The following is a 144,179-nucleotide window of genomic DNA, read 5'->3' as shown; positions in this document are numbered from 1 at the left end:
CCCCATTTTACAGATGGGGCAAATGTGTGCTGTTGCAAGAATAAGCAAATGGTAAACTGAAAACTCTTTATGCCTTATGACACCACTGTGGCAGGCAACAGATGTCAGTAACTGGATGCCTAATAAATGTCACAAATCATACATGGAGGATATAACAAATCAAGAAATTATGAAAACTACATTATTTAATTTTATTTTGGGGAGGCATATTATGTGTAGATACAAAGATACAAAGAAGACTGACCCCGCTATAAAGGGTTGTTTCCTGACAGAAAATCACATTCTGGTTATACTTAAAAATACACATTCCTGCCATGGGTCTATCATTCTGAAAGATAAACATGTCCCCCCCCCCCAGCTGTGAAATACCTTTTGTTAAACTGCATTAAAGGGGTGTACTAGGTATTTCAGTAATGAAGGGTTTAACTATAGATGCTGAAGAGCTGTCTGTTGATCTGAAACATCAGCAGCTTTAAATGCCAAAAGTTGAAGTTTGTTGGATGCCTTTCACAGGAATTGTTATCATTTCTGTGAAGGATGACAGAAGAGGTGGAAATTAAGATCTGTAAGTAATTCTGAAGAGGTATATATTTAAATTCCTTTTAAAGAAACCCAGCATTTTGAATTCTGAGAGGAATTAATCTGCTCTGTGTTGTTTTTTTTCCTTCAGTGAATTGGAAAAAGTAGACCTATGCCAGAAAGCAGCCGACTGACAGACTGTGCTCAGGGTTTTGATATCTCTTAAACACATATTGTCGGCTCTGGGTTAGGAAATTCCTGGAGACTTGGGCGATGAAATCTGAGCAATATGGGGAGGCAAGGGGCATTGGTCAAATATAATGTCATACAGTCTTCATCCAGAGAAGGCATTTTCCTTAGGAGAACTGATCTCTGTAACCTGGAGAGAGACTATCTGGAGAATTACAAGCCTTACCTTTAACAAGTCTGCTAATCCCTATCTGTAAAAACACATTACCCCCATATTAATTTAAAGAGGGGCAATTGGAGTTGCCAGTTTCCTGTTGGGCCCTGGTCCTCCTGGAATTACAATATATCCAGGCTACAAAGATCAATTTCCTATAGACGAACCATAGAATCTAGGAGAAATGGAAGACCTAGAGAAGATACAGAGAGTAGATGCTCTAGTCTAGAACTTATACCAAGGGCATGACAATCTTTGCAGTTTTATTATTAATTCCTTTCCTAATTATCCCCGGCATACAGTTTGCCTTTTTCACAGCTGCCATGCATTGAGTTGACATTCCCATGGAACTATCAACTAAGACGCCCAAATCCCTTTCCTGGTCTGTGACTGATAGCACAGACCCCTGTAGTGTGTATGTGAAGTTTGGATTTTTTGCCCCTATGTGCATCACTTTACATTTTGATATATTGAACTGCATTTGCCATTTCTTAGCCCACTCACCTAATTGATAAAGGTCCGCTTGGAGCTCTTCACAATCCTTTACAGTTCAAAAAAACAAATAGGATTAAACGTATTTGTATGGGCCAGCAACCAATACCTTACACCTGCAGGTGCTTTGTTCTGCTAGGCCAGTACCTTATGATTAAAGGTGTTTTGCAGCCCCATCCAAGAGGCCAGCAGCTGGCTGCAGCACCATGGCCACACAACCTCACTGCTCCCAAAGAGACTTCCCAGAAGGGTGGAGAGGCTTCAACAGTGTAAAAGTCTCCCTGACGTCAAGAAGCCCCCATTGGGCCCAATAGACTTATGCCACCCAAAAAGGTGTTGTAAGTCTGTATTCTTGGCCACTGGCATAATATAGCAAATGACTGGGAGGGAACTGACCAATGTTGGCTCCTCTCATGGCCATGTCCCCTGGCCTGCCCCCACCATGTTACCAGCGGTAGGGGTGCTGGGATGGTGGTGCCATGGTTGGCATTGTGACCCAGAGGCAGGGAGGGCCATGGTGGTTGGATGCTAGTGGTTTCACCCTTTTGCTGGGGCAAATGCCTGGGGAGGGCAAATTTGCTGGCAAGGCTGCATGCCACTTCCATGAGTGAATTTGCATTCTCCTTTGGATGGGACCATTGGTGTGATAAATTCTGTCCTTCTCCTTCAAGCTGATTGGCTGCATTTACAGGGATATGGTGATGTTTTTTTTCCCATCAGACCCATTGTAAGTTCCCAATATGCCACTTTGTTGTACTGACACACTGCAATACATCTAGCTATTGTCATAAATGGGCAGCTTGTCTGCTTATGTTTAGAGGTATCCAATGGCCCTTTTCTTTCTAAGAATACCAGTGACTCATTCCAAGTATGAGCAGCTTCTGTGCCAGTGTTCCATTCCAGGTAAGGAGCGAGCTACCTGATTTTTTATTATAGGAGGACTGAATTAGCCTTATACTGACGATAATGGCAAAGTGCACCTGTCTGGGCTGTACACAGTATGCTAGTTCCTGATAAGGCGGAATTAAGGAAGCCAGCACTTCATGGCCTGAAGCCAAGAGTCAGTGTAATTGATCTATCAGGAGTTCTGTGCTATCAGAAATCTAAATAATTTTCAAGGGCAGCTTCAGGTACAGATCATTAGAGTATTTTTTTGTTGAAATTATCAAGGCATGGATAATGGCTGACATTTACTTTCAATGCAGGGAAAGTTGCAATCTGCAATAATGTAAATATGCTATCTGCCTTTTAAAAGCAGCAATTGAACTAGAAGCATTGCCAAATTGTAGATCTGAACAACCAAGCAGGGTGAGGCTCAGCTAGGAGTACCCCCACTGTTTCAACTGCTGGGAACCCAATCATGATCACTTTAATTATATCTCAATTTAGTTTTTCTTCCTTTCATCTTGCAGCTACTGAGCACTGCTTAAAGACCTCTGCTCTTGGACTGATCAAGAAAGTATCTGCAGCAGTCTAATCAGCCCATTGATTACTCAAAAAGGAGATCTGTCCTGTAAAGAACAAGATGAACATTCCTGCCTCTCCCACTTCCTGCTGCAGTAATCAGTCATGGGAGTTTAAATGGGAGGGGGATTGGTATACTAAAGCACCACTATGACTAGAAAGGGAGCTCAGGCTCCAAGTCTTTGTCTAGGGATGGAGCGTGTTGAATAGTGGGGCTGTGTTCCATGGTTTAAAATAACTCATTTGAAACAATATGTTTTGAGTCAAATCAATGAACCTGAATATTTTTCTTACATTTCTTATGCTTAGCTATTCTAGAGACACCACAGGAGGGGCTAGTGGCTATCCACAGTGGCTACAAAGCAGAAAGGATACTGTACTTCACTTTCTCATCACCATCTTATCGCTTTCTTACCTAAGGATACCATTGACACCTTTGTTCTGGCCATGCAGACTATAAAAGCTGCCTGTTCTCCCCACTTTCTCGTTGGATTTCTCCAGCTACTCCCCAAGGCCCAGGATCTCAAAGAATAACCCACATCATTGGCATCTCCCATCTCATTCTGTGCATTTTTACTTTATACATTGTCTTGACTTTCAGAAGGATGTTTTGTTTTCCTTTTTGCTTTGCTCACTCAGGCTCCTTCGGGTTTTTTTCCTCGGTGAGTCTAACTGCTAGTTATTTCTGTTTATGTTTTCCCCTAGAAAGACGATTTTATTTGATACAAATGCAACTGACAGGAAATAAACATTCCAAACTACAAATTATCTTATTCCTTTCAGTATCATGCTTCATTCGTGTTATCAGCTCAAAGAAGTCTATTCCACCTGGGAAAAGTGAAATAGAACATACCAGGATAATGTAACTTTTCTCCTTTTGATATTGTCATTGTTTGCGCAATAATGGTTTGCTCAAGGGAACTAGGATCACATGTTTATGAAAGAAGATTTTGGGTAAAACTAGATGTGACAGTATCCTTGTGGTCACCATGAGGATGCAGCTGCCATTTTAAAGTCATTTTAAAATGCTGTAAGAACACCCTGAGCCATTATCAAGTACCTAAACGGCTGCACCCTCCCCTTCCTGCAGCTGTTTCGGCACTTCAGAAGATGCAGGGGTGGGTGGGAAACAAGAATACTGTGCTGTGGACTTGCAACATTTAAAAATGACTCTAAAATGGTGGTCCCATCCTCATGGAAGGATCAAGGTGATGTTTGGTATTTTGATCTCCAGAACAGAGGGGTCAGATAGTGAAGAGACTGAGGGGTGCACTTTCTGCCCTGTTGTCCCTGGTCTTTGTAAATGTGCTGTGGCATATTTCTGTCTGAAATATTGTTTAGAAAGCATTGTAGATTATATATTCCCCTTTCGATGAACAGTACTAGGGGGAGTAATCCAATTATTATCAAGATCAGCTCACTGGGATGACATTCTGCAGGGAGCCATCCAGGTCATTATTAAAAATATGGTAGAAGAGAAATAATGGCAAGATTTGAGATTTAAAAGAAAACATCAGATTGAAATAGAATATTAGAAATTATAAAGTATGTAACTGATAAATTGTTCCATTTTAAATAGATGCATGAACCTGGAATGGATTAGAATTCAACAATGAGATAGCGAGAAGACATTATTTTGTGTTGTGGTGTGTAGTTTAGTTGGTTATAATAGATTCAGTCTAGTTATTATATGAATTATGTTTTAATTATTTTGTGTGAATTTATGTTTGCTTTCTGTATTTTGTATTTTTGTTTTGTATTGATGTGATGGGGTATGAAAAATTTTTTTTGTATGCTGAGAAAAAAATTTACAAAAGAAACCTGTTTTGGCCCTGCATGTATGTATTAACTGGAGATTTTTCTACACTGTATGCAAGGCAGGCCAAATGGTTATTTTATTAATCAGCTCTGGAAAATTTTTCTTATTTATTCTAAAATGTGTGTGTACTGAATGCTGTTCAGTCACTTCTGACTTATGGTGACCCTGTGAATTAATGTCCTCCAAAACAATCTATCATTAACAACCTTGCTTGGGTCTTGCAGACTGAGGTCCGTGGCTTCCTTTTTAGGCTCTAAAATAGAAAGCAAGAAGTGGCTGGTGGCTGGATGTCTGCTGCAGATTGCTTGATAGCCACTTCACTGCCCACTTGCCTCTATTTTTGTAATTCACTTCAGTTGCTTCCATAATTGAATTCTTATCAAATTACTTTTATTATGGCTGTAATATGAATGAAGTGTGTGTGAGAGAGAGAAATACCATGAGTGGGCCAGTTGCAGCTATCAAGGAAGAAGGGATGGCTTGATTTCCTTGCTTCTTTACAGAATACTTTCCTTTCATCAGGTTTTCTACACATAGCTGTCAATAAGGCTTCATCCACCATAAAATTATCTAATGACTTTGTAAATCCCCTTGTGTTCGTGGTTCTCACATTACCCTTCACAGGAGAATTATTCACTGTGTGCAGAAGAATATCCTTTTCTTTGTCTTAAGTCCTTTTGACTTTCGCCTCAGTTTAATTAACCACAATTTTTTTATAAGAAGGCTTTGTTGATAGTGGTTTCACTTACATGTTCATTACAGATGCTAGTACTTCTGCCTCAGGCACTCACCCACACAGACCAGAAGCCATTTCACCACTGCCAAAGCACAGAGATACCCTTTTCTATGCTCTGGTTCAGTGTGGCTGCTTTTCGAAGTAGAAAATAATCTTCTCCTCTCAAGCAGAAGTCTTGTGTGGGGTTTTGCTTTACAAAGTCTAAGGCCCCTTCCGCACACGCAAAATAGTGTGTTTTCAAACCACTTTCACAACTGTTTGCAAGTGGATTTTGCTATTCCGCACAGCTTCAAAGAGCACTGAAAGCAGTTTGAAAGTGCATTATTCTGCATGTGCGGAATGAGCAATTGTTGTGAGTTTTCAAAGCTGATCTTTCTTTCCTTTTTTTTGTGTTCCTTCATTTTACTGGCATCTCAGACATTGAAGCACCTCAGTCACTTTCTGGCCTGCTTTTCTTATGCACCACTGGTCAATTTACACAAACCAGTACTAAAAACATGCATTTAAAATTTTATTAACTAAAACTATGTGAAAACATAGAAACCCAAATGTTTAGCATGAGAGAGATTCTGCCCCTTGACAATGAGATCTGTGCTCTCTAGTTGTGAACAGGCACAGCTTTGTTCTCCAGGATGGTCTGAGTGGTACTCCAGCTGAATCATACAAATTGTGTGTAACCAAAGACATGGTCCAGACTTTGTGTAAGCCACTCCAGATCTTCCACAAATTTCCAGTTTTTTACAGCCTTGTTCCTGGCCACCCTAGCACAGATGCTGTCTGCACAGACAACAGGGAAAAGGGAATCTGAACTGCAGGTTCACTTGCAAGCAAACACATTTTGCCTCTTATGCATGCTCACTAGAAGCAGGTCCTTCTGAAAAGTAGCAAAATTGCATTTCTATAGGGAGTCATGATGTAGCAAATAGGGATTCATGACCCACTCAAGGGTCACAATAATTTCACCAGAGTATTTCCCAAAAAGAAGCCAGTAATTCCAATGACGGAAATATATTAAAGACCCTTTACAAAAACAAAACAAAACACAATCATCTCTAAACTACTGGGATAGGCTACAAAGTTGCCTCCTCATGTGTCACAAATTTGCAATATATTATAGTAGAAATGGATAGACATTTAAAATAATTTTCATTTCTTCCTTGATCAGGTATTCCTGTTTTCTTTTTTAATCTCAACCATCTCCCAAATATGCAGATTCGCATTTTGCAAGGTTAAGTAGAAATGTTGTTTGGAATGACCACACTGAAAAAAAAAGTTGTTGCTAGAAGCAGAATGGGGAATTATTGAATGTTATATTATAATGCCAGCAATGTAAGAACTGTTTTCATATTGTTTTCTTTCCTTTAGGATTTACACTTATACTATTTTATTTATTTTTGTGATTGCTATAGTTAAAACACTGAGTCCACCTCATCAATTCCAGTTTTGAAGAAATATACTTTGAGAGGTATTTTTGTTTAATAAATACTTCATTTTTTAAAAAATTGTTAAGGATCGAGTTTATCAGGAAGGCTTACCCTACGGCATGGATCACCCCCTAATCTGCCAAATTAATTGCACCTAGCATAAAAAATGTGCCCATCATGCATTCAGATGCACTATCATACTTCTTACTACTTCATGCATTCTAGAATGCAGAACTGTATAAAAGTCCTGGGACTAACTATGACATTTCAGAAACAAACCTCTCAGAATCCAGTTTCTGTCATAGCTATAACTATTCATCCTTCCCCTCACAAAGGCCTGGCTTCACAATGCATGTGGTATACATACATACATACCATCAAAATGAATGCTGGTTCCCCAAATGGGTCACAGACTCAGAGAAGCTATAGCAATATGTTTGGCTGCTAAGTGTGGTCATATGGACAGTGGTCATATTCCTGTCCCATATCTGACTGTGTTTCAATGGGAACTAGAAGCATAGTTGTACTTTCATTGACTCTGTGACCTGTTGTGCAAAATTACTGCAGGAACTGGGGGGCAAGGAGAACAAGATACTTGACTGGATCTACCCAACCAACACTACCCACAGCAAGCTTACCATGAGAGTCTTCAGTATATCTGAAACAAATGCAGTAAAAGCAGTTTCCAAATGATCTCATTTTTCTTGAAGTGTAAACAACATCTGTGCAACATATGCAAACTGTAATTTAAAAAATGCAATAAAACAATAAAGGCAATTAAAAATATTAATAAACTGTGAAACACAATGGAAATTTTGAAACACTGAAATGTATGTATTTTCAAGAAGGGAGGTTTATATACTGAAGATGTTGCTAAGTATCAAACCATAAGGCTTTTAGCAGTTTAGTCATATATCACTCAAAGTTCAGTCATTCAACAGTGTTAGAAACAAAGAGGACTGCCTTAAATTGTCTTTTATCTGTTGTGATTTGGGGGGAATAAAATAATATTTTTGAACAAGAATGAGAAAAGCATAGGGAAGCAGCCATGGCCCAGTGGTAGTGCTTTTGGAAAGTCCCAAGTTTAGTCTCTGGCTGCTTCAGTTAAAGGATTCCAGGTACAAAAAATTATTTTCCTGAGATTTGGGAAAGTCGGTCTCTCAGCTACATGGCTCAAAGATCTAACTCAGCAAAAAAAGCAGTTTCCTATGTTCACATGCATCTGGCAACCAAAGGAGAAGTGCTTATCTTCATATATTGGTTCAACCTTCAGGTTGAAATAAAGCTACCAAGGAAATCAGCAACATTCTTCTTCCCTTTAAGCAGAGGTGGGATCCAGCAGGTTCTCACCAGTTGCCGAGAGTGGGTTGTGTGCTGAGAGGGGGTTACTAATTGGGTCTGCTTTTCCGTTAGAAATTCCATTAGGTCCAAAAATCATAAAGTCCTGTTGTTTCCTATGTGGCTGGCTAGCGAATGTAGAAAACGGGATAATTCTCCCTGTTGTGCTGTTTTAAAAACATGTTTTAGAAATATGGTAAAGTTCCTTGTTTAAGGAAAGTATCCTTCTTTTGATTTCTAGAAACAAAATTAAGTATTTGAAAGTATTAAGTATTTGACAGGCAGTCAATTAGAGGAGAAGTAGTTGTTTCTCTTGGCAGTAGACGATAGGACTTGCTATAATGAGTTTAAATTATGGACAGAAAGATACCAGCTGGAAATTAGGAACTTTTTTTTTACAGTAAAAGTTTTTTACAGTAACAGAGAAATTATTAATATCCCGCACCCGGAATGCCTGGCCACGCCCCCGTCGTGCCCCGCCCAGCCCTATTGGCGCTATGCCACTGTTTGAATCCCACCACATGGGAAACGGTTACTAAAATTTTTGGATCCCACCACTGCCTTTAAGTAAAAAAATGAAAGAAAGCTTACCAGGCCGTATCAAAAATTTACAGAACTATGGAATCCCATGCAAAGGTGAGGACTCTCTTTTAAGTTACAAGCAAAGAGTTGGGATGGTGATTGAAATCACTAAAAACCTGCAAGGTGTAGTAAAATTAAAATACAGAAATTCTAGACCCAGCATGGTATAGTGGTGATAGTGTTGGACTACTAGTATCTAAGAAGCCGTGGTTCAGATCCCTATTCTGCCATGGAAACTTGCTGAATAACATTGAACCAATGTGATGTTCTTATATTCTTCTTATATTCTTAACCAGTGTAGCACACTCAGCCTAACCTACATCACAGGATTATTGTGAGGAAAAAAATGGAGGACTGGAGAATGATATGATATATGATCCAGGGGAGTTCTTGAATTGCCAGCATGGAATCCCATGATACGTTAAAACCAATGTTGTGGCTGTATTGCTTTGACCATATTGGAGTCGCAGTTGCTCTTTTGTTTTCTTTCATTAGGCAAGTTGGGGGTATTAACGTACTTTCCATAGTTACAGTGCAATCCATGGGGGAGGGGCTGAAAGGGTTGAAGGATTAGGGTGACCTAACACCAACATAAATGCCACTTGCATTGGCATAAGGGGCATTTATGCTGACCAGGGTACAGGACCAGTGCAGGAGGTCGCACCAGTGCTGAAGGGAACATTCCTGGAGTGGGAGCACCATTAATTATAAGCCCTTTTGGTCCCATTTGCTGGTGCAAACTTATGCTGGCAAAAACAGTGGCACAGCCCATTGTGCTGCATAAAGCACTGCAGCCTGGGTACTTGGCATGGCAGGGGAGGCTACTGGGGGCCCGGAGTATGGCTCTGTGGCTCCAGTCTGGCACCTTGGGGTGGGGAGGGAGGCTGGCAGGCTTGTGGAGCAGTGGCTCCATGGCCCTGGCCTGGGTGGTTGGGGAGGGGAGGGATGCTGCCAGGTCAGCCCAGCCTGGCTCCTTGGGGTGGAAGGGGGGAGGTTTAAGGCCAATGGGCTTGCAGGACACGCAGGGCTTGGGTCCCTGTGCATCCTGCATGGTAATTGGCTAAGGGTTCGTTGTCAGACGTTCAGCCCCTTAGTCAATTATGTATTTTAAGATCTGTTCAACAAAAAGAAAAGGAATGGAAGGAACTGCAAGCTTTGACAAACAATTTATTTTTCAATACTGCAATTACTTTTAGTGATTCTAGTTGAATTAGAATTCTGAAGAGGCAGAACTCAGTCCTGCTTGAAGTTATGGAACATTAATGGAACAAAATGGGGGTAGGTGTTGGGTGGCAACAGTTTCATTCCTACTGCTTTGGATAGTTTAGTCAAATCTCCCATTTTAACATTCAGTTTGCTTAGTACCTTTTCTCATAATATCTCCAGTATGAATCCTTAATTAACCACACGCTACCTCCATGCATAGGGGAGCTTATACAACCCAACCACACATCTTTCATAATGTTGACATTTCGTTTATAGTGCTGTTATGTCACTAGCACCTTTTTAAAAACAAATTCTCTATTACATTCTCAGAATTCTTATTTACAGTGAATGTTGGACCATTACATAATGGACTGTAAGGAGAAGGATTAATTGACAAGCACATATTTGATAGTGTAGAAATTTGATTCAAGGTTTGCCAACTGGGTTGATTTTTAATTTTTGATTATTTTCCTTTTATTCCTTTCTACTATGGCTTTCTTAAAAAATTTGGGGAAACAGTGAGTTGCATCCAATGCACTATGAGAAGACCTCTGGTTGTGAAATGGATTTTTCTCATTACTTTTTATTTATTTTTCACATTTCTACCCTACCCATTCCCTGCAGGGCTCAGTTACCCACTTCCAACTGCAGCTTATTTAATGGCCATCAACATGGTGTTCCTAGAGTTAGGAAATCTTTAGGCACAATATGAGTTGTCATTTAGAGACAACTTTGGATCCAGTTTATTGTTTTCTGGTAAGCCATCAATATTTAAAAATCTGATAAGTAAATATTATATTTAAACTTGTGGTGTTCTTTGTCTGCTCAATGCTGATTTAAAATCTAAGAATGTGTTCTTTAGATTAACGTTCTAGTAGAAAAAATTACCCGTCACATAATATGGTATTAGCATTTCAAAATGAATTTCACCAGCTGAAGCAAAACACGGGATTTCCACTTCATGATGTGCTAGGATTTGTGTACACATATTTACATGCAAATGTACTAGGGATTCTCCCTCCCCTAGATGGAAAGACTTCTGGAGAGTTAGGGAAATGAGACTGTAACCCGAGAAACTGCTTCATTTCCAAATCCCCATAAAAGCAAAATAAGGATTGTGATTTTTCAGGGAGAGCCCCCCCACTGAAAAAACTGGAATGAACAAAAGAAACATGAATTAAAAATAATAAAAAAACTACTCATAATAACTGTTCAAGATATATGTTAATCAAACCATACTACATGGTGAATGTTCATTTATTCATGCGTAACAATGGCACCTCCTGGTACACAGAAAAGCAAGAGTTGAGGTTGGTTAGGAGATAAAAAGGTGTCCTAGAACCTCTTTGTGGAACAAATGATAAAGAAAAGGGAGAAAACATGGTAGAACTGGTGAACTGGCCATGGTAGAACTAGTGAACTGGCATTCTTTACTGGGAAAGCCTTCCTGCTAATGGGAATGAGGTATTCAGACAACAAAAGATTAAGCTTGACTAGAGGAAAATACAGGCCCATTCTGCACAACACAAATAAGACATCCTGAGGACACACACAAAAAAAGCTGTCTTGGGGAAGAACTCCACACAGTCCTCAGATGTCCTCAGAACATCTTGTTTCAGCTCAAGCCATCTTATTTTGAAGATGTCAAAAGGTGGACTTTTTTCACCCAAGTCTGCAAGATGTCTTCTGCTTGACTGTGTGGAGCTCATGAGGTGTATTCTTATTTTTCGTGCCTGGCCGTTAAGCTCTTTGGTCATTTTCCTCTTCAGCTTGTGCCTGTCTCTTTTTTTTGTGCAGTTGAAGGGAGTCTCCATGTCTCCATTTGCTGAAGGTTCCCAGGACATTTGCACTACAGGCTCCAATCCTGGGTGCTTTTTCAGCCTGAAGAGTACATAGTTGTACTCAGCTCATTCTGCTGATTCTGGGAATATATAAAATAGAAAAGAAACACATACATGCTATCAGAATCATAGCCACTCGGATGACTGGTCTACCGCCCATTGAAAAGCATTGGGACCACTTAGGACTGGTCTACTGCCCATTGAGAAGCATTGGATAGTCTAGTCCTCTGAGTGGCTAAGATTCTCATAGCATGTCTGTGTTGCTTTGCAGATACCTCATTAAAAAAATTAAATAGAAAAACTATATATTGCCAGAATTGGCAGGACAAGCTGAGTACAACTATGTACTCTTCAGGCTGAAAAGGTACCAAGGATCAGGGCCTGCAGAGCAAATGTCCTGGGCAACCTTCAGAAAATATCCTGGGCAACCCTTCAGCAGCACACAAAATGTTGGGTGCAAGCTGAGGAGGAAACTGATCAGAGAAGAAGAAGAAGAAGAAGAAGAAGAGTTTGGATTTATATCCCCCCTTTCTCTCCTGTAGGAGACTCAAAGGGGCTTACAATCTCCTTGCCCTTCCCCACTCACAACAAACACCCTGTGAGGTGGGTGGGGCTGAGAGAGCTCAGAGAAGCTGTGACTAGCCCAAGGTCACCCAGCTGGCGTGTGTGGGAGTGTACAGGCTAATCTGAATTCCCCAGATAAGCCTCCACAGCTCAGGCGGCAGAGCGGAGAATCAAACCTGGTTCCTCCAGATTAGATACACGAGCTCTTAACCTCCTATGCCACTGCTGCTCCTTAATGGTTGGTCTATAACTTTGCCCCTCCCTCAACCAAATTAAGAACTTAATGGTTGGTCTATAACTTTGCCCCCCCTCAACCAAACTTCACCAAACGTGGGGTGTGCCATCAGGACAGTCTCTCTATGATACCCTGAAATTTTGGTGCAGATAGGTCAAAAAATGAGCTTCCTGCAGGCATCCCCAGAAATGTGCCCAAGATTCTTCGTCTCTCTGTGAATTTGCTCCATGTCTCTCAATGGGAAATTTCTGGGGGTGCCTGCAGGGGGGTCAGTTTTAGACCTATCCACACCAAAATTCAGAGTATCATAAAGAGACTGTCCTGATGACACACCCCAAGTTTGGTGAAGTTTGGTTGAGGGTGGTCAAAGTTATGGACCCTCAAAAGGGGTAGCCCCCATCTGCTTAGCTCCCATTGGAAACAATGGGGGAAGGAGTACCCCTTTGGGAGTCCATAACTTGGGCCCCCCTCAACCAAACCTCACCAACTTGGGGAGTATCATCAGGAGGTACCCTGAAATTTTGGTGTCACTAGCTTTAAAAAATTTTTGTGTGTGTTTCAGTGCTCTTGCACATGGAGGGTCTACAACAAAAACTTTTTTTAAAGCTAGTGACACCAAAATTTCAGGGTATCTCCAGGACACTTTCCTGATCATATCCCCCAAGTTTGGTTGAGGGGGTCCAAAGTTAGGATTAGGATCCGTGAGGGTCCATGCTTTTTTACCATGTTTTTGGGCACTGTTGGGCCATGAAGCGTGGGATGTGTGATTGCTTTGTGCAGACATGAGTCTAAGGACTTGTGCTATGATGTGGTGGTGATTTTGGGGTGACCAAGTGAAAAAAGCATTAGGATCCGTGAGGATCCATGCTTTTTGACCATGTTTTGGGGGCACTGTTGGGCCATGAAGCATGGGATGTGTGATTGCTTTGTGCAGACATGTGTCTAAGGACTTGTACCATGATGTGGTGGTGATTTTAGGGTGACCAAGTGAAAAAATGCACCCCCTGCAGGCACCCCCAGAAATTTGCCCAAGATTCTTTGTTTTGCAGTGACTTAGCTTCATTGCAGTCAATGGGGAATTTCTAGTAGAGGGCCGTGAGGTGCACATTTCTGAAGGTACGGTCACAAAACTTTCAGGGTATCTTCAGGAGAGTCTCTGGATGACACCATCCAGGTTTGGGGAACTTTGCTTCAGGGGGTTCAATTCTATGGGACCCAAAAAGGGTAGGGCCCATCTCCCACTGCCCCATGAAGCAAAGTTCCCCAAACCTGGATGGTGTCATCCAGATGGGATTCGGACTGCTCAGATTCGGACCCTGCTTGTCCGAGTCCATCCGAATCAATGCAGATTTGGATAAAATCCAGATTTGGACAGTCCGAATCTCCAACCCTATTAGAATACTGAAGGTTTCACTATTACATACTATGGTCTAAACCTCTGAGTCAGCAAGGTCACAAGATAAAGTGGACTTCTCCCCAGGGTTTCAGGTTGCATCATCCAGATGGTGATTGTCAGGCTCAGAGCCTAGAAGTCCAATAAAGGGTGGAGGTGAAACAGTTGTGTTGATGTGGTGGTGTAGAGAGATGTTTTGCTGAGCACTGTGTGTACATTACTTTGTAAAAAGGAAAAAAGGAGGTAAACACCTTCCTGTTTATCTTGGAACCAGCTGTGTCCATGTGATTATTTACTCCTGGTGGCAACTGAGCACTCCTGTGCGTACTATTTGCTGATATTTGGTTATGGGCCCAACTTACATGCCAAGGATAAGTCAAGAGTAGCCACGAGTAGCTTGGTGTCAGCCTGTGCCAAGGCAGCAAAGATGGCTCTCTCTACTAGTCTGCCATTCGAGAAACTGAATGGAGACAACTACATGGCCTGGAGCATTAAAATGAAAAGCTACTTAGTCAGAGAAGACCTCTGGAAAATGGTTGAAACCCCACCAGCTCCTGGAACTGCTGCTGAGCAATGCACCAATGAGAAGGCAAAAGCTTCATTAATATATTTTTTAAATTATGATTTTCCAAATAGTTAACATAACTAATCCAACATATATGATCAATATAAGCATACATTAGAGATAAACATGGTCTTAACAGCATTTAATATACAGAATTTTGAAGCCTAACCTTTACTGCTTCGTATACTGTAGTCGATTCCATTGGTCGAGCGCATAAGAGCGAAGGCGAGAGCCAGCGGAGATAACATCTGGTGGAGATCGCCAGCAGCGGAGGCCTTGGAGGAATAAAGTGGTTCCCTAGCTGTAAGTCTCAGCGTGCTGGTTCCTGGCAATCCTTTATTATGATTCTAGCCAAGAGGGCGTGTAGAGGGGCCAGGGAGGAGTCCGAGGAGGCGGGGAAGCGAGGAGATCATCATGTGATGGCATGATCTCACCTGGCTGCTTACGTCTTGGAGAAAAGCTGCGGAAAGCCGTCTGGGCCTAATCCTCACCTGGGGGGCAGATCATTTGTCCCTTGTCTGGGCAGCCAGTGGAAGCTGAGCCAGATGGTTCAAGTGACCCGTGGACTCATAATTGGTTGAAAGAGTAGAGGGTGCGGGGTCACTGACCAGAAGAGCCGTGGAGTCCGTTGGTGTGCTGCCAGCGTTTCTACCCGCCGGTGCTGCTGGGTCAGCAGTGCATTACCTACATCTCCCTCCTTTTTTTACATTTATTTTAGAAGGGGGGACCCGAAATGCTAGGGGGTGTTGATTTAAAGGACTGGCATCTCCCTCCGCCACCGTCTCTGGTCAAAGCTGGACCGAAAGCTGCTTGTGTAACATTAGAACTTGGTTGCGGGGTAAGAGGAAATTCGAGGGAGGGCTTCTTACACACGTTACAGGCAATATTAGACACACACTGAACCTTGAAACAAGATCCGATACTTGAGGCATACAATTAAACCAATGCAGAGCTGCACAATAGCACTCAACCATCGCACTCCCGGCAGCCAGCTCCAGAGGGCTGATACCTAATGAGAGCAAAACATCATATTTCTAGATTAGATACAACTTCTTGCAGCTCACGTACTTTCTCATATGAATCAATTGGGGAATTGTCAGAGAGGTTAAAAGCAACACACACATATTATGTACATTTTCACAACCTTGGTGATGCAAACAACAGCAAGTAATTAATAAGGCGGCACACGCGATTATCTACAGGTTGCTTGAAGCGAAGTTCCTGCTGCTCGGAGGCCAGGGCATCCAGAGCGGTGGAGAGTAGAGATTGATAGACTTACCGCAGAGGCGCCAGGCCAGCCCGGCCCGATGAGTGCTTAGCGTTGTGAGCCCAGTCGAACCGACTCCCACTAAGGAAGCTCGCAAGGGAGACCAGCTCCCGCTTTGAGAAGCGACGCATGCGGCTCCAGAAGCAGGAGGGGATCGAAGGAGCAGAGCGGAGCTGCCGCCGGGCGTCGGGCTCTAGGGTGGAGCCTAGGGTGAGACGCATGGTGAGGCGACAAAGGTAACAAAGAGTCCCGGCAGAGAGTGAGGCGGAATGTAATTAAACGCGTTCTCTCCCGCAGGTCCAGAACCAGCCCTGGGGAGCAGGATGTTTCGAACCGCGGGGATGTCCTCCATGTGTGTACGGAGTTCCAATTAGCCCGAGCCGATAAGATATTAAGGCCCGAATTACGGTTCCCCGTTTAGCTCGCGCCCGGTGATGCGAGAGCGCCCATGGTGTTGGGTCCGATCGGTTAGCTTTTGACAGTCTTGGTGACAAAGGGGAGAGAGCGCCAACCCGAGAGGTTTGAACGGCGTGGTCCCCAGTCGGGCTCATCGCAAATTACCTGATGGATGCAAGAGGCATTCGCCAGAGAATTGCTTGAACTCAGACCCGCCTAGGAAGTCTCGAGCACTTGCAGGCGAGGGGCAGGCAGGAGCTTAGCAAGCTCCCGACTCTAGGTACTGGCCCAGAGCAAAAAAGGGCGAGGCGTTGCGCAGTGGCAATTGCTCCCGAATGTTGGTCTGGTAAAAGCTTCCGTCAGGGTGGCCGATTACCGTTGGCAGGGGAGGCAGCAAGACCGAGCAAAGGATGAGTGGGCCGCTGAGGTTGGCAGTGATGATTATTGCAGGAAGGCGGCACAGAGGTTCGAGGTGTCTCAGGGGTGGCCTTGCCATGGCAGCGGCTCTTGAGCTTGGCTACGGCGGTGCAGCACAGGCGTCTCCCAGGTCATTGTTGGTCTTTGGGGCGTTGGCGGCGGCGTTCCCTGTTGAGACTTAGCTGAGGCAGGAATCGCTTTAGAGAGATGTGTTCCCATCTCCGGGATGGGAGTTGGTTTCCCTCCTGGCGCCATTCCATGGGCTGGCCTGTCATGGCATGAGTCGAGGAGTCCACTGAGGAGACCTGTAGGAAGAAGGACTTAGAAACACCCCCCCCCTTCCCCAGGTTATGGGGAGGGGCAGGTCCCGCCAGGCTCTCGGTTCCGTGCCGGATGGCGGGAGGTCAAGAAATCCAGGGAGTTTTGTTTGAGTTGGGGTTTAGAGTTTAATATAAGAAGGCTTGTTTTGCAGCCTGCGTTGAAAGGTTGCTTTAATGCAATCCTACTGCACAGGGGGCCGCCTACTCCCTCTTTCTTTAATTGTTTGACAGGGAGGGCAGGAGGTAGTAGCCGACCCTGGTGAATTATTCGGCTCAGAAGCGTCATCAGAGGTGCGTCAAGGCGAGGAGCTTCGAGTCCGGAAACCGAGAGGGGAGGGGACAGGCGGGGTCCTGAAGATTGTGGGTATGCTATGCTTAATCAGGCAACACAAAAGGGCTTTTGGAAGCGCCCTTTAGGGGGATGGAGTGCATCAGGGGAACACGGCATTCAGGCGGTTGAAGGCAGAGGATTCCACATGCAGAGGGGGGGTTTCCCTTGTAAGGGAAATGTACTTACCGTGATCTTGGTAGTAGCGCGAGAGGGGCTGGATGGTGCTAAAATTTTGTGATCCGAATTATCTTGGGGAATGCAGCCGCCCGGAAACCACTCATGAGGGGCGGTTCGGCCTAAGCTGTCTTAAAAGTGATGATTGGTGCTATGATACCATCACTACCGCGGGCGCCAAGCTGGTTTTGTAAGTGAATTTAGTGCGGCAGCCTCGCCTTTTAAACTAAAGGAGCCTGTGTCCTGGCAGTGCTGGCGGTATGGAACGCGGGGCGAGCCCGATTTTAATCCAGGAGGAGGCCAGTCCAGCCAATTGGCTCCTCCGCCTCTACTGGTTTGAAAGACAGAGGGGAAAGGAAAAGGAGAGAAAGGTAGTTTCCCTCTGCGGAAGTTGAAGGCAGTTCGGAGGGTACAATCGGGATTAGTGATGCGGTGTGATGGATTTATCCATCCCAGACTAAGGTCGTTTTGACCTGGCTCATGAGATGGGTCTCTTCCCCAGGAGATTAACATGGATGTCCAAGATGGGATAGGGGCGTCGCGACCGTTGTTAATACCGGCTCCAGTCCCTGGGCTGTGGACCGTGTGTGGCCAGGCCCGGACGCCGCTCCTCGTCTGGCGGTCATGTTTCCCCACCTGGCAGATGTGCGGGCAAGCCACCGATTAGAGCCACTGGGTCAGGCCACTTTCGGCTGCCCCCCCCTGATGGCGGGTCACATCAGTGCGGTGTCCACCAGGCCCTTAAACATGCATCCCCTCTCTATGGCGAGAGCTCCAGGTATGGCCGGGAGGCTTCCGATGAATGTTTCCACATGCGATGAGTGGTGCTGGCTGCCGCCATGTTGGCTGCGGGGCTTATGCAAGCCTTTATTGGGTGACGGCGGAGCCGGCAGCGATGGGAACCCAGGAGGATCAACTGTGTCTTGCGCAGCTGGTTTCCAGTGGGCAACTCCTGCTTGGGATGTTCCGTCAGATTTGGAGATGGATGGGTCCCCTGGTGCGTGGAGTGTTCCCGATTACTCCGGGAATGATGAACACTCCTGCTCAGCCGGGCGGAGGCGCTTAGGCAGCACCAGCCCAATAGTCCCGGTGACGGGATAAGGGTCGCGCCGCATACTGGGTTGGGCTGACAAAAGGACCCCGCCGTGGGGAGCTTGAAGGAAGTGGGCTACAGGATTGCACGTGAGCGAGGAATACCACGAGTGGGGGGCGGTTTTGGGCGTGGGCCTTTGGTGTCTGGGTCTGCTCCTAATATTCTCCCTCGCTTGGTCCTGGGCTGGGGAGGCGGCCGAGGCCTTGGCGAGTTTCATCGGCAGACGGTCAGCTTCTCCAATGGAAGCCTTCCTCTGGCGCTCGATTGGGCACCCGGTCTTGGGCGGCCTTCTCTCTGGGGGAGGACCCTCCTCCCATGTCGGGGTTGCTTAGTGGCCCCCGCGACTGACTGCCTACACTCGCCCGGAAGTGTCGGGTCTGCACGCCAGTTGAAAGCAGTCATCCTGAGGCTGCCTCCCGCCCAGGTGGAGAGTGCTGCAGGCAGGGAGAGCTAGCAATGGTGAGGCGGTGGAAGATCCCGATGTCCTGGCAAGCCTTAAGCATGTCGCTGCCAGTTCAGGATCTTTGCCCGAGGCCGATGATTGCTCTCGCGACACTCTCGTGGAGAAGGGGCGTAAGCTTCTCCTCATAGCGAGCGTACGCATGGGGAGCTTCGCTTTTGGGCCTCTTAAGCTATCTACCTGCCTCTTGGCGCTTCCTGGAGGCCTGTTCTACAAGCTTCAGGCATAGGGCTCTTGGGGTTTTACGGCGGATGGTGGAGAAAACTCTGGGTTTGGCTGGCAGCGCGTCATTGGGGACTTTGATAAACAAATGCCTTATAGAAAAAGCTACTTCCAGAAGGCGCAACCGTGGGGTGGCCTCTTCAGGCAGGACTAATCCCTGATGCGTTAGGGTTGGTGAAGCGCTTGCATCGAAACCTGCATTAAAGCTGAGCTGGCTGGCTGTAAAGAGCGCCGCGGAGAAGCAGCTCCCTGTTTCCGATGCATTGCTGGCGGGAACTTCGCTTTCCCAGATCACAAATTGTGCAGGGCCTCAGGAGCATGCGAAAGGTGGTTTTCCAGTCGTCCGAGAACCATTAGGTGATCTCCTCGCGATTGCTCCAGCATACACCTCTCCCGCGTATTGGGAGCTAGTGATTTCCTACGATCCGCGCATGGCTTTGCGGAGCTTCGGTGAGGATAATATTATAGCCCAAGGGGCGGTATTTTCCGATAACCAGCCGGAACTATGCCATCCCTCCCCCACCTACGGTATCTGTGAAGTTGGATGGGAGCTGTCAATGCGAGGAATATCAGACATCGTCTTCCGGCCGTCAGGGTTTCCTTCTTTAGCGCCAGATCGTGATTAATCGCGGCTCGCGAGTCCTTGCAGAAACCAGCGCGATACCGATAAAGCTGGCCGAAGTGTGAAAGCTTGGAGTTTTCGAAAATGAAGAAGCGAGGAGCAAGGGAGGCGAGTCGGTCGGCTGAGAGGTGGAAGAAGCCCAGGAGGCAAGGGGGGGGCAGAAGGAGGACCAGGCGTCCAATTTGGCGGATACAGAAGAATTCAGGGGTTGGTGAATTGAAGGTGAAAGATGTCGAAGCGAGGCTGAGGCCTCTGAGCGGCAAGCAGGAGCCACTAGGGTCTCTGCAGGCTGATGGCGATTAATAACATTGCTCTCCATCAGTCAGTAGCGAGGAGTGACATCAGCGGCGAGGCTCTATGCCAATGCTAAGGAAGTCGCCCGATGTTTTCAAGTCCAGTTCCAAGATTCAATGTCCCCCCCCCTCTGGGTACCAGCTGGACGGTGAGCTTCCAATCTCCTCAACCAATTTGCGCCCAGCTCCCTTCTCTCTTCTGGGGACCCTGCCGCATTTAAATCGCGCTTAACGCCAGTTCGTCAACGTGCTTGTCGCAAGCCCTGCTTTTGCAAGCTCCCATACTCACCGGTGTTCCGTCGGGACGAGAGTGTCCTAGAATGGCGTGTCTCTGGATCAGCCGTTTGATCCAGGAACCAGACAGGCGATACAGCCAGTGTGGTCCCTGGATCGCCCGATCCAGCCGGACTTCGGTATCGCTGACCCTTCCCAGGCGGCGGTGATGAGCAGGGTGGAGGTTCGAGGATTCCGGGTTTAGACACCAGCTTGTAGCTCGACTCCACAGTGGTCAGCGCAAGAGCTTGAGGCGAAGAGGCAGGAGATAACATCAGGTAGGAGATGCGCCAGCAGCTGCCTTGAGGAGGTCCGATGTTCCTAAGCGAATCTCCAGCGTGCTGCTGGTTTCCCTGGCACCTTTATTATGATTCTAATAGGGGGCGCAGTAGGAGGGGCGGAATGGAGAAGTGGGGCCGAGGAGAGCGCGGGAGAGCCCGGGAAGGCAGAGGAGATCATCATGTGATGCATGATCTCCACCCTGGCAGCTGCTCACGTCGCGGAGAAGGCGTAAGCTGTCTGGGCCTAATAATCCTCACCTGGGGGCGAGATCATTTGTCCCTTTGTCTGGGGATCGCCACGGTGACTGAGCCAGATGGTTCATGACCCGTGACTCATAATTGGTTGAGGAGTGGGGGTGCGGTGCGACCAGAAGGCCGTAGGTCCGTTGGTTCTTTGTATGTGTGAGTTGGTGTGCTCAATTTTCTTCTACAGTTCCCCACCCCCCTCGGTTTGATAATGCACCAACACTTCACAGACATGGGTTTTGGCACTCAGGCAAAAAAAATGTTGCCAATGCCTACACTACTGTAATAAAAATAATTACAGTATGTAAAACTTGATCTGGTAGACTTACATTAGTGTAGATACACACTGATCTTCAGGAATAAAATGGTTTGTATGCATGGAAAACCTGTGAACGCAGGCAATAGTAAGAGGGTATACTCCCTATTTCTTCTTTATTATACATGATCTCATATTTCTGAATTTTCAAAGAGAACAGTTTCCAGGATGGCTTGAATTCACAGTTTCCCACCTCTTGGAAATTAAACGCTGGAGAAATCAATGACCATCTCACAATCATTATTTCCATAGCTGCCTAAATCCAAAAGACAGCTGAGCCAGATATCTCATATTTAGTTCACAAATAAGCTTAGGATGTTGGATTTATCCAGTTGTTCAGATTTAGCAAGGTATCTTCATTAACTTGCAGAAAAATTAAGGACCTGTAAAGAATTCTGCTTTGATCTATTTGGCAAGGGATCAGCTTCCTTGAAAAATCTTTTGCAGACTAGATCAAAGCAGAGCTGTGCTGAAGTTATTCTTTTCTTTGACCTAGGGTTTTTCCTTATTTTTGGCTTACTCCTCATTTTCTTGGCAGTCTATCCACAAGCATCAGAATCAGTCTGGACGCAGTTCTTCCACACATCTGCCCTCCCTCGTATTTCCACAGTTTTGGAGTCAGTTTATTTTCTTCTCCACATGTCCATAAATAATGAAGATTTTCAAGGGAGGGGGTTGTAGTTATGGTTTGTATCATCGGTAGTATCACAGGACCCCCCTTCTTTTTTTTGCATGCTAATAATGCCAATATTGACTACATTTTAAATAAACTGGTATTAAAATATTGATAGCATTGTAGTGATAGGTTTGACACTCTCAACATTCCCAGCTTTCCTTTAAAACAAAGTATGTCTTTAGTTCCTACTTTTACAGCAATATCTTTGTGAGGAAAAAGACTAGAGCAGGGGTAGCAAACAAGCAGCCTGGCCCCCTTCAGGGGGCTTATCAGTCCTGCAAGCCAGCTGAGGCAAACCCTCCCCCCAGGTTCCACCAGGCCAAGAAAACTGAAGCAAAACTGAAGGCATAAAAATGCATGTGGTGATCAGAGCATAAATCAAAGCAATATGGGGCCAGGACTGATGGAAAAAACCATATGGAAAAACCCCTAATATCAAGGCCAAACTGGAGTTCTTGTTACCCATATCAAGACCTAGATGGTGTTTTGGAGCTGGGAAAGCACAAAGCAGGTGATACTGGAGCTGAAGTGGGAAGAAGACCGAGGGTCTTGCTATTTATACCCAGTCTGGCCAATCTAGAGACTTTATAGACAGTGATGTTTCAAATTGTCTTCTAAAGGTGGATTCTGAAGGGCAGTTCTGGGAGGGGGCTTTTTAAGTGTGGAAAATGTCAACAAGAGAAAAATTAAAATCCTTTTTCCAGCACCTTATCTGAATTGTGGGTTCCATGGCTCCTATTAACAAATCTGCCAGAGAAACAGTCACAGATCTAACTAACATTTCATCTGATCTGATCTTCAGCATGCCTACACCTCAGTAACTCACAAGCCTCAGGTCCCAATTTCAGGCAATGGGATCCTTGGTTCACCTTCCACTTAGCAGAAGGAGCCCTTGAGCTGTTCACCCTGATCCCAAATGAGCTTATTTTAAGAAACATCTGTGAAGGTAAAACGGAGCAAAATAGCCCGAATGCTGAATATGTATGGCTCAAAGTGGTCACAGTAATATAAATAGTAGACTTTGGCATCAGCTTTTTGTTTTATGTTCAAGGCAATATGGAATATATGTCAGAGAACAGGGATCTTTTCCTTCCTCTAAAATCTGAAGAGACAAGAAAGGAAATCTCATAGTGGTTTTTTTTCTTAAAAATGTGCTCTTGGCAGAGAATATGAGACTTTGAAGGGTTAGGAAAACACAGAAGCAAAGGAAAATACAAAATTGGTTATCTTATTTCACAGACCAGTGCATTCTAGATTCCAAGACACAGATGGGGAACATATATACACAGATCAAGCAATCAGATATGTATGTGGAAAAATACTAGCAGAGTTTGGTTTTTTTTTTTTTGTATTTCTGTCTTGGTAGGCACTGCATCAGGATGTTTTCTCAGCTGTGCTTTCATAATCCATATAATTTCATCTCCTGAAACATCAACCACAGTAACAACCCCTAGGCTAGCTCTTTGGGTGAAACAATTTGCTTTCATTATCTGTATGCTTACAGGTCCAATCCAGATCACCTAGGGAATAAAGTGTGTGCTTTTCTGATGGAGAGAATGAAACTAGTCTTTTGCACCTCAGAGAACTGTGGATATATTAAATTGAATCACTTTTCTGGCTGTAATAGCCAGTCAAGGAAGAGGAGATGCTCTAGACACAATATCAAGAGCAACTCTGGCCAAGGTGAAATAGGATTCAGTGAAATGCCATAAACGCTTAGTATTCTTCCATTTCTGTTCTTCCCATATTAGGGAAGAATGTTTGTTGAGCAACCACAGCAGTCTCATTATAGTTAAAGAATTCACAAGATCCATATGAAACCTTTTCCAAATTGTGGGGTAAGCTACAAGGGGCTCAGTTATATGCAACTTAGCATTAATCAGGAATTGGTAGACAGGGTGAAGGTGGTGGGGATCTGAGGGGGAAGTGACCATGTCTGCCCTGAATTTCTTTTCATGTGAGGGACCAAGGTCATAGCCAGATGTATATTTTAACTTTTAGTAGGGATGACTTTAATGAACACAGCGGCAAGAATGTTAGAAGGTAAAGGACCAAGTGAAGAATGGGTTATTCTGAAACAAGAGCTCTTGCAAGCTCAAGACATTGCTATTCCAACAAGATGGAAACATGGTAGGGGATCAAAGAAGACAATGTGGATAAATAGAAAACACATATAAAACAAAACAAATACAAACTAGCAGTACATATTAAAGGCCCATACTAACCTACATTGCAAATATTTGCTTACAGAAACACAAGAAAAATAGGTACAGCTAGAGAATTTTTGATCCTGGCCAACCAGATGGTTTCAGCCAAATAGCCTTCCTCAGTGGTCAAAACTAAAACATCTAACCTGCAGACCAGAAATAATAGTTATTATACTCTTTATGACTGAGATGAATTGATTCTAGAAATTGGGGGGGGGGGGAGAGAGAAAAAAGAAAATTATAAGTTAATAATGTAAACAAATGGATACATAAATTGAATATTCCCCAAAATCATTTTTTAAAATCACGCTGTAAAAATAACTTCAAATGGCATGTTGTCAGAGGGATTGTAACTAGGTGATTGAGATGCATTCGTACCTCATTGTAACTGCTTAAATGCTACAAACCAAATGCTGCTAAAAGATATATGTAACCAGACTGCTATATGTTACCATTGCCATCTGGGGCATTTTTCCTTGATCTTTACTTTATGGCTTCACATGCTTCATAGATAACTAGGCTTTTCCCTGACACCCCAATCCATGAGAAAGGGAGTTGTATCCATTATCTTGCAGAGGCAGGAAGCCAGGTAGCTTTCTGTGACTATTTGCAACTGACCTTGGGCTGTCTCTGCCCCAGAGACTGTTTTTCCCAATTTATTGGGAATGTGGGAATTGCCAGGGATAAAGGGGGTGGCAAAAGCCAGGCTCACCAGAACTGGCTCTGATGCTTCTCAATAAATAAAATGTCTGCCCAAAATTTACAGATCTCAGACTGCCCCAATACTGGTTTATCCGTGCCCCCCAAATTCTGATTTGAACCACCTCCTTAACAATGAGGATCCCAACCTATTGGAAACGGTGGCTAAATTTCTGCTCGATATCGTGAAATAATCCTCTGGGTCTCTTCTTGTACTTCCCTGATGTTTGTATGCTCGGAAACTATGAGTGGTTGTTACTTTGTCAATTTGTACTCGGATTATACTACTACACAATTTTATCTGTATTTCATCCTGATGCCCAATAAAGGTCTAAAAATGCTTCTGATCAACTACACAGAGGCTTTTTATTGGCTTAAGGTTCGAGACCTAACACACATGGATATTCACATGCAATTATAATATTCAATAACATATTGACATATTGTCCCATTATGCACCAAATTCTTGAAAGAAAACTGACATAAACCTACAACCAACAAGATTTATTCTACTATAATTTATTATTAATTAAAATGAAAAGAAAACAAATCACTAATTTATTACATGCTGTAGCAAAATTAGTGCATTATCCTGCATTACACTACATTGTCATCACTCAACAAAATTAATTAACCATTTATTGCCTGCTATAGAAAGGTTTTATTTTATCTCAGTCATAAGATACCAATTTTAAATCTGGAACAAATAATAAAGTGCATGGTACAGTGTGAATGTCTTGTATATACCCCCCCCCCCCAAAAAAAAAAAAGATGCAGGGATGATATCATTTGGCTGAGGCAGGCCAGATAGCAAAACCTAAGGGAAAGAAAAAAAATCATACAGTGAGGGAGAGGAAACAGAAAAAATACAGTAATTACTTTCCAAAGAGACACAGCAAGTAAAACACCCAAAATAACATCAGCTACACATCTCATTTAAGCCATTTGGAACTAGTGTGTTAAGAGTGAAAATCCAACAGAGTTATCTGGTCTTCAGTTTTCAAAGGAAATTCATGCTGAAAGCTTGGATCTTTTCCACAACCCAGAAACACTGTTGGTTATCTGTATAGTTCAAAGTCAACAAATGATTCACCAAGGGATCTCCCCCCCCCCTCAGTCTGATACCGCTTCTGTGCTCTTAAATTCTAGTTTTAATAGCTTGAGTGGTGTATCCAACATCGATGAGACCACATGGACATTTGATAGCATATAACACACATTTAGAATTACAGTACAAATGTTCTGATGGAACAATTTCTCTGTTCCTGAGAATCTTGAAAGCTATTTATGCAAAGGCAGGAAATGCAGGCTGCACAGCTAGGATCATTGCCAGTAGGTTTCTGCTCTCAGGAAGGAATTTACATTAGCAAATTTTCTTTAATGTCTGTTTGTATATCCTTATCCACCATCTTAACTTCCACATCCAGATGAAATTGACAATTGATGAAAATGCCAAATGACCAGGTTTTGGCCCTTGTGGTCTTCTTCAGTGGTCAGTAACATAACATTTCAAGAACACACATTCAACAGTTGGTGTAAAAATCCACACCATGAGTTGCTTTCTGAAAATTTAACAAAAAAAAGGGGGGGGGGGTCCACTGCCATCTTTTTTTGTTAACCCCCCTCCTTTTTTGACAAATTTTCAGAAAGCAACTCCTGATTTGGATTCGTATACCAACTGTTGAATGTGTGTTTTCAAAATGTTATGTTGTTGACACTAAGGAAGGACGGAAGGGCCAAAACAAATATGATTTTGCTAGTCATTTGCTAATTTCATCAATTGTGTGTGTAACAACACCTGAATGCATACTGGATGTTTTTTTCCAGAACCCTTGCTTTTAACTATTCATCTTTGTTTTGTATAATGGCTACCAAGCATCCCATGGGCATCACCTTATCTACATATCACTGCCCCCAGAATGTAAAACCCAGCAGGCAAAAATCATCTGGATGAATGGGGGGAAAGTGAAAAGCCAATTGCATGTTGCATTTTGCCCACAGAGCACCCTGGTTGCAAGAGCTGATGAGGCTGACTGCATGATCCAAAGATGCGTATCACTCTGAACATAGAGTTGCCCAATGACAGGCTCCATCCCTATGCTGCACCTTAGCTCCCTGTGCCTAAATTCAAAAAGTTAAGCTGTGGCCAGCTATTTTACCAATAAAGGTGTCTGTAAGTTATTTTTGTCCTGATCTCCCCACTAATCCCCTCATTGGCACAGCAATTTTATTTATTTACTTATACCCTGCCATTTCCCCCAATGGGGACCCAAGTCAGCTTACATCATTCTACTCTCCTCCATTTTATCCTCACAACAACCTTGTGAGGTAGGTTAGTCTGAGAGAGTTACATGTAACACATTGATGCTGCTCAGTGAATAGATATCACTGGCCTGTGTCAGACATGATGAGGCATTCTGCAGCAGTTTACTCATGTGGTGCAGTGGCAGCAGCCGCTATGTCTCCCCTTTGGCATTCAGTGGCACCAGTAGTAGAAGCTGGTAAGTCTTCAGTAAATTGCTCACAAGCTGCTCCCTATATATTGTAAATGCTTTCCAAAAGGCAGGATTTAAAACATGTGGGTACATTTACAAGACTGGTCATCACTGCCATAAAGTCCTTTCTACAAGCTGTGTACTAGAATCCCTTCACAGAAATGCAAGTGTGTTATTGATGTAAAAGGATGGGGATCAGTAATTCTAGAACTTCAATCTTCATTGTCTGAGCCATCTAGCACCATTTGATTCTGAAGTCATCCTCAGGCTCACAAGGCAATAGTGATGTATAACGTTAACCTCTATCATCAATAGACTGCATGAAGCTGCTGGATTAGATGGCATTAGTATAAATCTGCCCACATGTATTCAATAGTGCTGTCTATGGTATTTTCACTCAATGGTTCAGCTGTTCAGACCCAAGTTTCCAGTCCCAGAAATTGATCTCAGGATTCCTGGGTTGCCCAAAGATTCAAACTGAGGTAAAGATATCCCTGGCCCTGACAAAGGGCAAAATAGTCTTCACTAGTTGTCATGCCTACAGGCTTACCTCCTTATTGGTTTCTGACCTCCTTGCATGATTGGTGAAGTTTTTCAGGATGCTGACAAGTTTTACTGTCACTCTAAGGACTGTATTAAAGCAATGGAGAGAAGCTACAGCCACCAAGGACCATGGTAACTTATCCTGGGAAGGCAGGGGAGGCTTTTTTCCCCTACAGAAATGACTCAATTATCACTTAAAAGTCACAGCTACAGTAACTTGATTGCATGTATCACCATGTGAGATTCATTTCAAGAAAGTCAAACTGTGAGCATGACCACCACTTTGATCTAAAGGGTTTATGCAGCATTTCACACTTGAAATGCAGGTGCTTTGTGACCTGATAAATACAGCAATAAACAACCTGATTTCTGTACAGAGGGGAAAAAAAAACTTGGGATGAAATGTAATTATTATTAATGGTAATGTATTACTCAATGTCACTTAAGAAAAAATCATAGAGGGATTCTTAATTGTACTTCAATGACAAACTGCGAGAACAGCAAATGAGCATGCAACCATTGCCTTTTCATTGTCAATGCACATCAGTCGCCAAGTTCCTCTGATTCCTTGTTTTATCTTTGTTTGTTCCTGTTGCTCATTACATGCTTTTACTTGCTTCTCTGTGGACATTAGTTTCATCATTCAAACCAAAAAGACTGTATTCCCTTGTAGATGGTGGCAGGAATCGGAAGACAGGAGAGAGATCTTTCTGTGGCAGCTGATCAAGTAGTTCATAGTCTTGCCTTCTTCTGGAATGAGGGACCTTTAAGAAATAAACAATGTGACAGTGTGAACCTCAGTCTTAATTTTAGAGGAGGCACAGATAGAAACACACTGCTGAAAATATGCAAGGCAGTGCAAGTTGGAAGTTGCATTGTCACCATGACAAAAATGAATTAAGTTCCCCATGGAACTACCGTAGTGTTATACATAATTTTATGTTTACTGACTAATATTGTTGATCTGTTTTGCCATAACTTCATGTTGTTTCTGTCATCCAGTTCATTGTAGAGTGAAAAGTTGTTGATAATCAGAATACCTTTCAGTGAGTGGCTATAGGTGATAGATTAGTGTCTGACGTTGTGTGATAATACTCATATCATTATGAATACTAGTCATCTGTAACACTTGCACTTGAATATTTTACTATGGCTACTCTATCTCCAGCTATTTATCAGGATCAGCAATAACATAAAACTGATCTCGTTACAGAAATGAATGCTAGAGCTGATTGACTCACTGTGTGGCTGTATGCTCACTGTGACACATTATTACTTCATAAATGGGATCCTGCAGCCATCCAATGTTTCAGCTATTCAGTGATTAAGGATGCTGCTGGTGAGGCTGTTTATTGGCCAAGTGAGCAAAGACTCAAAAGACCTCATTAACCATGAAGAAGAGATCCTGTTACTGTAATTGTGAACCAGAACAATGTGTTGCAAACAACTAAATGATATTCAGAATTTAATTCAGATGCTTCCAACTGATTGATAGTGATCAAATAATTTTATGTACCTAGTACATACCCTTGACCTTATCTTCGCAAGGGATGGTGGTTCAATTGTGAAGGGCTTTGAGATCTGTCCATTATTATGGACAGATCGCCGTCTGGTGAAATTTGGACAATTGGTGCCACTGTCTCACTGCAGAAGTATGGGACTGATTGAAATGGTCCATTCTTGGAGCAAGATGGAATCTGAGGGATTTCTGACGGCTCTGGGGGAGTTTCTGGCCAACAGGACTGGTGTTCCTCTCAGAGCCATGGTCATGCTATGGAATGGTGAGATGTCCAGGGCAACTAACTTGATCGTTTGAAGGCCTCATGGTATACTGGGGAGCCTAGGGCCATGAGATGGCTTGAGCACAGGTGAAGACAAACCTGCTGCAAATCTGACCAAAAATAAATGAGAGCTCACTATTGAGTCTACTAGATGCCAGTGAAGAAGAGTGCCTACTTCTTTGCTACCATTGTGCCAAAAAATAGTCATCTAGCTGAATTTTTCTGAGTGGTAAATGGATTGGTGTTGGCCTCCAAGTGAGTCCTCCAGGATCAGCCCTGCCCTTGGAAGTCAGCTGTGATGATTTTACAAAGCACTTTCAGGACAAAGTCGCTGAGATTTGTAGGGATCTGGACTCCATGGTTTTGGATAATCCTGAGGTGGTCTCTAGAGAACTGTCAGGTCAGGTTGTATGGGATCAACTTCAGTTGTCGCAGCCTGAGGACATGGACAGGTCTAAGAGAGAAAGAAGTGATTTTGCCCAGCGCTTCTTCTTTATTCTGTGCCCTGGGGCTTTTTTTGAGAATGCTATGAAACTACTACATGGACAAGTTGTTTGCAGGGTTGTGACATCATTAACAGAAAAAACATCAATAATCATGCCATAATGCTACTTTCATGAGGGTCTTACACTCACTTCATAGGATCCCAGCCCAAGAGACCTCAAGCTGGCTTAGAAGGAACCAATAATGAACAAACATAACAAAATTTACCTGTAAATTTATCAAAGAATCACAGTAAGAACAAAAATAGTATCAGCTAAAACCAATACAAAACTATTAAAACCACATGCAGAACAGCTAAATTTAGATACAGTGGCTTTAGCAAAGGAAAAGAACTCTGACCTTGCCCCCAAAAGTTGTTTTAATGGGATTTTATTCAAAACATTAATTTGCAATTTAATTTAGATAACTGCATGAATGTTCAGAAAGTCTCCCTTCTAAACCACAGGTCATAGGGAGATGATTGCAGGGTGCTTAAATTTTTGGTCATGCTTAGATTCATGTCTCTTATTTTTATTCAAGATGAAAAAGTATTGTTGGTTGTGTGATTCTGTACTAGAAAATAACTAGTTTTCTCTAATTATCCAAGGATGTGATCACTGACACATTCAACTGTTTAAGCTCTCTGCATCAAATCCTAGATTACAAAAGGCGCAAATAAAAGTCAACAGATTTTGTGGCAGGCATTAATAACAAGCAGAAAACTGAATAAGGTAGGAAAAGCTGAATAAGGTAGGAAAATTAGGAGTCTGGGGACATGAAAATGTCTTCAAGAACTTTTGATATTCAAGTAGTTTGACTAGTTTGGTTTTTGTCTCCTCTACACCATTCACTATCCATTCAGCTGCTATTAGTCTTTTTTGTGTTTGGATTAATAAACATCATCCACTGAGGCATTTTATGTACTGTAAATATATCCTACAATGCACTAGTTATCTTTTTTATAAGAGTAGCATCCTAAGGCACTCAGTATACAATAATGTAAATGGAACTTCATACATGTATTTAGTGTACAGGATTTCAGCCATGAAGTGCATTGCATGGTTTTTTCTTTTGTAATTTAATGTACCAGGAGAGTTAATATTTTAATAGCACTGTGGTGGAATAGGCCACAAGCACAATCCTACACAACTACACATACCTAAACCCATTGACTTCAATGGACTTAGAAGTGTATAACTTCGCTTATTACTGTATTGCAGCAGACTTACTTCAATTTCAAATACAACTTTAACTCTTCATCCTGAATATTTTTAGATAAATTTTGACCAAGATGAAGATACATTAGGATACTGGTCATGCATAAAATGTCTTTGCCTTGTTGCACTAGCCTTCATAGGGTGCAAATGGATTTCAGACCTTGGAAGTGTTCAAACCAGTCGCATCATAACTGTCATTTTCATTTTTTCTGTGTTGACCTTTATGATGGTGTGGGGCTATAAACGCCTATATATCCCAGCCCAATTTACATTTAGAAAGACTGGTGAAGAAAAATACAAAAGATTCAGGATTAAAAGAAAAGACCCTAACCCTTTTACTGTGTAGAATCTGGAATTCTGACATGGCATGGTAGACATAGAAACAAAATGGCTGCCACAAAATGGCTGCTTCAGGAGGCAGAAGCAGGCACAAAATGACTGCCACAGCTTAACTTCAGTAAAACACTATATATCCTTGTGTTGCCGTGGCAGCTGTAGTGGCAGCTGCAGTCAAAGTAACACCTTAAAAAACCTGTACAGTCATTTAGAAGCTTTGCTGAACAAAAACTCTAACTGCCCCACCCCTTCCTAAAGACATTTGGTGGAAGCCAGAAAAGATGTTGCTCAAGGGCACCACATTGAGGACACCAGATCTATTACAACACAATTTATAGTATTTTTCTACAATACAGTATTGGATTGTATTTAGTGATAATGTTTGGGAACCAATGTGCACAAGAAATGATGGATTAATTTCGTTGGTAAATTCTGTATGTCGCACACAAAGTCATTCCTGAAATTAAAAATAGTTTAGTTTCATCTCCTAAGTATTATTTTATTATAGCTTTTTTACTTTGCCCAGTCTATTCTGTATTATCAAACCAATAACATAGAAAAGAGATAAACAGGGCAAAAAGTGTAGCCCTTTCTTAATGCTAACCCATAAATTTCTAATTTTCCCCTGAGGAAATGAAATTAATTTGCAGGCTTATTTTTAAAAAACTGCATGATTGGAGTATAATAAATATTCTGTTCTAAAAATTTTGGTTGTAATTGGCTGGAACACTACAGAATGATCATCGTTCACCAACGACAGGTCACCTCAGTAGACCATTAGCAACATGAAGAAATATATCTAAGTAACAGGAAGATGCCCTTTGGACAGAGATTAATTAACTGCAGAAGTTAAAAATGAAAGAGTTGAATTCACACTACAATATGCCTTCCAGATTTTCAGAGCTTTGAAGGCATTCTGTTTTAAAGTTGACTTCTCTAGCATATATTTTAAACGTAAAATAACACATAATAATGTATATTGAAGCAGATGCAGCCTTGGGAAAGAGTAGAAGGTACATTTATGGAGTCTTGATTTCCCACTGACGTTTATTAGGTGTTTCATGAACAGCAGAAAAAACAGTCCAAGATTATGTAGTTTTTGTACCTGTGTTTCATTGCCCTGTCAGCTTTCTTCTGGTCTCAACCTTTTCAGGTAGGAAGCAGGTCATCCAGCAGGCTTCATATAGGGGAGTGAGGAATCAAACCTCATACTCCAGATTAGAGTCTGATTAGATATTACCTCATGGTAAAGGAAAAGAAAGGTCTTAAAATCTCTGTGTTGGAGAATTCGCCACTTTGTTCAAGGGTCCATTAGAAGGCACTTTTATTGGAACAGGGAAATATCATGTACATTTTCTGTCACCACAAGGAGTTTCAGTTGAAGCACATTATCTAAGGCCGTTTCCGCACGGACGGAATATGGCGGCCTGGGGACGGCAAAAACGCCGTCCCCAGGCCGCCATTCGCACAGGGGGCGCAGCTGCATCGCAGCCGCGCCGCCCTCGCACCGCCCGCCTGTCCCCACGCCGGCATTCTCCCAGAGTGCTTGGAAGCGCTCTTGTTGGGAAATGCCGGCTTCCTGGCACCCCTCGCTTCCTGCCTGCTCTCCAGCCCTCGGCGTCGCGGGTCTGAGACACTGACCTCCCCTGCTCTGCGACCTGGAAGCAGGTCGCCCAGGACCAGGGAGGCGTGTCCCCAGGCCCGGCGACAGCGCCAGAGGGCTGAATAAAGCTGAAATCTGCCAGCGGCGCTTAGCGGCGCTCTCCCCGATTCTTTCTGGGACCGTCCCGTGCGGACGGTCCCAGCGTCGTCGAGTCGGCGTCGAATGCGCCTTGACCGGTCAGCCTCGCATTCGTACGGCAAAAGAAAGCTTTGCGTCGCGAGCGGCCTGACAAATAATACCACCCCTTCCTATAGTATCTTTTGCTGGTGTAGGAACCCCCTTTCTATTTGGGTCTCAATTTCTGCCTGGCCTCTGATGCTGCATGACAGAAATAAGCCACTATATCAGCAAAGGGTGAACTTTTTTCTTTAAACAGTCTCTGTTTTTGTGACTATAATGGAAATGTGATCTGCAAACTTTAGCATATAATGCTCATCTCTGGATTTCTGCTTTCTACTTTGTTATATAAACCCCAGGATTCCTGTTTAAAAATAAGTGGTAATTTTATATAGAGACATTGGAAAGTCATGGGAGGAGTATGTCAGCCAATATTATCCAGCCCTAATGGTCAACTGGATATGCCAGCAGTGGACTGTCTTGCAATCCTCAGTCACATATAAAGTGGTGTGTTTGTTTTAATGGGCAAAAGGCATATATGCGTAGAAACTGCCACCTCCACAACCAGGCTCCTCTACTAGAGGAAGACCAGCTGTAGAAGAATCTCTTGAAGGAAGGCTTAGAACAGTGGTGGTGAACCTTTGGCACGCCAGATGTTATGGACTACAATTCCCATCAGCCCCTGCCAGCATGGCCAATTTATCTCCTTTAGAAGGAGATAAATAACAGGCCTGGGCAGTGTTTGGTGCTTTTCACTTTTGCTTTTTTATATTGGATTGGTTTATATGGAACTGGGGCAAACTCTAATCTGAAAAAATGGGTCTGGCTTGGTTATGTCTCGTCTGGCTCTCACTTGCAACAGCTCCAAGAAACTCTGAGACTATTTAAGAGGAAATAACTAGGTTTGAAGTTTCTAGATGCAAAGAGATTATTCTGTTACTGATTCCTCCACTCTATATGGCATGAAAAAACACCACTATTAAGGCAATAATAAAAACAGAGTTTCTTTACATGTTATCCTAAAATTTTAAATTAGCCTCTTAATAATCTTCAAAAGTTAACATAAATATATTTAAATTTTGTTTCATTCTAAATAAACTCTTTTTTTCTCTGTTTTACATAGGATTCTACCTTTTCATTTTTATGACATCCACAAGGCTTATGAAGTTGATTCTGGACCAACACAAATACGTTTCAGAAGAAAACAATAACTGAAAGACCAGGAAATAAAATAGAAACCAAATCTTGAAATAAATGTGAGCAACATAGCCTAAATGTGAAATAAATGAGCAAATTCTGCCACCCATGCATTAGAAACCTCAGGACATGTTAACATTTTCCAGATGTGGATTTGATCTGAGGATGCTTACAAGATTCATTTAGGAATAACTTTTATTTAACAATCTAAAAGTTGTGTGTGTGTTTGTGATTTCAGAAGCTAAAGAGTGTAAGGTTGTGGGTTGATTTCTGTTTTCTGTTCATCAGCCTGGCCTTGGCAACATTCCTTAGACTGGGCTGTGTGCCCAGGATTTCGGTTATCATAACCTTGCTGCCTATCTGTGCTTACTATATGCATGTGAAGTCTTACTTTCTGTCCGCGTGAGAATCTACGTTGGAGGAAGGAGTTTCAGGGGGGATCTACCGGGTGTTGTGGGCGGGGGCCAGAAAGCTCGTAAAAGCAGCATTCTGGTAGGGAAGGGTCAGAGTCTGCATTCCGTGTATTGTGTATCATGGAAGTTTAAGAAATAAAGAACTGCTGAAGTTACTTTGATTCTAGTCCTTTCAGGTTCCTTACATTATGCAGACTCTGACCCTTCCCTACCAGAACGCTGAAATAATTTTCCCAAATGAAAATGACTGCCCTTTCAATATCATCATTATTCTTTTGTTTTTCCTTCCTCACTTTCTCCTTTTTCTCCTTGGCTCATCTGACTATGTCATCTCTTGCCCTCCCCACTGTTTCAGCTGTGTGGTCACATGCTCACAGATCAGTGCATCTGATTACCTTGCTGCCACCTCTGCCTGCTTATCCCATGTTCATGGTGGCACCATTTCCTCTGATTCTTTCTTCCTGCTTCTTTCTGCCACCTTGCTGATTTCCTTCTCCCTTTTCCAATATTTCTACAGTGGCCACAATCTGCCTGATGCAGCCTCCTCTCTTCATTGCTGCATTGGTTTGCCCCTCCTCTTCAAGCTTGCCTCTCTCCCTCAGCTCCAGTCAATTCAGTGTCAGTGGTCCTGGACAAGTGCAAACAAGGCTTTTTCAATTAATGAGTATTTAAAAAATCCCTGTTTGTTCACATTTTTGGATTTTTGTACGAGCCTTGGGATTTCCCAAGTTTGTAGAAATGTTTTCTTTCTTTGCACATAGCTGTGATCTATAGGTTTAAGTATCGACAGAAGGGGCCAAATTATGGATTAGATGTACTGACAGGTGAGGACTTGTAAGAAACTTACAAGGAAATTCCCTCACTGTCTTCTGTCACCCTCCCCAGCCACCTTTCTACACTTTTTTCTCCATTAACAGCTCTTTCTTCTATCTTTTTCCTTTTATTCCCTACTTTGTCTTACCCTCTTAGCTCCAACACTGGTTGCCAACTCCTCCTTGCTCACCCATTGCTCCCTCTTTCCTCAGTCTGCCTTCTCCATCTTCTATTATTATTATTATTATTATTATTATTATTATTATTATTATTATTATTATTATTATTATTATTATTATTATTATTATTATTATTATTATTATTAATTTCACTGTTCTTTGCTTCTCATAACCTTTTCTACCACTCTGTTCACTAGCCCAAACTTTCTAGGTGGTCCCCCAAATTTGCTGAAAATTTTTTCTTATATTTTCATTGTTCCAATCCATGGATTTAAGTATTTGCAGATGGGGCCTTGTTGACTATTAGATAGATTGATACTAATGATTATAAACATCCTGCAGTTTGTTCAACAATTTCTTGACTGTAGCCTGTTACTTTTGGCCAAAGGGCACCAGGGAAACTTAACAAAAGAGCCAAAACATTGACTTCTAGATTGCTTTTGCCTTAAGGAAATGCTGTTGTTGAATACTGGCAACATACCTTCCCCAGTAGAGAGCCGATCTATCCATCAGCTGTCATTCAGAGTTAGTCCCCCACCCAAAGAATCGTTCTACATGAACAATCACAAATGTTTCCCAGTAATCCCCCCCCCATTCCCACAGTTTTCTTCTGATCCACTTTAAATACAGTCTAATAGAGCAAGGGCCAAATGTGTATAGCCATCACTCCACTCCTTCTTCTATGCTCAGCTTTCCCCTCAGAAGAACTCAAAGAGACTGTATTGCTCCTATGTATCTTTACCATGATGAAGTCCAATTAAACTCAATGGTACTTACTTCTGAATAAAGAAACTCGAAACTTGGTGGTAATTACAACTGTGGCTTTTTGTTGTCATTTATTTATAGAGTGTTGAAATTATGTTCTGAGCCTGAGGGCACTGGAGGCAACGCACAAACTTTAGAAACACAATATGTATCCTAAAACAATAAAGCTATCAAATACACATCTAATAAAATGCAATTATCTTATCTCCTTTACTTTTGCTATAGCATGTTGAGATATAGAAGGCTTCTCCTGAATATTTAGAGGGAAATTACAGAATATAATCAGAATATGTCTTAACAGGGCATCAAGTATCAGCTCTCTGAATAAATGTCTGTATTAGCATTAGATTTACCCATATTCGAATACAAATGAAGCCCTCTCTGGCAAGATAAAAATGCTAACAGGTTTCAGAAGCTGCACAAAGCATTTCTAAGGCAGCAGATCTTCAACAGAATAACAGTTTATAAATGTGTTTGTCACAATAAAGGATCCTGATGACACGGAGGCAAGTAAACAGAGGCACTCGGTCTCTTCAAAACAACTAGGGACCAATCTTATGTTGGAAAATAAAGTCATAGGCTTTGCAAAATATTCTTGATTCCTCACAGTTGAAAGATTCTACTGAAAAGCATCAGCAGACTGAGATAAATCTGACTTAATTGCCTCCCAAAGAATCCCACAGGGATGTGCATGTGTGCTTTGCCCATGCATTGGGGTTTCAGTATTTTGTTGTCTTTGGCCAAAAGCTTCTTATGCTGCACTGGAGGTTATTTTCCCCAAATCCACATAAGGTGAACCAAAGGTTTTACAGAACTTCCAAAATATGCCAGAGGGGACATTGCATAACTGTAGAGCTGCCATTGCAAATGCATGTCATGAACTGTTGGTTCATGGAAAATACAGCTAAGGGTACATTTTTAAGTGGCTCTAAGGCCAAACCTTACATGAAGCTGAAGCTTCTTGATGGCAACTCTCAATGTGTAACTTGGCCCTAAAAGCAACAACAGGGGATATAAACTGCAGGGCTAAACTGTTCCTTAGATTGTATGTGCTTCCCTTCCAGATGTTTACCCTAGACAGGGAGAAGACAGATACTTGTATGTGTTGGTTGTGTGACTGTCCTAGACACCCTGGTTAGTGCCTCCATAATTTCCTGCTTAGAAGACTTAAAATTCCCCTCCCCCAGCTATGCCTTTGTAGATTTGACTATTTTCTTTAATGTTACCCTCCCCCTCTCCCATTTTTAGGCTGGGTGCTTCTGCATGGTTCCATGTAAGTGCTCTTGAAAGCACTTAAAATAATAAAAAGTGGTGAACAAGAATAAAACTGCACCTATCTGGAAGTAATTGACAGAACATTTCCTTTTTGTTTTTTAAATCTTGTTGAAACTATTTTCAGTTTTTCACTCTGGCACTAGAACATACATCTTTTATTTGTTTGCTTGCTTGCTGATGCCAAAAAAAAGTGGATGAGCTCAAATAGCCTAAGTTTTCTACTGTAGGCTAGGATACAGAAGATGAATATTCAGAGATTATGTATCTATATTAAAAAAGGGTTGAGCACCCCTCCCCAATTTTGTCTACCTCTTGTGCAAGGTGATAGGAAGTGCACTATACTTCTTGGCTTCTTGGGGATAAATCTGAAGGAAGTGGACCTGGATGCTTTGAACTTTTTTGTGCTTTTTCACATGCACAAGGAGCTTGTGTGACTCTCCCACAGATGGCTAACATAGCTTCCCAAAAAACTGCTTGTAAGGGATAGGAGATTCCCAGGAATAGTTTTGGGAGGAATCAGAGGTATCCTGCAGAAGGAGGGAAACTGCTATAGGTATGATCCAAGCTGATGTTCATATAGCATGAAATTTCTCGTCTGGGACTGGTAGATGATTTACTTTGTTGGTGATGGTAGAAAAATTGAGATGGATGGTTATTCCTTGACAGGAACAAGTGCTTCCATCACCTCATGAACCCCTCAAGCAGGAGGTTCAAAGCATGCCTAATTAGTATAGCCACTTTTTCTACACTAGGAAAATGCTATACTAGGGTGATTCTGCACCGGCCAAGTAAAATGTGTTGAGGCCTTTTAAAAAGTGTTTGGGGAGGGAACTCCCCCTCCCCAATGCTTCTAATCAGTTTTATTGGCCAGACCCTGGGATAAATGAAAATAGATAAATTAGCAACTTTTTCCCTTCAACCCAGGTTGCAAATGTTTCCTGCTTGCCTTTGAGAACCACAGCAAGCAGGAAACATTCAGTCCCCATCCCCTTCCATCCAGCATTATGGTGGATTCCCCAGGTGGCCACCATTAGAGTGGATATTCTAATTGGTGGCTGCCATGCCATCCAGGTACATGGGGGGATTCTTGAGGGGCAGATACTCAGGTGGGGGGATTCTCGGTTGCACAGTTCTCATGGAAACACAGCATTTCCATGTGAACCATGCTGGCTCCTCCCTCCAGGATCCCAGTGATCCTGGCTGGCCACTGTAGCCACCATGCAAACGGCGGCACAGGTAACTGCAACAGGTTCCATGAACTCATATGCCTGTTTAGAATCAGCCCTAATTACCGCAAAACTTCAGATAATTTTTTTCTGATAAAGTTTCTTGTCTATTCTATCAAAGTGATAAGCATAGGAGTGTTAGCAAAATGCATGTAAGAAATGAAATGCACAGAAAAATAAAATTATAATTTTAATGTAAAGAATACCACCAGTATGCCCTGACATCCAAGGGGCAGGTAGACAGACTGTGAATATGACCACCAAGCCAGAGCTCCATGCAATTTTACGATGTGACTGATTTCCACAATCTTTTGCACTGTCCACAACAGCAGAGTAGGAAAAGGCAAAGTTTAGACATCCCTTCTGAGAGCAGATGAAATGCAAGAGGAGGGCATTCTTTAATAGATTGGGCAATATCATACAGAACACTAATGGGAACATGAGTTACCAAAGAAAAACTTGGATTTCCATGGAATTCCAGAGTGCCAAATGTGTAACATGGAAAACAACTGTTAAAGATCATGATCTAATTTTTCAATAGCAGTGAGATTAGAGGCTTGTCCTTTGGAAGACACATAGAGTTCCCTGAAACACCTCCTTAAGCGTTGTAATTAAAAAAAAAAACCTCATGAAAATTTGTGCAGCTCTGGTTAAAGTCCTATATCCAGTTCTGTGATTCGTTCCCCTCAATGTTTTTATGATGAAGCAAGACCATTTCTTCATTTAAAATATTTATAACTGTTTTTTCAACTGTACTTCAAGGTACTGATACCCTTGGTCAGAAGTGTGCTTTAAAGCCTTCCCCTTCACTTCTCTGAAGTTGCAAAAGAGCCAAGGATTGTTAGTAAAGCTGAAGAATTAAGACCATCTGTAAATTAAGGAAGTAGCCACGTTTCTAGAAGAATCCAGTATACCTTTGTCACAGACTCTATTGTGTGTGACTTTTTGAGAATAATCAAGTTCCAGGCTATGGTTAAGGATCATTAGGGTTTCCCCTGGCCACCCACAGATGTTGATTACTGACCCTCCAAAATTATTCTAGACTCTTCCTCACAATACAAACTCTGTTGGAAACCTGATCAATACATGGCCAACACCATCTACACATTTCTGGGCCATTTCTAGAAGGCATGTGACACATTCGCTGTCCAGTTAACTCAATCGTCTAGACAGACCCACCTTCTGCTTTCCATTTCAACACCTAAGAGGTATTCCATTCTAGTATCCCTCCCAAAGAAAATTTAAAACCTTTCAGTGACATCTTAAGTCTTAGTTTCCCCAATATTTCTGCAGTTTCATATTTCCATGTAAATATTTGAACAAACAGCAGATAGGACTGTAACTTGCTTTACATTCCTTATCTTCTTGTTTTTATTTTATTCAATAAAGATGAAAAAGTAAGTACGTTATCTCCTTTGTATCCTACTATCAGCATTTCCTGAAGTTTTGGCCCAAGTTTGCAAGTTCATGTAAATACAGAGACTTAAAGTGTTGGATGAATGTGATGTATACCTGTACTCCCAACATTGTTGGATTGAAATCTGTCTCTGCATATACCAGACAGTGATTCAATCTGACTACAGTTAAGATGACCATGAAGAAAATGGAATCTATAAATAGAATAAATGTACATTCGAGTTAATAAACTCCACAATGAATGTTTAGAGTTTCTTATCTAATGAATAAATTTCTTTTTATTAGAGTTTGTAGTAGTTTAAATACGTTCAAGGTTTATTGTATCTATTTACATTGAAGTGTTTTGAGATTTTTTTTCTAAAAATAGGCTTGCAAGTGACAAACAAAAGGAGTTGCTATAGAAACAGAGAAGGCAATTTATAGAACTGAAAAACAGGAAAAGTACTGTTAGTATTTATTGGTCACTGTCGGGAAGATTAAATCAATATATATGGTATATTCCTTAAAAATATGTAAATATACAGGGTTTCCCAAACATTTTAATATCAGCCTAACTTTTAGGTAAATTTAGCACTTGTAACAGTTCTGCTTATTATCATTTACTGCTAAGTCTTGTGAGAACCGATCTTAGATACACCTCCCCCACATCTAAATACTATACAACCGATTCATGCAGATAATTCCATACATTAGGCTATGCTGCAAATGTGCTTCCACTCTTCTGCTCCTCTGGGTATTAATTTCTTTGCTGACTGGATGTAATGCTTCATAATGGCCATTTCTTCACTGAGAAATTAAATCCAGATACAGCCAGGTTTCAAAAGAAACGGCACCTTTTCATCACGGTGTCACCCTCCACACTGCAGCGTGTGTGTGATGAGGACATCGATGATTAAAACTGGTTGAGAAACAGGAAGCAAAGGGTGGGTGCAAATGGGAAGTTCTCACAATGGGGAGATGTAGGAAGTGGTGTCCCCCAAGGATCTGTTTTGGGACCAGTGCTCTTTAACCTATTCATAAATGACCTGGAAGTAGGGGTGGGTAGTGTGGTAGCCAAGTTTGTGGATGATACCAAATTATGTAAGGTGGTGAGAACCGCAAAGGATTGCGAAGAGCTCCAAGTGGACCTTGATAAATTAGTGAGTGGGCTAAGTGGGCTAAGAAATGGCAAATGCAGTTCAATGTAGCAAATGTAAAGTGATGCACATAGGGGCAAAAAATCCAAACTTCACATACACGCTACAAGGGTCAGTGCTATCAGTCACAGACCAGGAAAGGGATTTAGGCATCTTAGTTGATAGTTCCATGGGAATGTCAACTCAATGCATGGCAGCTGTGGAAAAGGCAAACTCTATGCTGGGGACAATTAGGAAAAGAGTTGATAATAAAACTGCAAAGATTGTTATGCCCTTATATAAAGCTGTGGTGCGACCGCACTTGGAGTACTGTGTTCAGTTCTGGTTGCCACATCTCAAAAAGGATACAGAAAAGGGCAACGAGGATGATTGAGGGATTGGAGCACCTTCCTTATGAGGAGAGGCTGCAGCGTTTGGGACTCTTTTGTTTGGAGAGGAGACGTCTGAGGGGGGATATGATTGAAGTCTATGAAATTGTGCATGGTGTAGAGAATTTTTTCTCTCTTTCTCACAATACTAGAACCAGGGGGCATTCATTGAAAATGTTGAAAAGTCTAATTTTAGTGTACAGTTGGCACAGAAATCACATTCCATGCAGCCACATTTCAACATAGCCTCCGGTGGCGCAAAAAAAAAAAGGGCTGCGCGCGGTTTGTGCACAGCCTGCCGCGCTCTGATTGGCTGGAAGGCTCTGTGTCACTCCCTACAGTGGGAAAAACAAATCTAGATTCAAATCTTGAAACTCTCCACCGATCTGGATTTGGCACATGTTTTTTTTAAAGGTGCACTTTCATGTAGGTTCTTAAAAAACACGTGAGAAGGGGGAGAGGGTGTGCCAGAACTGGGATGAATCTGTGTTCGGCGATCAGGCAGTGGGGAGTTCTTCCTGAAACCTGGATATTTCGCATGAGTATCATGTAATGATTTGACCGTAGGGAATTGACCATAGTCAATCATTTATGGGTTATTTTCTTTAGTACCTGTGCTGTGGTTACAGTCAAAAATTCAACACGTGTGATCTACAATTCAAGTGGTAGCCACAAAAACTTTGTATCATGTAAATCAGCAGATTCTGAATCAGTGTGAGTCACACCACTTCCAATCCATAGCTCTGTTTATGTCTTATTTAACCTGGGATATACAAACCAGTGGACTGCATATTCCAAAGTGCACTACAGATTACAAGCGAAAATACTGTGTTCCCCTTCCCTTTTGGAAGTTCTTAATTTCTGCATATCTTCTTTAATGTAACAAAAAACACATGAAGATACCCAATTCTAGTTAGGATAAGATTGTAGTACTGTTAATTTGGGTGGCTTTCTTTTATTACTTTTACAGTATTTGAGCAAAGAGGAATATCTAGCTATGTCAGTACTCATTATTCTAATATTTCCCTGAAGACCCCTGCATTAGAGAGCCCTGGCAACCATGCTGCTTTATTTGGAGCACTACAAATTTACTTACAGTCTTTAGCTCTTTATCCTTGGGTACATTATGGATCATCTCTCCAGAGACATTGCATAGCCAGTTCACCAAATAAAACCATTTTGATAATAAAATGTAGAACAGCCAAAATATAACAATAAACAATACTAGCCACAAAACTTGCAGCAACCCATTAGGGGCAGGATTCAGCAGAACAAGACAGAATTGAAACAGTTCAGAAGCAAAAAAATTAAAATAATTTCAGCAAGGGCCTAAAACAGCAGTAAAAAAATATCTTCTGGTGAGACACAGAACACTGAAACATGTAATTTAAAATGCAGAATCACCCTTCAGTTAAAAGCCTGATTAAAAAGAAAACATTCCAGACTGGTGTCTAAATGACAGGAAAGTAGGTGCCAGAGAAGCCTCAAGGGAAAAGGCTTTTCAAAGGCAAGAGGCCACCAGTGAGAAAGTCACTGCATCTTCAGGCAGAGGGCAGAGAGAACAAGGTTGGATGTGAGTATACAGTTTTGTCAAGTTGCAGTTAGAGTAACGCCCTGCAAGGGGCTTTTCAAGGCTAGTGAGAAGCTGTGATGACTTGCCATTGCCTTCCTCTGCACAGTCTTCCTTGGTGGTCTCCCTGTTCTGATTTCTGAGTCTTCTTAGCTTCTGAGATCTGATGAGATCAGGCTATACCAATTGGCCATGCTGGCAGGGGCTAATGGGGTTTGTAGTCCATGAACATCTGGAGAGCTGCAGGTTTCAGACCCCTGGGCTATACTATGCTACCTTCCCTCAGGGCTGAATAAGCAATGTAATTTTTTAAAAAAGAAACACACACACACACACACACTACTTATCCAGGTACTTGGCTTGTCTTGAACTCTGATGCAGCTTCCCCCTAGTGTATGGGAAATTATTAAAGATATGTGCAGTCATATCCCTTGTAGTCTACATGAACTACTTCAATTCTTTTCTGGGTTGGCTAATCCTGTTAGTTCACTGCTAGTCCACATTGAGAGTTTGTATGTGGAGCAATGATATAAAGTACAAAAATCTACCCATGAATTCTAGTTTATCATCCCATCACTCACCAGAAAAAAAAAGCATGGAAACCTGCCATTTGAATGTCCCTGGGGATCTTTGTACTCAATCAGTCCAAGTGTGGCCCCTCACGTTTCAGCCTTTACATGGCATTTCTGCAAGTCTCTTTAAATTACAACAGCATGATACTGTGTCCACACAAAATAGAGAAGGGGAACGACCCTGCTGCTGTTTCCTCAATATTTTTTATAAGTTTGTTACACTTGTACTCCAGCGAAGGAGTAATAACAAAACAAGAGTAATAACAAAACAGGAAATAGAACTAGACAAAAGGTTCACAAAAAGGCACAGCTGTGGAATATTAGGCTTTTGGCTGTTTTTTACCATTAAAAAAACCCGCTCTGTTCTGTATTTGACTTGTAGAACATAGATTCCAAAGAAATCCTAAAAGCAAACAGAAAGGTTCACAAAATTGTATGAATATGAGTTCATGCTATTAATTATTCTACAAACAATATCCAGTTGTACTTAGGCATATACCATCACATTCCATACAACAAAATCACAATGACAACAAATGTTCTGTTGGGGGGTAAAGTAAAATATCACAGACTGATTTTGCACAAAGTCTATCCTGTGAAGTGGAAGCCAGTGTTCATTGCAGCAAAATTTCTTGTACAGATGTATTTTCTGGAGCCCCACTTTCACTTTTTACTTTCTTTGTGGTAAGTGAAACCACTTTTTACTTTCTTCGTGGTAAGTGAAACCACTTAAAGCATGATTTATATCTTGCTTCGCTGCCAGAGCGAGACAGATTTGCCAGTGGGCACAGCTTTGCCCCTGACTTCTTCCCTCTGCCCATGACCAGCCATCCCACTCCCTCACAGCTCTTTGCACACCTTCCCTCTCACCCCCCTTTCATGCTGTTGCAGGGGCGGAGCGACGAGGAACTGCACCCAGAGCACACATGTGCCCTGCGCCCCACCACGCCCCTGTCCATCCCGCCTGGAATGCCCCAGAACACCCCCGCCACACCCCTAGAGGGGTGCACACCCAGTGCATCATGCACCCCCCTTCTCCCTTAACTTTGCCGCTGTACGTTTGGCTTCTTCCCGCAGCACGAATACGCGATCCGGAGATCACTTCGTTGACTTTCCTTGTGCGCCAGTGGCAGGAGGGGAGCAAGAACCCCAACTCTTCTCTGTCTAATATCTTTGTTCAATTTCTCCTCCACCAGCACAGATTCAGCACAGCACATTCTCAATTGTCAGGTCCCCCTCGCCCCCCTCTCCATGCTGCCTGCTCTTTCCTGTTCCTCTAAAGTGCACAAATTGAGAGATCAAGAGATCAATCTTTTGATACAAAGTAACCACAAAGAGAGCTCTTGCAAGGGACACTACAAGCAGGCATTTTTTTGACTCCACCTTCCCTGCTCTGCTGCTGCGCTTCCTGATGGCTGAGAGGGCTTTTAAAACTTTATTTCAGGCAAGACTGTTTCAAACCTCTCTTCTCTTCTTTTGTCATCTCTTCTCTTGTGACAGCAGCAGTGTGTGTGTGTGTGTGTGTGTGTGTGTGTGTGTGTAGGAGAAGGGAGTCGGGGAGAGAATATCGGCTCTGTTTCTTAAAGGATGTTAATGGGTGGAGTTAAGAGAAGCAGAGACCCAGCAGAGTTCAGCAGACAAACTGCACTGCATGCTGTGAACTTTCTCTTTGCTTGTAAACAGGGAAGTGCAAGGAGAGCCCACTATGAGCCCAATGCGCAGAGAACAGGCTCAGCGTAAGTGTTCCATGCAGAATGGGCCACTGTTTTCCCCAGGTATAAAATAAGTACTTTTAGAATGCTTCAAAATGTGTCTTTTCACACAACAGAAGGGAAGCTTAGAGGAAGAGTTAAAGATGTGCCAAATAAATGATGATCAAACAAGCCTTTATTGTGCAGAATTCTGGTTGTGTGGATGCTGATGTCACTGGAGGTTTGTGTTCAGTCCACATAGTTTCTATGCTGGATCCTTAACGTTGCTTCTTTTTTGTGTGGCCTAGCTCATTTCCCCACTGTCTTCTCAAGTCTAAATATCTGTCTGTCTGAGCCAGATCTCTCCATATTCTCATCACAGCTTATTTCATTTTCATAGGAGATGTGTCAGCTGCTTTGCATCAATTGCAAACTGCCAATTTGTGGCTGAGAAGGAGACAGTCTCCAATTGCCATCCAGAAATTGTTCTTGTCAAAAGAATCTCAACAATGTATGCATGTTCAGGCAGGATGTATGGTGTTCCCTGTAATGTGAACAGGGCTACTGATTAAGTCTGATCACTTGATGCTCCGATTCCTTAGCATATTTCTGGAAAAAATATACTAATTTCAAGGGATCACAGTTTTTATTTTGAAAGGATGCATCCCCCTTTCTTGTTCGGCAAAGATATTACATTCTGAAATGCAGCCAAGTGAATTCCTTTGGCAAAGAAATCCATGGAAAATTATATCTAAATGGGATGAAAACAGCATTGCAAATAAAATGGAAACCAGTGAGGAAAGAGACAATGGTCCATTATGCATGGAATGCTTACCTTTGAGCTCTTCCCTGCATAGTGGGCTTGTAGTGGAGGTCTCCTTATGAATCTTCGTTTACACACAAGGAGGCATTCACTCCTGGGTGCATGGTTTTTCCGCAGATAACTCTCCCAGGTCTGCTTCCCTTAACTCCACCCATCAACTAATTCTTAAAGGCACAGGTCTCATTATACCCAGTTGTCAAGATTGCTTGCTTAACCCTTTAAACTGCACATATATCGATATTACTGTTCCAACCCCAACCCCTCCCCCCATGAAAGAGGCAAGCAATTCCCTGGACCCCATGCTGCTGAAGAAGGATATGTCTTAGAACTGATACTTTCCCCCTCCCCCCACAACTTCCTGCTGCTGCTGTGGGAGGACAGAGAGTCTTGTTATTTCCAAGCACTCTCTGTTATTATTACATCAATATCTCAACATATCAATATAAAGTTGGTGTGCCTATGCAAGTGAGTTTCTTTCCTGTGACTTGAAGGAAGGGGTATGAGGGAAAACGCATGGATGGCAGTGCAAGGGAGTGGGAAGGCTGGCTGTGTGCAGAGGGAAGATGTCCAGGGCAAAGCTGTGCTCACTGGCAAATCTGCTCTGCTCTGGCAGTGATGAAAATTAAAATCATGCTAGAAGTGGTGTTGCTTGCCATGAAGAAAATGGAAAGTGTCTTGTATGTCTGTACAAGAAATCTTGCCACAATGGATATTCCCCCCACCAGCACAGCAGACACCTTGTGTGTAATTGATCAATAATAATGAATGTTGTCATAACTAAAATGAAATTAACATTTTGAAAAATCAAGGAAACCTTTGGGGAACTGCAAAGCTTTAGGGGGGCACCTCATTTCCCCCTCGCCACTATTTCATCTTTCCCTTCCCTAAAAGCACTGTTAGCCTCTTCCCTTTTTTTACTTCTTTCTCTCCTTCCCACCTACCATTCAACTTATTTTTATCTGCTCCTCTCCTTTTCCTCCTCCCCTCATTCTGGCAGCCTTTCTTCCAGAAAACTGTGGCTAAGTTGAATAGTGCCAGTTATGTCTGGCCCAGATATGGACTGGGGAACCTGAAAAAACCTTGCAGGAAGCAAGTGTATGAGACTGTGCCAGGTTTACCCAGGTGAGCTTCCATAGGTGAGCTTCCCAGGTGAGCTTCCACAGGTGAGCTTCCATAGCAGAGTGATTATTTGAATATGGGTCTCCCAAGTCCTATTTTGAAACACTAACCACTACACCACACTAGTTTTCATAGGTGGCTGCTGCTGAACAGACATAAGCAACCAGAATCATGCAAGTAATGTGGTGGCTAGTTGCTTGGTGGTTACAACGAATTCTCCTTCAAAGGACAAAACAACCATGGAAGGGGTTTTGTCCCTTCCCCCAATATTTTACTTACAGAAACCAAAGCTTCAAATGGCAATAGTGATGCAGCTGCCTAGCACAGAGGGCACCTGTTTCTTAAAGCTGCAAGTACTGATTTTAATGTTTTGGGTGTTTTTAAACCCTGCAATTGTTTTTTTATTTCAGATTTTTGTGAATCTGCCCCAAACTAATCCCTTCTTACACATTCTTTCTCCCCAAGCCAATCCTCCATTCTTTCTCTTTCTCCTCTTCTCTTTTTTTACTACCTTTAAGCCCAGAGGTGGTGCCAGTGCCTGAGAGCTGTTTCAGGCCCAGAGAAGCTCCCTGTGGTGGCCAGGCCTGGAGATCCTCCTGACATCTGCTGCCTCTGTAGCCAAGCCTGAAAAAGCTTCTGGCATTCTCTGTCATAGTGGCTGGATAGAAGCAGCTCCCAGCTTCTGTTACCACTGCAGCCAGGCCTGGGGCAACTCTGCATCTACACTGGCTGGGCCCAATATGGCCCCTGGAGAATGGCTGCTGGTGGGCTTCAATGCAGAAAATGCCATAGGAGCAGCAGCAGTTGCCACAGCCCTCAAATATAAGTACATTGATTATGCATTCTGAGATAATACTATTTACTTTTGGGGAAATTAACATTCCCTGTTGATTTTTTTAAAGGTTTAAGATTTTTCTGCAAACCTAGGGGGTCCTCCAAGTTTGTAGAAAAAAATCGGTTTTGAGTAACTATACTTCCAGTCTGTGGATTTAGTTACTATAGATCAGGGGCACACTTGGGAAACAGATTTAAAGATAATGTTGACAAAATCCCAAAGAAGCATTTGCACACTTAAGTGGAGGTGTGCCTTAAATACTTTCTTGAAGGCTTTAATAAGTAAAAGTTAGTGTGCAATATGGTGGAGGAGACCTTGGGCTGTGCTATCTGGTTCAAGTAATGCAGTGTGGTCTGAGAGAAGCCACCATTTCTCAGCCCTCCCAGTGTGCAATATGGGGACAACAATACTGACTTACCTGAAAGAGTTACTACATTTATCACACAGCCCTGGATTCACTAATGCATGAGCCAAAAGGAAAATATGCTTATTGTAGTTCTGCTTGCACAAGCAGTAGTACAATGACTGCAGCAACAGCAAATGCTTTCATATAATTTTAACAAAATAACAACCTGTATTTGGAGTAGTGGAAAGTACAACAGATGGTTCACATGATTTCACTTAGTCTAGAACTATAGCGGAACCTTAAATGAGGATAGTAGATAGCTGTGACTGCAGCAAAAAGGATTGTGACTCAATGAAAAAACAGCTTTTTTCATATAGAAGGTCCCAGATTCAGTGCTTGGCATCTCCTAATAAAGAATGCAGGGATGGGAAAGATCTTTATCTACTAGCACAACCAGGAAAACTGTGCACAAAGTGAAATAGATCCAGGACCCAGCAGCACAGAGCCTTTTGTCCTCAGTTCAAAAGCCCTGACACTGAAAACAAATTTCTAGTTCTCTTTGACCCGGATTCCAATTAAGGATCCAGTTCGCTTCCCTCCTGAATGCTACATTTGCCTCAATTTTCTTACATACACACATTTTCTGCATTATTTTCTCCTTGATGATTTGTACCTCATTGTGCCAAAGGGTTCTCTGTAAGTGAAGAGCTCATTAGTGGAGTCAAGGGAAGTTCTTACTGTTGATTTACACTGCTTGGGACAAAGTGACCTTATGGCTAGGTATGAATCTCCATGAGCCAATCAGGGTGACTGTCTCTTAATTTCCTTGTTTATAATATTAATGGAATATGGGTCAGAAGAGTCAGGCTCAGATTCCAAGTAGACCAGAATTCACTTCATTTTGCTTCCAGCTGAAGAGCTAACTCATATATCCCCCTCCTCTCCTTGACCTTTTTCTGTAGAGTACCAAGCAATTTTGTGCTCCAGTTGTAACAGCTTTTTATTTGAGTTGTTTTTATTTTGTGTGAATAGGTGGGTGCCTGTGTGTGCATGCTCTGAAATAAGAGAAGATGGCACCTACCAGAACTTTTTGAGCTGTCTTCAGGATAAAAATAGGTTGCCTGAATGACACATTAGTCTCTCAGAAGAGTTTAAATTGATCCAACATGTAAGCTTTAAATAACAGAACACTGAAAAGAACAGGGTTAAGAAACCAGCTTGTTCCTATTACAGAGAAGGACAGAGTGTTAAAGTAATAGCACAAAAAAGAACTGGTTTTCTTGATTACCTATTTATTCACCTAATGCTTTTCCAAATACCTACAGCTGCCTGAGTGGACAGAGATACACAAGCATTCTTCCTGGCCAGTGTTCCAAATAATAGTGTATGTATGCACCTGTGCTGCTTGTGTAACCTCTTTCTGTGGGTTCTGTGGGGCAGTACTTGGAAGGAGTTGCAAAGAACTAAATTGAAAACAAAACAGTTTACTTCTCTTAACAAATAACACTTTTAAAACATTTAACATTTACAGTCCTGTTAAGTTTGCATTTTCAAGTCCTTATATTTACAGTCTACTGATATTGCCAAGTCCAATTCTTCTTTGCTGGTGGTTGTCTTTTGAAGACTTCAGAGGATTGGTGAACGGGATTCAACATGATGAAGGTTCCCAGAAAACTCTCACCATTTACATACACAAAAACCCTGAAACAATAAATTCTAACATTTACAATATAGCAAAAAAAACAAAATAAATAAACTCCCTTCCCACTAGTTCCCAACAACATTGCAGTTACCTTAAACAAGGTGTTAAGGGCTTAATAAAATCAATCAAGGTCCCAGCCTGGTAGCCTTGCTTCTTCCAACCTCATGAGTTCTGCAGCATTCTGCTTCTTTTCAGACTCCACCCCTTTCTGGGTCATCCCATTCTTACTCAGGGGTTACACTTGGTACACATAATTTCATTTCGTTTTGTCCCTCCTTTTCTTGATGCTTATATCCTGCTCCTATCACCAAGTATTTATCATGAAGGACGGTGAATGGGGAAATGGCCAGTAAGGGGGTATTTGTATTCTAATCAGTTGGTTTTACTCTTTATTTTATTTTCATTATCATTCATTATTGGTTTTGTTACTCATTTCCACTGAGTTCAATAGACACATATTCACACCCTAGCAGCCCACAGGGGTTTTTAACCTCAATATTCTAGCCCCACTTATTAGTGCTCACCTCCCGCATGGCCCTATCCCCACCAGGGGCAGTGCTTAATGACTGTGGAATGAGAATTGTGGGCAGGGAACATGTGAGATGACACCACGAATGATAATACTAGAAAAGAGGAAATATTAAATAAAGGGGATGGATGGACAATAATGGGTTGCATATTTAGCAGTACTGCTGAATCATAACATCTAGCTCTGCCCTGAGACAGACACAAAAGCAAAGTAGGAAAAATGTTGGTGAGATATTTTTAGAGGCCTGAAAGTAGTACCAAGAGATGACACATAATCCTATATTACATAATGGCTACTGTGGCAAACTAGGACCTGACTAATCAGGGTTGAAATTCCCACTCCACCATGAAGCTCACTGGGTGATCTTGGGCCAGTTGCTCTACTGTAATGTCGCCTATGCTAGCAAGACCTGGAAGGCATCAACAAGTATCAACAACAGGCTCGACGTCTTCCAACAGAAATACCTACGCTGAATCCTGAAGATCCAATATTATGACCACATCCAATGGTGGGATTCAAATAATTTAACAACTGGTTCCAGTGGTGGGATTCAAATAATTTAACTGGTTGTTTACAAGCACCATTTTAACAACCGGTTCTGCTGAAGTGGTGCGAACCTGCTGAATCCCACCACTGACCACATCACTAACAAAGAGGTGCTCCGAAGGAGCAACATTTGCAAATTCCATACCATCGTTGCACATAGAAGACTTCGACTGGCTGGCCACATCCTTCACATGGGGAATGATCCGATCCCAAGGACAACAATGAGATGGATACCTCCTGATGCCAAATGGCAGTGAGGACACCCACAAAATATCTGGATAAGGACATTCGAGCAAGATCTGAGGACACTGAATACTGCATGAGAAGAGGCTGAAACACTCACCCAAGACCGGAACTGTTGGAGAACACTTGTTGCCCAATATGCTATTTAGCATGGGAGGAACTAACTAACTAACTAACTAACTAACTAACTAACTAACTAACTAACTAACTAACTCACTCACTCACTCACTCACTCACTCACTCACTCACTCACTCACTCACTCACTCACTCACTCACTCACTCACTCAGGAGGAAGCAAGTAAATTGTAGGTTCAGGGCAGCTTCTGACATAAAATAGCAATAGCAATAGAACCAATACAATGTTTCAATAAACCTGTAGCAATCTAACAAATTTTCATCCAGATGGTGTTAAAAATAAATCTCCTATATATAGCAAATTTCCTATGCTCCTAATTCATACAATGTAAGAAAGAAAAATAAATAAATATATAGAGGGAGAAAAGGGGAAGCAAGCTTGATGGCATAATGTTGCTGCCACAAACATAGGCCTGGTGGAACACCTATGTCTTATATGTTGGTTAAGTCTCTGGTAAGAGATACCTTAGCACTACAAGCAGAGTGCACTGAGGCAAAGCACAGCAGAACATCCTGAGGCATGCCTGTGCTTGTTGGCACAAAGAAGAGTCAGAATGGGGATTTTCTGTGTAAGCAGGCTGCACATTTTTCAAGGTAGAGGCACCAAACTTCCCAGGTGGCTCCAGGAGACGCTCCTGGTAATAGCACCCAGTCTTCGTGAACTTTGCCTCTGGGGGCAGTGGGGAGGGGGGTTGAGAGAGTCCTGAGAGAACTTAGCCAGCAGTCTTCATGTGTAGGAGCGGGGAAACAAAATAAGCCTTTTGGGGGCCCATAAAATTGAACCCCCCAGAATCTAAGTTCACCAAGCCTGGATGCTATTCCCAGGAGGGCCTCCTGGAGCCATCTTGAAGGTCTGGTGCCTCTACCTTGAAAAATGTGCAGCCTGCTTACACACTCAGAATTTTCCCATTGGCTACAAAAGGCGCCTGTGAATTACCACGAGGCGGAGTTGCTGATTGGGGTGGGGGATTGAAACGAGCCCAGCTGGCACTGCCCAGACAAGGGCGGAAATGGAAAGGGAGCCACTATGGGAAGGGGCAGCGCCACCGGATGAAAGGAGGAAGGCGAGGCAGCGAGGGCTTTAAAAGGGACTTTGCTCCTCCCCTTTGTTGCAAAGCCATCAATGTGCTTGCCCGGGCCCGGCCGATTTGTTTGTGTGCACCTAGCTTGCTGTGGTGAGTATACACACACCCCCTTCCTTTTCAATAAAGACTCGGTGTGGTCTCCTTACCTGTGGGGGGGAGGGGGTGGACCGCTTCGGTTTCCTCGCGGGCCTTCCTGGCCACCAGGACTCGCCGGGGCGGGTGCTTTCCCAGCCGGCGCCACAACCCCCTCCCTGCCCAGCTGCTTGCAGGGCGGGAAGTCTTGCCTGGCTCTGAGTCACCCACAGCGATGGGGGGGGGGACGTTTTCCCTGCGCTGGGCTGGAGCCGGGCACTCCGTTTCTCCCGGTTCCACACACACACACACCCGCCGCGCGTCCGCAGCGGATGGGATGCAACGGCTTCACCCCTCTCGCGGGGGTGGGGGGTGGCTGCAGCAGGGGCGGGGGGAGCGACTTTCCGGCGGGCGCACAGTTGTAGCCGGGGCACCATTCTTGCCCAGCTCCGGCTCCTAACCGGGCCGGGAGGCCATCCAGCCGCCCCAGGAGCAGGGGCGGAGGGGGAGCCCCCCCTGCGCCTGGCTGCGATCTTCACCCCTCAGGCTCCGGCGGGGGGGGGCTCCGGCTCCCGGCCAGGCCGGGAGGCCGTCCACGCCACCCCTGCTTGGGGGGCGAGGCCCGGCAGTATTTTCCCCTCGGTGCCGGCTGGCCAGCCGGGCGCGCCATCTTCACCCCTCCTGCTCCAGCGGGAGGGGACTTCGGTGCCCGGCTTCAGGCGGGCGCGCGATCTTCGCCCCTCCTGCTCCAGTGGGAGGGGACTTCGGCTCCCGGCTGGGCCAGGAGGCCATCCACGCCGCCCCTGCTTTGTAGCAGGGGCGGGGATTTTCCCCAGTGCCCGGCTTCAGCCGGGCGCACGATCTTCACCCCTCCTGCTCCAGCGGGAGGGGGCTTCGGCTCCCGGCTGGGCCGGGAGGCCATCCACACTGCCCCTGCTTTGTAGCAGGGGCGGGGTTTTTCCCCAGTGCCCGGCTTCAGCTGGGCGCGCCATCTTCACCCCTCCTGCTCCAGCGGGAAGGGACTTCGGCTCCCGGCCGGGCCGGGAGGCCATCCACGCCGCCCCTGCTTTGTAGCAGGGGCAGGGACTTTCCCCCGTCCCTGGCTCCAGCCGGATGCGCGATCTCCACCCCTCCCGCTCTGGCGGGAGGGGGCTTCAGCTCCTGGCTGGGCCGGGGGGCCGTCCACGCCGCCCCTGCTTTGCAGCAGTGGCGGTGGTTTCCCCCCGCTCCCTGCCGAGGCCGGGCGTGGGATCTTCACCCCTCCCGCTTCAGCGGGGGGGCTTCGGCTCCCGGCCGGGCTGGGAGGCCGCCCCCGCACTACAGTGGGGGCAGGGGAGTGATTTGCCTATGCGCCCAGCTGCAGCCGGGTGCGCCACCCTCACCCCCCCAAACACACCCGGGAGCGGGGGGGGCGCTGCTCCCGGCCCGGCCGGGAAACCATCCACGCAGCCCCCGCACACCCCGTCCAGCGGGAGGGGGCTGCGGCTCCCGGCCGGGCGAGCACGCCGCCCACGCCCCCTGCTCTGTGCGCGATCTTCACCCCTCCCGCTCCAGCGGGTGGGGGCCCCGGCGATGGAGCGGGGGGTGGGCTTCGCCTGCGCGCCCGGCAGAGGCCAGGCTCGCCACCTCCACCCCCCTCCAGCGGGAGGGGGGCCTCGGCTCCCGGCCAGGCCGGGAGGCCACCCATGCTACCCCTGCGCTTTAGCAGAGGCAGGCTTTGCCCGGCTGCGGCCGGGTGTGCCGCCTCCGCCCCCCTCGCTCCTTGGGAGGGGGACTGCGGCCCCGGGCTGGGGCCCCCACACCGCCCCTGCACTGCAGCGAGGCCGGTGGGGGGCTTCGCCCGCGCGCCCGATTGGCGCGCCACCCCCCTTCCGCCCCCGGGCTGGGGCGGGGGGGCGCTTCACCCCTCTCACGAGGGCAGGGGAACATCCCCACGCCTCCGCCGCCCCCGCTCACTGGGGCGAGGTCTGGGTTACTCTGGGATGTGGGTCGGGAGGGGTGAAAATCTGGCACCATAATACACCCTCTCTCCCCACGCCCCCCCTTCCGCAGCCCAGTGGAAGCGTCCGTGTGTCTCCTAACCCGCCAGTTTCCTGTTTGTTGGGCGATGGCTCCAGCCTTCACAGCGGAGGCGCGAGATCCTCCAGCCCCTGGGCCCGTCCACGGCGGCGGGCCCAACAGAGGGCAATGGGGGGTCATCCGCGAGGTCATCCAGAGGGGGCGCCCGCGCACCCGCCTGTCGCTCGACCCAGTGCCCCTGGCAGCCGAGGTGGCGAACGGTCCTCCTCGGGGGGGCCTTTCATGGGGGCGCCCTCCTCCCAGCCCCCGGCAGGTCCAGAGGTGTTGGAACGGGGGGGCCCTGTCACCGTTGCTTGGCCGGGCAGCTCGAGCCAAGGGGTGACCCCCCACCCCCCACCCACCCCAGGAGCACCATGCGGGAGGGCGTGGTGCGCGCCCTCCTCGAACAAGAATACCAGAGTGATGGAGGATCTCTGCCAGAGTTTTCGAGATGCCCCTCCGGGCACCAGGGGGCATAGGCCACCTTCCCCTCCCCCGCCAACGGAGCACACGGACGGCGGATTGCACGATGCGGCGGGCCCCTGCACGGGGAGAGGGGCTCTTTCTTCTCCACAGGAGACCCCGGTGCGGCCGCCAGTTGTCACATTTGGGCACGCCGGTGAGGGCGGATCGGGATCGGCGGGGCGACACACACGACGGAGCTCCTCCTCGCGTTGCTGCGGATCCCACCGCCGCTCCGAGAGCTCCTCCTCTGACAGTGAGTATGACGACCTCGACGACCCTGGGCACGAGGATGGCACATACTGGTGCAACCGGGAGGCCATACAGGCGCTACCTGCTTGGCTCAATGACCGGGCGGAGGAGGGGTTGTGCCTGATTGGCTCCGACCCCCCCCCAACTGCCGCTGGCACAGGCCGGGCTGCTCTGCCACCCACCGGGGGGGCACCTTTCCAAGAAGGTGCGGGAGCGGGCCTTAGCGGGGTACATGGTGGATGTGTTCACCCTGGGCCAGCCGGACGGCCCACCGGGACTTACTGGGCGTGTTTCCAAGTCAAAGAAGAAGCGGAGGGCTGAGCGTACATTTGACAATTGGCTTGATGGTTATCGGGCCTACGCTGCCATGATATCCGCCGCCTTCCCATTGAGGGCTTGGCAGCTTTGGGAACATCTGGGCAACGTCCTGGTGGCCAGGGCCATTGCCGGGGACGCAGCGGCCATCGACTACGACGAGGGATTCCGCCGCTGTGCTTCCCACTCTGACACCATTCTGTGGAATGTTATTGATCAACGGGTCTGGACCCTGAAGGTCCAGGCATATGCCAGGCACCAAGGCCAGTCGAAGGGCCAGAGGCCCAGTGGGGGCAAGAAAGGGCGGGGGCGGCTGGTGTGTTGGGAGTACAACCAGGGGAAGTGCACTAGGGCGCGGTGCAAATACGAGCACGCCTGTGAGCACTGCCATGGCCGCCACCCAAGAGAGTCTTGCCAGAAAGGGCCGGCAGGGTAGCCCTTTCGTAATGCCCGGCCCGCTGCCGCCCCTGGGGCCAAGGGGCAGGGTGGGTCCGGGGCAGCCCCCGCTGCAAAATGAGCCCCTCCCCCCCACGGGGTGTCCTGCTGCGTGTGTCTGGCCAATAACAACGCCGGTCTGCCTGCCCGCCTTGCTCCCTTGGCTGGCCAGATACCCAGACACGGCCGCGGCGGACTACCTCCGGGAGGGGTTTCAACGGGGCTTCCGCATTCCATTTGAGGGGCCCCGTGTCGCCAGCAACGGTGGGAACCTCAAGTCCGCTCGTGACCTCCCGGCCGTGGTTGCTGCCAAGATCGACAAAGAGCTTGGGGCAGGCCGGGTCGCGGGGCCGTTCCCCGAGCCCCCCTTCCCCAACCTGCGGGTCTCTCCCCTGGGGGTGGTGCCAAAGAAGGCTCTGGGAGAGTACAGGCTGATACACCACTTGTCTTACCCGCGGGGCTCGTCGGTGAATGACGGCATTGACCCCGCCCTATGCTCCGTTAAGTATGCATCGCTGGACCACGCAGTGGCCATCATTCGGTCCTGCGGTCCCGGGGCATTGCTTGCAAAATGTGACATTCAGTCGGCCTTCCGCCTCCTTCCCATTCACCCGGAGGATTTTTGCCTCCTCGGGTTCAAATTTGGGGGTAGCTGGTATGTGGATAAGGCCATGCCCATGGGGTGCTCAAACGTCGCTACAGCGCTTCGCCTTTGAGACCTTTAGCACGTTTCTGGAATGGGCAGCGAGGGACCGGGCCTCCACCCCTCACGTCACCCACTACTTGGATGATTTTTTGTTTGCTGGGCGGGCAGGCATGGCTGAATGTGGTGACCGCCTGCAGGCTTTTCAGGGGATCGCTGCGGAACTAGGGGTCCCCCTGGCACAGGACAAGACTGAGGGCCCGACCACGTCACTGGTCTTCTTGGGCATCACTTTGGATACTATCACTGGCACCTCCCGGCTACCGCCTGAGAAAGTGGCTACACTTCGCTCTCTCATGGGGTTGCTGAGCAGTAGGAACAAATGCACCCTTAGGGAGCTCCAAATAGTCCTGGGCCACCTGAATTTTGCCTGTAGGGTGGTGGCCCCGGGTCGGCCTTTCTGCGCCTGGTTGGCCCAGGCCACCAGGGGGGCAGGTGCCCCCCCATGTCCGGGTTACCAACAGGTTGCGGGCAGACCTGGCAATGTGGGTGGAGTTCCTGGACCACTTCAACGGGGTGGTCATGTGGCAGTCCCGTCTGGCGCCTGAAGCAGTGCTGCAGATCAACTCGGACGCGGCAGGGTCCCTGGGCTTTGGGGTATATTTTGATGGCCGCTGGAGTGCTACACAGCGGATGGCTCCAAGGACGCTTCTGGAGCCCACGTCGAGGGCATCCAGCAGGATCTCACCTTCCTGGAGTTTTTCCCCATCCTGGTGGCGGTTCACATCTGGGGGGAGCTCTTTAGGGACAAGAAGGTGCTGTTCTGGTGTGATAATCAGGCCACGGTGCGAGTGATCAATAGGCAGTTTTCCCGGTCGGCTAGGGTGATGCAACTAGTCCGTCGGTTTGTGATTCGCTGTTTGGTCAATAACATCACTTTTGTGGCTAAGTATGTTCCAGGGACCGAGAACGGGATCGCCGACGCGCTGTCTCGCTTCCAGGAGGAGAGGTTTCGGGCCCTGGCGCCGGGGGCCCGCAGCCGGCCGGACCCCTTCCCGCAGGACCTGTGGAGCCTTGGCGTCGGCCCCTGATGCAGGGTGTGCTGGATTCCCTTGCCCCATCGACGCAGAGGGCATACCGGGGGGCCCTCGCCACTTTCTGGGCGGACATAGGGTTGCCGGCGGGGCACGATCGGGGCCAATTTGGCGAGGGCAACGTCCTGCGGCACCTCAGCAACTTGCACCACCTGGGGCGGGCCACGCGCACCATGCATATTTTCTTGGCCGCGGTTTCCTTCTATTGTGGGGCGGCAGGCATTGCGGACCCCTCCCACTCATTCACAGTGCGACGGGCCCTCCGGGGGTGGGACAGGGTGTCCTCCCGCCCGGTGGACGGGCGATTCCCCATTTCCACGGGTCTCCTCGGGCGTCTCCTAGGGGCCCTTGAGGTGGTCTGCTCTACGCAGTACGAGACCCTCCTGTTCCGGGCGGCCTTCTCGCTGGCCTTCTGGGGAGCATTCCGCGGCGACGAATTAGTAGCAGCCTCCTGCAGGGAGAGGGCGGGGAGGGCCCTGGGGGTCTGGGATATCCAGCTGAGCGACGGCGCCTTATTCATCTGGCTGCGGAGGTCCAAGACCAACCAGAGGAGCACGGGGGGGCCCTGAGTGGTACCCTTTTTTCGGCACCGGGCGGCGGACTCGTGTCCAGGTGGCCCGGCCATGGCCACCTATCTGGCAGCTGGCTGCCCGGCGGGGCAGGGCCCCCTATTCATCCATAGGGACTCATCTGCCTTGTCCCGTTATCAGTTGGCTGGCGTCCTCCGCCTCACCCTGGCCAGTCTGGGGGTCCCAACCCAGGGCTACGGGCTGCACTCCTTTAGAATTGGGTCCGCTTCCACAGCTGCGGCCTTGGGGGCCCCCAGGGCTGCCATACAGGCTGCAAATGTCGGCCGGTGGCAGTCATCACCCGGCCTACAGGGGTTACGTGCGCCCTTTCCCGGCCCATTGACTTGTCCCCCCCTTTCTTTTGTCTGTTCCAGTTTCACCGGGTTCCGGGGGGGCGGCAGGTCTGGATCGTGGGTCACAGCATTGTACACTGGGCGTCTCGCTACGCAGCCACTTCCGGCTGGGGAGAATCACTGGGTCTCCAGCAGCAGGCGGCCATCCATTGGCGAGGCACCCGGGGTATGCGCTGGGCATCACTGCTCCAACTCCTCCGTCAGGCCCGACAGCTCCTCGGCACTCCACATGCCGTCGTTATCCAGCTGGGGGAGAACGACCTGCCAGAATCAACTCGACTGCAGCTCCTACATGCCATGCTGGCTGGCCTGGGAGCAGTCCCCCTCCTTCTGCCTGGCACCACCATATTCTGGTCACAGCTGCTGGAGAGACGGGTGTGGCGCGGGGCCAGAGCCCCTGGACCCGGAGTTGCCATGCAGCCCTCATGGAGAGATCAAACCCGGGCCTGTCTCTCGGTTTGTGTTGGCGGCATGGTGAGTAGAACCATCGCCCAGTCCCACCTCCATCTCCTTTCGAGATCCAGCTTGCTTCAGGGATGATGGCGTCCACTTATCGGAGCTGGGCATGGACCGGTGGTTACGTAGTGTTCAGGGGGCTTTGCAGGAGTGGCTGGGGTAGAGGGAAGCATTTGGCGGGAGACGGGGGGAGGCCCCCGATGTCTCTTAGTGGTGGTTTGGCGCATGGGTATTGATCTGGAAGGGCAAGGGAAGGAAGGGCTGAGGGAGCAGCGCCTTCCCTTGGGAGCGGCAACAGTGACAGGAGGCTGACCGCAGCCTGTCTGGAACCCGGGCGGTGGAACATCTCTGGCCAGGAAGCGGCCGCCCGGACAGAAGCCCACAGTAGTCCCGAGCTTCCGGGATCTGGGCACCCCAGCCCCTGCCCGGAAAGCTGTGCTGCAATGCACCCGCATGACCAGATCCAGACCCATGCTTAGCCTCACGCTTCTGCTCAATAAAATGGCTATGGCCAATTTATTACCCCAGCAACGGTGTGATGTGTATCATTATAGAGGGGCCTCGCACAAGAAGTGATCCACCCTCGGGCAGCAAAAGGCGCCTGTGAATTACCACGAGGCGGAGTTGCTGATCGGGGTGGGGGATTGGAACGAGCCCAGCTGGCACTGCCCAGACAAGGGCGGAAATGGAAAGGGAGCCACTATGGGAAGGGGCAGCGCCACCGGATGAAAGGAGGAGCGAGCCGAGGCTTTAAAGGGACTTGCCCTCCTTTGTGCAAGCCATGTGCAGCTTACCCGGCCGACCGATTGCCCACCACCTCACCCTGCTTTTATATGTTAATGCATAGCTTTTTCTGTCATAGCCTAGTCTGCAGGCGGTTTGGCGCATAGGTATTGATCTTGGAAGGGCTAGGGGAAGGGGCTAGGGAGCCAGCCTTCCCCTTGGGAGCGGCAATATTGACAAGAAGCGACCGCCTCTGTCAGAGACCCGGGCTGAAAGGGGGAACATCTCTGGCCAGTTGAGCGGCTGCCCGGCCAAGAGCCTCACAGTAGATCGAAGCCTTCTGGGGATTCTGGGCACCCGCCCTGCCGGAGCTGTAGCATCTACCCTGGCTACACTATGACCAGATCCAGACCCATGCTTAGCCTCACGCTTCTGCTCAATAAAATGGCTATGGCCAATTTATTACCCCAGCAACGGTGTGATGTGTATCATTATAGAGGGGCCTCGCACAAGAAGTGATCCACCCTCAGGCAGCAATGGAGCCAAGACACTGCAGAGCAGAGAATCTGGGCAAATTTCTTGGGGTACCTGTCAGGGGCGCATTTTTAAAGCTACTGGCACCAAACTTTCAGGGTCTCATCCAGAGAACTGTCCTGATGATACCACCTGAGTTTGGTGAAGTTTGGCTCAGGGGGTCCAAAGTTATGGACCCTCAAAGGGACAGCCCCCATCTCCTGTTAGCTCGCATAGAAAACCATGGGGAATGGGGCACCCACTTTTTAAAATGAATTTTATTAGTATAAAATCAATACAAACATAACACAAATATAGATACAAAGTAGAAAGTGATTCTTTTATCTCATCCCCTTTGGTCTATATAGCTTAGAAAATACTTTATTCAAAATTGTATTTTCTTTGGTTACTCTTAACGTTCTGATGATATTGTATTATAATTATATCTTATATATTAATAAATCTATAATACTATCCTATTAAACTAATAAACCAACTAAACTTAAGCAAGGAGATAAAGATCACTGTAGGGTTAAAAAACATTGTCCCAGTTTTTCCTCCCTACCCCCCCCGCCCTCTAAAACCCTTCCTGGACTTTCCCTACAGACTTCCCTCCTTCAATATACATTGTAGCTGATGTTTGTTTTATATTCTTTTAAGAGTAAAGAAGGGGAAAAAGAAAATAAAAAGGAAATATCCACAATCTTGTCAAAAATGTAAAAGCTAACATTAGTCAACATTGAAAAACAAAGTTACAAAGTTGATATTTGTATTCCGCTGGTTGTATAAGATATTCAACTGACTTTGATGTATATGTGACCTACAATTGCCACTTTGAAGTGAAAATGTTTGGTGGTAATTGTTTCAGCTGGTGTGAGAGTCTATCCATTGTGGCAAAGTAGAAGACCTTCATCTGCCAGTCTTCCACAGATGGTAGTTTTTCAGATTTCCAATGTCTTGCTAGTTCAATCCTTGCCACTGTGGTCATATATAAAAAGAGATGTAAATTTGGCTTCAGGTTAGTCTCCCCTTCCAACAGGTGTTTTAATAGATAACTTAATGCTGTTTTCTTAAATGTAATCTTTAAAATTTGTTCAATTTGTGCATGTATTATATTCTAGTATTTTTTTACTTTTTCACAGGACCGCCACATATGAAAGAAAGTTCCAAGTTCTTTCCTGCATTTCCAGCAAAGAGGTAAGTATCCTTGTTGGTATTTTGAAAGTTTTATTGGTGTCAAATAGGTTCTTTAAAACATCTTTATATTATTCTCCCAAATGTCAGTGTTTGGAGAATGTTTATATATGTTTTCGATGGAGCACCCACTTTGGGGATCCATAACTTTGCCCCCCCCAAACCAAACTTCACCATACCCAGGTGACATCATCAGAACAGTCTCTGGATGAGACCCTGAAATTTCAGTGCTGCTAGCTTTAAAAATGCACACCCTGCAGGCCAAAATGCAAAAACCCACCAAAATACAAAAAAAAAAAATCAGAGCCGAATAATATTTGGATATCTGAATCTGGTATTCAAGTTTATTCAAGCATACAGATACTTTTATGCCCGAATAAGCCTGAATCTGAATTTTACCAAATATTTAAGATATTGACCAAGTCTAGACAATAATAAAAAGCCAGGGAGCAACATTTGTTACCTGAGCCTTCATAGATCACACTCAGACTCTTGACAGTGGGCATAGGTGTTAATTGCTTGCCATCAAGAGTTGGGTGTTAATTGCTTACCATCAAGAGTTGGTCACCCCCACCTAAACCTCCCTGACCCAGCCTACATCTTTGATGGATTTAGCATCAGCCACTGGCCAGCACCAAGCTGGAACACCTGAGGCAGTATCTGGCCCATCAACAGATAAAGCTGGGTGTCATCAACATATAGATGACATCCCAGCCTAAAGGTCCAGATCAACTTGGCAAGATGGCACACGTAAACATGAATATCAGAGAAAGGATTGCTTCTTACAGGACTCCATACACCAATGAGTAGCACATCAAGGTCTTCTCTACAACTGCTACCCTCTGTATTTGACTACTACAATCTGGTTTTTTTAAATGGTCCATTATGTTTATTTTGATACTACAATGGAAGCTACAATGGAGTTTAATTTTATAGTGTTGGGAAATGGGATTGGATTCATCCAGCTTTTTCACTCAATCTCCTAATTGACCTTCTTACTCCAGCCCCCATTACTTATGTCTTTCATCCCCACAGTCCCATGATTCCCCAGGATAGTCTGTTAAATGGTCAAAGGCAACCACTTCTTCCCCTTTTCCCCAGTAGAAAAACTGGTTGGCTCTAACCTGTGGCGTATTTATTGCAGAGCCATAGGGAGAGGGAACTGTGCCCGGGGCACGCATGTGCCCTGTACCCCTGCCATGCCCCCCCGCCCTACCCCCACCCCACCAGAGTGCCCCTGCCACACCCTGGAATGCCCCCACCACGCCCCTGCACCAGCACGTGCCTGGTACGTCATGCCCCTCTGTCCCCTTGGCGCTACGCCACTGATTTATAGTATGCATTACAATGTCCCACCCCCATATATGTGTATATTGGTTTAGTCTTCTTAGGATAAAGTCCCAGTTTAGTTAGTTTTGCTTGCAGTAGAACTATAGGCTGCATGAGCTTTCTTGTCCTGCAATCATTTGCTGCCATCCCTGCATCTTCTTGCTAATAAATGGCTATTGTTTTGAACACATCAGTCTCTGCTCTATGAACCAAACAGCAGGAACCAGGGGGCATTCATTGAAAATGCTGGGGGGAAGAATTAGGACTAATAAAAGGAAACACTTCTTCACGCAACGTGTGATTGGTGTTTGGAATATGCTGCCACAGGAGGTGGTGATGGCCACTAACCTGGATAGCTTTAAAAAGGGCTTGGACAGATTTATGGAGGAGAAGTCAATCTATGGCTACCAATCTTGATCCTCCTTGATCTCAGATTGCAAATGCCTTAGCAGACCAGGTGTTCAGGAGCAGCAGCAGCAGCAGAAGGCCACTGCTTTTACATCCTGCTTGTGAGCTCCCAAAGGCACCTGGTGGGCCACTGCGAGTAGCAGAATGCTGGACTAGATGGACTCTGGTCTGATCCAGCAGGCTAGTTCTTATGTTCTTAACCTGAGTACCTTGTTCATGAGTTACAAGCAAAAGGGAACAATGCATAACCCATGGTTTTCAGAAAACCCCAATGCACACCGAAATCAAAATATAATATCCCAATACTTTTACAGCACCCCATATAGAAATAATTTTTGGACAATTTGGCATAAGAACAAAATATCTGAAACACTCTTAAAGATTTCTCCCCAGACCTAGGCTTCTTCTCACAAATCCCTAGAGGGAATGTATGAAATAAAGATTGGGCTTCAGAAACAAAAGAAAACAAAAATGAAATTGCCTTTTGAAAAACACAATTTCAAAACAATCCATGATGATGATCTTCGACAATGTTTCAACCCAACTTTATGAACAAGAAATATCCAATACATAAAATGTGATGCTGTCCTTCCATCTACTTCAGATATCTGCAGCATGATCCCCAAATGATTTTGCAGCATCTTTAACAAAAGAGCAATAGAACACCTAACACACCATGCCAAATGCAATGCATGAAAACTAAATTGTTTTCTACCATGGAGAAAAAGCCATTGACCACATCTTTACTTTAAGAAATGTTATTTACAAAACTGAGAGAAAAAATTGCTTCAGAGAAAAAATATACAATTTAATCCAATCCACATATTAATTTAGATAACTCAAATGCTAGAGAAAAATTTAAAAAGATGTAACCATATACTGTCATGTATCCTGTATCTCAAGCTTCCCAACAATTTTACTCAAATTCACAACTGTGATATCCTAGCTTAGATGCCACATGGCTGGCTAAAATATCTGCATATATTTATTTATTGAAGAAGTGATATGCTGTTTTTCTTGTTTAAAAAGACAGCAAACAGCATACGATGTCTAAACAAAATTAAAGTTTAGAATAAACAAAAGCAAAGACAACTCCTCCAGTCAATCTGAATGAAATAACAATCAGGTAAAATCCAATAAAACAGCAGAAAAATCAATGTATTCTAAAAGCACAGCATGGGAAAATGAAAATAATGGGAGGGACGGCAACACTGTATAACCCATTCTCATCAGATCACAGAAACTACACAGGGTCAGTGCATGGATAGGACAGCAGAGGAAGGCAATGGCAAACCACTTCTGCTTCTCACTTGCCTCCGACGTTCCTTGCTGGGTTCACCATAAGTTTTCAACCTGATGGCAATTTGCTTGGGTTTCCAAGGCAGAGATTGGGTCACTGGACCCTGCATACAGCTGTCCTGGCTGTCCTTCCACTTCAGAAGCCCACTTGGGTTTCTGAGGCTGCAAGGGAGAGCTGGGTGTAGGGATAAGCTGAGCTGACCCCTGTACTCAGCTCTGCTGCCTCCTCCATGCCAAAAGCCCAAAACGCTGAAATGCTTTTGGATTTTTTTTTCAGTTCTAGCTATTCAGTTTCACCCAGATAGCTGGTTTTTATTTTCAGTGGTTTGGCTATATCTGAATGCACAGCCCTAGTGCTGAACTCAAGAATGCAATAAATGGGTGTTCCAGTAAAGGCTGAGGGAGAATGGAGGCAATAAATACTACTGAAAGCAGGTGGAGATATAGATTTTTCCTTTTGGAGACAGGCTATCAGTAGTTAAAGCTGCTGAGTTTTGTTATGGTGACAAGTACTATGACAAGGCCATAGTGAATCAGGGCTTTCATGGACTTCAGTGATTGGTTCAGGAGAGACACCAGCTTCAGCAGCAGATTCTGTGTGAATGGCTCAGGATTCAAGTATTAATCAGAAGGTATGGCTTTATACTAGGGTGAATTGGCTGACTCACAATTTGGGCCTTCTCTAAAGCATCAAACGATGCTCCTAGAAGTGTTCCAACTTCCTCATTCTGTGATGGCTGTGGATTCCCAGAGGCCTTCTTCTCTAAGTCTTTGGTCTCTTTGCCTGATGAGGAGGAGTCTATACTCTGGTCTATGACACCTTACGGGGGCTTTTGTATCATTATGGTAGGTAAGATTATATGAAGGGAGAACTATGCTTCCCATAAGGCTGCAAAAACATGCACTTGTGTGAAATAACATTGTTAACATGAATTTATATGAACTACAAACAGTTAGACTTCTTTTTAAAAAAAATAGTTTGTAGCTACTGTATGACTGATTTACCAACACTTTATATGGTTGCCTGTCAGATAGTATGCAGCAACATAGATTTTTTGGAAAGGAGAGAGGGTAAAGTAATATTCCTATTAGGTTGTGGGAGAGTGTTTGTGTGAAACCGATAAATTCACTGCACTGCACTAATACTGTTTGAATACATTGAAAATAACCTTACAAACAAGTTTGAAATGTTTGCAAACAATGGATCTGATTGATTAAAAAACCCAGATCCCTGTTTGTGACCAGCAAACCACCCTGAACTGAACCATCAGGTGTTTGAGCATCCCTTGCTGAGAGACTATAATCCAGGCTTGCCAGGTGCATACTGGTAACCCCTGGGAGATGTGGAGGGTAGGACATGGTGAAAAATATGTTGTGTACATGTCAACACCACTCTAGGCAAAAACCCTGAAGTGACTTCACTGATGCTCCAGGATTTCATGAATCTATAGATCAGCAAAATTCTGCTGGTGACATCAACATTCACTTAATGTGTTTCCCCTCCCATCTCCTGCTGTGGGACTGAGAGGCAGTGGTGGGAGATTTCCCACCACAGCAAGTGAATTGGCACCCATTATCTAGTCCACCAATTATTATTGTCTTTTCAAGCCCTGCTGTATGAGCTTATGCCTGCAGAAGGGTGGTGATCAGCAACAAAATCTTGGATCCTATTAATGAATTTTCCATGCACTAGTCAGCCTCCGAGGAGCTCATTTTGTTTACCACTAGCAGTTCATTTTGTGGAAGGGCTCTTTGAAAGTAATTGTTCTTGTGCAAAAAGAAGTGCTTGACAGAAGACGTGAGAGGCAGAGGTTTATTCAATATGTCAGGAACCTTTTGATAGGATTCAAGCCTGGGGTTTTTGGTGGTGGCACCTTTCATGTAGAATGGTCTCCCTCTTTCCTGCCTATCTCATTTTGCGGGTGGAGGGGTGGCCCCTCCTGCTCGCAAACCTAATCCCCAAAATAATACACCAGACAATATATGTAGTGTGGGTAATAACAACTGGCCATAGCCAAAGAGTTTATTGACAGAAAACACAAGAAAGCAAATTGGCGCAGCATGGGAGGTGATCCAAGCATCTGGGCAGCCCGAGTGCTGTCCCCAGAGGGAAGCGATTCCTCCAGCCCGACTGCTGGAGGAATCTAACCAAGCGGGAGGTTGGAGTGGGACATACCAGACCGGCGAAGTGCCCATGACTGGAGCCCCTTCTCCATCCCCCACTAGGGGCGCAAGTCTCTTAGCCCCCCGCGGGGCCTTCCAACCGTGGACTTGCTCCACCCCTGCCTCTTAAGGAGGTGTAATAACAGGGGAGCTCGCCCAGCTCCCCCTGCCAGCGGATCACCCCCCATGCGCAACCCGCCACAGAGCCGGGAGAGAAGGGAAAACCCTTCTCCCGGTTCCCACCAAATGCTTCCTATGCCTTCAGCCAATCACACAATGCAGTTCTAAGGCTATGCAGCCACAAGTCCATGCCCTGAGGTGATAAATGAACCCCGTCCTGTCTAAACAGAGACTCAACCTTTGGTGAAATGTCCCGATGTGGAACTTCCAGCCCCCCGAAACCCCGAACAAAACGCGACGCAGCCCGGCAGATCCTTGCTCTGGCTCCATTCACCCGAAGCGGGTCCAAGGCTCCCCTCCAGACACGTCGTCCTAACAAGTGAGACCAGCAGATCATCGTTCCCGGTAGCAGGTGGTGAATGGAGTCCAAGTCCGTTAGCATTGTTTGTAGCAGCTGTACGCTCTTTACTGCAGGGATGTCGTTCTCTCCCAACTGTACCACCAACGCGTGGGGAGGCTTGCAAGTTCCCAGCTTGTTCCGCAGGACGGGGAGGAGGTCGGACCAGCTCATGCCTCTTTTTCCAAACTAAAATAGTTTGAGTTGCTGGTGCAGGCCAATGTCCCGACCCCAACTTGAAGAGGCTGCGTGTCTGCCCGCCCAGAAGACGATGCTGTGGCCCACAACCCAAACGACTCTCCGGGACCCTAAAAAATCTGATGAGAGGTGCATGTTAGACAGGGTTACTCGGCACCGGACCTTACTGAAAAGGCCTGATGTATGTCTTGTAGGCTGAGGAGCGCCATCTCCCGACATCCATGACTCTGCTGGCCGGGGCTCCCATCCCCGCCACAGTGGACGCCGCCCCAATCCGAAAGGAGTGGAGCCCATAAGATTCAGGGGGGAGGTGCAAGGCAGACAAGCAAAGCCTCAATACTGCTGCTAGCTGGTAGCGCGATAGGTAAGTCCCATCCCCATGCACGAACAAGGGGCCACCCCCTTCGGGCGGGCTGCCAAGTAGGCTGCCACGTCCTTCACTGGGCAAGGGCCAGGAGCTGTGGAGGCCTGCATCGTGATGTGAGTGCCCTTCGCCTGCTGATCCGTTTTGGACCGCCGCAGCTGGATATGTATAGAGTGCTCGAAGATCCGGATATCTGCGATGGAAAGGGGTCTGTCGCTAGCAGCATCCTTGGAAGCTGAAACAATCTCCCCGCTGCAAAAAGCCCTGAAAAATGCCAGGCTAAAGGCCGCTTTGAAGAGGCAGGTCTCAAAAGGGGACGCGCACACCTGGGGCAGTATTGCTGCTATCTGCGCAAGCAACTTAAGAGAAATGGGAAGGCGCCCATCCTTACTCTTAGGCGCTGCCCGGACCCACCCCTTTATGGCCTTCCTGACCAAAAAAAGATCCCGTGGGATCTGAGATCCCCGAGGCTTTGCAGTTAAAGGATGCCGCCGCCAGGTGTGTGCGCATGGTCTTGGGAGATCGCCCTTGCGCGTAAAGGAACCCAAGGTACATCAGGAGGGACGCCTCGGTGATGGTGGGGGATCCCCTCTCCCCTTGAGACTGCTGGAATGTGAAGAAGGCCTGGATGGCTCCCTGATAAGCTCACCGCGTTGCCGGAGCCAGTGAGTTCAACACTCCATCGACGATTATGGTCTTCCAAGGGCCCAGAGCTCCTGTGGAAAGGGTTCCAGATCCAAGGATGCCCCGGGGGCCAGTTGACAAAATCTCCCCATCTGGAACCTGGAGAGGGCGTCTGCTATGCCATTTTCTACGCCTGGAATGTGCTGGGCCACAAATGAAATGTTATTTATCAATGAAACCACCACGAACTTCCTCACCAGACGCATAACCCGCTCAGAGCGAGATGATTGCCGGTTGATCACGTTAACCACCGCTTGGTTGTCACACCAGAAGATGACCCTGCTGTTTGCAAAACGCTGGCACCAGAGGTATAGGGCCACCACGATTGGAAAAAATTCCAGGAAAGTCAAGTCCCTGCCCAGGCCCCCCTCCACCCAGTCTGGAGGCCAACGTTGAGCACACCATTGCCCTTTAAAGTAGACCCCAAACCCGAAGATGCCCGAAGCATCTGAATGCACTTGGAAAGTGGCCTCAGGATTTACCCGCTCTTGCCACAGTGAAATCCCATTAAAATGTGCGATGAACTCTTGCCAGACCGCCAAGTCGTCCTTAATGCCCTTGGTCAGCCGGATATGGTGGTGGGGGGCGGTCACGCCTCTGGTGGCATGGGCCAAGCGGGCACAAAAGGGTCTGCCAGGTGCGACGACCCGGCACGCAAAATTTAGGTGACCCAACAATTTCTGGATGTCCTTCAAAGTGCATTTGGACTTTCCCTGCAACTGAAGTAGCAGTGCCTTGATGATCACCAGCTTGTCTGGGGGGAGGCTGGATGTGCCCTTTATCGTATCTAATGCTATCCCCCCAAAATTAAGAGAGGTTGAGGGCCCCTCGGTTTTTTCTGCTGCAAGTGGAACTCCCAGCTCCTCCGCTAGGGCCTGGAAGCTGATAAGCCTTTGATGGCATTGCAAACTGCCTGCCTCCCCCACCAAAAGGAAGTCATCTAAATAATGTGTGATGTGAGGGCTGGCTGACCGTCCCTTAGCCGCCCACTCCAGAAAGGAACTGAAGGCTTCAAAAGCTGCACAAACCACAGAGCAGCCCATGGGCATGGCTTTGTCGACAAACCAGTGCCCCTGAAATTTGATGCCTAGCAGGCAAAAATCTTCTGGGTGTATAGGGAGTAAGCGGAAGGCGGACTGTATGTCACACTTTGCCAGGAGAGCCCCCGGCCCACATGACCTAATGAGATTGATGGCATGATCAAAGGACGCATAGCGAACAGAGCAGAGGTCTCGCTCTATGTAATCATTTACTGAGGACCCCCTGGGGTGGGACAAGTGGTGGATGAGACGAAACTCTCCCTTGGCTTTTTTGGGGACCACGCCCAAGGGGGATACCCTGAGGTTTGGGAGGGGGGGCGAAGAAAAGGGGCCCGCCATGCGGCCCGCTGCCACTTCCTTTGCTAATTTGGCCTCTACAACCAGGGGCATGTCCTGCGCTGACCTAAGGTTGCCGCAGTCCGTTGCCACCCTGGGGCCTGTGTAAGGAATGCGAAATCCCTGAGAAAAGCCTTCCCAGAGAAACTTGGCAGCGGGCCGATTGGGGTATCCGGAGAGCAAGGAGTGGAGCATGGGAAGTTTGATCGGGGACCTGGCCAGGGTTCCCCAGGGCCCGGGAACTCCCGATCTATGAGGTGGTGGCTGGTGTGGCTTGGCCCGACCCCCCCTCTGGGAGTTTGGTTGCCTGAGGGCCGGGCTCCGCGAAAGGGCATAGGCTTTCTGCTCCTAGAGCAGGTTGACTTAGCATGGGAGCCCAGGCAAATCTCGCAGGAGTGTTCGAATTTACACTTTGCCCTGTGGCATCTGCCCAGATTAAACTCCCAGCATACTAGGCGTGATCCCTCTCCCTTGTGATTAGGCTGTTTTTTAAAAGAGTGACCCTGGGGGCGGGCGAATGGCTGAACAAACATCGTCCAAGCCTCCTGATTGAGTTTGTCCCAGCGGGCATCGCTGCAGCCGGATGCATCTCTGTGGAACTCCTCGTCGTAACTCAGAGCTGCGGAGTCTCCCCCTATCAGGCGAGCCCTCAGCACGTTACACTGATGGGTAGCCAGATGCCAAGCCCTTAGGGGGTAAGCTGCTGAAATCAATGCCATATATTCCCCAAAACCTAGCATCCAATTGTCAAAAGTCCGCTCCACCCGCTTGCCCTTAGGGGCTGATGAAGAGGACCCTGTGACCCCGGCCGAGGAACCTGGGTGGATAAATTTAAAAATATCCACAAAATAACCATTGAGGGCCCTATCCTTGAGCTTATGTGAGAGGTGTTTGCCGGGTGGATGCTTGGTGGGCTTTGCTCCACTAAAAGGAGCTGGCGGGGGCAGCTCTCCTGCCAGGAAGCCCAGGCTACGGTCCCTTCGTTCGCTCAACCCTGGGGGAAGTGATGGGATGACTGCCGCATCCTCCCAAAACGTCCCCTCCCCTCGGGGAGAGTCCTCATCCGAGGAGTACTCACTTGAAGAAGACGACGGAGAACGGCGCCTGGATGAACGCTTACGAGATCCCTTTTTTGGCTTCTTATGACGGCGGTCCCGGCTGCTCCCACCCCCTTCTTCGGATGATGAAGGGCTCGAGGTCGCCTCCTCTTCTTCCTGTGAAAAGACCTCCTCCCCCTGATCCCCTGCTGGCTGAGATGGGCCCGCTGATGTGGCAGCGAAGGAAGCTGCCGCCCCATTTGATGACGAGTTTTTGGCCAATCTTGCGAAAGTGTTCGCTAGGTCGCTAAAAATTTGGGCACTCAGATCAGATATCCCCGGTTGACTTCTGGGGGTTGGGGCTGGGCTTGCCTCCTGCACCTGTGGCCTACTTGCCGGTGTGCTAGCCACCCTCCTCGGGACTCCTGACGCTCTCTGAGAGCCTCTGGCCTGGGTGACCGTAGATGTTAGGGTGGGCTGCCTGGCCTTGGCCCTTGCTGTGGCGGAGGAATCTTGATCACGCCAGGCAGGCGCCTTCCCGGCTGTTGTTCGCCGAGGCCTGCTATGCAAAGGGGGGTCCTTGCGAGTTCCCTGAGATGAGCCAGGCTCTGTTCTGTTGGTGGCCTCCCCATCGGAGGCTGTAACCCTGACCTTAGGGGCCTGTTTTGCCTGGCTCTGAACTCCATGTGGGGTTTTCCTTTTAACACCCTTGGCCGGGGCCATATTGGTCCCAACAGCAGTGAATTAAAGGCCAAGAACTGTAAACTGCCAAGTGAGGTAACCTGCTTCCTCAAATAACTGCAGCCTGCGCAGGATAGTGCGTTAACTCAGCCAGCTGGATAAGGAAAAGAGACAGAGATCCCAAAACAAGGAATACAGTTAGTACATAGCGAATGCCAAGGACCGTATAACTACTGAAAAGTTAATAATACGCGGTCGCCGAACTGCTGCAAAGGATCACCAAAACACCATTCTCCTACCCGCCTTACAGTGAACATTAAACGAAGTGTCTGGCTGATGGAGTTCCGAAAGAACTGTAAGTGGACCAAGATAACCACGCAGGCTTCATGTGGTGGAGTGAGGAATCGCCCTGATTCTCCAGATTAGAGTCCACCACTCTCCTGGAGTTCCCCAAAATAAACTGCCCCAGCCTCCTGAATGGCTCTTGCCCCGTCCAGGGTATAAGCCCCACTGCGCTGCCTTGTCCCCCGGAATTCTGCCCACCCCTCCCCACGAAAAAAGGGGGGTTTGGGGTGCCCCCTGCACCATGTCCCTCCTGCCGACTGACCCTGCGCTCCCCCTGTGTCCCCGCCTCCCCAGCTAGGTGGGCTACAGTGGCCCTATCGATCAGGGAAGGGCAGAATGCGGCCACATGGCTCGTCGCCCCCATGAATGCTGAAGGGGGGGCTGCATAAGCCCCATGAATTCCTGGGGGGGCCCGCGTAGGCTCAACACCCCCTGAAGGATAGGGGGTAGCCCTCTGGGCCCGTCGTCCGCTGGGAAGGCCGTGGGGGCGGCCGCTTGGGCCCCAAAGCCCGCATGAATGCCGAGGGAGGCGGCCGCTGAGGCTCGAGGAATCCTGGGGAGGGGACGGCCGCGGAGACTCGTTGCCCCCCTTGAAGGCGGGGGGGTGGCCGTTCAGGCCCATTGCCCCCTTGAAGGCCTTGTCCCCTGTTCCTGCCCCCTGCCGCTTGACCAACTCTCCCCCCCATACCCGGACTCGACGCGTCTGCTCCAAATCCCTCGACGTCCGGGTGCAGAGTGGCCGAGAAACACGAGGCAGGGCCTTTTATAGGCCCTGCTCCCGGCCCACTCCGATGACGTGTTCTCGCCCTCGCGAGAACACATCAGCCCTCCCATCCGGCCCTCTGCGCTTGCGCAGAACGGGCCGGATAGTCCCAGGCCCTCTGCGCATGTGCGGAACGGCCGCGCAAGCGCAGACGGGCCAGAAAGGCCTCGTCGGGCCCCTCTCCCCCCCGCAATGGCGGCCGCGTCTTAGGCGCGGCCGCGCTTTCCTTTAGGCAGCAAGCCAAAATATTTCTCTTTATCCAGACTCTGAACTAAGGTGCTTTATGGACTAACTCCTAGTGCACAGCCTGTATCATCAATATCATTTTAAATTGCCCTCTTTGTTTTATGTACTTTTATGTCCTAACTTGTTTTTATGGGCTTACCTTGCTTTTCTGGCACGCTTTTATTGATTATTCTTTTATTGGCGTGACTTGTTTTATTGATTTGTTTTAATAGCTGCAATTTTATTTCATTGACTCACTTTTATTGTCTGAGTTGGTGTTTTGGAGACTGGAGAGGTGGTATAAGAATGTTATAGACAAATAGATGAATAGAGAGATACAGATCTTATAGCCCCATGCGGGGGCGGGGGGTGGTGGAATCTGCCAATGGAAGAGGTGTGGGCTTCCACTGGCAGAAATGCCCTTCCTAGGGCACTTATCCAGGCAGCGGAGCAAAACCGCGGGCCTCCTTCTCTGGTGCTGGGATGCAACATGGGATGCTGGCACCATGGAAACAGTCTGGGGGCATGGCCAGGGGAGGAGCAGACATTAGTCAGCTTCCTCCTGACCATTCACTGGTTTAAGTCAGTGGCAGGAAAGCCAGATTTACATGACCCTTCAGGGGTCATGTAAGTTCATTCAGCCCCATAGAGGCTTCTTGGTGGTGGGGAGGCTGTTTTGTTTTGAAAGCCTTCCTGTGCTACCAGGAAGCCTCTCTGGGAGCAGCAGGGTGGTGCAGTTGTGGCACTGCCACTGCCCACCTGACCACATGAATGGGGCTGCCCGAGACTGTTCATCAGGGGAAAGTTTGTCCTTCAAGTGCTCTGATCCCAAACCATTTAAGACACTGCAGATCAAAACAAGCATCTTGAATTTTATGTATAACCAGCAATAAAGTCCGTTGTGTGAAAAAATACAATGGGCTCTAGAAAACTCTTGCTGGATATATAGAAGCATTTGCAGGATGTTAATCCTCCCAGGGCAAGAGACATGGACCCTGTTGCACTTGCACAGCTCTTTAAAAAGTGAGTCATGGCCAACACACCTTCCCTTAAGGTGTGGTCAGTGGGTCCTGACCCTTCTACATTATACAACATGCTTGTGACAGCACAGTCTACCTCCTTGGCCTATGTACCTGCGTAGCTCTTTGAAAAGTGAGTTGTCACCAATACTCCTTGCCTTTTATATAAAGAAGATTGTACCTTGAAATTATAGATGTTCCCTTCTAGATGGCTTATTAATGGGGTTAAGGTCGAACACTCCAAGTCCTTTAAATATCTAGGCCTAACCTTCCATCATAAAGCCACATGGGCCAGACATAGAGATATTGCTGTAAAAGGAAGTTATCACATTGCTCCAGCAGTGGTAAATTTTTTTCACACCAGGGGAAGGGGATATGTCCCAGCAGCTCGAAAGGTTTTCAACTCCAAGGTAGTTCAGCAACTTCTCTATGGAGTTCCCTTATGGATAACTGCATGGAACAATTCTGTTGAAAGAATACAATCTGGCTTCCTCTATAAAATACTCGGATTACCACACTCTGTACCATATGCTGTACTATGTGCTTAGAAAACTGGTCAGAACCTGCACTTGGAAACAAGAGGCATGGCTGAATACATTCAAGTATTGGATCAAATTATGTTTTAACTCTGATGTGTGCAGTTTAATATACACTGTGCGCCCAGACCTATTTGCTTCCGAATGGTATCAACTTCTCAAATCAAAAATTTACTCAGTAGGTTTATTCTGGATTGATTCTCTGGTATGCTTTGACATCTCAGAGAGATTTCTTTTCCAACCCTTAGAAAAGTAGACTTCTAGAACAGGAATATCATATCTTGTTGGAGCAAGCAAATAAATTATGCTCACCCCTCTCTGTCGGAATAATACCGGCACAGGGGCACATAGCCAAATATCTTGAATTATTAACTAAACCCCAACAGAGATGGATTAGCATAAGGGCCAAGATCCAATACCTTCCCATCGGCCATTACAAAGTGAATTAGATTACTTATCCATACCTCTCCAGGATCCGGGTTCGTCACACACACTGTAAAAAATCAAGTGGAGACTCTTGCTCACCATTATTCTTGACTGTCCGAGATGTATGTTGGGCATTAGGAATTTCCCTCCCAAGGCTGGCCCTAAGACAAATCTTGAAAAATGACTCTGACTGTTCTGTTGTGGAGCTTCTGTTAAACAACACAGATGTCATGCTCTTGGAAAAAGTAGCAAAATTTCTTTTACAAGTGACAGAACTTTCTAAGTAATGTATACTGCTATATAGTCTTCCTGTCTGCGCTTTGAATGTACTCTTGATTTGTATTTCAAAAATGTCTGGCAATGCTCTAGAACCTATTTTTAAATGCCAAATAAAGGTTGTTGTTGCATTATAGATGTTAAATTTGGTGAATACACAGAAACCAAGTTTCTATCATTAGTAGGGTTGCCAACCCTGGGTTGAAGAAATCTGGATATTTAAGAAGTGAAGACTGGGGAGGCAAAGGCTTGGGCAGGGGAGAGACCTCACCAGGTTCAGTGTCATATTTATGTATATTTATATTTCTAATGTCGTCTAAATTGTGCTCTACTGTGTATATTTATTGTGTTGTGCATCACCCAGAGCCCTTCAGAGGAGGGTGGTATACAACAACAACAACAACAACAACAACAACAACCACAACCCTCCTAAGCAGCCATTTTCTCCCAAGGAACTGACCCTTTACAGTCTGGAAAACAATTGTAATTCTGGTAGATCTCCAGACCCTACCTGGAAGTTGGCAACCCTAGAAATGAGTTATGCATGCTTAGGGAAAAAATTACAGTAATATTTTTCCCATTACATTAATGGAATTTGATTTAAAAATAGTACTGTTAATATTGGCACATGTTTTCATGTATTGCAAATGAATGGCTTAACAGAAACCAATTGGAAACTGCCAGGAATAGTGAAACAGCCCACAAAGACAATATTTGGAAAACAAAAGGAAACAAAAAAAGGCATATTCATACATCCCTTTGGGATAGGGCGGGATAGAAATGTGAATGAATGAGTGAATATATGAATGAATGAATGAATGAATGAATGAATGAATGAATGAATGAATGAATAGCAATGTGAATCTGATAGCAATGGCAAAAGTATATTCAGATCAGCATATTCCAGCTGAAGTTTCCAAGAGCAGTCTGTCTTCTAATGCACTATACTAATTGAATCTGCATGTTAAAAGACCATGGGTTATTGTGGCAAGGTTTGTCTTCAAGCCATTGTAATATACAACTTGGTGCTAAGAAAAACCACTTGCAACGCACTGAGCCATAGTTCAGTGGCTGAATGTATGGTTGAGGACAAAAATCTGATCTAATCTTTCTCTGTGTAAGAGAATGCAAGTTAGCAGTGCTAGCAAAGGCATCTGTGTGACTGTGACACCTTATTAATAATTTCTCCATCCTGCCTGTTCAGCATACTCAACTGCATCTGAGTGCAGGAGGAGCAGAGATTTAATCGAGTGTATTACTATTTGCTCTGGGAAATATTCTCCTCTTTCCTTATATGCTACCCCTAGTACATGTGTTATGTAGGCCTGACTCCAAACAGCCATGCATGGAAAAATGTATGCAGATAAGAGGTCCTCCTTCTTGCTGTAGCCCTTCTTCCACAGTTTCTCCTAAAGTTATGGGGCTTTGTAATACAGCTGGGGAAAAAATCAGTGACCTTCAAGAAGCACATGTGAAAATGTATTATTCTTCTACAAGGCTATTAGCATAGCCTCCACATTATACTTCCTTTGGACTGGCATAATCCAGAGATTCTTACAATTAGAAATGCAGCTGCTTGGTTGATCTAAAACCTGGGAAGCATTCACAATTTGGGGGCGGGAGGCATTCAGTATTTTAGGCAGCATTGCTCCTCATTTGCAATGATTTCTGACAGCCAGTAAAGGAGAACTGTTGTTCTCATCTCTGTTTCCAGATCCTAGTTTCACCCCCAAACTCCAAAAAAAAGGGGGGGCAGAAAGAAAATCAAACTTAACATCATGAGCTCTGTCGATGACCATCAAGCACAATAATCTCACTGAATACATGCCTGATATCTGTACCTTATGGTTATATCATAGGTACACTTTGTACCTAAAGGTGCCCTGTGACTCGAGTGCTCTTTGATGTTCACTTTTGTTTTATTTTAGTTTTTTACTTATGAAACACCTCAGATTCTCTCAGGGCCATCTTCTGCAGGCTCCAGGGTTATGAAATGGAATGTCTCCGGGAGGTTCGCTGCCATCCATAAAACATGTAAATGGCAGTTAATTACATAGCAGGGTATTACTTTGAGGGGAAGTAGAGTTCTTGTGTGTTTCTGGTCTTTTAACATTTTAATTGTTACCTGCGGGTCACATTTTTGTGAACTGCTGTAAATGAGACAGGTGACACTGAATTGTTTAAATAAATGAAAAATAAATGAAGGCGATCAGTGATAATGATAACATGTACTGAGGTGGGGTCAGTGTATTAAAGATTAAGAACCACTGCAATAATCCATTCCATTATCTTTTTGCATGGTAAAATTGGATCTTGGAGTAGCTTAGCTTTTCATATTTCAAAAGCTTTTATGGCAAAATTTGCATGACTGGAAAAATATGCTTATTTTCCTGTTAGAGATAAGGCGATATGGGTTTAATTGCTCACTTGCAGTGATCAAGTGAATCCACTCAATCAGTGCAGTGTTCATCATATCAGAAATGTGTGTAATTACCTTGTAACTTGACAACTGTAACTCTTTCTTTTCTGATTTCAATCTTTGCTAACACATCTATTCAAAATATTGTGGGAATCATTATTGCTTACACAGCTGTAACTTATATGCACTCTCACAGTAGCTGATTCTGATTCAACTTAATTAAATTTAGTAATACAGTAGAAGTTGGGAGGTAGGGTTGCAATACCCCATTTGTATTCTTACAGGATCCTGAGTCAGGAAAGGATTAAAGTTTCTGTCATTATAAAAACACACAGTCTGGTGGTTTTTTATATGGTCCTAGGTTAACACAGCTGTTCTCCCACCCCCACAAGGGAAACTATGAATGCAATAAGGGCAATTAGCACACAGAGCTCATGGTGAAAACCTCTGGCATGATCCTGTTCTCTTTTCATGTGCTGATTCCATGCAGAATTCTAAAAATGGGATTAAAGTTTAAATTGTCAGGGGCTTGGTGTGGTATTCTGCAATAAATAAACCTTGTGTTTATTTTCTTTTTTTATTCACTTAAAATATTTCTCCCCCCTCAAGCAAAACAAACAAACTTCAAAGTTGGGTTTTCTGATACCCAAGATGAGTGATTTTTATTCAATTGGATTCAGATCACAGGATAAGCTTTAAAAAATCTTTCAGAGCTTTGTCCAATATGTGTCAGTATTTCAAATTATTGTTAATCCTCTGTTCCATTATTAAATGGGGGTTAAAAGGACCCCACAGCAACGCTCTTAGCATAGCCACAATACCTGCAACAGAGCTGGCATCACTAGAGCTAGTGATGCAGTAGTAGGAATGGTCTCCACGGTGCCTTTCAGATCTTGGCTATAGCCCTCATCATAGTGGTTGACAGAAAGCACTGACTATAATCATGATGATAAAAGAAGGAGTACAAATACAGAGTGTCCTTATATTTGTTGATATTTTACACCTAGACAGAACTTTCATCACAGCAGTAATTCATCTTACAAATCAGTTTGGTGAACTATCAATTATATTAAATCAGGAACCATGTTTACAGATAATACACCATGGGGCACACTTACATAGCAATGACCTTTGAAGCTGGCACAAGTTACTTGTCAAGAAATGATGTGGTGTCCCCCTACAATGCTAAATCAATTATGCTAAGCCCATTTCAGTCTGCTTTCTGATGTCTAAAGTGAGAGCACTGCTGGAGGCACATCCCTTTGCTTGTTGAAGAGAGAAAATATCATCAAAATGACACTTCTGTTAAAGTCATTTGGTACATTACAACATATCCTGTAGAGATATTTCATAGCTAAAATTTATTTTATATGCAAGAAGGGTAGTTTTGATTGAATACATTAAAATTAAGCTGATAAAATGTCATTGGCAATAATTTCTCTGCCAAGGGGTTTCTCTACCAGACAGGTAGCAGACTGTTCCTTAACTCTAAACAAAAGTGTGCTGGAGCTACATACAATGACATGTTCAATGTGTGTGAGCTCTGAAGATGATCATTAGATTTGATCAAAACCAAAATAAATTCAATTACATTTGGATTTTGGTTGTTTTGGCTTTGCAATTATTGATAAATTAATAATTGATAATTATTGGTATTTCTTAGAGATTTAAATGAATAGCTTTATGTGTTTCCATCATCATTAATCAGTGCTGTTACATCTTTTTCCAAACTTTATAATACAATGGACGCCTGTTTCTTAATACTGAATTAATGCATTCTGAAGTATATGGCTACTAATTTCTATTGAAATCCTAACGATGCTACATTCATCAGATCAAAGCAGTTGTGATTATATAACCAAAAGTCTGCCTAGGAACACTGCTTCCTTTTGTACTAACAAGAAAGATATCCCTGAAAAGTATCTTGCATGAATTGCTGATTTCACATCCTACACCTGACCATCATTAGTTTAAGTCTGACAGCTAACACCTGACCTCTGCATCCCACCTGTATTGTGCTTCAAGTTTCTGATCTGTGACAGATGTAAGAAAACCTTGTAGATCTTCAACAATGTGATTTTTAGGAGACTGGAAGGAAAGAGTAAAAGAAAAGGATACAAATATTACTGTGGTGTGAGTACAGTTTTAGGTCATGGAATAAGTAATCTGAAGGTACAGATCATAGTACATCTAAATTGTTCCTTGAATAAATACATTAACAGTATGTCTGGCTGCTAACAAATCTTTAAATTACATCACAGCCTCAGAGAACTATACTGTAGTCATGCTATGCAAGATAAAAGCCCCATCTGTTTGTTTCTTTATTCATCATCTGTGAGCACAGTGCAGTTCTACATACAGTAATTGAATGCATATGATTAGCTAATAAATAAGCTGCAAGCCATTTTGCTATATCTGTTCATTCAATAGTGATGATGAGTGGTCAAAAGAATCTCTCTCTCCATAAATCTTAAAACCATGAAGAGGGGTTTGAATACTCTGCACAAATAAAAGGAAGACCACAGTACAGTTTTACTAAGCATTTTGTGAATAGATTTAAGGTACCTTGGCAACCCTGAAGAACCAGAAACTTTATTTTTATTTTCAGAATCAGAAGAATCAGAAACCTTATTTTATGCAGCAGGCATAATCTCAGAGGAATGAAAGCCACTCGCCAATGACTGCCCATTTTACATTTTTAAAGTCATAAATAATTTTAAAATCTGCTGATCAACAAGTAAGAAGCAGCACTTCTTGGATGATTCTAAGGTTTTAACAATGATTAAACATTGACTATTTAAAGCATTCCACACATGGGCAGCGTGACACTGAACAAACCATGGAAGCTGCAGAGTAACAATTTTCATACTTGAAATTCCACACCATTTTTTCCTGGTGCCCAAGAGGTGCCAGAGTGGCTACGTTATCATTATCTGTCTCCACTGCCCAGCCTGTACCTGGTGGTCCTCGATCAGGGCTCAGGTCTTTTTGACTGGTGGAATTCTCTGTGAAATCAGAGTCATGGGCCATGGCCTGCCTGAGGAACGGTAAGACAGAGATGTTCCACCCGGCATATGGTTGAAGCAGCAATGGTTCAGTATTCAGTAGGCCTCCTTTTTCCATCTTCCTTGTTCTTCCCTTTCCCCCATCCTCTTTCCCTTTCCCCCTTCATGTTGTTCAACTCTCTGCAGGACTTATGAATTTTTCAGTTATTGTGGTCACTGTGTAACATCATTATGAGTCAACCCATTGTTGAGAATATTCAATATCTACACAGTAGGCCTGTAATTAGAATGCCGTCTTTCAGTGCAAATTGGGATTGATAATTTTAATTGTTTTTAACTTATATTGTATATTTATAATGTATTCTTGTTAGAAACTGTCCTGAACCCAGCCTGACTGGGAAATGGCATGGAATGAATGAATGAATGAATAAATGAATGAATGAATGAATGAATAAATAAATAAATAAATAAGGTTTTTTTTGTAGAGCCCCGCAAGGGTTCAGTGATGTTAACTCAGGGAGGGCTTCAGGGGGACCAAAGTCCCTGTCCCTGTTATACAATGACATAGGCAGTACTCATCCATTCAATTACTATGAACTGCAGGCTTGCTACTTGGCTTATGGAAAATATGATGGGCATGTACATATTTAAGACTGTGTTTTTCACAGGATCAGGTTTGAATGCATTCACCAGGTCATTCACATTGAAAATAGCTATCATTCTGATAATTTTTTATTTTATTTTATGGCGTATAAGTCATATTTAAAAGTAAAAAGTAAAAAAATCCAACCTCATTTTAGAGTTATTTGCGAAAACTTCCTAAGTTTTCTAGATGGTTCACATGTGCTCATGGCATTAATACCATCCATAGCAATGCATTGTACAAGGGCAAAGTTGGCCATGCTCAGTTTCCCTGTGTTTCTTGATCCTGCCCTCATAAGTACCCTCAGCCATTCTCATTCCAAGAGCATTAGAAGCAATTTTCTTCCTCTTGCTCAAAGCCTTGAAAAGTAGAATAATTCAGGGTTGCTGCCACTAGAATTTTGTGAACCATGAAGAAAAAGAGTATCAGGGGAAAATATAGCAAACACACATCTTGCACTTTTGCCCTACTGGGTCTAAACATGTCACCCATAGCTAACAAGTAGCACTGACATACAAACTGGCAGAAAATTGAAAAAGTTCATACTGTATCTAGAATCCAACCCCCCAAACTGTGCCAAAATGACATCACCTTGTGCAGCAGACAGGATATTTGTCACACATTGTGTTTTTTTTAATTGAAGGCCATTAATCTAGACTAGAAAGGAGAGTGGAAGAATGGGAGTAATGACAAAAGCTTAATTTATCCTTCCTATTACAATGCAACACTTAATGTTCTTAGTGTTCAGAATGAGTTCCATTGCCTGTTGATAATTTTCCTAAATAGGTTCACAAAAAAAGAAATATTTTTGTCACTGTTTCTTAAAATCAGTACAAACAGTCAACATCTGATGGGAAAAGAAAAATGATGAGTTTATGATTCAATCCTTCTCAATATTTCCTCTCTATTCTAGTAATAAAATTATACTTTGTCTGACGGGAGAAATACTAGGGAGTGGGTGGACAGCTGTTAAGCAGGAGAGAAAATGGATACTCCTGCCTGCTTAAACTTTTCTTTGTCGGAAATGGGGAGGGAAGGGACTGTCTTTGCATAGTCAAGATACCGTGATACAGGTTCTACCCCAGGAGGAAGCATAAAGCAATATTCCATAGTGAAAGTGGAGAGGGATATTTTGTTTGTATGTTAATGGCAGGCATGCTGAGTGACTGACTAAACTAAATGTTCCATCATGTGCAGATTTGTTTAAGGGACAAGAAGAAGCCTATGGACTCAGTTCAGGTACTACAGTCTGCTCTACTTTTAGGAACAATGTCATCCCAGGATCTGTTCTCAGCTCTGTCCTCTGAAAACCTACACAGGCATCCTATTCCACTCTTATGTCTTCCTCAAAGAGAGGGCTATTTTGTTCTTTGCTGCACATTGGCACCAGCTATGCAATCAGCTACAGGGCTTCTGAGCCACTGAAAGGTACAATGGCCAGCAAATTTCATTTTGTGCCTCTAAAGTGCCACAGTGTGGCCAGGCTCCTCCATCTGAGCAAGTTTCTTAATTTAACTGGGTTTCATTTTCAAATTTAGGAAGGCTGATTTTGCATGCCGAAATTGCCCCTTTGTTGTCATGGGGAATGCCCCAATGCACATGCAAGGATTTTAGACCCGGGGGGAGGGGAGCGAGGGCGCCAATTCTCAGCACCTGTTTTGTGTTCAGAGTAATTTAAAACTAAAATAGTGAAAGTGAGTGGGGGAAATGGGGCAAGATTCAGTCAATCTGAATGCAGGAAATGGAGGCTGCCCGCACATACATGAAAGAGATTATGGAAGAGCTCGCAGTGCTTAAGCGGTGTTTATGGGAAAGCCCTGGGCTTGTGGGGAACCATTCGGGGCTTTCCGCACCGGTCCTGACTTGAGCGAAGGAAAGAGCCGGGCAGCAGTGGGAAACTACAAGCAGGGTGAGAAGCCCCAAGGCAGATACACTCCTCAGCTGAGACACGGAGCATTTAGAAAATGCAAAAACAGCCGAATACAGCCTTAATCGGTTGAACTATTGCAGACATTTTAATTCACACAATCAGATGTGTGTACAAAATTAAAAGTAATATAGGTTTAGTTTTACAACCAGGCCAATGACTACCTGGCTGCACCTGCCATTCTTGTAACAATGTGTAGGCAGCAGACCTATAATTGGAACATTTGCTATTGGGCTACATTTGTTTGTTTCTTTAGCTAAATTTGGTGTACATAGAGCCGTGGTGGCGAACCTTTGGCACTCCAGATGTTATGGACTACAATTCCCATCAGCCCCTGCCAGCATGCCCAGTTGCCCATGCTGGCAGGGGCTGATGGGAATTGTAGTCCATAACATCTGGAGTGCCAAAGGTTCGCCACCACTGATATAGAGGATGTTTTTGGACCTATCTATATATATAAAAATCTATCAGTGCGTTTTTCTGCTGACAGGTAATCTCCCAAACTACTGGAGCGATTGCTTTGAAATGTTCACACAACATCACATTTGCCTGTGGCCAGGTTTCCATACTGTTTCCACACCTCCTGTTGTGTACATGCCACACCTGTGCCAGTTATTGTGTACATGCCACACCTGTAATAGTTGGATCCACAGTTCTGTTCCGCAACAGTGCCATCTGCTGGCCATCAAAGCAACACCCTCTGATACAAGGGAAACAAACATGCCTTCCTTGAAAACCGCTGCCATCTGGAGTGAAAGGGATGGGGCCCACATTCTGGACATGGCCCACCCACCCTAGCGGAGGAAGGGGAAGGTGAGGGAGGGTCCGGGGATTTGCTGGACCAAATGCTCTGAAATTTGAACACAACATAGCTCATGCCTCCCAGCGTGTTTTAAGCTAGGTAATTCGCCTGCAAGGGAAGGAAGTGAAAGGGACAGGATCCGCCACCTGGACATGGCCCACTCTAGCAGAGGAAGAGCAACTTTAGGGAGGGATGGGGTGGGGTGCCATGCAAGGGAACGGGAGAGAGGGAGGGGAGAGAGGGGTCCCTTGCTCCTCCCTTCCCTTGCAAGCATTGTGCAATGACATATGTTCGAACCGTTTTCTTCCCCTTTTCTTTCTTTTTCCACTTCACCAGACTGAGGCCGCTTCTGTATGACCACGCTGGGGGATGGGTCGCCGCATATGACGCCGACTCAACCCCCCGGGACCATTCGCACAAACGGTCCCGGTAATGACAGGGAAGATGGCGCCACGCTGCACCGTTGCCCGATCGACTTACCTTCCCTGTGTGACAGCTTCCGGACGCTGGTCTACCCGAAAGGCCAGGGGACACGCTTCCTGCTCGCTCCAGCGCTAACCGCCTCCGGAGTCGCAGGGTGGGGGTGTGTTTCCCCAGGCCTCAGCGACATGCTGGAAGGTCGCAGGGAAGGTAAGTCGATCGGGAAAGGGGGGATGGCGCCTTTCAGCCACTGCCGTGCGCTTGGGGTGCAAGGTGGGAAAATGGCGGCTCCGCGCCGCTGGGGGAGCGAGGGCAGCACGGCTGCGAAGCAGCTGCACCCCCCATGTGAACAGCTCCCTAGGGACGGTGTTTTTGCCGTCCCTAAGACGCTGTAAATGGCCTGTGCGGAAAGGGCCTGAGCCACAGCAACGCATGGCCAGGCCCGCTAGTTCTCCCTAAAAGTATGAATATTACATGCATTTGCCAAGAGGCATTGTTTGAAATTCACTGACTGGACAAGATCATATCTATTTGCCCAAGTCTCATATGCCATATTTTTTACCCAGTACTGAAGCTATAGAACAGACAGTTTTTTTCAGCCCATGCCTAATGGATGGGTACAATATAATGTACACTGTAAGCTGCCCCTTATAATGGTATGACATTCCACAACAATTTGTGAAAGCCACACCTGGAAATGTTACTGTAGCACCTCAGCTTTCAGGTGAGCTTGGCAAGGAAAGCAACACTCTGAATAAGCAAAAGATAATGCAAATCTCTTATATTTAGAACGGGCTTGATTGTGTGGCTAAAAATATCTGAAGTGAGTTAGAAAACAAAAGAACAAATGATGCAGCAACATCACACATTGTCTTCACACAACTGATTTGCTGTGACTGTAAGCCATGTAGAGATGATCCAAGCAGGTACAGTGAATGGAAGGTGTGGGAGTAGCGATGTGAGACCAGGAAGCAAATCCTGTTCCCAACCTATGTGAGCTTGTTGTGGGTTTTTTAATTAGCTTAGAGAAGCTTACATTGATTTAAAAGTATGGTCGATTGTATGCTTTGACATATTCTTGTGGAGATTGGGGTACTAGCTGTTTCATAGCCCTGTTTGTAGATTTTGCTCACACTGTTGGTTTAGTAAAGTGTTAAGCTATTCAGTCCTACTAAACTGCTAGCCTTTATTTGTGCATTGCTCACAGTTTTGATTACTAGTGCACAACCCCTCCATCTTTGTATTCTCTATGGGTTCCCAATTAGAACTGTGTATCCAGATATACCAGAGGCAATTTTTTTGGGGGGGTGGTGGTGGTGGTGGTGGATGGGGTGTTTTTTGGATGAGTAAAAAACCCAGCTATCTAGATAGAGATGAAAGCTGAAAAAAATTGAAAAGTGTTACAGCTTTTCTCAACTATTCACATGGCCCAACCAGTGGAGCCAAGTGCAGGGGTTGCAGTCAGCTCAACAGTCAGCCAAGAGCTGGGTGTAGGGATTGGCTCAGTGGGCTTCAAAGGTGGCAGGGGAGGCAGCAGAAGGGAATGCAGGGGTTGGCTAAGCTGGGAGTGGGTGTTCAGCTTTTTCAGGCTTCTTTGAAAATTTCTGGGTGTTTTAAAGCCGAACTCAAAAAATACTGGTGCACACCAGTATTCCCAATAATAATTCACATGTATTTTGTACATGTGTAGGTGGTATGCACAATTTAGTAAATATATAGGTTGGGAGCAGAGCATGGTCCATGACCCTGGCTCTCCCTCCCCGTATTTTCATTGTAGGTTCTTTGATTAACTGAAAAGGATTATAATATTACATTTTCAACATCCTGCTTGAGAATTGTCTGTTTGTCCTGGCAGTTACACATACACAAGTCACAGAGCTGGGCATGGCAGGCTTCTCAGGATGGACCCAAGCCAGCTCTTGAATGGCTTGAGTACAGCATAGAACTGCAAACCTATTTATGTTCAGTGGAAGAAGTCATAAACAGTTATGCAGAACAGCATTTTGCATTCAGTGAACGCCTCTTTCCATTCAAAGGTGTAAAAAGAGATCTGCATTCATTCTCTAGCACATCTTGCAAAAATTCTGACCATTTTGAATGCTTTCCCTTTTCTTCCAAACTCTTTATTTTTTCATGTAAGGGTTCTACCATTTCATAGTTTGCCAATTTACAAAGTGAAACCCTAGGGAAATGCTTGCTGAACATGTGCAAATTACTGTCATTTTTCATCCTTCAGAAATTTGACAATAATGGTAGTGATTTACTTAAGGCTCCAACATATTTTGCTTTCTTCCTTTTTTGTATGCCCTTCTTGTTTTACTCTTTCAGAAAAAATATATGTTCCTTGTCTACCCAAAATAGGAATTGCTGGATTCTATAGTAACGAATGAGGAAAATGTTTGCTGTACTCTCAAGATACTTTAAACTAGTGATGCTCCAGATGTTAGGAGTCTCAGTTCTCTTTTCCTGGCCACAGAGCAGCACTGATCCTCCAATTATCTCACCTGCCATTCTTCCAGGTTGAGTTTCTGGAATCTGTATAAGTGCTGACACAGTTTGCTCTTGCCACAGCATTTCATTCCCAGTGTTCTATGGCCATGAATTTTTTTCTCTTCCTTGTAAGAAACTTACACAAGTGATTCAGGCATTCACATGTCCAGCTATTTTAGCATAGCCTTTTGATCCTGATGAGGATCACCAAAGTGGCTAACAGATTAAAAACATGCATAATAAAAATACATCTTAAAGCCCATTAAAGCACAACATTGAAATATTTTAAACCCAGCTGAAATACACATACATGAAAACACAAATTAAAGCATAAGGCAGGAAGGAGGGATTGTTGAGGGAACATCAGACAAAACTAAAAAGTTTTCACCCACTGGTGCAAGGTGGCAACAGAAGGGAACAGGCAGGTTCTGGAGAGAGTGTTTCAGAGTGTTGATGTCATAATCAAGAAGACCAGGTTGCCAGGCACCTCATCCAAGAAGATGGGAGCATCTGAAGCAGGGCCTAAGAAGAGGACTATAGAGGTTCAATAGTTTGTAAGGAATTTCGCAACACTTCATGTATGCAGGCCCAAGTAGTTTTGCCAGGAAGTGCCTGGAAACCAGTTGGTGGGTTGTAGGTAAGATCACAGGGCAGTGATGGTGAACCTATGGCACTCCAGATGTTCATGGACTACAATTCCCATCAGCCCCTGGCAGGGGCTGGCAGGGGCTGCTGGGAATTGTAGTCCATGAACATCTGGAGTGCCATAGGTTCACCACCACTGTCATAGGGGATGGGCAGGGGGTGCAATGCCAGTCTTAGTGCTACATGCCTTCCATTAAAACCCTTGAAGTGGCATAGGGTAGCTCTAGGAAACACAAGAACCTGTATGGTAAAGTCAAGGCTGCCTTTGAAAAAATTATCCCACTGTTGCTCCAAGTGTGGTGGGCTATGGGAGCTAGGGGTTGGGGATTCTCTGCCCCCACAACCAGAGGAATGGGAACTCTAGTCCCAAGCCTGGTAGAATGTGAAGGTCAACACCAGCACCTTGAATTATGCCAGGAAACAGATCAGTAAGCAGTGCAGATGGACCAAGTTTGGAATGATGTGATCCCCACAGTCCACTTCAGACAATATCCTTCTGGCAGCATTCGGTACCAATGGAAGCTTCTAAACATTTTTCAACACTTATCCAGCAATAGGCCTTGATCCAAGAGCACCATAGGCAAAACTACAAGGGGGCAGGGTGTGTGTGTGTGCACGCCTTGCACTTGGTACATGGCTCGGGGGGTGGAAAATTGCCCCCAACCCCTCCCCCTTTCCCCAACCCTCTGCGACCCCCTTCGTATCCCCCCACTTACCTTAGTTTTTAGTTTCAGGTTTCATTTCAGGCTGAAATGGGCCCTTGTGGGAACTACACTACCCAGGAGACCTTGTGAGCCACAAAGGCTCCTGGGTAGTGTAGTTCCCACCCAGGGCTTTTTTTAGCCTGAACTGAACAGGCCACTTTTCAGCCTGAAACTAAGCCTGAAACTAAGAACTAAGGTAAGTGGGGAGACCGGGGGGAGACATGGGGGGCAGGGCAGGAACGGGACCCATAGGGGGCCCCAGAAAATTCAGAATCTGCATCGGGCGCAGTTTGGCCCAGCTACGGCTCTGAAGAGTACCCTCAATCTACGGAGATCAACCATAAATGTGAGATAGATCTGAGTTTCATCTATGTATTGATGACAGCTCAGCTCCAATTTCTATATAACCTCATCCAACATTTTCGTTCGGACATTGCAAAGCATAGGGAACAACATGGAGCTTTGCAGATGACACAGGTGAATGGTTGAAAGGCTGAGCAATAACCCCCACCAAAGCAAGAAAGAAAATAGCTCTGTTATAGAACAACAGAGGAAGGACCAATTATGTTGCTAGTCTATCTCTGCAGTGCCAGGCAAATCCTTTGTCACTAATCTGTAATACATATTTAGTTCTTTCAAATTTCTCATTATTATGATGATCAGGATATGTGTATAGGGAGAGCTTTTACAATGCAAACTCAACATTGCCAGATCACTTATTTGATTATTTATTGTGGTCCACCCTATTCCAAAAATTGTACTGAATGAAGACATTGTTGTCATTCTAACAACCCTATGAGGTAGAAGGGAAGGGCAGTTTTGGGGGGCAGGAGGGACCTCGATAGGTTATTATGCCAAAAAGCAACCATTTTCTCCCAGGGAATTGATCACACTAGTCTGGTATAATTTCAGGTGAACTCTAAGCTCATCTGAAGGTTGGCAGCACTAACACTACCAATGCCCAAAAGATAAACTTGAGAGTCTGCATACATCCTTGAAAGCAACCCTCCCCCATAAATGCACTGTTACCTGTTCTTTAAGATTTGTCTGAAATGGGGCAAGACATTGTCATTAAATAAGTTGCAGACATGGCCTGCAACAGCTTTGTCCGGGTGATTTTTCTTCACAAACCCCTGCACCTTACTGCAAATCGACGAAAACTGAGGCAAATCAATGAAAACCGAGACAAATTTTTCACTGAAAAAATCGATGAAAACTGAAACCGATGAAAACTGAAGTCAATGAAAACCAAGGTTCCGCTGTATATTTAAAACTGTATTCATTATTCTTAGGGACATAGTCTGAGGAACTATAGTTTGTACTGCTGAAAACAATTGTTTTTATAACTGGTAAAATGTTCCCACATGGGAACACCCAAAACAGTGATACTATTTTTTGGGTATGAATTGGCAAGGGTTGAAAAGGGTTTGTTATTCTGGATCTGCCAATTTTCCTGCCCCAAACTGGAAGTTTAATGGTTGTGTGTCCTGCAGAAATGCTGAGATACATGCCTACCCACATAAAAGAAAGTGGTTTCTGGGTGTTTGATGAATGCAGAAAAAAATATTAATTCGTAAATTAAAATGCTAAAGAGGACATTTCTAAAATGGTGCAATAAATACTAATTGCTCTTGAGGAGCCATAGAACGTTGATGATGGCTGAATGCCAGTTGAAAAAGGAAAAACAGACAGAGGAAATTGGCCCACTTAATTCCTAACAGACGAGTGGGGGAGTTGAGCACGTGGAGGGAGGGGGGGCAGGAGGAAATGGCAGATGAAGTTACAATTTTACTTAGGTCTCTATGTGGAACAGGGTGTAATAATATCCTGGAGGGGAAGATTAGGGAATGCCAGCCATCATTCTCTTCCACTCCTCCCCAGTCTAGAATGCTGTAATCATTTAAAGACTCTGGCCAATTTGAAGCTACAGTTGTCCTGGAGGAATACATTAAACAGGATTGGAGGGAAAATGAATCTGCTTATCCTGATTAATTCTTCCTCAAGAATTCTTTAATCTGAGAAAGGGACAAGACCCATGAAAGCTTATCACATCCTTGAATAGGAGGAATTTGAGGCTGGGGATTGTATGTCCACTCCCAGTTGACTCCCAAACTCTCTCATACATGTTGGGGGTAAAATATCCATTCTTTTGTTATACATACACCCATGTTCAAACGACATAAATAGTAAGTTATATAGGACAACTGTTCAAGAGACTTAGGCATCTGATGTTTGAGTAAATAAGAGGCTACTCTTCTAGACCCAGAGCTTAACAGTCTCATGAAATGAACTATCATGTGTGTGGGCAGAATTTCTCTGTAACTGCACAAAACTCCTTCCAGATCCCCAACTCAGAATATTACTAAAGTATTACTTATACCACCCTGCATTGCCACTGAAGATGGTTAAAGAATTTTATTCATATACTCCTTTATATTTCTGACAAGTAGCACTGACAACTTTCACCTAGTATAAAATAGCACTCAACCAAACAAGACATGTAGCAACCAACATTTGACAGCAGGCAATCAGAATTTAACAGCTGATTTCAAATAGAACATCATGTATTATTAACTTCAGCCATACTTTTAACCAAAATAGAGAAGCTGTGAATTTTAATCTCAAATTTCACTTTTGGAATGTGAATGTCAACTTTCAAAATCAATTTTTCAAATTATTTCCTCTCATTCAAATACTGCACAGTTATTGGGGTTGGGAAGTAAACCACAATTCCATTCACATTCTGTCATTTTTTACTCATACCTCAGAATATACAGAGGCTGAGATTGTAGCCTTAGTGCATAGGTTTCTTTCTGTGATACAACCAGCCCACAGGGTTAAACAAACATGAAGTTAATCTTTATTTATGGTTTAGAAAGAACACTGAAGAAAGTAATGTAGATGTTACAAAGTTTCCTTTCCATTGAAACTTTTTTCAACACTTGGGATCTCTTATTACAAACTGACTTTTCTTTCTAGTCAGCAAGCTGCTCTTCACCACAGCTTCACTCAGCCATATCCTTTCTCAATTCCTTAGCTCCCCAATTGACAACTGTCTTATGAAGAGGTGGAATCTAATCTGCCTGTTAGAGCCACACAAAAGCTAGTGTAGTATAGTGAACTTCGAATCTCCATTCTGGTGTGGAAACTCACTGGGCGACCTTAGGTGATTTACACATTTTCATCCTAATTTATCTCACAGGCAGGGTGGATTGGCCATTAAGAGCACTAGAATGCTCTGTGAGGGAAGGGCTGAATTTAGCCTGCTCAACTGCTGTGCATGATGAAAAGATAGTGCCCAGAGGCAGAGGCATCTCAGGGGAAAACGGCTCCCAGGGGCAACACCTGGTCAAGCACTGCCCCCACCTCCTGCACACCACCCCCCACTTACAGTGGCGGCTCTGGTGGGCGGCTCAGGCAGGCATCATGGGGGCAGGCTGACTCCTGCCCTCCATGTCAGCAGGGCGGCCGGGGAAGGCAGGAGCCCAGAGCAACCCCTTTGTGGAGGGGGGCTCCCGGCCACACGGAGGGGCCCAGCCTTGGTGCTGGACAATGGCTGGGCTCGGTGGCTGGGCACAGTGGCTGGGCCTGGCCTCAGGTGCTGGCACGATCCCACCGACAGGGGAAAGGCCTCCCTGCTGCATGGCAGGGCTCAGACTCAGGCACTGGTGCAATCCCCCAGCAGGACTGGACTAGGACATGTGACCATTCTGTCTTGAGTAACTCTGCTAGGAGTTTAGCCTGTTGATGGAGTTTAGACCCCTTGTGGTATTTCTTCCAGCTTTGCTGACAAGTACAAATGCCCTCACCACATTAAGATGTGTGTCCAAAAGAGGGTGTCCAAAAGAGGGTATAAAATAATGAGGGTGGGTAAAGCTAAGTTAATAAGGGCATGGAAGAAAGAAAGCAGAGAAAGGGGAGAAATTATGTGGGCTCCAATGGGAGAGAGAAGGAAAATACTGTTGGAAGGGGGATGCAGAAGAGAAATGAGATTCCTCCATGAGTATCCTAATATATACACACATATATATAAATCTAAACGTGTGTTTGTCCCTGATGGTCTCCCTCAGAAGCTCCTGGACGGATCGCCCCCAAATTTTCACAGGACGTTTCTCCCAGTTGCGGGCAGGTAATCGGATCTTCAAATTGCCGTAAGTCCATACCTGAGCCAGGTAAAATGTCTTTTTCCTGGCGCACCAAGCCATGAAGCTGGCTGTGTTTAACTGTCACCCTTAGAATGTTCATGCAGCATGTCTGCAGCCTGAGAGCTTGGTATGCCCTTAGAATGTTCACTCAGATGGCCACAGATGAGCAGTGAAAACAGTAAATAGGTAATACTGTTAGGTAATATGAGTGGAAGTGAAACACATACGCACTTTGCCGTGTGAGACGTCAGGTGGGGTTCCCCCCTCACACGCTGGTAACTTTCACTCTCTGTGCCTCACCCACTGTGCAACACACATACTCTCATACACATCCAGCTCATCTTCACACACCTAACTCTGCCCTCTGTCACATCCAACCACCACTTACCCACTTCCTCACCCATAGTCGCCATAGCTCTCTTTTACTAAAAGCGAGCTGGAGTTTGCCTTTTTCTTCTAAGAAAATCCACTCTATGTAGGGCTTAACCAACACTACCGGCTCCGCTTCTTTTGCACATGACCTTTAAAAACTCAGGGAGCTGGCCTCGATCTGAGCGCCTCACCACCCTGCCTCTGCTACCTGACTGGGATAGCCTCCTTGCCCCAGTTCTGCCTTACCCAAGCCATGACTGTACATGTCAACCAGCCTCATGGACAGCAGGATTCACACTCTGGACAGTTCTGTTGTGGAATGGGAAGGGTTACCTTATATTAAAAAAACAAGATAGCACCATATAACAATGTGCATTGAAAAGGGAAAGAAGGATTCTATTTGACCACCCCAAAAGGCTATGCTGGGGATCATTGGACTTGTATGGACACAAGGACGTAGGTAAGGGGGGGGGTTTTCTCGGGTTCAACCCCCCCATTCATGTCCGAAGCTCCGCCCATCCATTTGTGGGTTTTTAAAACATTTTTAGTGTTTTTCGGTTTTTGGCCTGAAGGGGCGCATTGTTTAGGCTAGCAGCACCAAATTTTCAGGAATTGTTTGGGGTACTCTCCTGATGGTACTACCCAGGTTTGGTGAGGTTTGGTTCGGGGGTCCAAAGTTATGGACTCCCAAAGGGGGTGCCCCATCCTCCATTGTTTCCTATGGGAGCTAGTAGAAGATGGGGGCTACACCTTTGAGGATCCATAACTTTGGAAACCCTGACCCAAACTTCACCAAACCTGGCAGGTATCATCAGGGGAGCCTCTTACTGATACCACCCAGGTTTTGTGAAATTTGGTCCAGGGTCCAAAGCTATGATCTCCTAAAAGGGGTGCCCCCATTGTTTCCAATTTGAGGGTCTATAACTTCAGACTCCTGAACCAAACTTCACCAAACCTGGGTGGTATAATTAGGAGAATCTCCTAAAGATACCCTGAACGTTTGGTGCTGATAGCTTAACAATTGCACCCCTGACAACAAGCATTCCCAATTTTCTCCAGATTCTCCTTTTAAATCCACCCCCTTCGGCATGGATTTAAAGGGAGAATCTGAGGTCCTCAGTTTAGAAGAAGAGTTTGGATTTATATCCTCCCTTTCTCTCCTGTAGGAGACTCAAAGGATCTTACAATCTCCTTGACCTTCCCCGCTCACAACAAGCACCCTGTGAAGTGGGTGGGGCTGAGAGAGCTCCGAAAAGCTGTCACTAGCCCAAGGTCACCCAGCTGGCATGTGTGGGAGTGCACAGGCTAATCTGAACTCCCCAGATAAACCTCCACAGCTCAAGCAGCAGAGCAGGGAATCAAACCTGGTTCCTCCAGATTAGAATGCACCTGCTTTTAACCACTACGCCACATTGAAAGTGATGCTGTTTCACGGTGGGTGATAATCCACCCCAAAACAGCATCACTTTCAATGTTGTTTAACTGAGGACCCCAGATTCTCCCTTTAAGGTGGATTTAAAAGGAGAATTTGGGCTCTCTAGTTTAAACACCATTGAAAGTGATTCTATTTGGGGGTGGATTCCAGCATCACAGCGGCTGCCTGGGGTGGGAGGGGGGAGGACAGGATGCAAAACTCAGATTTTGCACCGGGCTCCATTTTCCGTCTATACCTCTGCCCAGAGGGAAGGGCAGAAGGAACTGCTGGCTGGGAGCCCAGCTGGTGAGGGGCAGTGGAGGGAAGGGCGGGGGAGTCTGCAATCCCTGGCTTGGGAGAGCTGCTTTTATAAGTGCTAGACCAGGGGCAGGGCTTGGGCAGGTGTGGCTATGCCCTAGGGGTGGGTGGGGGTGTGGCCCCACCCCGAACCCCCCATAAAAAATCTATACCTACGTCCCTGCATGGACATCTGTGTGGGTTGCGAACTGTGATGAGAAGGACAATTGCCACAGCAACGCGTGGCCGGGCCCGCTAGTTAAAGTATAAAGTCAATGTACTGATGCACAAATAATGATAAAATTGGTATTTTTTTACAGGAAGAAGTTAATGCAAGAAAACAGAAAACAGCATGAATGTAAATCCAGAAACAATACATAACAGTGAAATGGCAAGGCAGGCCTCTAAGAATCATGTCCTCCAAACTTAATATGCTTCATTAATAATAAGATGATAGGGTGGTTCTTCTCCAAGGAGAAAGCTACCCATCTTCTCCTAGAGGCAACATCTTTTGTATGTTTTTGGCTGAATTTCAAGATTTTTTTTAAAAAAGTATTATTGAATAAGGGAACATGAGCTATGACTGGGATGCCTTTTTTTCTATCAGTAGAATTTATGGAACTAGAGTTTAATTCTTTTTCTTAAGCCAGTAACCTTTGATATGAATGCCTCATTTAGTATTAATTAAATCATGCTCCTGATATAAGTCTTATCATTTGGCCCCCAGACAAATATCACACCTGTACCATTCACAGCTTATATTTGATATTCATCCTGTAAGCTTTCCTGCTAGTAATAACTGACTTTCTGTATGCTCTCAACTAGGCCAACCCATTTCACCACCATAGTAATTAATTCTAAAGGATTATGTGATATTTAAGGGTCATTATGGTTAATAGCTCTCAGCCTACTTTTCCTGCAGGAAAGAGTCTCAGGAGAAATGTAATGTACTTTTTACTTTTTCTATCTGTGATGTGATCACCATTTATAAAAATGAATTATCATTTGAGATAAAGTAATTGAAATCTATTGAAAAGTAACAACACTAAGTAAACAATAAAAACTGATTTTTTAGTTTTAATTTTATAGAAAAAGTGCAAAATCAACATAAAATGATATTAAAATGATATTAATCAAACTAAAATAAAAGTTTAGTAGATTTCTAAAACAACAATGCAACCCTAAACAGACCTAGCATCCTTCTGAGTCCGTTGAAGTAAATGGGGTTAGAAAACTATAGCTATTTTAGTATCACCATTGAATGCTTTCTCTTTGTCCCAAAATTTTTCTATTATTAAATCCTTAACATAAATTATTAAGTTCCATTTCTGCAGCACCCTTGTAAGTATTTAAGTTTATTGTTACAATCATTGACTAGCCATCAAAAAATAAAAATAAAAATGGCAAACATACAAAATAGAAAATACATGGTTAAGTTAAAATCTATACTAAATTAAAATAATCACTAATTTTTTAAAAAAATTAAATTTAAAATCCTCTAACAAATACACCACACAAACTTGGCCATATTTCTTCAGGTGGCTCTGACCACAGAGTCCATTAAATTTGAGCAGCCAGTGAACCATTTTAGAAGAACTGTGGTTTTGCATACCATCAACAAACCTTACTAAGCATGTTGGGTCTTGGTTGAGTGTCAGAACAAAACAGAAGCTTCTGCTTATGACAAAAGGTTCAAACTCATTTATTTCAATCTAAGCATGGAAGCAGACCTAACTACAACCAAAGTAGATACCTGAACATGTTAATATTGGTAATGTTAAAAAGAATCCATAAAGCAATAGTAATTAAACTGGTTGGCTGAGGGAGTTCTCTTAGGAAAATCCCAGAACTGCAGTTCTACAATAGAAAACACTGTTATGCAAAAAAAAGAAATGGACAGCAGCAGAAGTAGGACTGGGCCAATAGATGGAGTAGGACTGGGCCAATAAACACTTTTGATGTGGTAATTGTTGAGCTATATGTTCTCACCTCTTGCTTATTTTCAATAAAAGTGACAGATAATGTGAGATGGGATGGGGAAAAGGCAGCATCTGACCATATTAGAGAACCATAGTAGGTTCTGATAGGCCATATATGGTACTTATTGATAGATGAGGAAAAGACACTGAAGGACCTTGGAACAGGTTGGCAGCAGAGTTACTCCTAGAAGCAGAGCAGGGAGGTTAGTCTGTACTCTTGGAACAAGCATCCCTCACGTCAGAGCACAAATCTCAGCTCTGAACTTCTGATTGTCACAGGTATTTTGCTTTATGCTGTGAAATTTGCTGGTTGGGAAGACAAGCCCAAATGCACTGTGGCCTTCAATTAGGACCCTCAAGATCCTTATTTTTCTTGTGTAGCCTCTAACTTGGTCCACAACACTGAAGAATTAAATATTGTGCTAAGCTAACTCTGGTGCTGGAATTTCAACAATCCTCCTTACTCTGTTATACCCACATGTAGCTTTCAACATTCTCTTCCGGATGTAAAACTCCTAAATTTTCCCATCTGTGCAGTTTTCACAGAAAAGGTAGGCAACTAACTCAAATTTAAACAGGGATGTGATTGCTGCCATTTCATTCATCCACTCTTATCACCCCACAATGAAGAGAAAGGTAGATATGGCCCCCAGATAATTATTTTCATCATCTTCTCTTACTCCTTATACCAAGCAAACATACAGGTTATTATTGAACCAGGCAGCAAATTCTGATTACTATCTTCTGCCAAGGCCTTTGGCAAGACAAAGAATCTGGAAATATTGGAACATAACAAAAAGCAGAAGCTAATATGAAGGAGTTGCAGGCAGGCAATTTCAAATAAAACCTCTCTAGTATATGTGGAAATCACTTGGGAAACGCAGGAAAAAGACCTTGTAAATTACAAAATTTCAGTCTTACTCCAAAGAAATTAGAGGGAGAGATGTAACATATCCAATCTTTTGCTAGTCAGCAATCTGCTTATCATATTTCCTAAAGGTGAGACTTGTAGGCAAATTAGCATCCTGTGTGAAACCACATTTAGAGAATTTATTGCCCTTTCTGCACAAACCTTTCAAAACCTTTTGAGGAAGGAAATAAATTGTTTACTTCAAGGACTTTTGCATTATTTTTACCCCCTTTGGTTCCAAAATGTTTGGTTTTTTTGCAGCCTCAAAACATTTTAAATGAATGCCCTTTTAAAATTATTCTTTTGTTGAAACATTTTCATGGTCACATGGAAGTACTGTCTGTAAAAACCAGTGCTGAAAAACAGCTGTTGTAGTCAAATAAGTCATTTTAGTTGAGTGAATGGCCCCACATGGAGGGTTCAGTTCAGTTTCCTACTAAATGACATGTCCATGTGACTGTGGGCATTGCTGACCATGAGTGGGCAATGGCTTGTCTAAACAGGGTCTCAGTGAAGCCACTGTGTATGCCGGATGTATGACTCAACCACAGTTCTGCAATATGGCTAATTTTTGTTAGCTTTGCTGTGGGGTGAGGATATGTCTGGAAGGCATGGAAACAACAGGCTTGCTGAAGTTAAGTGGGCCTGGGTCTGCATGACAGATCTGGAATTCCTGATGGGAGAAGTATGGAATAGAAATGTAGAAATAATAAATGAGTTGTCTGTGTTAAATTATGTACAGGCAGTAATGGGAAATCACCATATGAACAACTTGCATGCTGAATTCAACTTTTTTTCTTCAGCATTCCACTGTGGTCTTGTCAATAGCTTGGCCATTGAAAAATGTAAAGCAGTTGACCACTCTCCATCTTAAAGCAGCTGCTTGGAACCTGGCATACTTTATAGGGCTTCAAAAATAAATAGATAACAAACTTTTATGTACCTGTGTGTTGCTGCTGCAGGCCTCTGTGCTTTTGATAATACCAAAGCATTTCTTTCAAAATTGAGTTGTTTCTGAATAAATGTTCTGTATCATGGATTTTGTTTCCTGCAGCTCATTGCTGCCCAAGGAACACAACATTTCTGAAGAAAAAGAAAGTTGTGTAATTGCTAGATTTAATTATTTATGTAGGAAGAAAGGAACATAGACAAGCCTTATCCTTTTTTTTCTGACTCAAAATGGAAGAAGAAGAGTTTGGATTTATACCCCACCTATTTCTTCCGTAAGGAGTATTAGAGCAGCTTACAAACGTCTTCCTCTCTCCACAACAGATACCTTGTAAAGTATGTGGGGATGAGATAGTTCTCATAGAACTGTGTCTAGCCCAAGATCACCCAGCAGGCTTCATGTGTAGGAGCAGGAAAACAACAGTTCACCAGATAAGAAGAGCCCTGTCTAGAGCTCATTTAATTGCAGTTTGAAATGGCCTTTAATGCTAGTAGATAAATAAAATACATACATGAAAAATGGAAGTGTGAATGGTAAAAGGAAATTATATAGAACAATAACAAATGATTACATGACATTAAAAACGGAGAATATACAAGAAGTGAATAAATAGAACCTGACTTCAATTCATTGTCACTTCATCTACCTAGAAATTAAGCTAAGGCCTCCAAGTTATTTATTTAATATATTTGAAATATTTGTATGCTGCCATCCCACCTGATCAGGGTCCCCAAAGCACCAAAGATAAAAAACCATCATAACATTCATGTAATAAGTGTGCTGTGGCCTCTGACCAGGAGCTCGTTCTTTAAACCTTGGTTCCCCTCTCCAGAGTGTCTTCCTCAGCTTTCCCACTGTGCTCTCCTCCCAGGTCTTCTCACCCATGCCATGTCTTAAACCTCAGTTCCGGAGCAGTTACCTTCCTGCTTTGCTTTCTCTCGCAGGGGTAGGGAACCTGCGGCTCTCCAGATGTTCAGGAACTACAATTCCCATCAGCCCCTACCAGCATGGCCAATTGGCCATGCTGACAGAGCAATTAGTTTAGTCTTCTCTTGTCCTTCCCAAGGTTTCTCTTGGTGTTGCTGATTCCAGTCCCATAGACAGCTGTTGAGACCTGCTTCACCATTCCCAGCTGATTCTCTGCTCTTCCAGCTGTGTTTAGGCTCCTCAATATCTGCACCAATATCTCCACCCCCCATTGACTTACTGCCTCCTTTTAGATGTACAGCTTGCCCATGGAGGAGACACCACCCTGCAGTTTCCTGACACTGCTCAGGAATCAAGGGCCTGTCCTGATGGCCATAATCTGAACAATTAAAAACATTTAAAATTATAAAATAGTTCAATAAGACACATGAGCAGTACCAGAATCTGGGAGGTGGGTCAATAACAGTTTCTGTGTCTATGTCAAGTGGAACAGAAAAGTGTTCACCCACTAACAGAAGACACAAATAGAAGGATGAATCTCCCTGACAAATTGCAAAATTTTGGTGCCATGGCCAAGAAGGCACTTTCTTGGGTTGCCTCAAATGGCAGAGGCAATCAAAGCAGGGGCTTGGAAAATGATGCAAGTGAAAGGGTGAGTTCATATGGGAGAAGGTGGTCCTTGAGCTGTTTGGTTGCAGGGCATTCAGGGCTTTGAATATCAATACCAGCACTTTGAATTTATGAGCTGCGTGGTGTAGTTGTTAAGTGCTTGCACTACTACTCACACAGTCAGGAGTTCGAGCTTCCTGTGGGTCAGATATCCTGGCAGCTGGCTCATGGTCACCTCAGCCATCCATCCATTCCTTGGTCGGTAAATGAGTACCTCGCACATAGCTAGGAGGTAAAGAATAGCCCGGGAAATCAATGGCAAACTACCCCACAAAAATGGCTTGCCTCTGAAATCACTGCTTGCAGTGGTACCCCAGGGTCGAACACAATTGAACTTTACCTTTACTTTACAAGCACTTTGAATTGCGACCAGAAGCAAATTGGAAGCCAGTGCAGAGAAAACAAATCTGGAGTAATATGGTCCCTAAGTTATGTCTATTTTATTCCAAAATATTTTGCACAGGTACATTTTCCTCTTCAGGATTTTGTATTTGGAATCCTTACATCTGGGGAACTTCAAAAAATATCCCAACAGGGAAAAATCACAGAGAAAAGGAAATATATTATGAAACTTTTGAAAGATAATTAAATTAAAAGAAGTAAAGCAATAAAGAGTAATGCAGAAATCTGGAGGGAAAGAAGCAATCAAGAATGCAATACAAGGAGCGTGAATGGAGAGGATGAAGAGTAGGATTAAATTTGAGACCAAGTAACTTCAGAGATGAAAGTTTTGTATAGTGGGTTTTGATCTAGTCTTTCATTCAATTTTTCTTTGATCAGAGGCAGTCCAATACTTAGAAGTGACAACCTTTCCATGCTTATCCAATTATCAAAATGTATCATCTAGCTATTTTATTCTGAGGATTCAGTATGACTAGTACCTTCCAGGAAAACTTCCTTCCTTGTCCATCAAAATAACTCTTTTAATTGTCCATCCCATTTTCATCACAATGTTCAGATGTGTGCAAGATTATTTGACTCATTGTACAAACCACTCTGTTGCTCTTCAACTTTATGCTATGGGCTATACCACAAACACATGCTATTCATCCTTCTTATTAAACAAACTATTTGAATCATCATCTTCACCACATCTCCAAACTTATGGTCTCATAGGCAGTTTCCATTTATGAAAGGCTAGCATTAGAGTCCATTGCTAACTGCAGTGAAATGGACTCTAGCCAGGGCAGCAGGAGAATGCATGTGGGGAACTGGGCAGGCTGGTGACAGGTTGTCTTGGCTGCCTGCCTTCTTCACCCCCCATCACTTATCTCACAGCCCACCCCACCTGTTACCCAAAATGTTGGGACACAATGACCCTCTTTGGTTGGGGAAGGTTGCTTAGCGTGGCATAAGGAGGGTTGGGTAACTTAATCAATATATACTGCCCGTGTATATGGGTTTCAGCTCATTATAAGAAACCAACGGAGAAAATAATTTTTTAACAGTTTTATTGAGAAAATAAGAAATGAAATAAAACAAAATCCCACTCACAATCACTTAGTTGCTGGGGGTAAAAACACACACACACACAAGGTTTCCTAGGACTTACTTTAGAGGTGAAAGACAGGTTTTGGGTATGGAAAGGAAGAATGGATGGGACATCAAAGATTATATTTACCAGACTTGTAGCAGACATCCAGGAGACAGAGACCTAATGGTCGGCACTAGACTCTGGATGATCAGCGCTGATGGAACAATATTATTGATTGGCAAAGTAGTGTGTGATAATATCGAACACCTAACTGGGGTCCTAGGTATACTTTTATAGGGGGAAACATGTCTTGGGAAGAAGGGAAGCATTGAACAAAGGATTTTCCCCCACTGTTCTGGGTGAGGCAATGGTCTTGAGTGTCGGACAATTGACCTGATGGCCGACCCATTATCTTGATGGGTTTTCCTGGTGTTGGACAATAAACAGGTAACCACCCTTAATGGGGGTAGTCATGAGAGAGGTGAGTCAGAGGAAGACCCTTGAATAGGTTAAAAGATATAGACAAAAGAGAATTCTTGTTCCTAATGTTTCGCCCATCTGTGGCTGGCATTTTCAGAGGTGTATCAATATCCATTGTTTTTTTCTCACTGGAAAAAAGGCTTTTACTGTGTTCTAAAAGTCTGACATCAAATATAAGTATATTGTGAATTATGGCAACACATCACTATATTGTAAATTTTAAACAAATTGTCCAGATTCTCTGGATGATGTTTGCCAAACATTTTTGTTCAATCTGTAAAAATGCTTTCAATTGTATCCCAAAGCAATAGGTGATTTTTTTTCAAACTGACTTCTCTCACTCCATGTTTTTGTGTACTTCAAGGATGTAAAATAATTACAAGAAATGTTATTGGGATCCATAAAATGTTATTAGTTTTTTTAAAAAGCCTTTATTGTTCATATTGTCCCAAATAATTTAGCTTTTTAAGTAGCATTGTGAAAACTATTTTATGAGAGTACATTCTTAACATCTACCTTTCCTTTACCATGTCTTTGTAGAGTTGCCAGAGTGCTACAGAGACATTTTATTGCCTGTTCTCAGCACAAAATATGGTGGCAAATATAATGGTAATAATTTCAAAGGCTATAAAATGTATGAAGATATTCCACTGAAAACTGGATATGATCAATAAATTAAAACCTCGGATTAGGGGAAATTTATGGTTAGGATAATTTTTCTTTCCCTTCCCTTCCCCTCCCCAGTTCCCATTTCACTATTAATAATTGATCTTGACATTATTATGAATGACAACACTATTGATACCTAAAGGAAAAAAATCTTTAGTGAATTTTGTAAAATGAGATGTTCAGAAGCATTTTTTTTAAAAAAAGTCTTTAATTTTTTCCTGACCGAGGTTGGCTTATTGACAGTCAGCATGGTGTAGTTATTAAAATGTCAGACAAGGATCTGAGAAACTCAGGTTTGAATCCCCACCCTCCCATGGAAGTTTGCTGGGTTTCCTTTGGTTTTAGCCTTACCTACCTCACAGGACCCGATTATGCCCAAATAAGACGTTTTGGGGATATCTTGAAAAAATCCTCCTCCTCATTTTTTGTATGGACAGCACGACCAAAAAAGGCATCGGAGGAGAAAGAGGCTTCTCCCTCTGCCCTTCATTTCCTCCTGCCCGAGTTTAAAGCTCTTGCGCCCAACATTTTGTAGTGCTGCAGTGATGCTCTGTGCCTGCAGCTATTTGCTGAAGGTTTCCCCTGGGTGTTTGCTCTGCAGGCTCCACTGCTGGGTGCCTTTTCAGCTTGAAAAATGCATTATTGTACTCAGCTCGTCCTGCCAATGTCAGCAATATATTGTTTTCCCATCAAGCTGATGGGCAGCACCCCCCATATTGTCAGCAACAAAGGTTATCAGTCCCCCACTGGCCCTGCAGAAATTGTGTGTTCTAATTGCAGGTATCTTAAAACATCTATATCCCTCAAGAGTTGTTGGATTTTAGTCTACACACTAGGATTCCTGTAGACAAAATGTTGGACGTGAGTGGTGGAGGAAACTGACAAAAGAGCTTTAATGGTCATGTGGGAAAAATAAGATGTCTCCTCAGCTCTTGAGCTCCACACAGCAAGAGGAGACAACATGCAGATGACTTGGGGTGAAAAGGTCCATATTTTTGTGTCTTCAAAATAGGATAGCTTGAGCAGGAATGAATCATCCTGAGGGCATTTTGAGGGAAAAGTTGTGCAGAGTTCCTTCCAATGACCCCTTTTTTTCCATCTTCGGGCTGTATTATTTGTGCTGTGCATATTGTGCTTTGTGGTCAGGGCTGTGTGACGATAAAAAATAGAGAATTATGTAAACTGCTTTGGGTGCCCATTGGTGAGAAAGGTAGGATATAAATAAAGTAAATAATAAATAAATATTTTTCATACTTTAACAAAATTCATTAACAAATTACTGTGCTTCTTTTATATTTCACCAGTTATTTGAAAACATCTGGGAAAACATTTTTTCAAATTAAAATGTAACACATCTAATTTCAAAACAGTACATTTAATGATTAAATTATCTCCTCCAACATAGCAATGTGACTAAAATAAAGTGTCATGTTATTGTTCATCTTAAGATAATGGCAAAAAAGCTGCTAAACTAAACTTAAAATCCAAATCCAAGCTCAACTTAATGTCGCAATCCATTCAATTCAACTGAAACAAAAGGGGGCTACAGTGCAGGAAGTGGGAGTGGACTACTTTCTCTGCATTGTAGCCATCACATTGCCTTTTTAGTGGTCTCAGATCTGCAAACAACAAAACAAAATCAGAAGAATAAAGACCTGTGTCGAGGAATGTCGACAGAGAGCGTGCTGCAGCAGTGTCGGCAAAAAGGGGCCCTGTTTAGTCAAAGTGTTCATGACTGCACTTGCTGGCTCCCACCCTTTGGTAGGGACTGGGAGCAATTAGGTCACTCCTCTTTATAAATTTATGATTCATCCTGTTCTGCTACTTCATCAGCAGTTGGGAAATGAACCACACCCGCTGAGGCATTCTGAATCTGTGGGTGGCAGCCGAACAAGATGTGACTGTGGATATAAAAGATTTTTAAAAGCCTTAATTTGCAGATCCACATACAGAGTTAATTTGAGACAACAGTGAAGGCAAGCATCAGCATTTGCTTAAATTGAAATATGGTTTAATTTATATTGAAAAATATTCAGATATATAACACTGAAAAACACTGTTAAAAGCCTAATTTCTACCCACCATAAAATATAATAAACCCGAACACCTCATCTCTTTTAGAAACAAGCTATTACTACACAATAGCTTCATGATAAACCTCAGGGAGTTTATGGAACAGTACTATTATTTTTGTTTATCATCACAACTGCCAATTCTTTAGCTGGTTGTCGACGTTTTCATTACAATTGGAGCCCCACCCAGAGGAAAGCAGCCTCTATCTGCAATCTCTCCTTTCACTTGGACACAGCCTGGCAAATTATTATTTTTTTACTTGCAGAATCATGGAAATCATTATCCCTATTCACACATTACATTAAATGCATTGTCTGCTTCTGAGGGCTCTGGGGCTGAGTCAGGGGCCATGGTGCTCTCCAGTGCCATTGGTCAGTGAATGCTGGGGGGGGGGGGTGCCTCACCCAACTTTGTCTCTCCTGCTTCTTCCAGTACCTTTCCACACACATCTGGAGAGGGTCCTTGCTATTCATCCCAGGCCATCCCTCAGCCTACCATTAAAAGGCCTTCCTGGGGAAAAAGTACCTCTGGGCTCTTCCACTGTCTGCAAAGTGGGGCCTGTAATGTCTATATGGGGGGAACTACATACACTGTTTGTAATATTATCACAGGTGATTAACACTTACATGTAATTTATTCCATGTGCCTTTCATACCCAACAGTTGCTCTGGGGTTTGGGAGCTATATTGTGTGAGTGTATAAATTGCTGTCAAGTAGTAGCCATCTTATGGCAATCCCAAGGGGCTTTCTAGGCAAGTAAGATGTGTGACCTTTCTCTGCAGAGTTTTCCTTGATAGACTCCCTTCTAAGTACCAACCCTGCTTAGCTTCTGAGATCTGACTATAACATGTTACCTTCTACCTTAAGCAGGTAGAAATCTAGGTTAATAGTCTGATTATTCACAGTAGATTTCTACCATTGGAGCATTGCAAAGGACTGCCACAAATAAATGCACCTGTTTTTACTATAAATGAGAAAAATGTATATTTATTTACTGCTTTTCATGTTAAATTCAAAAAACTCTACCACAGCATTGCCTCTCAGTAGATATATTATCTGGAAAATAACATAGAAGAAGAAGAAGACTTCTGACTCAGGTGGATGTTTACTATTGTATTTTTTTTCCAGGTTGTATATGTTAGATTTCTTAAAAGTCTACAGTGATTTTTAAATTTTTTATTTTTAAAAAAATATTTATTTGCCACCTTTCTACCTTGCAGCGCTCAAGGTGGCTTACCATATAGTTAAGTTAAAAGATAACAGTTTAAAATCTCAATTAAACCTGCCAATAAATTAAAAAAACCAAATACTGGTAAGTCCAATACAGTCCTAAATAAAACTGTCTTCAGACCTTGATGGCAGAAAGGCAAGAAGGCATAAACTTGGTTTTTATTTTTTGTTCAGTTGTTCCAGCTGAATTAGTGCTGAAGACTTTCCTTATTGAACAGTTCAAGCAGCTGAAATTCAGTCTTTTTCAACCCATAACACTGATGTTGCTGCCTTTGGGCAATCAGCCTTTGCTCAGAGTCACTAAGCTATGGTTATTCTAGTCCAGTGGTTCCCAAACCATTTTAGGCTGATTCCCCCTTGGCTTCCAGGCCAAGTCCCTAGAGCTCCCTCCCTAATGCATACAACACACACCTCTGTCTTGGTATTAGGCCTACTGCAAATTCAGAACTACAGTGAGGAGAGTGCTGCTGCTTTTCCTTTTTAGAAAATTTGCCTTCCAAAGCAGTGGTTACAGGGCTCTTTTCCTTGCCCCCCCCCCCCCAGGCTACACCACAAGGATAGTGCTGCTGCTTTTCTTTAAAAAATGCATCTTGCTTTGCAAAGCAGTCAATTAGCAAGCCAACCAGGTCTCATCCTCTTCACTTGTACTGAGGCTGCAACCTATGGATTTTTGAAACAGAAAACGTACTGGAAGTTAAGGTGATTTTTGTATCCTGGGACTTGCACCTTTAGAGAAAAAGAAATTGAGAATGGAGGAGATAGGAATATTTCTGTCTTTTACCATGAGTGTGGGCTGGGGAGGGGGGCAGAGGCCTGTTGCCCAAATGCTAAAGTTAAGGTGATTTTGCTAGCTTGGGGTAAAAAGCTTTGGAGAAAAAGGTATAGAAAAGACAGAAATATCCCTCTCTTTAGGCTTTTTCTTTTTCTTTTTTGTCCCTGTGCATCTATACATTGGGAGGGAAGGGGGAAAGATAAAGCTGGTCCCCTGAATATTGCAAAAGAGGTGATTCTGCTGCCCTGAATCTTACTTCAATGAAACAAGGGCTTCCATATTTTCAAACCATGATATCTGAGAAAGTGAGAACAATGACACTTCTGGCAAACAACATGCTCTTTTGTTTTTAGATAATGTGAATGTACAGCAGTAAAGTTCCCCTCAAAAAGGGAGATACAAACATTTCTCCTCTCTCTGGAGCCAGCATAAACCATGTGAAATCTATATAGATTAAATTACATTTCTGTATGCTTATAAATAAAATTTGGTTTGAGGGAAAAATTGGTGCCCTGGGATATAATTTTCAATCATGGCCCGTTTTACAATAATAGATAATGGTGACTAATCACAAAAGAGACCTTTTCTTCAAACCAGGATTATTCTGGGATGAAATGGTCAGTTTACAACTACATGTTGATGTGTTCTTGAGGGTCGTTACTATGGAATGTTATCTTCTGTTAGATAAGGTCTTCAACATGGGTAATCCAAAAATAACACAAGCACTTTTCTTAGGAAGGACACAAGAGATTGTTCAGAAATGCAACAGTGATTTCTTGTCTTTCCATAATACTGTACAGATGGAATTCCTTAGCCTTTTTAAATTTTCTTTCTGTTTCTCATCTTTTTCTCAGCCCTTTAGTTCTCTGTCTCTTTCCTGCTGTGTTTGCTCCCCGAGACATTTCCTGAGATGTTTCCTCACCTTGTTTCATTTGTAAACAGCTGGCTACCTTTGTTCTTTTAGAAAGAACACAGTTATGTTTTCTTTCTTTTTTTCATTGGTTGCTAAGAGCCTCAGATGGCATTATTTTCAGCTGTTGAATACTAATGGATGCTACTGGGTATTGAGGGCAACAGATAAAATACAAAATCTGTTTTGATCTGCCTGTCCATCATTGCTGGAGTGGCATGAAAAAATGGAACAAGAGAAAGACTTATAGCACTTAGGAAATAGCAAGAGATACTGGTTACCAGTGTCTATTTTGAAAGTCTCATAGTCCTGGTTCAGAATTTTGTGTTCTCCATTACTGCTTTGCAGGAAAAATAGCTACTTGCCTCTGTGCTAAATATTAGAAGCCATGTTGTCTCAACATAACATATCTTAGGGAATGATATAGCTTAATATGGCATGAACTTCAGCAAACAAAACATGTGCAATAAATTAGTTGAGAAATTGGCAGGTATATGTGTGTGGGTAGGGTATGCCTATTGTTCTGCCCCCCAAGTGAATCTGTTTTTGGTGCCCTGTACTTGGCTAGGATAGAGTGGGGGAGACACAAGCCAGGTTCAACAAGTGAAACAATAGGTTTATTATTTAGGAGAATTAAGACCCTAACTCCTCTGTCTAAATCAAAGTACTTGCTTGTCTTGAGCAGATTTGAAGCTGTAGACTTTGTCTTCTCTTGGTTGCTTTCAAGAAAGTCCATTGTGTCTTGCTTCCTTTTAGTTCCTTCAGTCTTTGTCTGATTCTAATTGCTAGTAACCTTAATTTGTGCTCTGTATATCAGTATAGACTACTATGGACCACCATATATGTCACAAATATTACAGTCTCCAGCTACCCTTGGCACCTTGCTCTGACTGACTGGCTAGAGCTAAAACAGGGGATTGCTGGGTAAAGAAGGAAGACTGCCTCTTGGGAAATGTCTTAAAGGGACAGGGGCTGACTAAAATTCCCTCCCTTAGAAGACTTCACAATGAACTAAACCCCTGCTAACTATGGGGAAACTGAAGCTTAATGGGGAAATAACAAAAGCCTCTGTGGCAGCAGGACACCTATAATAGAGACAAATGAATGAGTTTCATAGTGTATCTGATATTACTTACAATAATAATGCTGCCAAAAGAGATGAGGGTATATGACCTGACAGAAAAAAAATCTCTCTATTTTTTTTTTGCTATAACAGTCTCTGATCCCCAGCAAACACATCTGTAAATATTTTAAAGAGAAGAAACCTTTTGGATTCATAAATCTCTGACTGTGGTTTAGAGGAAACTGAACAAATCCAATTTCACTGTCTGGGACACTCTTGGACAACTTAAGTCTTCAGCTATTGGTAAACTAGTTATTATAAAGACAATCTTTTTCATTTATTTTATTTCACATCCATTGCTGGTTCTCCATATATAACTGTTAACGACCCTTGGCATGCGCATGCACACATACACTCATGTATTGTTGTCAATTAAATGTCTTGTACTAGTCAGCAGTTCTGAAGCAATTACTGAAACAAGCAGCCCCACAAATACTATCCCAGGTTTGAAGTAATAAATATCTTCATGACAATAATCAAGAATGAAAAGAGATGCAACCTTGCCATCAAATGATTATATGTAATACCTAGATTCAGCACTGATTGGCTTTACAGCATCCAATCACCAGTATGTAAAACACTGACTAAAATTTTCTGTAAGCAGGATCTTGTTTTCTTTACATGGTTTGTGTGCTGCAGGCAGGCAGGGCGTGATCAGGTCCAGTCTTGCAGGACAGATCAGGCAGCAGACAAGAGCGTAGTCAGGAGCCAGTCCAAGGGGTCAAGGCAGGCGGCAGGCTTACAGGCTGCAGTCATCGGTGGGTGTTACCGCCCAGGTGAAAAATAAACAAAATATTTTCCTGAGTCAGGTTGCCTGAGTATACTGAGTCCATGCTAGGGCGCAGAGACCTGTGTGTCACAGAAGCCTTCATAAAACTTGCAAAGGTTGCAAACATATGGATTGTGCCAATGATATATGGTTTCCCTCTTGTTTATGCCATTCTAGGATGTAATAAAAACCCCTTCAGAGTTGAATTTATGATGTGCCCGGTGTTTAGGATTTCAGTTTGACTAGGGTTCTCCGGTTAGTTTAAGGTTCTGTTATTGTTAAGTTTAGGAAAGTCTTGCCTATAAGTATATGTGTTTTATCCTCCTTTAAGGTTTCCTCTAAATGTTTAAATTTAGAAATGTTATTATTTTGAAATTTTGTGTCTGATGAAGCAAAAGCGTAAGAAAAAATTGGCCTGGAATGCAGCTTAGACCAACACTCCAAAATGACTCTAATTTTAACAAAGACAAAGACCCTCTTTGGACTTTGCAAATCAAATCTGTTGCCAGCACCCGTAAAGCCGTCCCCACGCCATTGGAAGATGTGTGCAGTGGACCTCACCCATTGGACAGTTTGAACTTTTTCTTTTTGTTGCAACGAAGCGAGGCGGGAGCCACAGGGTATTACTAGGAAGGAAACAGCCATCCGGATAAAGCGGTGAAATAGCTGGGTGCAGTAGCGAGCCCACCTGGATTTTTATGAATGGACCTTTATCTTGCTTTCCTCTTTCAGCACCACTTGGCGCAGATCTCCCGGGAAAAATCGGTTTGACAGAGGGATTTGGTAATCCCATTCAGAAATTGTAACTGTATCTTGTTTGTTTTCTTATTGGTGTTTGGTGAGGGACTTGCCCCCTCTCTTCCCCCTTTCCCTGCCCCTTTGCCCCTTTGAAGTTTGGGAATAAAAGTTCTTGCACAGGGTTGCAAGAGCGTGATTCTCTTGACTGAGCTGTGACCATCACTTGCAAATAAAATCCTTTTGCTTTGAAGAACGTCGGCTTCCTGTGCCTCATTATGTTGCTGAGCTGAAATCACTTATTGTTACCCGAGCAGCAGCAGTAACAAATGGTCAGTTCAACAAGTCACGGCACAGGAGATCAGGTAACAGGCTGGAGATCAGCAGTGGATCAGGCACACGGAAGCAACCGGAAACACACTTGTTGCACCTAGGAAGAAGCAGTCTCACAGCAAGGCTTATATAGAGAGCCTTGCCCTAGGGGTTGCAGAAGTTAATCCTCAACAGATGTAGATACTTCTATTTCCCCATATCTTGCTACCAGATGAGCACTTCTCCTTTGCTTCTGCAGCAACTGCCTCTGCTTCAGCCTTCTGGGCACAGCTAGCTTGTTTCTGGGTTCCCTAAGAGGATCTGCAGGCTCTTCCACTTGCACATCATCAGGCAGGGAAGGCTGAGAGTTGGTTCTGCTGCCTGGTCTTCCTCTGGATATAGGAAGCCTAGCTGCTTTGAATAAATTACACAAAGGAAGCAAGTTGCCAAATGGTTGTAGATCAGAGAGATTGATCTACAGGGGGCCAGGAAGTGAAGTTTACCTGGGAACCAAGAGGAGAGAACAGCAGAGATTCTGATCCAGACCGGGAAGGAGAAAGCAGCTCCTGATCCCAGGTTTGCAATAAGACATGTTTGGAACGGTGCTGTAGCTGAGAAATCTATGTATTAGAACATTTTCTTATTTCCTGTTTTTCAATAAAATCTTTGAAAGACTCAGCAGTTTTTGAGTATCTGGAAAAAAGAACCCAGGATTCCTAAGACAGGGCAGCATCCCCCCCCCCCCCAAGTCTTTTGATACCCTCCTGCTGAAGTCCAAAATGGCCCCAATGCTTTTCTGGAGGGACAGAAGCCCATCGGCACACCATGAAGTGGGGGGGGGGGGATTGGAGATCTGTTCAAGAAGGAGGAATAATCAAAAAGCATCCCACTTTCCCATGATAACATACTTCCTCATGAATCTCATGAAAGAAACATTATTAAAATGGCACTAAAACTGCTTAATTTTGTCTAGTTTATGCTTTAATCTTCTAAACAGCTTCTAGCTCTCAATTTCTACTGTATTTTATGCTAATGACCATATGCTTGACTATCAGCATTAGAATCTACAGTCAAGAAAACTGTTTTTCCTGGGTCTGTTATTTGGGCTGCTCATATTATGACAATCAGTAATTATGCTAAACATAAACAATCTACAGTAAAACCAAATAGGAATACAGTGAGTCTACAAGTTTAGTTTGGATTTAATGCACTTACCTAATCTAATTAACCAATGTTCATATTAGAATATGTTTTGGAAAATTTTGATATTATATTTTTATTCCAAATAGTAAACATCCAGGAGAAAATTTTTGAAAAGAGAAGAAACTTGAAATACATCTTTGGCTTATTAATGGTATTGCTTTTTAAAAGCTCCATTTAGGAAGATTTATACTTTAATTTTAGTTACACAGCAGTAGCATTTTGTAGCTCCAAGATATATTGACCAACGAGCACCCCAAATGTGCAATGTGCTTTTCTTGAATTTATACTTGATCAGATGATGGAACAACATAGAAAACTATCACAATCTAATGATCCATATACAGAAAAAGAGTTTAGAGCCCCTGTTAGTTTTCAAAAATACACCAATTTCACAATGGGGCAGAAGGGACTCTAGAGAAAAAAATTCTGCATTTGTCACATTTTAACCCTGTTCAATTGTTTTGATTTTCATACTCCAGCCCCATGTAATGAGATGGTATACTATTCATGAACCACCTAATACATGTGGTCAGCATTTTGTTTGAATTGGGCAAGATGAATGTTTCACAGCTTTGGCATGCACAACCACATTTCCTCAAAAATGTGGGTTTCTAATTATATGTACCAAAGCTAGAGAAAGTTGTGTTGTCCTTTCCATACAAAATGACAGTCACACATATTAGGAGGTTCTGGGTAGTACACTGCTCTGTTAGATGTGGTTGGATCATCAAGATCATGAACTGACCAGGGTACTGGGAAGAATAGAAAGGTTGATGGTATTGCCTGTGCTTCAAATAGTCAGTGGTGTCATCCTAAACAGAGCTACATCATTTAAAACCCAATGATTTTAATAGTTTTGAAGGCTATAATTCTGTTTGGGATTGTATTATCATAAGCCTACTACCTTGTTACATGTCTCCAGCAGCACAAGTCTTAGCTCTAATAATTTTTTATCAAGGGTCAGTTATGCATGGGGTAGAAAATGTCGACAGAGAGAAATTTTTCTCACAATGCTAGGTCCAGGGGGCATACATTGAAAATGCTGGGGAAGAATTAGGACTAATAAAAGAAAACATTTCTTCACGCAACGCATGATTGGTGTTTGGTATATGCTGCCATAGGAGGTGGTGATAGCCACTAACCTGGACAGCTTTAAAAGGAGCTTGGACAGATTTGTGGAGAAGTCGATCAATGGCTACCAATCTTGATCCTCCTTGATCTGAGATTGCAAATGCCTTAGCAGACCAGATGCTCAGGAGCAGCAGCAGCAGAAGGCAATTGCTTTCACATCCTGCATGTGAGCTCCCAAAGGCATCTGGTGGGCCACTGTGAATGGCAGAGTGCTGGACTAGATGGACTCTGGTCTAATCCAGCAGGCTGTTTCTTATTGTCTTATATATTTAAATAAATGCTTCACACTAATGAATGCATATTCTTTAATCTGTTTCACTTGTTTCTGTAGACTGGCATGATCAAAACATGCTAATTATCAATGAGATTAACATGTTTTTACATTATTTGCATTTGGTTTATTGCTGTTGATAAACAATGATTTTTTTCCTCCTTTCCCACAGCATTGTGCTCCTGCAACAAAATGTGCCCTGGAACAAATTTAGTAGTTGAACCTGTATCAGATCAACAGCCCAGATCCCTGCAATCTGCTATCAGTGATCCCCAAAATGGTGCTTACTGATGTATTTCTGCTGTGCACTTGCTACTTCTCCAAAACAGTTCTTTCCCAAAACAAACAGCCACTCCTAGCTTTTCCGCACCTCACTGCAGCAGAAGGCACTTCAGTAGACTCCCAGAAGGCATCACTTTTAGGACTGCAGGGACAACCCATTCAGAAATAGCTGTCTGTCATAGGAGGATGCTTGGCTTGGAATTTGCCAGCATGTGTAACTGGCCCCAGCCCCCGTGGCAGCTATTTTTGGTTGTTCTTACATCTTTTATTAGCCATTTTGTGGTGTTGCCTACCGCTCTTTCTCAAAATTCCAGTAGTAGCCACAGGCTGTATAAGTTGCTGACGACTGCACTAAATTTTTTAAAAGATACCTCAAAAATATAAATGTAGTACCCAAACTGGAAAGTGTGGTTAGATAAGGAAGATTAAAAAAATACAAGGAAGACTTTCTTTAGAAGAGAGGAATAGCACAGCATGTATAAAAATCGATAGGTTTCAATCATTTTGTAGGTGACAAAAGGAAACACTCTGCCTCTGAAGCTGTGCCTCCAAAGTCTTGTGGACTTTGGAGGCAGAGTCATAAGAACATAAGAAAAAGCCTGCTAGATCAGACCAGAGTCCATCTAGTCCAGCACTCTGCTACTCGCAGTGGCCCACCAGGTGCCTTTGGGAGCTGACAGAGATTGCTGTCAGTTATTCCCCTTGTCTATGATGTGCCAGAAGCTCTGGTAAGAAAAAACCAGGGCCTTTTCCGCATGGACCATTTACAGCACCCTAGGGATGGCAAAAACGCCATCCCTAGGGAGCAGTTCGCATGGGGGGTGCAGCTGCATCCGAGGCACGCAAAAACGACGAGGCCGCAGGACTTCCTGCTGCCTCCAAGTGCCCTCAACCCCATCTGGAGTCCCCCCTCCTGGTTGGGCTCCCAGCTGGCAGCCTGCAGTCTCTTCTAACCTCCCCTCCGGGCAGGCCAGAAGAGACTGCAGTCCCGGCTTCGGAGACTTTCTTATATAAGCACTGAGGCAGGGGGGGCTTGGGGAGCAGGAAGTCCCACCCCTTCCTGCTCCCAAAGTCCCACCCCTGGCCTCAGTGCTTATAAAAGAAGGTCTCCGAGGCCGGGACTGCAGTCTCTTCTGGCCTGCCCAGAGGGGAGGTCAGAAGAGACTTCAGGCTGCTGGCAGGGGGAGTCTGTTGGGGGGGAAGGTGGGCACCCTAGACCTTGACCATGTCCATGGTGACATAGGCGGGGTCTAGGACAGTGGGGGTGGAGCCTGGGGTATCAGGGGGCGGAGCTAGGGGTGGGGGGCAGGGGGGGTGGCAGAGCCTGGGGGCATCCTGGAGACAATTTGTCTCCGGGCACCATTTACCCCGGTACGCTTCTGCTCTCTAGTGCTCTCATTCTTCTCTTTCTTAGGTTGCATACATGAGCACCAAGGACATCTGAACATTATATAGTGCTGCCATATGGTAGATTAAAAAAAAATAGAGGGTGCAAAGAGATTTTGCTCCTGTACCTCTAATCAACTGGAAACTTTAACCCATTTCCTCTTCTATTGCACTAACTATGAGGGAATTAGGGGAAACTATGCAAATTCTCTTCCCTTGAACTGTGACAGGAGTTCAGATACTCAAAAGATCTTATACTTGCTAAATAACCCAGATCTTGTAGTTTGTGAATTGGTAGCCAAGTTTTACTAGAAATTATACACCCTAAAGGATAGTTCCGTTTTTTAACTTTGTTGTGTCACTCTGTTGTTAAGAGATTCTTAGGCTCATTCTGCACATGCAGAATAATGCACTTTCAAACTGCTTTCAATGCTCTTTGAAGCTGTGCGGAAAGGAAAAACCCACTTGCAAACAGTTGTGAAAGTGGTTTGAAAACGCATTATTTTGCGTGTGCGGAAGGGGCCTTTGTTATCATTCTCTTTGGGGATTGTTTTAAATCTGGTTTTTATTTTTTCCTCTGTATTTTACCTGCATTGTCTTATATGCCAATAAAGGCTTCGTGCTACTACTACTACATCTGAACATTACAAGCAATGGGAAATTTGTACCTACCTTATTTATTCTTATCTATCTATCTCTTTCCATGGGGACAACTTGTCTTACACAGGGAGGGAAATACTGGGAGGCATGCACAAGTTTCCTATTCAGTACAGTGTCTTCATGCAGTGATTCTGCATACAAGGATGTGCATGCACTGTGGGATAGAGAAGGGAGGAAAGAATTACAGCTCTGTGGGATTTCATCCTGAAGGGCCACTTCTCTCTTTTGCAGGAAATGATAAACACAACAACATTTATATGCAGCAAACATCTATATGCAGCATTTCTTATAACACACCAGCCCTTGCACTCTAAAACCGGGCTTACAAAATTCCTGGAAACTAATGAGATCTTTGATGAGAAGCGGATTGTGCTTAACTGTTAACTTTAAATATTCATTAGGGAAAGTGGTGTGCTGGCAGATCCAATATGGTTCAGCTGGTCGTCCTTCTTATAACGTAGTAGCATTATGTGACGTATGACACTGCTTTCGTGGAAGACTTTGTCCTCACTTTTGCACTTCCTACTACAGCAGAGGAAATTAACTTTCTACTCCAGCATATTATTGTTCATGCTGTGAATATTTAATAAGGATGAATTCGCTCTGCTTCTCTGTGCTTATTAAACCAATTATTTACTTTTAGTCATTGTTAATGACTAAACTGTAATGTGTGCCTAAAAACTTAGAAACAGCAATAGACTTGCACAACAGAAGGCTGTGAATCACAGACTGCTTATGGTGGGATAGTTAAATCAAGCTGGCTTAGTACCATTGAAGCCTAAAGGACTAGCCATGCTTGACTATAGACTTGCCAAATTAAATGGCATATGGCATAGTTAGTACTATCAATAGATTTGTTTGCTGGAAGACAACCCTTATAAAATAGCTTGATTCCTGAGGATAAAACTTGGTGCACATCTGCAAAGTGATTATTTCAGGTGTTGGATAAGTTCATACTACATATCTGATGACCCTGGTACCACACTGTAGAGGGTTTAAGAATTCCATACAGGGTTGTAACATTCATCTATGACTGACTACCCATTTCATATATTATGCTGATCTATATACTAGCATACCTGGGTTATTCATGCAGAGATATTATACACCATCTGAGGAAATTATATATCCATCTGTTATGTGGATCAGTCTGTAGTTAATTTGCCCTTTCATGGGATTTAATAGTTATGCTATTAATTAAACTTTTTTCCCATTAAGTTACAGCCGACTTATGGCGACCTCATAGGGTTTTCAAGGCAAGAGACATTTAGAGGCAGTTTGCCATTGCATCCATTTCATCCCCCTGGTATTCCTCGGAGGCCATCCAACCACACACTAACCAGGGTTGACATTGCTTAGTTTCTGAGATCTGACAAGTTCAGGCTAGCTTGCGGCTATCCAAGTCATCATTTTATTATATGAGGTATGCAAACATCATATTTGTTTATATGAACAATAAGCACCAGCACACCACTGTTTCTAAGGTAAAATCACTTTTCTTTTCCATAAATGGTTTAATGACTCTAATCATTCAACCAATTGGCTACACCAATCACTTAGTTCAACCAGCAAACTGTCAATTCTTCTCCTTAGCAGAACAAACAAATTTTAGTAACAACTGATTTCACCCATTTAGTAGATAAAGTTGCTTCATAGGATACATTTTGTAGTTTGGTTCAAATATCCAAGTACAAATGTATATGTCATAACAAATGTAAGAAATATACATTTGTTACGAAGGGTCAACATGTTATAATGCACAAGATCTAGTTCAGTGAACCCTATGCTTTTAAGCCTGTGGGCAACTTTGGAATTCTGACATAGGGCAATGGACACAACTACAAAATGGCTGCTGAAGGAGGCAGAGCCAATTGCAAAATGGCTGCAAAAAGGAGATAAAGCCAATGACAAAATCTCAGGGAGTGAGATAATGCATAACTAATACGTGTGTGTCAAGTGCCATCAAGACACAGCTGACTCATGGCAACCCTGTAGGGCTTTCAAGGCAAGAGATGTTCAGAGATGGTTTAGCATAGCCTGCCCCTGAGAGAGTTCAGAGTGAACTGTGATTGGCTTGAAGTCACCCAGCAGGCTTCATGTGGAGGAGTGAGAAATCAAACCTGGTTCTCCAGATTAGAGTCCACTGCTCCTAAGATCTGTTTTAATGGACACCTTTTTAAAATAAACTTTCCTGCATGTACCTTCAGTCATACAGTTATCAGTCTGTGCTGTGGTAACATCTGCTGCCAAAGCAAATTTTAAAAAATCTGCACAAAACCCAGATTTCCAACAGTCACTCAAAAGTCCTGCTCAGCAAAACCCCCACCTGGCCCTGTTAAAAGCACTTGACTGCCACCAGGAAAGTTTTAGTGGTCACCAGGGCACCCACAAGCATTGTATTAAAGGGGCCCTATCCATCTGTTCATATTCAGTGAAGTGGGAAAGACACTGTCCACATTATCTGAAATTCCTTATTTATTACTTTTTCATAGGTACCACCACTGAACTGTGCTAAACCTTCTACATACATCATAGTATGTGACAATAAAAAGGCACTATAGTTTTCCTTGCCCTTGTCCTTGTTGGACATTACAGGGAACAGGTGACTGAGGTAACTTGATGTGGCTAATGACCATTGAAGTGAAAACCTTCCAAACCTCAATAAAACAAAGAACATACACATAATATATATCAGGCCTCTGAGAACAGCTGTTTTAAATTCTATTAATGTTCAAGCATTTCCCTTTACACATGCTTTAAACATGCTTGTCACTTATGTCCACTCACAATCCTCAATTCTTCAATGCATCTTTGTTAGAGAGAACAGATAGTTTGGGGTTTCAGTAGTTGAACTTTTCAGGTTTGTTAGAATTGGTATTCAGATTCAAGGATAATATACTCAAATGGGGGCCCAACTTGCTTGGGAAAAGCAGGATAGAAATGTAATGAATAATAATAATAAATTCAAATTCTCCTCAGAAATTGTTCCAAAAAAATAGCTCCACTCCCTGCTCAAATTGTAGCTCCACTACCTGTTTTTGACAGCTGAATTATATTTAACAGTAATAAATAAATAAATGCAAAGATCCTTCTAATTGCTGAGTTTGTAAACATCAGTTTTTGACCTCTGTGAGAAAATTCCTCTGGTCTGAAAGAGTTTTTTCACTGGATTATTCTAATTTCTCACTGAACCTGCAAGCTATTTGCAAATGACAAATTAATAGTAATTTTACTAATGACTAACAGGCTGTAAAGAGTACAAAACTTAAAAAGAACCACATGAATGCTGCCTCTTTTTAAAAATGAGGTTTAGGAAAATAATGGTTAATGTACAGCTCAGGAGTATGATTTGCAACCACTAATGTGTTTTGCGTGACATTACAAAGATAGTTGTTATTATATGTGTTTTCTGAAAAGGCTGTCTGTTCTCAAAGTTTACTCAGGCACAGTGCAATGAGAAATGATTGCCTTGCTCAAATGCTCTGAGATCAAAGAAGCCATCTGCTGTCAGGAACTGATCCAAAGTGTGCATGACAATCAGGCAGGATTCCAAAAGCAGAAGGTTTGCGTCCTTTAAAGTTTGCTTTTGCCTCTTTCCCGCTCCTCGGCTTCCACATGCTATTTGAGCAACTGGCATGCACTTATTAAACTCTATATTTTTATTTTATTTTATTGCCACAAGAGAGTTCTTTCAAATGACTGTGACGTTCTTCCCTCCCCTTTAACAGAGTTGTGTTGAACACTCCATGTTGCATACTCCATCCCTTGTGCAATTCCTTTGGCTAATTTTAAATGTTATATGTTGTTGTTGTTTGCAGATCTGAGGATTCTCTTGATTATGGAGTGATACAAAGACAACTGAGCTCTCTGTGTGATCTTTGTGTGTGTATGTATGTGTCCAGATGTGTGGCTTCCATCATCCACACAGAGACTAGCTGGTGAGTGATAACAAACCACAGGCTTGTGAGCAATCAAAGGAGAAAGAGAACTGATTTGGAAATACCTCCCTCCCATTCACACATAGACCTTCAAAAATCTGTCCCTACATGATCCTCTAAGCTCTCCGGGACTTGAGCAGCTTGACTTTTCTATCCCGTTCCCACAGAATACTCAGCAGCTCTCAGCATTCTGCCCCTTTTGTAACATTTTCCAAGCTAGTTTTTGAGGGTTCCCCCCCTGCCCTTTCATTTACAAAGTCATATTTTACTGCTTACTGGGGAATAACTCATGTAGATAGAGAACCCTCAAATTGCCAGGGGGTTGCCCCACAGTCTATCTTTCATCATCTAAACAGGGACTGGCAAGTTTATTATTAAAGTAAAGGCTCTGACTTTCCCTGTACTCTGTTTTTTCATCTTTAAGTCTTTTCGCATTCTTAAAGTTCAAGATCATGTCTCTAAGGAAACTTAAATTACTCAGGAATTAGTGATGCAAGGAATAACTGGCTCATATGAAAGTTCCTTTAGGTCAATACCAGACCACTGACCATGGACAAGAACATCACGAACTTTTGATCCACCACCTCGCCGATATCGGAGTTCAGGGATCAGCCTTGAGCTGGTTGACCTCGTTTCTCCGGGACTGGGGACTGCAGGTAACATCGGGGGGGGGGGAGAACTCCAGGTGTTTCCCCATTGACTGTGGGGTGCCTCAGGGGGCAATCATCTCCCTGATGCTTTTTAAAATTTACATGAACCCCCTGGCAAGTTTGGTCTGGAGTTTCGGGCTGTGGTGTCACCAATATGCTAATGACACCCAGCTTGTGTTCACGATGGAGGGCAGCCCATCTTCAGCTCTTGGAGCTCTCCAGCATTGTTTGGAGGCCGTTGCTGGTTGGTTGAGAGTGAGCAGGCTGAAGTTAAATCCTATGGACGTCCTGTGGCTGGGTCAGGGTGGAGCAGCTGGTGGACTTGTGCCTGCCTTCGCTAGATGGCGAGGTCCTACATCTAGTCTCATCTGTCCGAAGCCTGGGAGTGATGCTGAACCCAGCATTATCGCTGGAGAACCAGGTCACACTGATGGCTCAGGCAGCATTTCACCATCTGCAACAGCACGGCAACTGGCCCCATATCTCTCCTGTTCTGACCTGGTCATGGTGATCCATGCAACGGTCACCTCCAGGCTTGATTACTGTAATGCAGTTTATGCTAGCCTATCTTTGACCATGATCCATACAGAATGCGGCAGCCAGGTTCCTTTCAGGTGCATCTGGTCGGGACTGGATCACACTAGTCCTATACCAATTTCACTGGCTGCCCATCGAGTTCTGGGTCATGGTCAAAGTGTTGGTTCTAACCTTCAAGGCCATTAGCAGCCTTGGACCTACATACCTGAGGGATCGCATCTCCCAGTATTGCCCCATCAGGTCCCTCTGTTTTTCGGAGGAGAACCTACTGGAGGTCTCTGGCCTGAAAGATATCCAACTGGCCTCGACGAGGACCAGGGCTTTTACAGCTAAAGAGGCTCCCTAAAGAGAGCAGGGCCCTGCGGGACTTAAAAAGTTTCCTCAGGGCCTGTAAAACGGACCTGTTCTGCCAGGCATTTGGACAGCAGTGTTGATTTGTAAATCCCTATAACATTTAGGTCTCCCGTGGGTACAGTAAGGGGGTGGGAAACTGTCGCCATCTGAACCAGTCTGTTTTTTAAGTATATCTGTTTTATATTTGTATATCAAATTGTGATTTTATTGTTTTTATGATTATTGTTCACCTTCCTGAGCCGTTCGGGAGAGGGCGGTCTAAAAGTTTAATAAGAAAGAAAGAAAGAAAGAAAGAAAGAAAGAAAGAAAGAAAGAAAGAAAGAAAGAAAGAAAGAAAGAAAGAAAGAAAGAAAGAAAGAAAGAAAGAAAGAAAGAAAGAAAGAAAGATTGTACTGGAACTGGGGAAAGTGCTATGAAACGCTTTCCATTGTCTTACCTCAGCTTCTGTCTCTTTGGTAGGCAGACATTAAAAGAGGAGATGTTCCTCTTTAATGAAAGAAAGAATAATTTTGAAATAAAGAAATATAGATTTCTTAGTTAATTTAAACAGCAATACAAAAAAATACAAAACTATCTACAGAATATCAATGTTTAGGGAAAGCAGCCTAAGCACTCCAAAATGACTCCAAAAAAACAGGGGCTGAGAAGTTGGAAATGCTAGCTGGGTAGAGAGAAGTTGGAAAGGAGGGAGAGGAACTAGGAAAAGTAGTTTGATTCCTGCAAAAGAGTGAAGGCAGTTGAAAGATTAAAAAGAGAGAGCTTCACTCTGGATTCTTAAGCTATTGTATGAGCATGTTTCACAACTGAAATGACAGATTCCAACAAATCAAATGCAGGTGCTGCCCTCAGGCTTTCCAACAGATTTCAGTCCTGCAATCTTCCACTTTTATTTTTAATAGTAGTGAGATTCATCTATTTATGTGCTCATTTGTTACATTATTAATTATTCAACAATTATTGTTTTCAGAGTGCATAATGGTTCTGAGAGCTTTTGAGGGAGGTTCTTGGTATCATTGCAAGGCATACAGTAAACTTCTGCTTGAAATGACAGAACCCCCCCTCCCCGCCCCCCAAAAAGCTTGACCCAGAACAGAAATTGGTATTCTGGAATGAACAATGGATTTTTGCTTTAAAAATATTACCTGTGTCTTCAGACCAACTAGCAGGAAGGTAGAGAGAAAGCGTTGAAAAAAAGTCTGTGAAGAAACGCTCTAACCTTGAAGAAAAGCTCATAATGAAATAAATTACAGTCAACACTTGAAGACTTTCTTGAACCAGTTGATTAGGAAATGCATTTGGATATTAGTACAATAGAGGCCCACTGCATCCCCACCATTGAAAAAAATCCTGTCTCTCCTTTCTCCTCTTTCCATTTGCTTATTCCTGTACAGAGTTGTACATAAGAATGTTCTAGAATGTGATACTAGCTATGACTATTTTTCCACAGATGAGATGTCTGGAAATTTTTCAAGGTACTGAAAGTGAGAGAATTTGGAAGGAAGACTGGGAATTTTCAGGGATAACACATATTTATGACATTTATTAATCCTAGTGTATCATCTCTCTCTCTCTCTCTCTCTCTCTCATTTCAGTAAAACAATAAATACAGAAGAGTCATGTTTATAGAAATGTAATATATTAACACTTTAAAGCATAAATCTAAGACAGTGTGGCAATACTACTGGACTATATTTGACCAGAGTAACAATAATTATTATGTAGGCATCATATAGATCACTAGAACCAACAATAACTGTCATAGTTTCAAATAGGCAAAAGATCCATTACTAACTGTGACTGAAGAATCATTTCTACATCTTGAATTTTTTTACACAGACCCTCTTCTGCTTTCCTTTTATTTATTTTGACTTCATCCTCATATATAACTTCTCTGAGCTAAATAAAGACTTTATTCAGACTGAGGAGGTTGATGCATGGCAGAAAGAGCAACTGTGCCCTTTGGAAAGTCTTCAGAAGTCCACTAGAGTAGACTTTCATACTGTCCAATCACTTGTCTTTGCTCCAGGAAGGGGAGATGGCAATATACTCCAGCTATCACTGTTTACTAGACATAATCCTTAGTAATATGGTACTTGTTCCTGATACAGCGTAGTCTCTTTGTTGTTTGTGTATTGCCTTTGGTGAAAATGTTGTTGATGCCTTATTTAATGCTGTTAATTTGCATTTATGTATACTGGAGTTGTTCTGCTTAAAGCTTGAGCCCCATTATTTCAGTCTCTAGAGATTAAAATTGTGATAGGGAATGGATGCTAATGTGTTTCAGTCAACAATTGCTTGATAATAAAAATGGCCAGATCCAGAACAAGATTAAACATATTACAGCTTTTTTTGAAACTGTCATAGTTTACTAAACAGAAATTTGCTGAGAAGTTTAATACTAGCATGATTTACAAACTATGAGCCTTTGTTTCTTTGTATTATAAGCCTGAGAAATCTTTGGGGTTTTGTGTTCTTTATTCCTGCCTTCTCTCCATGAGTGTGAATGATGCGCTGTCAATCCACTTTCAATGCACTTTTGCAACTGAAGGTTGAGTTAAATGGCAAAATCCACTTACAAGTGATCAGCATGTGTGTGAAAACACAATCACCCCATTACACCTTTCCACTTTCACACCTCATATTTCATCCATATCACAAATGATGGGATGTTTTCTGCTCTCCAGCCAGGAGTCCAAACTAGGATTAAACCATGTTTTGAACTGATTAAAATAGTTCAAATAATTATTTGCTGAAAAAATGCTTACTTTCCAGGCTGTATAGAACAGGAGAGAGGGGAAGGGAACAGATGAATCTGAGGATTCCCTAGACTTGTTCTCGTTTGAACTCTTATTTACCATCCCATGTAAATCTAAATACTGTGTAGTGGGTTATACTCAGGAAGTTATCCTTGATGAGAGAACAGTGCCCCTATTATATCGATGAAAAAGTGTGTGTGTGTGTGGGGGGGTGCTGTACAGAACTGCTCGCTTGCTCACCCTCTTCTCATGCATTCCCAACACTCCAAGAAACTCAGTCAGGGAGCACAGCAATCCACTTGCTGAGGACAAGCTGAAGGTCTCTCCTCCTCTAGTCCTCTTCATCAAAGGGGTTCATAAATAGGGACTTTTGCAAACACAATCACAGCTCCAGACACCATATTTCAACCGAAGTTCACAGATTTATTAGCAAAATTCCCAAGGTTAAATCTTCAGCTCCTCACGTTAACATATCAAATCTTAAAAGATCTAATACAAAAATAACACTCCCAGCCACAAAGGCTTAGGGAGGAACAAAAAACAACCACCAGCTCTCGGTTAAAACACAGACTTCCTCCCTTACTTCTCAGCTGTCTTAAAAAGTTAATTACCCCGCTCAAGGACAGGCTGCCCTTTTCATCACTGACCCCTGTGATAACCATTTTCAGGTGTGATTTGGCAAAGAGCAAGATTCCAGCAGACAGTTCATCAGGAAAAGTCAACCATCAGACTCTTCAGGCTGGACCAAATCTTAGTTCTGCAGTTGCTTAGAGCAGGATCCTGTTTCAGTTTAGGCCCTTTCTGCATGGGCCAATAAAAGCAGGAGAAAGGCAGGTTACATGAACCTGGCCTTACCCTGGCCCATTTGCATGGCTGGCTGTCCCATGGACAGCCAGTGTGTTGGCCAGGATGTGTGCCTTCACATGAAGGAGCATCTTTTTTTTCTTCCCTGCCTGCATGCGAAGCACAGCTTTGCAGGCAGGCAGGACCGACTCCCCGGGCCATGATACGGCCCATTTCCCCTGCGTGTCTCCACAGATGGGAGTCGGGGAAGGGTTTTTCAAGAATCACAATTCTCTTGTTTGAACGCACCTTGCAGTTCGCTCGGCCACGGCTTCGAGGTGTGTTAAAACAAAAGGTGTGTTTAAACAATGTTAAAAAAAACTTTGTGAAAATCACGATTCTTGAATAACCTGGGTTGGGGGGAACCCCTCCCCTTCCGCCCCAACCAGGTTTTTTTTTACTGGTGTTATTCCAGATAACTTCCCTTTGCCTGATGGTAGTGATTCCCCTACCTGTTAAGTATATCTTCACAGAAATATTTGCAAATAAGTAAAAAAGCATTATGACATAGTTAAGTTCATTACTTTGAGATGTTGAGTCATACCTAAGCTGCACTCAGCAGCATGCAATACTGGCATGTTTTTAATAGTGTAAATTTGCTCACACCAGGAACTTGGGTTTTTCTCTAATAATAACAAGCAGGAACATTCTGCTAGGATCCTTTTCTGAAGGGAAAGAGATTGTGTTTAAGGATTTAATTTCAGCACTCATTACCCCTCTTTTTAAAGACATAATTGTAATTTTAATGGATCCACGCAGGCACCCAAATGGCAGCATGTTCCAGCCACTTAGAATCAACGAAGTGCTTAACGTAGAAGCTTTATTTTCTCTGCTCAAAGGCAACACTGGCTTTGGCATCCAAACCTGGATTCTTCTTCAAATGTTGCAAAAAATGTATATTGCAAATGAGGAGAACTTGGAGATGTGAGAGACAGAAAGAATAATCAGGATTTTTTGCAGTTCCTCTAAACATATTTTTCCTCTCATGGATGAAGACACAAAAGCAATGAGAAGGAGATTGTTTCACAGCATTTGCCAGCTGTAATGAAACCACAAATATCTTTCCATGGAAATTATTCCAATGTTTGGTTTCATGTTTAGGGCCCCTGCTTGATTCATATTAACTACACAGGAGAAAATTGCTGTGGGTTGTTTGACAGTAATTTTTGGAAGCATACAGAAAATGTTGGAAACATGTCTGCATATTTTAAAATATTTAAAACTACAGTAGCATATTTGTTTTTTTAGAGACTGCACACTCAACCTATTCCATGCCCTGTGTAGCATTCAGTCCTGTAGCTGTTGTGAATGTCCCATTTTCAATTATAAAAGTTGACATGGAGGTTTATGCACTGACTTTAAAATTCATTACAAAACACATGGTTTACCTTAAATATTATGCACTGGACTTCCAAAGCTTCTTACCAGAGCTAATATATCGAAAATATCAAGTATCACTTGTTCCCAGATATATTCTAGCCATTTCTGAAATGTCCATTTTTTCTTTTCTTTCCAGCCCAAGGCTATTGTTGCATGGGCTGCTTTAATCATTGTTTTATACATATAGCTATATTTTTAATCCACCCTTCTGTCCTCCATTACCCCCATGAACATTAAGTCATTATTTAAATCAATATTAATCTTTACCAATTTCTCAATATATAACAATACAATTGTCCAAAAAATTTTCACTTCTGCACATTCTATCCACATATGGCTATAATATGCCTCTTGGTCCCCACAGTGCCAGCATTTGGAACTAAGTCCTTTTATCATATATGCTAGTTGTTTTGGTGTTCTGTACCATTTTAATATCACTTTCCTTTCCAACTCCATATATTTCTCTATCTTTATATTTTTTCAACTGTCTATTATTTTTTCCAATATCTAGAAATTCTTCCTTCTCCCATTTTTGATTCAATGTTCTTATCATGAATTCCTTATCATCTACCATATATTTGTATATATGCCCTAAATTTTTCCCTTTACATTTTTCATATAGTTCCAGACATTTTGACATTACACATTCTCCTTTTATCCATGAAACCCTTATCCTTTCCCAAATGCCTCTCAAAACCAACCAGTTCTCGTTTCCTCCTAACTCTATAAAAATTTGCAATGTCATAATTTCTCCTCCTTCCCTAATCAAATTTGCCACATTTTGAATTCCTTTTCTTTTTAATATTTTTATCACTTTTTTTCTTCTTTTCCAGCCACACTTCCCAAGGTGCCACTTCCAGGGTGCCAGGCATCCAGTTACCTCTCCATTTTTCCCATATATCTAGCAAGACCTTTCTTGGTCCTATTGCTTTTTGATTTCCTTTCTTCATGTACGCCATGTACGCCATGTACGCCATGTACGCCAACTCCTTCATTTATTTCATTTTCAAACTTAACCCATTTTTTGACATTATCCTCATTTATACTCATCAGACTCTTAATCTGGAATGCTTCATAATATTCTTGCATTTTTGGAATCCCCCAACCTAAAGAATTATTTGTCATATATATGATCTTATTCATGATTCTTGGGCCGCTTCCGCGATCGTGCCAATAACTGGGGTGCATTTCATGCATACGATGGCCGGTACACTAATCCCCCGGGTAAAGGCAGGGAAGACGCATGCCATCAGCCTCAAGCTGCTGTTCTGATTGGATCGATCTTTTCAGTGACCTTCCATGCATTTGTCGCCCAGGCCAGGGGACACACACCCCTGCTCTGCACGACCACTCTGGTGTCACAGGGCAGGGGAAGGTGTCCCCAGGCCTGGGCGATGCGCCGGAAGGTTGCAGAGAAGGTATGTCGATCGGGAAAGGGGGGGATGGTGCCTTCTTTCTCTAAATCTCCTTACATTACCCTAGCTACATAACCCTATTTTCCTCACTTGCCACTAAGACTCATAACTTCTACAAAACTTAATTTCCTTAACCTAATAATTTCCACAACTTGCCACTTAACCTAATAAGTTCCACAACTTGCCTCAAGCAGCCCCATCCAGAGGCCCCTGTTGGTTGGGGATGGTGCTGTTGCTGCATTGCTGCAATGCCTTCAGAGGACTTTCAGGCATTGTGGGGAGACAGGGAAAAAGAAAAGTTCCCCAACCACCTGAGAAGCCTTCCACAGCCCAAAATGGAGTTATGCCACTTGAAAGGGTGGTGTAATTCTGAGACCGGCACTGTGGCAATTCTGGCACCAAAGCTCAGGTGGAAGCCGACTAAAGTAAGCTCCAATTCTGAGAATGCCCAGCCCCCCCCCCCCCGAGACATGCTGACATCCAACTGTATGCCAGCATAGCTTTGCGGTGGCCCTGTGCTTCGGGCAGGTGTTAGCAAGGGCACATCAGGCATGTAGCAGGCAAGGACAGATGAGACTGTCCAAGGTCAAGGCAGGTAGCAGGTAAAGGCGTAGTCAGACAGTCCAAAGTCAAGGCACGCGGCAAGCAAATGCATAGTTGTACAGTCATGAGTCAAGCAAGTCCAGAGGTTCAAGCAGGCAAGCTAGGCGAGAAGGTACAAGGCGTGGAACAGGGAACCTGGGCAGTGGTGGGATCCAAAAATTTAATAACAGGTTCCGATGGTGGTGGGATTCAAACAGTGGGGCCGCCGCACACACGCACCTCCAGTCCTTATTGGGCAGGGAGATTGCTTTAGTAACCCCTTCTTGGCACTCAGGAAAAATTAGTAACCACTTCTAGAGAAGTGGTGAGAACTGGTTGGATCCCACCTCTGAACCTGGGGCATGGAGCTTTCCAGTGACACACACTCATTGCACCCAGGAAGAGCCAAGCCCAAGACAGGGTTTATAAAGGAGATCCTGGCTAAAGAGACTAGGATCCTGAAGGGCTTGGAGCTGGCTGTGCCTTGGCTGACAGGACTTGGAGCTAGCTCTGTTGCCTGCAGCTGCTGGTCTACAGTGTCTTCAGGCTCCATGTCAGATTCCTCTTCGTCCAGGAACTGGCTCTTGATAGACTCTGACTTCCAGGTTTTACCACCGTGGAGCAGAGGGGCAGCCAAATGCCAATGTCCTTGCTCTCTCAGCCAAGGGGTGGGGGTTATATTGGTGGAAGGAGCAAAGATGCCGGTGGGAACCTACGCTGCATCCGAGAGGCAATTCATGCCCTTCCTTTAGATTGGGCCATTAGGCTCATAACTTCCACACAAACTTCTTTTCCTCACTTGCCACTTATGCTCATAACTTCCACAGATTTCTCACATAGTCAACATTTTTCACTCACTCCACTCTCTTCTACACACATATTGAACCACCTCTCTCTTTCCAAACTTCTCTGCTCCTAGGGTACAGCTACCATACAATCATTACACACTTCAGCTATCCATCCAGCCTCCTCTTTGTTACTCTAGAGGCCTACATTTTAACCTACTGCATCATATATATAAAATCCCACATTAAATCACAGAAACAAAACACACACAAAATACTTACATTGCAAAACATCACATAAGGGATGCCATGCAAGCAGACGAAACAACAGGTAACCCAGGAAATATTAATTCATTAACTTTTTAACCTGTTAACTGCATTTCATTGCAACTATATAAGTGCACAATAGTCAGTTTTTGAAATTAAAAATATGATTTAGTTTTAGGAATAGTGTAACTGAAAGATTCCTGTTTCTTCATTCTTTGTGCCAAAATTATTTCTCTCTTTCAATTCTGAATTAACCCCTTTCAGAATGAGGGTGACAGTAAGAAAGTTACCATGACCTTAGAGGCAATTTCACAGTTTACTACAGCATCATGTAGACCATTTCTATTCAACCAGTAAATCGCCAGTCCTCTTGGAGAGGAACTCTGTAATGATAAAGCAGAATTAAGGTGAGAGGTTACCAGATTATTTTGTTCCTACAGACCTCATAGAGTAGGGATGTAACATCTCCTGCGTGCCCAGCCATGAATGCTGATTGACTTTTGGGTCTGGGCTGAAAGGGAGCCCTTGAAGACACCACTGAAATGTTTTCAAATAAACAATTGTACTGGGACAATGAGAACAGAAAAAATAACTCATTATTTACTTAACCTAAATTATAACAATGGCTCTCTTTTAATGACAGTCAGTATAGAAGAGGAATCTAATCATAGAGATGAGATATACTGTCAGTGGCATGGGGGGGTAAATGGCGCCTGGGGCAAAATGGCACCTGGGCACTGCCTTCCCATGCACCCCATGGCCCCCTGCCCCCATGCCCCCCTGGCAGGACCCACCCCCTATGCTCTTCCCCTCATTTACCTTAGTTCAGCTGGCTGCTCTTTGCAGCTAGCTGAACTCCAGGCTGCAAACAGCAGCTGGGTGAACTCCAGGCAGCTCCAGGCTGCCCTCTCATGGGCCCCCCATGGGCCCCCTGCTCCCCACTTGCCTTAGTTCAGCTGGCTGCTCTTTGCAGCCAGCTGAACTCCAGGCTGCTCTGGCCTGGTGTGTCCCCCCTCTGTGCCCCCCACCCCCCACTTGCCTTAGTTCAGTGCCCCTGGCCACTGGCAGCTATGCCACTGCATACTGTCATTGGCCAAAAGTTCTTTTGTAATCACATGGAATGCTGGGCTTTGTTTGATATTACTACATTTAGGTAGCTTTGATAACATGTTTCTCATTAAGACTAAAGCTTGAAGCCTGGACTAACATTATGAAAGCCCATTAGAAGGACAACTCATTATGTAACACTAGGTACATACAGGTAATAATGTATACATATATACATTATACATCCTGCCCAGAGCCCTTCAGGGATAGGGATAGGACGGGATATAAATCTTATATATATATATATGATGATATAAAGTAATGACTGGACATATGGATCACTGTCATTGGACTGTAGATCAGAAGTTAGGACAGACTTATAATACATGACAGCATACTTCACAAACCAGATTTTCTGAAGAGCTTTTCTGCTACTTATTATTCTGAATGTGTAAACTGTTCTAAAATTAGATAGCCCTTACATTAAATTAAGAGCCATTTTCCTTTGAATGCCACCACAATACTGGATATTTGATGAAGAGCAGACAAAAATCATTCATCTTAGCTAGGGATGAATTGGGTCTTTCCAACACAATATCAACGAACTCAGGAGGATATGAGGCAGGAGGTCCTCAAAAAAAAAAAAGAAAGAATCCCCAGCTGAAAATGACTAACTTTGTGTTTCCAGAGCTTCTTCCAGTCAATGCCAACATAGTTTGGTTGTGGTCTGCAGAAATGCTTGAAGGAAAGAGTTTGCAGTTAAGATATAGCAAGTCCAAAGGTCACAATGAAGATCAACCCTGCTGTGGAATGCACAAAACTGCCTGCAGCCACATTCACCAAGCAATATCTAAGCTATCTGCTCAGGGATTCATCAAGGAAAATGAACAACTCAGTGGGGTTGTGTGATGTTGTAATGTAGGCCAGTTTTACATCCAGGAGGGAAAAGTCAGATTTAATGAACTATTTTGTCTTCTGCCTTCATCATGGGCATAAAATAAGATGGCAAAAATGTAAAAAGCAGAGGTGCACTTTCCTTAGACATCAACACAGTGAAACAGATAAAAGGAATATGGAGAAATGTCATTGTTGAAGGAGGTGTGGAATGGGAGAGGTACATGGATTACTATGAATCGATGAAAAGGGAAGTGTATTTTAGAATGCAGAATCTTCTGCAAGGTTCGTGAATCCTTAATAGGTTTTTGGATATTGTGTTTGGTTTTTAAAATCATAGTTCTTCTTTCAAGAAAAAACCCTAGAGTTGTCTCTTTCTTTGACAACTTATTATCCTCCTTTTAAGTTCTCCCACAAAACCTACTGTTCAAAGCTAATGCTCCTGGTCCAGTCTAGACTTATTCCTTCTCTCCATCTTCATCAATGCCCTTCTTTTCATTTCTGGTGATCAGTCTCCGATCTCCACCCTTTACCATTACTGCATTTTGCAAGATGTCCGGTCAGGAAATCTGGTGCTCTGTATAAACCAAATATGCCTTTTATGCTATATAAATATTAAGTGGCTGTCCCAAAAGCTCAGATGGATTATAACCAGACAAGCAATTCTTCACACTGTATATAAATAACTTGTGGGATTTACTGCCACATGATATAATGATGATGTTACAGACTTGTCCTGCTGAAGTGACTGAATAGTAAGGACTAAGGGCATTTTGATTAAAGCTATGCCCAGTTATCTCAACCTGTTGGAAACTTTAGTTACATTAAAATTAGATGTCCATTATGACAGACATGTAGCAAGGGGGAACTGTGCCCAGGACACGCATGCATCCTGCGCCCCGCCCCTCCCACCCCATCTCGCCCCTGCCACGCCCCTGCACGGGTGCGTGCCCGGTGCATCACATATCCCCTCCACCTTGGTGCTACGCCACTGCATTATGAACATATTTTCTGACAGGATATCACATCTTTTAAAATTTTATTAAGCAAGGTGTCCGGGCATGAGTCCCAGTGCGGTTCCCGGACTTGCCACAGCACCGGAGACAGCCATGGCTGTGCCTGTTTCCTGAGAGGAGGAGGCACTGCGCCAGCTGGCCAGGACGAGTGGCTTGCTGAGTGGCCCCATCGATCCGCCGCCTCTCCGCCTCGGTGAGGCACCACCTCCCCGCCATGGCGACTCACCGCCTCGGGATCTGGACGGGCTCCGATCCACCGGCCCATCAATCCACTGTCCCATTGACCCTCCAATCCGCAGACCCGGACACGCAACGTGGAGGGAGCAAGGGGGTGGGGCCCTGAGCCAGGCTGGGCTCGCCCAGCCCCAGCTGAATAGGATGGAGGGGATCAAGGGGGACGACAGCTGGGTCATGACAGGGAAATGAGGTGGGGAAAAGGATATAAGGGGGTGGGAAGAGAAGCAAGAGGGTGTTGGCTGGGAGAAGAGGGTGGAAGGGAGAGCTGGAAGGAAGCAGGAGGAAGAGGGTGCTTGAACAAAGAGGCAGGGAAGGGGGAGGGGCATGCAGACCAGCTGTGCTGTGAAACAAGCTGGGGGACCCATGGAGAGCTCTATCCCTGTGAGGGTATAACAGGGAAGAGAGAGTGGTGGAGAGCCCAGGAGGCTGACAGACCCCCGCTCAGTGAAGCAACAGAGCAAAGGGGAGGACAGGGAGTGGGGAGAGTGTCAGGGCACACCTGCATCTAGGCGCCCTGTGGGCGAGACTGTTTCTTGGCCCTTCAGGCCAAGGGGAAAGAACATTGGCTGGGGAGGACAACCCCCAGGTTAGGGAAAATGGGATGGCACACTTGCCTGCGGGGGACGGGCGGTAGGGGAGATGCCACACAATGAATGACCCCCAAATATACATACATGATCAAGAGTACTTAGCCATGGGTAAACACTTAAAATCCCTCTGTCCCAAACACAGTCCCCACCCACGTGGGCCCAATTGAAGAGAAGAAAACATAGTCTTACATGATATACTCATGGGCAAGTCTTACATGATATACTCATATTCATTCTGGATAGGAATCTCAAAACACACAAAGTTTAGACTCAAACTTTATGCCTTCTCTGGAAGGAATGGAATATAAAACAAATCATTTCTAATAACTAGGCTCCAATCCTCATACAGACATAGAAGTCTGGGTCACGAATATTATTCTTTTTACATAAATGCTCACAAAGCATTTGTATAATATAAACCAATATATAGGTTTATATTGGAAAATTCCAGTAGAGGCCTATTCATCACAACTAGGCTACAAATACTTTGGAAAAACTTTGACAAATATATGGAGAAAATATCTATTGATGGCTATATTTTAGCTAAAGGATTCTTATAAAGGCAATATACTTATTATTTGTCAGATGCTGACAAGTAATAGATGGTTGTCCCCATTATAACTTGCTTATACATTTTCCAGAGGCACCAGACCTACCCCAGTTGGAGAGACAGATGTTGTAATTCAGTTCCACATAATTCCATATAATACACCTTCAGCTTAATGCGTTTTGAAGGAAACTGCGTGGTAATCATAACAACTATATTGTTCAGTTCATCCTATCTCAAAAAAATATGGAACTGGAAAATGTGTAGAAAAGGACAGCTACAATGGTCTGGAAATTGGAAAACCTTCCCTTCAAGGAAAGGCTAAATATGGAAGATATTTTGGGATTCATGAATGACCTGAAGAAAGCATATATTTCCGAAAATACTACAACTCAGCAGTATACCCAATTATATTGATAGGCAGTAGATGCAGGCTGACCATAATAAGTACTTCTTCACACTGCACATAACTAATTGGTGGAATTCACTGCCACAGTGATAACATCTAGTTTAGATGTCTTGAAAGGGGGATCAGACAAAATCAAAATTTTTAGACATGGGGTTGAATGGAACTTACATGTTCAGAGCAGAGGCGTATGGAGGGGGGAAATAGCTCCCGAAGACAACTACTTCTCCAGGCATGCCCCTCTGGACCCGCTGCCCCCAGGCCCTGCCCCCAGGATCCCTACAGCCTGGCTTCTGCCCTCCCAGAGCCTGGGGAGAGAAGAAGCCAAGCTGGCCTCCAGGGATGTGCTTTTAAAAGCCTCTGCCCCTGGCCTCTGTGCTTTTAAAAGCATGTCCATGGAGGCCAGCTTGGCTCCTGCTCTCCCCAGGCTCTGGGGAGGGCAGAAACCTTACTTGCAGGGGGAGGAAAAAGGGAGGGGGCGGCACTCCCCTGCGCAACCCTGGAGGCCAGCTGCTTCTTTCCCAGGGCCTGGGGAGGGCAGAATCTGGGAGGCTAGAAGTGGGTGGGGCGCCGCAGTGAGGCGCCACACGCATTTCGTCATGTGGGGGGTTTCTGGTGGCCTCTCACATGATCAAAAGGCATGCGCATAGGGAAATGGGCACCCCCATGTCCCTAGGCCAGTACACCCCTGGTTCAGAGTCATTATAGCTCTAAATGGGTGACAGTATCATAGGGAGACTTTGGCCTCGATGCCCCTGTTGTGGCCTTCCATGGTAGACGGTTGGCCACTGCAGGAAACAATATACTGCAAGAAATGGGACATTGACCTGATCCAGCTGGGTTCTACTTATGTTTGTATGAAGCCTTTTCAAAAGTAAATCATGAATGGTAATATAATTATTTAAATATACTTAGCCATCCCTCAACTGTGGTAAGAATATGGTACTCCAGGATAAGAATAATGACTGAAGGGGGGTTGCTGTAGTTTTGGACTCCACAAGCTTTTTAAATCTGTGGGCAACTCTGGAATTATTGAGATAGAGTGGTCAACTCACACCAAAATGGCTGCCACAGGAGGTGGAGCCAACAAAAAATGGCTGCCGTAGGATGTGTTGCCAAATGGAATATTTTTCTCCTTATATGTCCTAAGACATGGGTTGGCAACCCGCGGCTCACGAGCCGCAAATGGCTCTTTTGTACTTGTGGTGCGGCTCCCGGCGTGGCTGCCCATTCCTGGGAAGCGTGCGAGGAGGGGAGAAAAAAGCGCCAACTGCACGCTCTCTGCTGCAACAGAGAGCGTGGAAACCCCCTCCCCTTCAAGGGTGGGGGGGAGAAGAAAGCGGCGCTTGGTTCAGGCCGGGGCTGCCAACTGCACGCACCCTTCCCTGCTTAAAGGTAAAAAACCCAAATATGCAGTGTTATCTTCATTTTAAATGTCAAAAAGTATTTGCTGCTCTATGTATTTTCTTTTCCGTGGAAAATGGGTCCAAATGGCTCTTTGAGTGTAAAAAGGTTGCTGACCCCTGTCCTAAGAGGAAGGAAAGCCTGAAGAAGGAATGGAACCACATGATCACTAAGGAAAGCTCAGGTGTTACAAGTCTTCCTGATTCTCTAGTGGAAAACCCTTTCATTTGAATAAGGGCAGCCGCAAAAAGCCCTGCCTTACAGCGGCCCCACCAACTTTCTGAAAAGCTAATCAAAGACCAAGGGAAGTACTGGCAGGTGACTTGGCACACATGGGTGCTGCATTGGATAACCTTGCATGAGTTGGAAGGGCCATGGCTGCCATATGACAAAGGAGAAAGTACAGTTCCATTGAACTGAAAGAAAAACCTTGTTTTATTGGAAGATGTGATGATTAATATATGAAAAGAACTGTTCTGTGCTTTTTATCTTAAATACCTCCATCGGTTAATAGCCTGCTGTGACCATTTACTCAGGAAATTTAACTTAACAGTAATAACTTGTGTTATATCTGGAAAAAAGTCATTGAATCTCTTTCTTGTTAAAACGAAAATTGTGAAGTTCAATACACAAAGAAAAATGGGCCACAGCATCGAAGACCTTTGAAGATTATTACATTGACTGAATTACTACAGATTAATTTGGAAGCAATTGACATATATTAATTTTTTTGCTATTTTTAACTTACCAGAAGTGTTTTTATTTAGACTGAAGTTTTTGCATTTTATTGTAAATGATCATACCCATTTTTGAGATCTAAATTTTTGGAGATTAAACAAGGATTTTTCTTTCTCTTTTTAAAATTGGAATGTTAAATGAAATATTTTTGAAATAATGCTTCTACCACCAAATGAACTGAAGCATTAGAAGGGGGGGGGGGGACCCTTTCAGAACAGTTGCAGCTGTGCTATATAAAAGGAAGAGACAATTTAATGGAAAATTTCATAGTTTGCAAAAATGTGATTGTCTATTTTCTGTATGCAGATTTCTCATTAAAGTAGCTACAGCTGCTGTGTGAAAGCTGTATTTTTTCTGCTGATCACGTCATTAGGATTTTTGCTGTATGTTGAGCTTAATGCTTCATTTTGATGAAGAGGGGCTTTAAAATAAGGAAAAAGAATAATACAAAATCCTACTTATTGCAGGGGAAAGACCTGACTATGGCCCTTTCCGCACCGCAATGGTGTGGGGGCGCATCGGCATAAACAATGCGCCGACAAGACTTCCCACTGGGGACCGCTTTAGTATGCTGACGGGTCCCAGGAGGTGGCAGCAGGTGGCAGCACAGTGCCTTCGCGACAGGTTTGGCGCATTGTTGCCAGAATGACAGCTCACCATCTTGTCTTCTGAGCCTCGAGTTTGTTGGCAGAAGCCAGGGGACATGCCCCCCCGCGAGCCCGGAGCCGACATTTGCTTTCCTGGGGGCGTGTCCCCTGGCCTCTGCAACAAGCCGGAAGCTAGGAGACAAGGTAGGCGTTCGGGAAAGGGGTGGGAAATGGCGCTTCCAGATCCTGCCGTTCACACGGCAGCAGTTGGAAGCCACTGTTTCTCGGGCACCCCGCCAGGTGGAAGCCGGAGGTTCAGAACAGCAGCTTCACTGCCTCGGGGGTTATGAGGCTGTCGTGAGCTGGGCGGCAGATAGCGCTGGCGGCGGCCGTGCGAACCCCTCCCCAGGGATGCTGTTTTTAGCGTCTCTGGGTCGCTGTATTCCGCCTGTGCAGAAACAGCCTATATGAAAGTACTTTAATGACTGAAACATTATATAAATAGATGTAGTCATAAAAGTAGAAGGATCCTTTAGGGCTATGAAGTTCACTTCATCACTGTTGAGGAGCTTAGTAGTCATAAGCCACATGAACCATTTTTATTGCATATTCACAAATGCACATATATACAGAAGAATTTCTGATTAGGGTCCCTACTGTGTGTGTGTGTTAAAATTCACGTTTATCTAAACCATGTTTGGTTTGGAATTACACCTGTTCATCGATTATATATATGTTCATATTTATCTACTCTCTTTATTTACTACCAATATATTTAGTCTCCATCTAATGATACCATCTGTGATAACTGAAACCTGAAAACCGGAGCCATAAATAAACAAGGCATATTTTTCTACAAACTGGGTAAAAGTTCAAGGTTGCAGAAACAATTGAACAGCACCACCACCACCCCCGAAATCTTAAAAGAAGAATACATTGTGGGGTTAAACTCAGTGGTGGGATTCAAATAATTTAACAACCGGTTCCAGTAGTGAGATTCAAACAGTTTAACAACTGGTTGTTTACAAGCACCATTTTAACAACCGGTTCTGTTGAAATGATGTGAACCTGCTGAATCCCACCACTGGTTAAACTCCACCCCCAGCCCCGAATAGTAGAAGCAGCACATGTAGCATTAAGAAACAAATACCCTCTCAATGGCCACAACAGTATTGCCAAGCTTCACGCTCTGGTTTCAGTCTCTAAAAGGCAAAGGAGAGGAGACAGGACCCTTTCCAGGCCTGTCTTGATATCTGAGTCCACCCCTGTTATGCTCCCTTGACATTGCAGGGAAGATTTGTTAGGGCCAGGCCAAACAACCACGACCAGGTAACCTCATGCCTTGCGTGATTCATGGAGGCTCAGCAGTGACCACCTTGCAATTCACTATAGCAGCCACTTCACAAAAGCTAGTGTGGCATAGGGGTAATATGATCAGACCAGATCAGATCCAGGCTTGAATACCTACTCTGTCATGAATAGATCATGTTGAGCAGTAACTCATTATCATTGTAACTTACCTCACAGGTTGTTGTGAAGATAAAGTGAAGAGAACCATATAAGCTGTTTTGAATCCCCATTAGGGTGGAAAACAGGATATAAACAGGATACAAATGAATTAAACAAATATTAATAATGCTGAAGACTCAGGGGTTGGGAAGATGGCTGGTTTAGAAGAAGGGAAAGAAGCAAGGAAAGGGGAAGGATATGCAGTTGCAAAGAGGATGGAAAGAGAAACTAATGTGGGAAGTAGGATACAGGGGGAAATGAAGTCCTTGTTGGTTTCCTCCTATAAGTCTTCATTGGCTTCCTCCTTGTCTGTATATACTGCCTTCCATCACAATGGTTCCCAAGGTGAATTATATTTTTTTAAAAAACCACCATTAATCAGAATCCAAATAAATACTGCAGAAGACAATTTGCAGTACCAACTGGCTTGTGGAAGTCTTCCTTCAGAGACATCTAGTGCTATCCAACTGTGTCATGTGATAGTGTATTCAGGTACTTGACCATGAAAGAAAGACTAGTGTGAACTTGGCTAACCCCTTGGTCCTATGTTCCATTCTGCTTTTGCTGCCCAAGCCAAACTCTTTGCACTGGAGAATGGAGCTCTCATTAGCTAGAGTTGCCAAAAGGTTTAATGAAAATTGACCCTTTATCAGAGCTTTAATGTGTGGGAAAGGACAACTGAAGCTTTTTATGGCATGGAGAAAAATAATATTACCAGGTAGATAACTATATTAAAAGGATGAAGCATTTTTCTCCATGCCTCCTCCACATCCCGAGACAACAAAACTCTGACTACTCATGCCAGGAGGCAACATCAGAGGAAGATCTCAGTCTCTATGCCCTATTTTTGGACCTCCAGAGGAACTGATTGGCCACTGTATGTTCAGGATGCTGAGCTAGATGGACCGCTGGTCTGATGCAGCAGGGCTTTTCTTATGTTCTTAACCCTACTCATTAGTAGATCATGGCATAGGATCAAACACATGAAAAATCACAAGCAATGTGCATAATCTGATCTATGACGGGGGGGGGGGGGTCCCAAAATATCTGTGATCCCCAAATATCTGTCAGCTATCCTTATGAGCATCCTTTTTCACACTAGTCTTTCTCCATGTCATTACATTCACATGGAGGGATTTGATACAGTGAACTGGCCTTCAGAGTTTATTTTATGCCCTCCATTTCAGATAAATGCACACAGAAGTATGTCACCCAGGGCTAGTCGTCTAACAAATTGCTGGTGCAATCAAAGCTGCTTTATCTCTCTCTCTTTTAACTAACAGGCTGGAACTTTTTACGACATGCTCTTCAATCTACAACTACCAGTAGTGGCTTAGGAAATGGCCTTTTTAAAAAACTCTGGGTTGAAACACTTGTGACAGAAATGAAATAACGTGAAGCTGGGTGTTCAGGAAGAAGTTGAAGGCTAGACAGAAACTATGACTGTCCATCTTTCTTCTCCAGTAATTACATGCCTAGATGATCTTTGATTCACAACAATCTCTTGATATAATGGAAAACACTTTATTAAAACATATTTTGGAAGAACACTTAAAAAAACACCTCATGTCTCAAGGACAGGAATATTCCGATGTACCATCAAGCCAATAACTGAGAAGAAAATTACTTCTCTTGCCTGGAGGAACTTGGTAACCTCCAAAAAGTTGACAGAAAAACAAATGGTAAAATAGGACTAGATATGAATGTAAAGGCTGAGTCATAAAAATAATTTGCGCAGATATATTTAAGGTGCTAGAGTGAAAGTGTTGGGTACCTTGAAAGCAGGCTTACCATCCAACTTCCTGGAGATCCTCTGGAATTTCAAGCGATCTCCAGACTACAGAGATTAGTTCACCTGTTTTGGCAGCACAGCATCCCCAGTGAGCTCCCTCCTTGCATCAAAATTCCTCCTCCCCAGACTCTGGCCCCAAATCTCCAGGACCCCTTCCATACAGCACAGGCAGAGTAGGATGCAGTCAGGATAAAGCAACCTGCTCTCCTGTTTTCCCATTCACAAGACTCCATGCAGGAAGCAAACGGAGCCTACGGAACCAACGTGGGTTGCTGTTGTGCCTTCTCACGGAGGCACTTTTTTTGTTACCTCCTTCCACTGCATAGCTACATGGGCAGATCACCCACACCACCCTACCCCACCCTTCAAACCAATTGAAACAAAAAGGTGGCCTGACCTACCCTCAGTGGTCCCCCAAATAGGAACCCCAACAAGCAGTGCCCTTGTGCCACTGCCCTTGTGCTGTCAGTGGAGGCTGCCAGCCCCATAACCAGTGTGACACTTGTACGCATGGCAGGCTGAACTGCCGCATCTCTGCAGCAAATGTAATCCATTGGGGTGAGTGGAGCTGCAGCCTTCCTCATCCCTCCCTGACAGAGTGGTAGCAGAAGCAGTAGTAGCAGAATTAATGCTGAACACACAAGCGCTATCTAGGTAATGTAGGGTAGGTGAAAGTACTGAAAAGGCTGGTGGCAGTCCCATTTGCAATTTATTATTTAATTATTTTATAAAATTTATATTCTGCCTTTCTGCCCTTACAAGGCAGCTATCAACTTAAAATAAGTGTGATAAAATCACATTTAAAGACCGTTACCATCAACCTCCCTCAAAAACATACACATCATTAAAACAATTAAAAACAGCTGAAGTGGGATGCTGTTATCCCAGGTTACAGGCTCTACAGGAAGGATAGGACACGGCGTATTGGGGGTGGGGTGGCCCTCTACATCAAAGAGAGCATAGTGTCACATAAAATAGACAATGCAGGGGAAATTGATTCCTCTACAGAAGCACTGTGGATATCAATACCAGGGGTGAAACATAGTTTAACATTAGGAATATATTATTGTCCCCCTGACCAAAGCGCACAAGAGGATTCTGAGATGGAAAAAGAAATTAGAGAGGCCAACAAAAGCAAAAATGTCATGGTAATGGGCGATTTTAACTATCCCCATAAAACTGGAAAAATGCATGTTCAGGTCATAGTAAGGAGAGAACATTCCTGGATATGCTAAATGACTGTGGCTTAGAGCAGATGGTTGTAGAACCAACCAGGGGAGAGGTGATCCTAAATTCTAATTTCCCTATGGTGGGACCCAGGACCTGGTGCAGGAAGTCAGTGTTGTTGGAGCCGAGAAGTAGGGAACAAGCTTAACTACAATTCTATCAGATTCAGCATCTCTGCATGCTTAACAAGTGACAACTACTAATGTAATTATGTTTGCCTTCAGAAAGGGAAATTTCTCAAAGATGAGGGGGATAGTGCACAGGAAGCTGAAAGGGAAAATCAAGAAAGTCAAAACTTTCCAAGATGCTTGGAGGTTATTTAAAAACACAGTTATAAAAGCTCAGCTGGAATGTGTTCCGCAGGTTAGGAAAGGCAGTGCCCAGTCCAAAAGAAAGCCACCATGGTTAATCAAGGGAGTGCTTTCGAGGGAAATTATTAGGGGAAAAATATGTTCTTTTTTAGAAAATGGAAGTCCAACTTAACCGATGAAGAATACCAGAGAGAACACAAATGGTCGCAAAAAGAAAAAGCTAAGTTAGCTGTAAGGGAGGCAAAAAAGGATTATGAGGGAAACACATGGCTGCGTAACATCGGGTTAAGACCTCAGCAACAAAACAGCGCTTTTTTTTCAAGTACATCAAAAGCTAAGGAAGCCAGCTAGCGAAGCGGTAGGCCCATTAGATGACGTAATAAGGAAACAAAAGGTGTAAGCTAAAAAAGATGACAGTGGAGATTGCAGAAAAGCTTTCGAATGAATTTCTTTGTATCTGTCTTTACCCAAGAGGAGGTGAGGAAAATTCTGCACCTGAACCATAAGCTTCTTAGGGAGGTGAATCTGGAGGAACTAGCTAAGATAAGTGGTAGACAAGGAAGAAGTCTCTGGCAGCTACTGATAAAACTAAATGCTACCAAATCCCCTGGCCCAGATTGCAGATTCACCCAAGAGTTCTGTAAAGAGCTCAAGCAATGAAATTGCTGGATGTTTTCACTTTAATATGCAACTTTATCCCTGAAATCTCAAAGCCTCCATCCCTGAAGACTGGAAGATGGCCTAATGTCACCACCAATCTTTAAGAAAAGGTCTAGGGGGGATCCAGGGAAATTACAGGCCAGTCAGTTTGACATCTGGTTCCTGGTAAATTAGTAGAATCTATCACATTAAAGATAAAAAATTATTAAACATGTAGAAAAGCAAAGACTTCTGCTGAGGAAAAGTCAGCAATGGCTTTTGCAGAGGCAAGTCCTGTCTCTTACACAAAACATACTAGAGTTCTTTGAGGGGTGTAAAACAGGCATGTGGATAAGTGGGGGACCAGTGGGATCTTGTCTACTCTTGGATTTCCAAAAGGTTTTCTGACAAAGTTCCCTCACCAGAGACTGTTGAGAAAACTCCCAAACAATGAAGGGGAATAAATAAGAGGGGAAGTCCTCCTATGGGATTAAAAAACTGGTTGAGGAACAGGAAACAAAGGGTGGGTATAAAATGCAGGAAGTTCTCACAATGGAGAGATGTAGGGAGTGCTGTCCCCCCAAGGATCCGTTTTGGGACCAGTGCTCTTTAACCCATTCATAAAATGACCTGGAAGTAGGTGGGTAGCGTGCAGGCTGTAAGCTTTCTTGCAGATGATACCAAATTCAAGTGTAGGGGTGGTGGAGAACCCCAAAGGATTGCATGAAGAGCTCCAAGCGGATTCCTTGATAAATTAGGGTGAGTGGGCTGAGAAATGGCAAATGCAGTTCAATGTAGCAAAAAATGCAAAGTGATGCACATAGGGGCAAAAAATCCAAACTTCGCTACATACACACTAGCAGGGATCAGTGCTATCAGTCACAGACCAGGAAAGGGATTTGGGCTGCCTTTAGTTGATAAGAAGTTCCATGGGAATGTCAACTCAATACATGGCAGCTGTGAAAAAGGCAAACTCTATGCTGGGGATAATTAGGAAAGGAGTTGATAATAAAACTACAAGGATTGTCATGCCCTTATATAAAGCTGCAATGCGACCGCACTTGGTGTACTGTGTTCAGTTCTGGTCGCCACATCTCAAAAAGGATATCGAAGAGATAGAAAAAGTGCAGAGAAGGGCAACAAGGATGATTGAAGGATTGGAGCACCTTCCTTATGAAGAGAGGCTGCAGCGTTTGGAACTCTTAGTTTGGAGAGGAGACATCTGAGGGGGGATATGATTGAAGTCTATAAA

The sequence above is a fragment of the Sphaerodactylus townsendi genome, linkage group LG04 (genome assembly GCF_021028975.2).
Source record: "Sphaerodactylus townsendi isolate TG3544 linkage group LG04, MPM_Stown_v2.3, whole genome shotgun sequence".
NCBI classification, from domain to species: Eukaryota; Metazoa; Chordata; class Lepidosauria; order Squamata; family Sphaerodactylidae; genus Sphaerodactylus; species Sphaerodactylus townsendi.
Note: the sequence above shows the minus strand (reverse complement) of the source record.